Below are 144,179 nucleotides of genomic sequence, written 5' to 3'. Positions count from 1 at the left end.
AGGAGTGTCTGTAGCTATGTTGGAAATTTTGTAGTTTTGACATTGCCTAAAAAGGCACTATGGGGGATGCAAGTGCCTTTGCCAGTATCCAAAAGCCTAGAAGAGACAGGTGCAGACCATCTCTGGCAATGCAGCATGGCCTGTCAACCATGTCTTCCCAGGCTGACAGATAACTGGATTCCAATGGACTGACACCAGAAGCTAAGCCAATTGTTGAAGTTGATCGTTTTTTGTTTATATTATGGCATCATTCTGGGCAAAGGTAGAATGCTACTTAGGGCTAGGGTCATACCTGTCTGGGACACATAATATGAGAGTTCAGTCATGCCTCTCTTCATATAGTCCAGAGAGGTATGTCTCATGTCATTCACCCCCAACATGAACTATGACAGAATCATAACGGTACTTGTTATTGAGTGACTTAAGTGCATGGGTGATTTGATGGATCCTGGCACCTGACAGACAGCTGACAGTGACCTTCTCCTTGTCCAGCCTGGTGAGGGGGACATCTATGTGTCTCACTAGAGAGTTGCCTATAACCAAGAGGGGCTTATTTGCTGAGACACTGGGGTATGTGTTATTATGTCTAGTGGTTTCTATTTGCATAGCAGTATGTGCAAATGGTTTACGTTTGGGAGGTCTCTGATCTTTTTCTAGGTTTCTAGTGAGAATCCCCACGTATGTAGGTTTATGTGTCCTGACCTCATTTTGTGTAAGTTGAAGTGTGTGTGTGCTGAAAACCTGTTTGATGTCCAGTTTATTGTTGTGTGAAAGAACTGATTCCAGTTTCATAGTGTAATTATATCTCTCACACAGGGTATTTGTTTGGTTTTGGAGTAAGTGGTTGTCAGTATACATGAGGCTGATTTGTTGCAGTTTTGTCTACTGTAGCATAGACTAGATTCAGACCTGATGAATCTGGTTGTGTTTGATAAACTGAGCACTAAACCAGGCTATCTTTTGTTGGAAAGACCTCATCTGCCCCTTGTGTCAGGAAAGTGCAGGTAGGAATCATTTGACTGAAGGTTGCTAGCACAGGTCTTAGTTTTGAGCTTTTTTATTGGTTAAATTGTTTAATTCTGTTTGCTCACTGTTTTAACGTATCTCCACAGAGTTAGGTGACCAGCCACTGCTCTGCTGTATTCATCTGTGCAATCCAAGGAATCTGTTGCATTCTGCTAACCATAAGTACAATTTCATACCATATTTTGTGCTTTTAAACTGTTTTTTTGCTATATTGCTGATTTTTAAAACTGTTCATGCTGATTTGTTGCTTTTTGTCTGCTGTAGCATAGACTGCATTCAGACCTGGTGAATCTGGTTCTGTTTGTGAAATTGAGCACTAAACCAGGCTATCTTTTGTTGGAGAGGAACCCCCTGCACCCGTATGGCAGGAGAGTGCAGTTAGGACTCATCTGATTGAAGGCTGCTGGCAGACAGCTCAGTTTTGAGCTTTTCATTGGTTAAATTGTTAAATTCGGTTTGCTCACTGTTTCTACATAAGCCCCGCATTTGTGTGGGTTTGTGTTTGTTTTAACACAGCTCCACAAAGTTAGGTGACCAGCCACTGCTCTGCTGTATGCATCTGTTTATGTATAGTACACCTCCATGCACCAACGAGCACTACTGCACAATGAGGTAAATATTGTCAGTTATAGATGCAAAAACTTATAAAATGTCCCTTAGTAGTTGCATGTGATCTGACCAATATGTCCTTAAATTGCAGTTAGCTGCTCAGAGAGCCCTTTGCTGCACCTTTGCCTCTTAAACAGTCGCAAAACCATCAAATCTACATAGTCTCATATTATTTAGAGAACCCTGTGAGTATAGACCCTTTATAGAGCACCCCAATTGTATAGACCCCATTTAGAGCACCCAGTTATACCACACCCCTCCATTTTCTCTCCCCATTGTGAAAACAGGATTTAACCTAGCATTATGGATGGTCAGTTTCCCTCCATTTCTCCTATGAGCCTGATTGGCATTGGTATCCTGAGGCAGTGTAGCAACTGCCTCATGTACACTGACAACCCTCTACTCCTAAATCACCCAAGTACAATTTGTGAGAGATGCATCTACACTAAAAATCTGGAATCCTTGCTCTCTCATGCATAGAACAATAACACTGAACAGGTTGTCAGCTCACATACTACACCTTACTATGCAAACCATCCACTCAACATATAAACCATCATACATGGAGGTACTCATCCAAAACCTAACTAAACACCAGAGACTTCAAACACAAACATGCTACACCTAATACAACACCCACAACACTCAATACACATAAAAACACAAGCACGTGTCTCACCAAATAAGCTCATAAGGCAAAGCACATCTAAACCAAATTTTTTTAGTCTTAGGCGACTCCATTATGAGACACAAATGTCCCACTCACCAGGCTGGATGAGTAGAAGGTTATGGGGTCAGCTGTTAGGTCCCAGGATCCATCAGATCACACATGCACTCAAGTCTCTCAATAAGTATCGTTATACATCCGTCATAGTTCATGTTGGTGTGAATGACTTGAGATGTACCTCACTGGTCTATATGAAGAGAAAGACATGATTGAGCTCTATAAATATGGGTCCCAGGCAGGAATTCCTTAGCCTTGAGCAGCATTCTACCCTCATTTGGATGATACCACAATATAAACAAAAAATTATTAACTTTACAAGTGGCTTAGTTTCTGGTGTCATTCTAAGGGAATCCAGTTCCTATCAGCCTTGGATGACATGGTTTATAGACCACGCGGCTTTGCTGATGGTCTGCACCTGTCACCTCTAGGTTTTGGTTGCTGGTTAAGGCACTTGCCTCCTGCATAGGTCACAAATAAATTAAAGGTTATGCTGCTAAACGCTGACAGTTTATTTTTATTTTATTTTACATTTGTTAACCGGGGGTGTCTGACTGAGCCAAAAAGGCCCTTTTTCAGCAGAGGCCCGGGGAGAAAAGCTCCACATAGAAAAATTACAGATACATTTAGACATGATCAGTATACACACAAATTACAAAAGACATGTATTTACAGTGGTATGCAGCACATCAACAGTTACAGTGGAGAGAACAAACAACAAAATATTTAAAAATAAAGGTACTTAATAGATTTGTGGTGTACAGCTGAAATCTGGAACATAGGTAGAATACATACATAATACACAGGTATAGTACATACATTGTAGATTAGCCAGTGTTTGTTAGAATAGTTTTCAATATTAATCAAGTACTCTAGGTTTAGTATGTGTACCTTATCCGCTTTCACTAGCCTGGAGAGCAATCACGGCACTGCCAACTTTGCTTGAGATGTTGCCTAATGAGGTCTTTAAAGGAGGCTTTGGATGATGTGTTTTGAATGCTAGTGGGGACAGAATTCCATTTTTAGCCACTGAAGTACTATATAGTGTATCTCCAAAGCTATTGTAGCTGTTGGTGACTTCTAGTAGTAGCTTGCTTGATGATCTAAGAGGCCTTTTGGCTGAGTAATGGTGTACTAGGTTTCTGAGGGCAGGACACTTATTGGGGAGGTAATAGATAGAATGACAGAGGCAGAGCTGATTGTAAGTTAGGAGGTTGGGCAGTTCAATCCAGTGGAGCTGTCTCAAAGCAGTACAGTGATGAGTTCTATATGAGCAATTTACAGCAAAGCAGGCAATTCTGTTATAGCAGGCTTCCATTTTGCTTAGTTCAATTTTGTTGATATTAGTCAGAAAGGGAGATGCATAGAGTAGGGTGGATAGAAGTTGGGAGCGAGCAATGGTGTTGTTAGTAAGAAATGGTTTGATAAGATAGAGTGATCCCAGTTTGGCATGTACTTTTTTAATAGTTAAGTTGAGACGACTATCAAATTTTATGTGGGAGTCTATGGTTATTCCCAATAGCTTAGCCTGCGCCACTGGAGCAATTGGAGTAGCATTTGTGGAGTAGATAGTGAATTGACTGTTATCAGTGTTTTTGTTAGAACTGGTTATAATCATAAGCTGAATTTTCTTTGGATTGAGGATACGTTGGACATTGGTTGGGTAGTTTTCAATGCTAGAGAATGCTAGTTGAGGTGTTTGCAGGAGGGTGGAAATGTTTTGTGCAGCACAGATTAAGGTAGTGTCATTTGCATACTGAATGATAGATGCATGCTGTGTGGAGGTATGGAGGTCATTTGTGAAGATTGTGAATAGTAGTGGTCCTAAGATAGAACCCTGTGGGACTCCTATAGTTATGGGCAGCTGAGGAGAGAGATAATTTTCCCATTTCACAGCTTGGTACCTGTCAGTTAAGTAGCTTTGGAACCAGGTAAGAGTGGAATTTTATAGGTGATACTGGTTTAGTTTGTTTAGCAGGATTTGGTGCAAGACTGTGTCAAATGCTTTGGACATATCCAAAAAAAGAGTTGACACCTGCAGGCCTTCATTTTTGAGACGGTTTACTGTGTCTGTGAAGCAGAGGAGGGCTGTAGTGGTACTATGGGCAGGTCTGAAACTATGCTGAGTAGGTGACAGGATGTTGCTGTCTAGGAGATATTTTAGCATCTGGGTATGGATGCATTTTTCTAGGATTTTGGCCAGGGGGGAGAGTAAAGCAATAGGTCTGTAGTTATTAAGTTCAGTGGAGGTCCCACCTTTATGTATGGGTGCCCACCAAGACAAGAGTAAAAAGTAAGTATTACTTTACAAATCTGAACACTTTAAACAAATTCCTGAGGTCTAATGGCTTACCAGCAAGCAGAATGCAATTGCTGAACAGCACTTGTGCCCTGGTGGGAGACTAGAAATGTAAAGATGGCTCCATGCTCAGCAGGATTCTAATATAGACTTAGTGTTGGGGGAGGGAGATAGCACAAGGGGTGTAAACCAAGTGAAATGCAAAGAAACCAGAAAGGCAATCAGTGGAAAACTATCAGTGAAGGCCTCAGAGGGGGTAAGTAAGAATTCAAACTACCTGTAAAGTGAAGGAGAGAAGAGACAGCAAACTTTATTAAGGCTGGGAGTGTGTCCTCACTTTGACTTGCTGATTAGTAACCAGTTTGTGCACAGATTAGAGTAGGGAGATACATTAGCAATGAAGGGGAATGTATAGAGATGCAAATAAACAGGTGGGCCTCCCAAGTAATACAAACTAAGGCAGAAAGCACCGAGAGGGCTGCTTGATGGTTAATTTAGTCACAGGGATCTGAATTAAATGTATACTGTCTATTGGACAGTTAGGATTACTGCACTAGCTGGGGGGGGGGCACTAGGCTACAACAGTCAGTTTTATTAGCACACTGAGAACTACTAAGAAATACTGCTAATGTAATAGCTTCACTCTCATAAAAAATACAAGTAGAATTCCTGGGTGGACTGACCCTACTCTTGAGGCTCAAAATGTATATCCTTGTTTAGTTTTACAGTACTGATTCCTTCTTATACTGTATGGTTGGAGTGGTAGCCGCAGACTGCAGATCTGCTTGAGTGTGCTCCTGCTCTTGAGGCTCAAAATGTATATCCTTGTTTAGTTTTGCATTACTGATTCCTTCAAATCAGTACTGCAATAAAATTTACATGTATATATATATATATATATATATATATATATATATATATATATACTGCCCCCCATTTGGGGGCATCTGACATCTGGGGCAAGAAAAACTAATGAAAATGGCATCGGCTGCATGTTTTATACCCCTGATGACCTGACATCATGGAAGAAGGGACAGCAACCGACGCAGGACCCAAGACTTTGTTTTATTTTTATTTATTTTTTATTTATTATTTGTTGAATCAGGCCGACTGAGGGCAATCTGCCAGCAGATTAGTTTAAATCAGAAACTGCACTCTCTGGAACCACATATCTCCCTGGCAAATGTTGACATCTGTGCAGTCAAAGAAATTTGGTTCAGGGCTACAGAGAGTACCCCGGCCTTGCAAGGCTATAATGCCTTCCATTCTTTCAGAGTACAAAATGAATGTGTGAGAACCAAAGGAGGAGGAGTATCTATCTTCATCAAAGATTAATATTATCCCTAGATTGGTTAGACAGGAAAACTCCATGTTGTTACTCCAAGTTCAACTAACTGTGGGCAAGATCCCCGTTCAAATCATTGTTGGCTGTAGGCCCCCTTTCAATGATCCAAGATACCCACACTCTTTATTTGGACCTACTTGAGTTAATCAAATTACAACCAAACACTCTAGTCATGGGTGATTTTAACTATCCCTCCATTGACTGGGAAACTTATATGTGTACCAACATGCTCACACAAAGGTTCCTGGACTGTGTTAACATTAATGCCCTGGAGCAAAAAGTATATAACCCCATAAGAGGCTCAAATATTCTTGACCTGGTCCTCAAAAACATGGATGACTGTTGTACCACCATAAGTATAGGACCCTCACTGGTTAAATCTGATCAGAAATACGTTACATTTGTAGTAGCTATGACACCTGAACACCTTTTAGGTGAAATCAGGTTAATATTTTCACCAAAGCTAATTATACCCTCCTAAGGGAAGAGCATAAATAATTTCCAAGCTCTTGTTCCCACAGATGGCATTGACGACTATACTAAGATATACACAAATGCCCTGTACAAACACTTATACAAATGTATTGACACAGCTGTACCTGGTATGATCAGAAGAAGATTGTCCAAAAAAAAAAAAAAAAAACAAGCCTCCCTGGTGGACATTTAGCATTAATTAAGTTATACAGCAAGAGAAAGAAGTTGCTGTCTAAGAATAAAAAAGAGCGGTCCCAGATAGGAAGAACTCCCTCAACTGCTTGAACAAACAAATAAGATAACTTGTAAAATCCTCTAAAGGCAAAAAAAAGCAACCATAGCTAAGAATAATCATTTCTTAGCTATACCCTTGGCCTAAAAGGTAGGACCCAGACGTGCTGAATGTTAAACCTGGTGGACTTCTTCAAAAACATCACCAGAGCCATAGACAAAGGCAAATCTGTGCATACAGTCTACCTTGACTTAGCAAAGGATTTCGACACAATCCCTCACTCAGGCATTATTGATAAACTCTCCCAGTTGCATATCAACCCTTATGTCACCAGGTGGGTTGCTAATTGGGTGACTGACAGATCACACTCAATATAAGTTGGGGACTTTACCTCAACTAGCAGACTTGTCACCAGTGGGTTTCCACAAGGATCAGTGCTGGGCCCCCCATTGTTTGAAATATACTTCTCAGAAGTTCAGGAAAAACAGAGGGGCTGTGGCTGACTAAGTTTGCTGATTACTGCAAATTAAATGCAATCATTGAATCCCCAAACTATGTCAATATACTTCAAGAGGAACTTACACAAACCAATGATTTGTGCCAAAGCCATGGACTCAAACTCAATGCAAAAAAAATGTGTTATTGTCTCCTTCAGTAAAAATAATATCCCTGCAGACTATCATATAAATAATAATATCCTAAACAACTCAGTAGTGAGATACTTGGGAATGCATGTTGACTGTAGCCTAAGCTTTGACAACCATGTGTCTACTATGGTAAGGAAGGCACTATACATTGCACACCTCATTATCCAAGACATTGCCTTATGAGTGAAAGAGGTCATAACACCCCTGTTCTCGACCCTCATCAGGCCAATAATAGAGTACAATGCTCCCTTTGGTATGTACCTTACCAGGCACCTGCAGCAACTTGAGAGACCTCCGAGATTTCTAACCAAGAAAATTCAGGTTCTCCAGGACATGTCATACACTGACAGACTAAATTCACTGTCACTGTACTCATTAGTATACAGACTAATTACAGGAGACTTGTGCATGTCCTACAGAGCAATCTCGGATCCAAACCTAGTGGAAATGCTGCACATCTGCAAGCCAAATGGGACAGGGTTTAGCTACTCCAGGGATCTAAACCTGGCCTGTGAGATAAATAAGACCTGATGGAGAGACAGATGTGTCTCTCAAAGGTTGCCACTCCTCTGGAATAGGCTACCAATTCACATCAAACAAAGCCCCTCACTGATCCTGTTTATGTGATCCTGGATGACTGGATGAGAAACCATAAATTCCTATCAGGGATTTCACCTATGACCTTCCAAGATATGGGCAGTCATTGCTAACTAAGATCTTGAGTTTAGGCAAGATCCTTTATATTGGGTTTCTATAGTATTATACTGGGTACACATGGCTAGGCTTATAAAGAACTTTGGGTCAATAACCCATTTACCACCTATGAACCTATAATTACTACATTGCCTCAGGATGCCCATGTCAATCAGGTGGCCAGTGAAATGATGGCAAACTGCCTATCTATTATAGCAGTTTTTTACCATATGTACTATTAGGGAAGGGAGTGGACTAGTTTGACCAGTTTTTATCCTAGGGCTAACAAATGTGCTTGTTCTATTGAAGGCTATGGATGACAAGTGTGGCAATGCTGCACAGTGAACCCATAGTGCAGGAGAGAAGCTTAGGAGGGTTCCACTGACAGACATATATGGGAAAATTGAGTTTCAAGACATTTGTGACTATACAGGGCACTGCCAATCCCTGTTGCACATTGTGCTCCAAATCACAAATGTGATGCTTAAATACAGGCAAAATTAAAACACTTTTAATCTAATCTACCAATAGGAAAGCCCACAGTGAACCTTCCTCCAGCAAGCCCCAGCTCAGACAAGACTGGATCCAAATTCTTCTGCCACAAGGTTGCAGAGGAGCCTTTCTTAATGTAAAATGGCTGTTCTAGTGCTCAAGTGTATTAATAACAGGCTAGATTCAGCAGGTCTGAATCTAGTCTATGCTATCTAGGTATCAGAACAGTGCAAATCAATTACAGAGAAGTGATAAAAAGTACTTGTAGTCCTTTTGTGTGTTTCCCAGCTCAGTTATACCAAGTAAACACCTACTGCCACTAAATAAATAATCCCAGTCCTCCTAATGTAAAAGTACAGTAAAGGAGTGTCGGGAGTGAAATGCTGCCATGAGTGACCTTAACGATATAGATACAGCAGTGTACTTTAAACAGCTTGTAAAAGTGTGATTATTCAATAACAGTACTTCACTTTGAATAAATGGGCCAAGAGCCACTAAGCTGTAGAAAATTTATATAAAGGCACTAAAAAACAAGATAAGATGATTAATAAGCCCTCAGCCAATAAAACTATATTCAGAAATCTCGGGTATTTCCTCAACCTAAACAGAGCAGGCTAACTCCCAGTGCACTAGATGGAAAATCCACTGACCTCTTTTGATGCAAAAACAATTATTTACTAGAGTATAAGAATACACTATACTTTATCTTACAGCTAGATAGATAAAGAAGTCAGATAAAGTAGAACAGACAATGGGAGGCAAAATGCCCCTTTTCAATATAAGCACAAGGAAAGGCAAATGATTCGGGATAGTAACAGCAGTGTAGAATGGGAGGAGCTTATTAAGCTCAATGTATAGTATGGGTGGGCAGCTTAAAATCACCAAGCTTAGAAAGCAGATCAACAAAGGGCAGGGTGGGTGGAAAACACAACAGGGAATCACCAGCAGTGATTTACTTTATGCAGGCTTCAGATCTTTTTAGACAAGGACAAAGGCTCAGAATTTCACTGAGTATTTAAGTATCACTTAAGAGACAATTTAATCAATGAAAACAACATGTGAAATGTGCAGCCTAGATAATTTAATTGTTTACCTCTCACATAGAACAAAGACATCAGGCCAAGTAGATTTCTTAAAACAGAAAACAAAATGGAAGATGTATCAGAAAGGAGCTCTATCAGTTGCATGCAAAAAGTAAAGGTTTCCTTACACAGCAGGGAATCACCAGCAGTGCTTTAGTTTATGCAGGCTTCAAATCTTTTCAGACAAAGACAAAGGCCCAGAATTTCACTGAGTATTAAGTGTCACTCAAGAGACAATTTACCCAATGAAAATAGCATGTGAAATGAACAGCCTAGATAATTTAAGTGTCTACCTCTCACATGGAACAAACACACCAGTCCGAGCAGATTTCTTAAAACAGAAAACAAAATGGAGCAGGAAAGTAGCTTTGTCAAGTTACAGGCAAAAAATATAGGTTTCCTCTCCCAGCAGGGAATTGCCAGCACTGCTTTAGTTTATGCAGGTTTCAAATCATTTTCGACAAAGATGACAAAGAGTATGCATTTTCATATAATCCAGATGGTCCTTGATGTTTCATAATGAACAGTCTGCCTGTTAAGTATCTTAAACTGCTTCATTAACTTGCCAAATATCATTTCTGCACTTATCTTAAAAATAAAAGAGGAATCAAACCATTCTCCTAAATATTTATATTGACAAATCATACATATCAGGTTGTTGTTTGTATTAGTTATCCTGATTGTGTCTTCTTCAGTTAACTTCTGTGATGTACTGTGCTAAAAAACATTCAGTTAATTTTCTTCAAGTTATTTAATAGCTCCTTTTTTCTGAAGCCGCCAAAATTTGGTTGCTTTGTGGATTCTTTTTTGTACATTATCAGAGTTTTGTGCAGTAGCCTCTACTTTTTTATTCACTGAAATAATGTATTTACTTTCGGCTTGCATTTTAGGCATTTTTTTCTAATTTTAATAAATTCAGAATTAATTGTTTGAAACTATGAAAGCAGTGAAAAACAGATCGTGTTCCGTATTTTCCTTTAACTGTGACATTTATCTGTTTCACTGAATGAATCTCTTTTACTGTTTGCTCTCTTTTGCAGTGAAACAGAAATCTGTTACTTGCAAAAAAGTAAAACAAAGAATGAAACATTTTATTATGACAATGAATTTATTTCAATTTGCAGATTTTTGGTAAGATCACAAGCTAACCAATCATTTTTTTTCTTCATGCACGCACTGGCGCAACATCATTTCCAGGTTTCAAATCCACCTAAAAAGAGATAGCATAATATAGCATTTTGCAACTTTGTATATTTCTAGCTAGACAGTGTGGTTGATATACACCTATGCCCAAAAGAATAGCTTGAAACATTAATGCTCTAAATCAGCTGTAACATAAAATCTGTTTGCTGCAGCAGTAACAGTGGTGAAACCTTTCATATCTCATACTTCTCTCTCTCTCTCTCACACACACACACACACACACACACACACACACACACACACACACACTACAACTAGTGTCTATATCATGCAGATCTACAATTACTGAGATTTCTTTTTTTTATGTAAACTGTTGTTCTTGGATGTTTGCCAAGCCATGATTTCTTTCTAGGAAAGTATGGTTGTGTGAAATCAATAAATGTTTGATTCATTTTCTGTCTTCCTCGTAATTGCTTCATGTGTTTAGCTGCAGTGAACCTGAACCCATTCGCACATGTTCATACTTGACAAGGCAGGGTATAGCATGCTATCTCTGTTTCAGTTATGACATCTTGGAGCACTAATGCTTGGATCCACGACCTTAAAATATGCCTGTAACACTGAAAAAAATGGAGCAGCTCAAAAAAAGTGTTTTTTGGAGATGGTTGCACCACTGTACACCTCAGAATGTGGCAAGTTGCACCACACTGAACTTACATTTACCAGCTATGCAGCTGCTCAGCATTAGGGAAGGGAGACACTCCCCAAAACAGTGAACACCAGTCCTGAGCTATCTGTTTCCCACTCTTACATGACTAAGTATAGTACTGAGCACACATGAGAAAGCTGCAGCCACTACATAGCTGCAGACTTAGATGCAAATGCACACAATGTGAGGTGATTAGACTTTGTAAACATAATGTCAAAAAACAGCCATTATATTTACAATAGGTAGAAACACGTACACAATGCATAACTAGCAAACTGTGTCAGTTTAGTGCTGTGGTTCAGACAGCTGCTTAATCATCCATAAAAATGTTCTTAGCTGGGCAAGAAGAATCTATATCTTTTTCAAAATTTTGTATGAAAGTGCAGCATTATGCCCGACTACTAGACAAGAGTAACGCTCACCGCGGTTCCCAGGAATATACACAAGCTAAACATCTAGAAAGTCCCGGCGGATGTATGAGCAGCAAACAACAGCTGCCACTGCTTGTGTCATCCTATTTAAGAGAACACAATGAGCTATATATGACTTCAGTGCTGTCATCAGAGAAATGCTTAGATTAATTCTTCAATATAGCTCAAGTTAGACAAAGAAAAATAGAAACATTTGAAAGTTAAATGGGAAAAAAAGAATGCATTGTTGAGCACATTGCACAATTGTACTATACTTTTCATTCCTTCTTTGTCTTTTGAGTAGTCTATACATATGGTAGAAATCAAGTTATAAATACAAATGGAATGGAGAGAGCTCCTGCTAACTCACTTTCAAACTTTAAAGTGGACATCTCACATAATGTTTAATGAATGTTTAGACTGAAGACAAAGGTTGAGGCCACAGAAACATCTGAGGCAGAAGTATTCTCGCCACTGAACTGATTTTCACAGAATGTCCAGATTTTTGCCTCATATTTTTGGTCTGTTTTTCATAAAAGTGTGGTTTTCTGATAAATTAGTGGAAAATAATTAAAGACTGAAGTTAGAAAATAATGACAGACATTTGAGTTTCAGACTTCATACCATTTAGAAAATTAATTCTAATGTAAAACCTGTTATTCTATCAACTTTCTAATTTTGTAAAAGCAATATTTAAAAATTGTTCCAATTTTTGGTCCTTTGTCTCACATTTATTTATGACTTTGTCCAGATTTCTTGCTCTAAGAGGCTGAGAGGTATGTAAAAACCCCCTCTGAAGAAAAGTATAAAAGCAATAAGCATCCTTCAAGAATGAGAACAGATATAAAGACAAATCTTTTTATCTGGTTTATTTCAAAACAATAAACAACTTTAAAGTTAGATATTGACAGCTTAGCAGTGGTGCACCCAAAGTATTCTGAGTAAAAGGCCCAACATGCTCATTGATTTCCTAAAAGGGGCTCATTTTAAAATAAGAGGTCCATAACTTTTTATGAGGATCTTTAGGTCATGGAATCCTCTTATGTCTAATACTAAGGACTGGGAGAAAATGAAGGCAAGTGAATCTTGTCAATTAGAAAGTAATTTGCTGTCACTTTAGATTTGAAAAATGGATTTGCAGAGATGTGGATAATAAATGAAAGATCCATGACTCCTTGAACTCCTGTGGTTTTGCAGAAAGTATAGCTCCTCATATATGTAGATGAGAGACCAAATCCTTCATCAAAAGACAAATGGCATGAAATACTCCTATCCAAAAGGATCCCCAAGCTCTGGAACAAACTTAATTATATGGCAAACAAGCAGAATAAGACCCTTGTCACCTTCAAAATGATGCTAGATAACTAGATAAGCACTACAAGATTCTGCCTCAGCCTATTTCTGTTGCCCTGTACCCAAGGGTGGAGGACACTTTTAATAATGGCAGATTTGCTAGGCTTATAATGGTCTGTAGACTGATTGTCTAGTACTTTTCCATGTACCTATGAACCCATGAAAACATGTGTAAGAGAGAGAGAGAGACAGAGAGAAAAAAAGAGAGAGAGAGAGAATGACCTTCTGTTTTGGGGCACAGTTTAGGGTTTAGGGGCTATACTAGTTTGAAGTTCAGATAGCTCCTATTTCAGGCAACACCTATTAAAAAGACTGTTTTCAAAGTCTAAAGCTTTAAAGAAACAGACTAATCTAGTACAGAAGAATGCTTTTAAAGAAACAGAATAATTGAGTGTAGAAGAATGCTTTAAACATGTTCATTATGGTTTCTAGACAAGTCATTCTAAGGTAATATTCTAAAATATTCATTTGGCAGACTTGCTCTGAACTAACAAATTAACAATTGAGTATTTGTTGTCCAGCATATATAGCAGCAGAGAACTGAGGTGAATCTTTTTTTTTTGCCAAATTAAGAATTCTTATCTTTCCTGAGGCTGTGTGTTTTTTGCGTAAGTATTTAGTTTCAAGCTCTTTGAGGGGAACAAATCACTTCAACAGCAATGCTTATGGTAATTTTTTGTAAGAATCCTGAAACTGACATTCATCTGATTACTTTCATAGAATTTCAGATAACATAAGTGAAAGACTTACAGTATAACCAAAACAGTGCATGGCAAGGTTTAAGCCCCAAGAATTACTTAAATTCTCCCTCAGAAGCCTTACACATGAAAATTCTTTTAAGAACGGCTTCAACTTGAATTCTTCTTTGCAAGCCTCACATTTGAAATATCCTTTAAGAAGTTTAACTACAGAAAAGGCAAAGAAAATAAATCAGATATCAAAGAAGATAAGCAGATGAAGCAGAATTAGTTAAGCTTAAATGAGCAATACAATACTGAAATGTACACATAGTCCTACTGAGAAAGATGATGTAATACAGAGCAAAAAGTAGTTTCACTTGTGGGGAAACTAGCATGACACCAATAAAACATCTTTCCTCTATGTGACATATATGGTTCTCTAATGTTAGGTGTTCAGGCTTTCCTATAAATTTTAATAAATCCAAAGCAAAATCTGAACTGAAGTGAAAGCATTGTTAAATTTAAAGCCATAAGATAAAGAATATACTGGGGGATGGATAATGGATTACTGTCCCCAAAAACATCATAAACCAGAGCAACTACTATAAAGATTGAAGTATTTCTTCTTATATTGGACATTCCTGCTGTCTTCTATTTCATATGTTCTCACATTCTATTGAGTGTGTTCCTGAAAGATACATTGTCTTGCATGGAAATGTCAAGAAGGAGCCCCCTTATTTTTGGAACACCTGGGGATGTGCCAGTTGTAATATATTGGCTATTTAGTTCTCTTTATCCTCTTCCTAGAGTGAGCTGGACACTGCATCTTGTGAGCTATCCCTCCCACTTTTAACCTGACATCATGCGTCAGGACTGGAGATCTGATAGCTGCTGTTGGTCACTGCAGAGTTGCTTGGATATGTGCTTCAGCTCTTGGATAAACATCAATTTGGAATCTGTCTCCCATGATGGTGGCACCCCACTTGTCATCTTACTCAGAGGAACTCATATCAAGGAAATGTTTTTTTTTAACTTCTTTAGTCTACAACCTTGCTTTCTTCCTGTCTTTTGCACTTCTAAGCTTGGGGACATCAGCAACAGAGGGATAGGTTCTTTGTCTTTTTGAGAAAGCACTGATGACATAGGCCAGGAGTCCACCATTCTAATGAAAGACTCATGTAATGCACTTTCTTTACAGTAATCAGCCTAGAAAGATATGCTAGCAGCTACCTACATGTCTACATACAAAGGGGTTAGACAGAGATTGGTAGACATATCAGATGTCCTTAACAAAGACTGGAAAACCAACTTGATGGCTGATGCATACTCAGTTTTTGAGACTCAGTGTAATTCTTTTTTTCTTGGCATTGGGGGTCCTCTTTTCGTCAACCTCCTTATGTTGGTACTCCTTCATGGGTTTCTTGGTGGAAGAGTTTCCCCCTAAATAGGTGGACAGCTACTTAGATGATCGCAGTATGGCATCTAATTTCTTTTGTGTCATCCATGCAGTAAAACTGGCATCTGTACTCCTATTAGTTTTTGCTGTAAACACTGCATGAATTTGGCATTATACTAACAGATGTGACTCTCCCAGAAAAAAAAACTATATTGATAATTTTTATGACAGACTTAACTCTTAAATTTAGAATTGTGTCATTTCCATAAACATATCCTTGGAATTGAAATGGTTTGCAAACGTATCTTATTTATAAAATACTACAATTCTAATACAGAAACCAACCAGAACAGCAAGAGAAAGAGGCATTCTGTACTGGATCATGTATCTTAACAGGGCCTCTGGAGCTATAGCTTAAAATGAATGAACACAGGTCTTTACAATGAGATGTGATATGCATGCAGCAAAAAGAGAAGTAAACACATTACGGCATGCAGCAAAAAGAGAAGTAACACATTACGGCATGCAGCAAAAAGAGAAGTAAACACATTATGGCATGCAGCAAAAAGAGAAGTAACACATTATGGCATGCAGCAAAAAGAGAAGTAAACACATTATGGCATGCAGCAAAAAGAGAAGTAAACACATTATGGGTTGGCTCTCCTTTTATCTGGCACTTGAGTTCATCTCTGTATATGATGGATATTGATATGTTCCTTGACGTATTCAGAACACTGGTAGTCAGGCCAGAAATGTAAGAAGGATAAGAAAATAACTGGCTGAACAGAAATAGATATGCTGTATAAAGGGGTATGGTCTATGTCTGTGCAGGTTTCATATTGAGCTAGGGTTCAAGACCATTATATTTGCAGATGGCTACTAGACTGGTGCATTGCTTATGGCTGTAGTACTTGTTCACCATAAAGATCTAGCATGGGTTAAAAGGTTAGTACTTATGTGACAGTTAAGATTTAAGTGAAAACAAAGAGGATTAGAAGAAATGAAACAAGGCAGCATGAGACAGAAACAAACTGGAGAAACTAAAATGATGCTGGGATACACAATGTGTGCAGTAAGCATCAGAGATATTGATTCTAGAGGACACATTCAAGACTGCATCTGTAACATTGCAACCACTGTAATAGTTGCTCAAAGAAAAGGATTTTATACTGCAGAAAATTTATGAAGTAGAATTAGCAAATGAGAGGTATGAGCAGAGACTTAGCATGCATACACTGAAAAGAGAAGATAATGGAGGGATATGAGGTAGAAGCATTATAATGTCAGGGTTCAGTGGAACAAAACAGCTGAAGAGGGTGGACAAAGCAGCAAGAAGTAGTTATGCATGGAAAAAATGGGAGGAGCATCACAGATGACCCAAGGAATTATTGTTTCACAGAGAGGATGGTGGGCAGCAAGAGTAACTTGTGAAGGCAGTCATGTAGCTTATTCAGTGGAGATGTCCAAGAGTGCCTTGGGCAATTGAAGCAGTGATGCAGTATCATTATAGGGGGGGAGGGTGACAGATAAGTAAGGTAAAAACAATAGTGAGGTGCAGTTATAGTCTACTAATCATTGAATCTTGTATGTTAATGAGCTAATTTTTCAAAGATATTTTAGTGCTGGCCATATAGTCTCAATTTAAAGTTTCTTGTGGTCTACAAAGTTTTCTTTCTTGACTAAGGCATATATTTTATTTCACACTTGTTTTGACCACGAACCTTATATTTTTTAAATGCATGTTTTTCCCCTTGGATACACATGGACAAAAAGCCAGTATCATTGCATTTTTTATTTCCTTTACCTTGTGCAGCACTGCAGTTAATATAAAGTAGTACTTTTTATTTTAGCTGACAATTAGAGAAGGAGGCTTCTGTAACATGTTATACTGACATTTGAAGACAGGTCTGCCCTTGGCACCGGATTTATCATTCAAGACAAAATTATCTTCATAAATTGCTCCTAGCTAATTTTGTACCTAAAGAAATATTTGCACCATATGCTTCACAAGGAACAAGAAGAATCCAAGGTCACTCCTAGGGTTATGTGAAGTTTTTATTGATTCAGAATTAATGTTCTCATCAATGCGCTGACCATAATAATGGCATTATGGATTTTTCTATTCACCATGCAAAAACTGCTTTGCTTGTATTTTCTTTTATTGTGGCAAACTCTAAAAATCTAATTAACTAATCACCCCAATGTTTATGATTAGGGTTGTTGTGTTATCTTCAGTGACTGCACTTTCATGACTTTCTTGTTTATTGCTACATCCTGAATAATATGAGACAGAAAAGTTACTGCTACCTGGTAATCTGCCAAGTGAAAAAGTCCTCCATTTGTTGATAGATGCACCAATACAAAAACTGTCAGAAAGTGATACACTATAACCATGTAATGTTCAAAACCTCTAAGTAACCAAAGTAGTTGTAAAGTATGCTGATGTTATAGTTATTTCTAGAAACATCAGACCTTAGAACAGCATTAAGCCTATAACAATAAACAAAGAGTAACTTATATGCAGAATCACTGCAGTGTAACTTTGTTTCATTTCTAAAATTTGAACACCGTAATGAAGTAATTTATTTTGCTGTTCTTAAATGCATTTCAGTGATTTGGGAAGATTGGTGTATTAAGCAGTCCTAATAAGAGAAAAACAGTACTTAAACATAATCTGTGTGAGTACTTAAACATAATCTGTGTGAATAAAACTGCTTTTTGTAAAGCTTAGTTAATTCATGGCTCATTAACTTATCATGATCAGCAGTACTTCTGCATTTTTATTTGTATGCATGTATGTATGTATATATATATATATATATATATATATATATATATATATATATAGATATATATATATATATATATATATATATATATATATATATATATATATATATATATATGTGTGTGTGTGTGTGTGTGTGTGTGTGTGTGTGTGTGTGTGGGTCTATGCCATATGACTGAAAGTTCAAAAGACTGAAAGCCAAAATATCTAAAATTTAAAATATCAAAATAATTTTTAATGCAAGGGGCAAGCCTCCCCTGGTCCTCCACACCCCTTGCTAATTATATATACCAACTCCGAGGTCACACAACAGTGAAGAATGGGCAAATTTCCTTGTTGGATATGTTGGGTTTTCAATATTTTGGATTTCAGCCTTTACTTTTGATGTTATGGCATAAACCTATATATATATATATATATATATATATATATATATATATATATATATATATATATATATATATATATATATAGGTTCTGTCTGATGTACTGAAGACACATATGTGGGTAGAATGCTTTGGTCCAAATGATCTTTGTTTAACATCTGTTTAGTCAGCTGCATTTTTTGACTAAACAGATGGCCGATATGTATGTGTGAGACTGCACAATTCCCAGAGTTGGGGAAGATTTGTTTTGCCCAGTATTGTGCCATCTCAGAGTTAGTATGTGTAATTAGCAGGGGGTGTGGTGGCACAGCCCCCCTCCCACATTGCAAGTGAAGAGAGCTTGTCCCCTGGAATAAACGTTTTCAGTTGTGTTTACCTTAAATATTGCATGCACCAAGATCGCTTCTCAGCACATGGGTGGTACTATGTTAAAACTTGCTTTGTCAATGTTTTGCAGTTGACCATTGGGAGGTCTATATACGGGTTACTCAATGAAAGTGATTACACACACACACACACACACACACACACACACACACACACATGCGCACTTGTGTGTGTGTGTGTGTGTGTGTGTGTGTGTGTGTGTGTGTGTGTGTGTGTCTAAATATTGCAGACAGACATATGTGTATAGGTATTTTTGAGTATCTCAGATGTAACCATTGACCATGGCTCTGCTAAAAAGCAATCTTTCTAATTACTAGAGAATGTGCAGGAGGCAAGCAATGCAGGACAACAGAGCCAAACGTCTATAGCACAGCCAGTATGCTATAGCATACATAGACTTCCATTATGTACTACACGCTATGAGAAGGGGGATCTACTTTGCATAAAATTAAACAAATGTAGCTATATTTGCTGCCCAGCCTTCACAACAGGTTTGGAAAATATGCATCAGTAAGGAATGAATGGATTATTATACGTTTATAGTGGGAAGAAACAAAAAGTATTTAGGCAATTGCATTACTGAATTTGCTTGTTTTCATTTTCTACTGAAAAATACATCTATAATATAAAATGACTAGGATTCACTTCCTAAAATTTCATGATGATATATACTCAGACTGAAACCTAATACAGTATCAGTTCTCATTACTTCAGCTAAATGCTTCCACTTGGATACAACAGATGAACTGTACTTTCTTCCAATATTCAGTGTTATGTACATTTGCATCATGTTGTTACCCCTTTAAAATACAACCAGTTAGTTTAATAGTGAATTATAGAAAACAGATGGAGCCATGATAGAAAAACGTATTTAAAATGGAGGGATTTACAGCTTTTGTAAGCACAGATACCTAAGCATCTGGATAACTTCTGTGTTTGAACACTCTCTACCAGTTTTGGTCAGTAACGGGTTATCCACTGCAACTTTCTCCATTATGAACACATACTCTTATATGTCCAACAACTGTAAAAAAGATAGCAGACATTGTAAAAAAGTTGAAAAATTCCAGGTGTTCTAACACTGATGGACTGCTTTCCGAAGTGTATAAACAGTTTTATTTGCAAGAACCAGCTGATTGTAAGTACCAATCAATGTACCATTTGTGGGCAGCATCTACCCAGCCCCCTCTGAAAAGACTTCTTATACCCAGTAATATGTACGGTAAGTATAACAAATCTGGGCATCATTGCTAAACACTAACTATAAGATTCTCATAGTCTGGTTAGCTTATAACTCATTAATTTGATATAATTTGGTTAAGAGAATTATGATATTGATAAACCACCAATGTGTTTTTTCTTCTCCTTAGGATGGAAAACTTAAGATAATATTATGTAGACTTTGTGGATTATATACTTTCAGTACAAGCTTTCTTTCAAAGGAATACTGGTTTTACCTGTTGCTGAAAGAACTTTTGAGAGGACTAGTGAGGTTACCATTTCAATTTGCCACAATTCTTTATTCCCTCTATATAGCAGTTTTATATTGAATATACTATAGTCATAAATACTGGGGCCTCCATCTGTAATGATAAAAGTACATACCAAGGGTGTTGTACCCTGATCCCTGGCTATTAGTATGTCAGCTTACGCAGACATTAGATGATTCATAATCAGTAAGACTAAAGACAAACCCTGGGATTTAATAAACTCTGTGTAGGCTTTTTACGAAGTCTACATGGAGTTTAGATGTGTGTGTGGTGATGCACAGTGAGCAGCAGTGCCCATTGCATGTTCATGCTGCACACTGCATTTAAACATACATAGCAAGGTTTCATGGCTAACAACAGTGTTGCTGGCCAGGAAGCTATGTAAGCAAACATGGGTAGCAATCCTGTTTAAATCAGTGCACTGAAGGTCTGTGGTTTTGTGAAGAATGCCACAATGATCACCAGGGCTTAACAGATAGCTCTCAATTTCTTAGTCCAAGATATCTGGACAACGGCCAACATAATTGGGGACAATTATTCAGAAATAGGGACATATTTGGCATGTTTGCTCATTAAAAAGTTGCTAGAATAACCAGGGGGGTTGTGTTAAGATACATGTTCTGAAGTATTTGATGTCTGAAACTCAAATGTATGGAATAATGAGTCACATCAGTCCTGAGATCATACGAGTGATTGATAAGGAACAGACCAAAGGATATAAGGCAAATATCTGGACATTCTGTGAAAATCTGGAGAGTTGACAGGTATGAATGATAGTTAAGTATATGGTCCTAACACAGCACAGAACAGTGCATACAGTGCAGAGTATTGTGAAAACCCATTCCTGGCATTCTGTACTGAAGGTGTGTAAATAATCTGTAAGTATATATGGACTGCTATGTAAAATAAACACTCAGGGCAAGTATGTGTATTGAATAAGACCACACAGATGAATTGCAGGAATGAACACAGAGAAAGATGGCAGTTGAAACAATCTAATGTACAACAAATGAGGGCATATCAATGGAAGATAGTTGTAGCAGCAACATCAGGCACATATCAATATGGTACAGTATGGACTGCAAAGTAAAAATATGTATTATGTGACTGTCACATAAGGTGACATAACAATGGGGAAGATGTCTTTTGTGAGATAAGCATCCTTACATGAACAATGCAGAGGACATCTATGATGGGTGTTATATACAAATGGGGTAGGGGACATATTGTGAAGCTGTGTAATCTGATTTGCCTGAATATGTAATCTCAGCAGAGTCTTCCAACAACTGGGACACAGGTAAAGGCTCATAGACAACAGTAAAAGAACCACGCACAATCATGGACAATATCAGAATAATACCAACAGTAATCCCATATCTTTGACATAACAAATGTGATTCTGAGTGATCAGAGATGGTTCATCACAAACACACTTGTACAACTATTTTGACATGTCAGCAAACTTTGAGGGTAATCATGCACACCATCATGACACTGTAACATCTGCTGGAGGTGTTAGGAGGGACACTGCTATATCTATATGTGACATTATGATCAATACAGGCTAGCTGACTGCTCTGCATGGCATATATATCTGTAACTATATATATATATATATGGTTCTACCTGACTATGCGAATCGCGAGTGGCAGAACATCGACAATGCAGAAGACCGACACGACGGATGACAACACCAACGCCGAGGATGCCGACATGGGGAAAGGCTGTGTGAGTATGCGTGTTAGGACGACGGGGGTGGAGTGTGGGTGTGAAGTTGCAGAGGGAGGGGAGTAGGGTGGGGTTGGATGTTAGGGTTAGGGGAGCGATAGGGGTGGGTTAAGTGAGTTAGGTTAAGTGAGTTAGGGTTAGGGAGCGGGTAGGTAAGTGCGATAGTGACGGACCTTAGGGTTAGGTAAGGTTTAGTGTGGGCTTGTAAGGATTTTGGTGTGCTTGTGTTGTGTGTGGTTTGTGGAATGGGGATGTGTTTTGTTTTAATTGTTATTGTGGTGTGTGCAGTGTATGGGGGTTATGTGTGGTTTCGTGTTTATGGACTGTCGAATATGTGGTGTCGGTGATGTGGTTGTCGGTGTTGTGTGGTTTCGACTATGTCAGGTAGAACCATATATATATATATATATATATATATATATATATATATATATATATATATATATATATATATATATATATATATATATATGTGTATATATATATATACATATATATATATATATATATATATATATATGTATAGCACAATCCACACTGTCACGAATTTTACCCATGCTATCAATGTTGTCAAACAGCTATGTATGTATTGTGTGCATCATAAGAACAGGTGTCACATATGCATCTAGTGTGACAACTTGATGGGGATTCTGCCCCATCAAACAGTAATATTTTTGCAACAAAAAGACTGCCTAGGTATGGCCAGTAAGATGTGTGATAGCTCACTGTGGCAAAGGTGGTACACTTCGATTACACATCACTGGAAGATGTGTAGGGAGGTACATGAAGAAGGGCGCATTGTACTCAGTTATTGGTATGATGAAGGTTATGAACTATGGAGGTATTATGGCCTTTGATGTGGGTGTCCATCACATGCTCAGTAGTAGTATTTCATACAAGGGAATAGTGAGCACTGTGGACACATGTTGGTGGATATTCCACATACCATCTACCCCAGGACACAGGTCACATACATATCGGTCTGCTTATAGGGTGTGATGTCTGCATTATCCTTGGGTTGTACATTTGTTTTCATGACATAACAAATCCACCCCATGTTTTGTTTCATGTTGTTATTGCTGTGACAGCAGTCTTTTGTGTGTGTTGATACTATATTTATTATTCACAGTTGGATTCAATGATTACCCACAATCTGTAGTCCTTCAGCTGTTTGAACACAGGATGTGTATGCGATTTGTGATGTCTGTGACTTATATAATGGACAGCAAAGGGTCTAGCAGACAGCCCTGATGTACAGACCTGATCACTGGACCTAAGATATAGGTCACTTCACACATATCAACAGATTTAGATGCCACATATGTCATCCACTGGTTTTCTCACTTGGTGATATAGGTGTTTATGGCCACATCTGACAGTGCTGAGTGAATACCTCAGTGCAGATTTGTGTTAAATGCCTTGGGCTTGTCAAGTTCAAAAGGATGATAGTGTTGTCATCATGCATGCCCTCAATGCCCACTTTGAGGACTTCTAACAGATGTAATAGACATGAAGCAGCATTAACAACTCACACAGGTCTGTTGCACACAGCCAGGATATTACTACTGTCCATTTAGAAAATGGCCATGATGACATGTTGGTCTACCTCACAGATGAGGAGAGTCAGAATTTGTCTATACATGCATGCATCAGGTGCTATCACCCCAACTTAGATGGATGCATGTTGATGTACACCCTTCTATGGGAACATAGTCTGTGTGGAGGGTGTGTTGAAGTGTGTATTCAACTGCGTCAGAAAGGTGTATGTGCTGAGTCACACTATAGGTGATCTGTGATGTTCTCACAACCCATTGACTCGGAGTGATAGGCCTGGATGAAGGTAAGACAGTGCATGCTGCCTATCCTGATCTTGCCTAGGGTTTGTACACAATCTCCCATGCGGGTATTATTGAGAAACTCTCCCAGATGGGGTTTAACCCTTATGTCACTAGATGTGTAATCAACTCCCTCACTGACAGGACACATACTGTGAAAGTTGGTGAATCAACCTGAAGCAGTAGAGCTGTCACTACTGGTGTACCCCAGGGATCTGTGATTGGTCCTGTACTGTTTGGAATCTATTTCTTGACAATTCAGACTAAATCATATGGCCTTTGGCTAACTGTGCTTGCTGATTCTTGCATATTGGGTGCAATCACTGAGTCCATCAATGAAGATACCATAGTACAGGAGGGGCTACCACAGACAAATAATTGGTAACAAAGCCACACAGTCTACAAATAAATTCAAAAATGTGTCTTTATTTTGTCTTTCTGCAAAGTGGAATTCCCTGCTATTTACAGGATTGACAACACTCCCGCTATGCTGAAACCCAGTGATGCAAGACCCGGGAAGACACATAGATAGCAATCTGATCTTCGACCACCAAGTATTCCACATTTGAATGGAAAGGCTATATTGTGCACATCATAAGTCACACTATCATATTCAGATCTGAGGATTACATAACAGTGCTGTTCTCAAACCTCATCAGAACACTAATAAAGTATAATGCTCCCTTTTGCATGTACTTCACTAGACACAAGCAACAGCTGGAGAGACTATGGCCTTGTCCTTGTGGGAATAGTGCACATCCACAAATCAGATATAGGTGATGATATCACCAGTGTCTTGTGAGGAGAATTCACAACTGGTGTCAGAGCCATGGACTAAAACTAAATGCCAAGAAATGCATAATAATATCCTTTGGGAAGTCATCCATCTCTGGTAATTATCATATTGACAACACACCCCTTAGAGTTGACTCAGTAGTCAGAGACTTAGGGACACATATAATTGGTAATCTAGCCTTTGACCATAACTTGTCTACAGTGGTGAGGAAATCATTCTATGTTGTGCAACCTATAAACAAAGGTATGGCATCTAAGTCCAAGGAAGTCATTGTTCCACTGTATTCAACATTCATCAGACCTGTCACTGAGTACAATGCCCCCTTTGGTATGTACCTAACCAGGCATATCCAACAACTGGAATGTCCACAGAGGTTCCTCACTAAAAGAATACAGAGCATAAGTAATATGTCCTATGCAGACTGCCTCAAGGCCCTATCCCTGTATTCTGTATCCTACAGGCTTTTGAGGGGAGATCTATGCCTGGCATGCAGGGCATTGTCAGACCCCATTCTGATGGACCTCCAGCATACCACAAAACTAAGAGCACCAGAATTACCCATTTTAAAGACTTAAACCTTGCCTGTGATAAACATAAATAGGACTTGCTGTAGAGATAGGGATGTATTGCAGAGACTACCCTGTCTATACAACAGGCTCCACATCCATGTGAAGCAGAGTTCCTCCCTAAACCAATTCAAGTGCAACTTGGACAATTGGATGGGAAACCAAAAATTCATCCCTGGTTTGGCACCTATGTTTCTAATGGACAGAGATAACCTGTAAATTGTTCCTCTTCCAGGCCCATGCAGATTTGGGATGCATGGCTAGGCTTAAAAAGGCCCTTGTTGTCATTAGCCTAGTAAACACCTATAAACCTATGAACCTATGAGAATATGATAATAGCAGTGACTCACATGCTGGTGTAAAAAGAAGAAAAATAAACCTGCAGCAGCCAAAGGACACTGAAATACCAAAAATATAAAAGTTGTCCAGCAAATAGCAACGACCACCATGACTAAAATCATGTAATTCTTTAATTAGGATAAGTGCTTTCACACATATAGGGCTTCATCAGATCCATACAAAAAATAAAAAGCTTAGTCCTTAATTACAATAAAACAATCCAATTAATGATTTAATGCCCTCTTCTTAAGGGCTGGTTTTAAAGGGAAAGCATTATTCAAACCCAGTGATTTATCACCTTGCATAGTGGCTATCCAGTTAATTTCAGCCACTTTAGTCTTATTAATTAAATCACCCCCTCATATATTACATTCAACAATCTGTATTACCTGAAGAATAAAACAATGATCTTTGTTATCAGCTATATGCTTGGCTAGAGCATTCAACAAATTACCTTTTTTAATGTCACCTATGTGTTGCAAAATTCTCTCTTTTAACATTCTATTAGATTTACCTATATAGAATGAACAACAAAATTTGCAACTAGCTAAATAAACAACATGACATGTTTTACAATCAGCATAGAAATTAAACATAAAACTATGTCCAGATACAGGATGTGTAAAACTACTAGTGCCTGATGTATATGAGTAAGTCTTGCAGTTTCTGCAAGGAAATGTACCCATTCTAGTAGATCTAGTCACCTTATTCATATTAGAATTGTAGCACAGCTGTTGCTTAAGAGAGAGAGATTTGTTTTAAAGGTAAATCATGGTTCAGCATTTAAAATCCCCTTTAATCTATCATCAGATAATAAAATAGGCCGATTTTTATTAATAATTTCATATATCTTATAAATATTACTACTATAAGTCAGAGGTATCCTATCCAAACTCTTATATTCAGGTCTAAGGGTACGATTCAATCCTCTATCAGTAGTTCGTGTGAAGTAAGGTCTACCCATAGTTGGACGAAGACCCATATCTTCATTCATAGCATTCACTAGATCAGCATCCCTATAACCTCATTCCAAGAAATTCTTATATAACATATCATTAGCATGAACATATTCTCTATCATTTGTATGTAATCTAGACATACACAAAAATTGGCCTTTAGTAACATTTCTAAAAACGTGTGTGGGATGCATGTTGGTGCGACGTAATAGAGCATTCCTTCTACTTTCTTTTCTATATAATAAACTGTCTATAAGGCCTTCATGCAAGGATAACTTCACATCAAGAAATTCTATGCTGGAATCAGAACATTTAAGTGAAAACTGAAAACAACTACTATGTTGCTCCATATAGGTGACAAAACACTTTAATAAATCTTCAGTTCTTCACCATAAAATAAATACATCGTCTACAAATCTTTTATATAATAAAAGATGTGGACTCAAAATATGATCACCATAAACAACATTTCTTTTCCAGTTCGCCAGCACTATATTTGCATAATGATCTGCGCATGGCGTCACCACTGCCACACCAAGTTTCTGCTTATAAAAAACATGTTCAAAAGTAAAGATGTTGTTCTCAAGTACTAATGGTAATAAAATACCCAGCAATTCTATGTGTGAGGGCAATGCCATATTATTCATTTTCATAAATGATTTCACAGATTCAGTACCAAAATCATTGGGTGTAACTGTAAACAAACTACATATATCTAAAGTGGCAAGTAATATATCAGAGTCCAGCTTGCCATGCACTGTAGTAAACTCACCTAGTGCACATAAAAAAAATCACTGGTATCCTTAATAACAGCAGGTGCTCAAATCATGTATTCTTTCATTTGAGTCTCAATGTAAATAGATATAAACTCTGTAACCCACTCACATCCTGAAACAATAGGGCGCATGGGTGGATCAACTGGCTGTTTGTGTATTTTCGGCAAGCCATGTATCGATGGCTTGTCAACTAACTTGAAATCATACATCTCCTTTGTTATCCTATTCATCATTAAGAACTCATATAAATAACTATGTACATTCTTAATAGTATGATTTACATCAACTAATGAAATCATTTAATATGTTGTGGAGTCATTTAACATCTCACTCATACTTGCAATATACTTAGAAGAGTCTAAAAGAACTATTGCACTGCCTTTCTCAGCAGGTCTAATAGATAGGTTAGAATCACCATGTAGTTGTTTTAAAGCCAGCTGTTCATCATGGCTCATATTATAGAAACACTTCTCATTAATGCCACTATTAAGTTCATTAAAGAGTTCTGTTTCACAAACCTTTAAGAATACTTCAATGGTGGGATGCAACTGTGGGTTGAAGGTACTTCGACGTTTCAAAGATGTATTCACAGTAAAACCGTCACTAGGATACAAAAGTCCAAGTGCTATCTTGGGTGCATACATTCTTAAATCAATAATAACATCACAAAGATGAGAAGGTCTAGCTGGTACAAAGCTCAACCCTTTATTAAGGAGCTTCTCTTGCCCATTAGTTAGAACCCTATTGGAAAGGTTCACAATTAACAGTGTAGATACTTATTCAGTGGCCCTTCAAGAATGTCTCCTTCCTCCATGGACATCTTCCATCTTTTCCAGTTTTGACTGTGGGACTGCCCCCTTCTCTGTGATTGGTTCATAAATGTAGGTCTAGCTCCATTACATAGTGGATTATCAACTGATATCTGCTGAGTTGTATTAACAGGTGATGAATCAACAACTTCCACAGTTAAAGGCAATGGTGGCTGCTCAGCATTAGATGAAACATTAGTGTTAAGCGGAACTGCACCTTTTTCAATAGTCTTTTCCCTGCAGGGCCATAAAAATATATGACCATTAGTAAAATCATTGAAATTGCATTCAAGTTTTCTCCTTTTTTGTGCCTGCAAGTGATCATCATTGGTAGCTACATTAATAAAAACATTGTCCAGCTCTGCCATATATTGAGGTCCAATAAATTTTTCACATAGTGCTCTTTGTATAGTCTCTATTTTACTGGCCAACTCATCCTCATGGGGCAGAAAAAAAATCTATAAGCAATCTCATATAATTAAAGCTTAGATCCATATCCAGAGACTGCCATTTCTTTAACAGTTCTGGAAATGTATTGCCATATGTAGGCATGCATAAGACTCTGAGGCCCCTCGGAATGATCTTATAATGGAGACAGGCCTCTAGATGTAATCATTGCCATTGCAGTCTCTTAAGTGTATATAGAGTGTTCTCAAACTCTTTAAGAACAGTCATAAAATCTTCCCAATCATTAGGTTCTTGAATAGTTTCTTTACCTGTCAAATTAAAGTGCAATAAAGGATTATTTTCCATTCTCAGTAAATTCTTGAGATGACCAGTCACAGAGCATTCTTCACCTTGCTGATAGCCAAGTTCAATATCACTGCCTTCAGCCATGTGCTGCTGTAGAATCACAAATTGCAAAACAAAGAAAAATAACCCTGCCGCAGTCAAAGGACACTGAAATACCACAAATATAAAAGTTGTCCAGCAACTGGTGTAAAAGGCTGCCTCTAACGTGACACAAGTGCACACACACACACACACACACACACACACACACACACACACACACACACGCGCGCGCACACATTAATTGTGATGAGAACAGAAACCCTACCTATCTAAGCACACAGACTACAGAACTCTGCATTTAAGGCAAGTGTCACAGCTCAAATCTGACTTAGAGTGTCTCAGACTACACTTTCTAGGTAATGACAGCAGTGTCTGGTGAGGAGAATATGGAAATAGCTGGCGTGAAAAGCTCTCTCTAATGTCAAGCAAGTGCAGAAATGTACACACACACACACACACACACACACACACACACACACACACACACACACACACACACACACACACACACACACACACACACACACACACACACACACACACAAACACAGTTGACTGCAGTGAGAAGAGAACCCTCTACCTATTTAAGTATACAGCCTACAAAACTCAGTATTTTACTCATGTGCCATGGCACAAGTCTGAATTTTACAGGGCAACAGAAGAACTTATAATGGATGACATTATAGTGGATGTTGAAGAGATGCTTTTGGGAGGCAAACACAGGTTTATAAATTCATAGGTTCAAAGGCTAATGGCCCTAGGGCCTTTACAAGCCTAGCCATGTAAAAACCTGAGTACCGTTATTGAACATAGTTAGATGATCATTGTTGCAGAATGATTTTGTGTTCAGCACTGACTGCCCCTGACCATGTGGGAAATAGGGGGCCCCCTGGGGTTAATTTACAGTCACCCATCCAGTTGTTAAGGTTGCACTTGAATAGGGTCATTGAGGAGCTCTGCTTCACATGGAGTGGCAGCCTAATCCAGAGGAGTGGCAATCACAGGGAAATGTATCTGTCTCTCCAGCATGTTCTCTTTATGTCACTGGCTACATTGAGATCCCTGGAGCAAGTTTTTCTGTCCCATTTGATTTCCATATGTGCAGCATTTCCATTAAGGAATGGTTCAAGACTGCTCTATAGGCCAGGCACAGGTCACCTCTCAGCAGCCTGTATGATACTGAGTACAGTGACAAAGCTTTCAATCTTTCCATGTGTGTCATGTTTTAGCGGCCCTGGATTCTCTTGGTCAGAAAACATTGTGGTCTCTCCAGTTAATGCAGGTGTCTGGTGAGGTACATACAGAAGGCAGTATTGTACCTAATTAGTGGTGTGATAACTGTCAAGTACAGTCAAGTTATGACCTCCCTGGTCTTGGATGCGATGCCCTTATTTATGAGGTGTGCAGTGTAAAATGCTTTTCTTACCACTATGGACACATGGTGATAGAAGTTTAGATTGATGTCATCCTGTGTTCCCAAGTCTCACACCACTGTGTTTGAGCTTAGAGGGGTGCTATCTTTATCATAATTAGCATGGGCTACTTCTTTGATAAATGGGACAATGAGGCATTTTTTGTGTTAAGTTTCAGTTCATGAGTTTGACACCAATCATTTGCTTGTGTTAGCCCTTTCTGTAATATGTTAACATTGTTGGAGGACTCTGTGTGATTTTACCCATTTTACAGTCATCTGAAAACTTGGTAGACCACAGGCCATCTACCTTCACCTGGACTTCTGATACTTAGTCTCCAAATAGTAGAGGGTTCAGCACAAATCCATGTGGTACTCCACTGGTAACTGATCTACTGGTGGAGGTGGACTCCCAACTTTGACAGTGTGCATTCTGTCTTTGCGACAGTTGGTTAATCATCTAGTAATGTATGGATAATCCCCATATGGGAAAGTTTCTCTATGATACTTGCATGGGGGATTGTGTCAAAGGGTTTGTCTAAATCAAGATATTGGGTATGCACTGTTTTCCATCCTGCAGGGCTTTGGTGACATGCTCAAAGAAGTCCATTAGGTTTACTAAGCAAGATCTACTCTTAATGAAATCAACTGGGTTAGGTCAATAGCTTGACGGTCTCCTATGTCCATGGAGATAAGGTCAATGATGATTTTTTCCATAGCCTTGTGGATAAGGCTGGTGAGGCTTATGGGTTGATAGTTCCCAGGGTCAGTTGATGGATATGTAGGCATGTTTAGCTGTGAAGAGAGTTTTAGTTCTGCATGTTCCAGATTGATGTGCAGTACATATCACGCAACATTTGGTATTAATGTATGTAGTGTAGATGATATATTTGTGAACAAGTACTGAGAAATCAGGGTTGCAGTGCATAGGGTAACACATGACTGCTTTGTAAATATGTGACATTTTACTAGATAGGCCCTTCAATTTATTATGATTGCACATGTAGCTTCACAGCATTAAGTGTAAATGGAGAGTAAACAACACTAATGCATGCTAATAGTGACTTTGTATAGCATAGTGGAGTGCAGTGAGTTTATGCAATGATTGGCAAAGTGTTCGCACATGTGAGATACACATTTCCATTACTTTTCCTGTTTGTGCATAGTTAAGCAGTGTGAGCCTCATTGCTAAAATTATGAGAGTTAGTACTGAGTGTATGAAACACACCTGCTGTTTAGCTGACTCTGTGGCAGCAGGTGTAAATGCATTGATACATTTCTTTTTTGAGTCCAGGTGATATTGGGCTTGACTCTAGGTGTATACAATACTTTGAAATAAACAGTGATAATGCAATTACATTATTCTTTATAGTACATTCAGCATGTGTTACTGTGTTTGGGCCTATGCAACTGTGTTAAGCAGCATTGCGTGAAGGTAACTACAGCATTGTAGGGCTACACACCATCACTTGGCATTGATGTGTGATGCTAAACTCTGTGCAAACATAGAGACCAAAAAGTGAAAGGAGACATTGTTTTTTTTTGGTACTTATGTGGGTTGTGTGTCAATATATTTTTTGACCAGATTATTGGTGTTAAAATGGGGTAGACAGGAAAGTGATGAAATGAAGAGCAAGGAGAGGGAAGTACAAAGGGAAAGCAATATGGAAATATGTTGGAGGGAGGTAGGAAATAAACATAGCTATCCATTTCTTCAACAGTGTAAACTAAAAATATATATGCAGAATATTAGCTGAATTTGGACTGGACTGTCACCTCCAAAAAGAGGGCTTACAACAATGTAATAATGTTGTATAGCCAACTGGACTGAATCAAGTGTGTCAAGAAGACATGTATGCGAAATGGAGAGCTATGTATAGGACATTTTTTTTTTGTGGGACAGGTGCCCATTTTTTTAAATTCCTTAAGAGAGGAATGCTGGGTAAAGGATGCTTGTATTTCTGGATCAGGTAAGTTGGATAGGTGAGACAGCAAATGCAAACAAACAAGACAAACAAGACAAAAGACAGGGATGATGAGAGATACAAAAAGTTGAGAGACACCATGATTGGTGTAAGGGAGAGAACAACCCAGGCTCATGCCCATCAAACATGGAGACAGTGAGAGTCTAGTCTTCACCTACTGGACTGTCATCATTGTCCCCTAACTCCACTGGTGGCTAGAGTGCTTGATGTCTTATCCTCCTATGTAGCATGAGGGAGAGCAGCCTTTCTATCCGGTGTAGGTGTACACCAATGGTGTGGTTCACAACCCTACACACCAACCCTGACATCTCCTGATAGGTGATGAAATCCCCACTACTCCTGGAGGCTACCACAGCAGCAGCTGCCAGAGCAGTACTGCCTGAGGGTGCAGGTATCGCATTGGCAGCAGAGTCAGTGCTGCCAGGTTAGGTCCTAGATGTGCTGGGCATCAGTGCTGGATCTAGTGGAATGGGAGCAAGCTGATCCACTGGAGCTGGCCTACCTCACTGTGCTGTGAAGCATTTAGTGATTTGTTAAAGATGGATGACATGGAGACATTTTGGCAACACATAATAGAACATAAAAAGAGATAAGGATTGGAGTGAGAGAAAAAAAGATAAAATAGTACCATCTTATGTGACATACAATGCATTAACACAATTATACAACTATTTTATCTGAAGTATTACATTCAAGTATACAGCCTAACAACTACACACTATAACTACAGATTGTTGAAAGTATATTGCAAATATGCTTGGTCCAGTTATACAGATTACAGTTAACAGCAGGGCATCTAAGGCACTTGTATAGTTTAATTTTATGTAATATTATTAAAGAAATGTAGTATTGTATAGCTGTTTCTCATGGTATTTGAACCCACAACCTCTGACTACAGTCTATACTTGACTCCTAAAGTTGGTTTGTACTACAGACTAATGCACCCATACTTGCTTCTACAGTTAGGATATGCATGCTCAGTTTGCTACAACTATATAAAAGCTCAAAAATCTATCTTTAACTTTTAAAACTACAATAGTACTTCTCTTGTGCTGCATACATACCACCTGCTTCCCTCAGTCTCTCCATTTGATCAGTATGAGCCTGTCGATTAAACTTTATTTTGGCATTAGCTGTGGAAAGAAGAGAAAAGAATAGAAGAGGATTATGCATACTAGTTTTGCCTATATTTAGTTTTGTATGTATTACAAGTACTCTTTTATTAGCATACTTACACAGCTGTGTAATGTAACAAGTTTGCAACTCAGTGAACCACTGTTTCAGTGTATCCCTCTTGTGGCTCTGTAGGTCATAAAAATGATGCCTACATTAATCTCCAGTGCATGGGATGCCAGTTGCACTGCATACAGCCTAAGCCAAATTACTCCAAGCCAAGATGTACTAGGAGCCAGAACAACCCTCCTGCAGAAGCTTTTGGCTGTGGGACTTTACTATGAGTCCAATAAATATCCTGGACTCTTGAAAACCCCATCTTTGTACCCTAAACAGGACACCTTCACCTCTAACTCCAGACATGTCTAACACCCAAACAAAAAAATGGCAACTAATGGCTCCCCACCAATTCCTGTTATCACATTTACTAGTAGTGTGCATACTTGAGCAATGATGCCAACCACATTTGCATGATGTTAAGTGAAGAAGAGCAGTACCAAGCAAGAAGAAAATAAATATTTTAAACTGGAAAGTTAATCTGGCACTTGATTTTAGTTTGAGGGTATTTGCTATTGTAGGTTGGAAATATATATTGAAAATTGGAAAGTAACTGTTAGATGAGTTAAATTTGCAGAGGTGCACTGGGGCATACATGTCATGACCTGACACATTTGTTTTTGGCTTTATACACTGTTAAAACTTTTTTTTATAATGTGGTATTTAAATGTAGGCATAAGGAACAAAACATTTTCTGTCAGAAGAAGTGCTTCTCAGACATAGTCAAGAATCATTCATAAATACAGCTGACAGTTTGAGGTGTTAAACATGTATATATGACCTTACAAGGTTCTTGTATATAGATCCAGTTGTGTATGTGTCTTATTTAATTGTGAAGGTCATCCTAGTCGAGAGGAGAATTTTACTTACAGAAATATAGTAAACAGTATACCCTCAGTCATACATCTGAAAACCTAATAGGGGTGTCTTACCCTCATGCATATAACTCATATCAGCTCTACTATCTAAAGAGTTATAAGTGAAAGTGAATATAATGGGAAATGGAACAACAGTAAACATGTCTGTAATGTCCTGTATTAGAACCCAGTACCATGTGTATGGCAATCCTATACTTACACCTGCTGCCACAAGAATGTTGAAATAACGTCTATTTTTCAATTCATTGCTATAAATTTTACTGTCACAACAGTAAAAATAGGTTGCATACCCCTGTACTAGAACCCAGAACCATCTGTATTCCAGCCCTACACTTACACCTGCTAAAACAGTAGTTGCGTGAGAGTTCCATAGTTTCCTACTCATTCTTAAGTTCTGTGTGCTAACTGCTGCATGATGCCACTTATTTTACATTTGTTGACCGGGCTATTCCAACTGGTTATATGTTCATTTTCAGTACACACTTAGTAGACACTTAGTAGACTTGGTAAACACTTAGCATGTTTACACAGTGCTCAGCAGAATTAATTGAATGTATCCATTTTCAGTTATTGACTGTCAGCAGGTGTTTGATGGCTGCAGGTGTTGGGGAGCCTTGGTAACCACCGCTCAACATCACTTAGCAGCATTACACTATGGAAATCAAAAATTGCAACGATGTATACTTTTTAACATTTACACTTTTACAGATGCCTTGTAGGTGTTCTGTCCAGTTCCTGGGTGGGCCACTAGTCTGGGTCTGCTCACTGCTAAGCATCACACAAATTGAAATAAGCACAACCAAACCTGACATTCATTTTCTCCATTTCCCTTGTTTGTACTAAGCCATGCACAGAACAAACACTGGCCAAAATAAATAAATAAATAAAAGGAAAAGGTAGTGGAAATGAAGAAAAGCAATCTCTGAAATAAACACTACAAAATGTTTGTTGGTACACATGAAATATTTTTACGTAGATCTGAATTTGAACTCACACTCCAATGAAACTTCACAACACAGTAAGGATTTCTTATCCCTCTTTGTCACACAAACAGCTTTGCAGCAGGGAAATGAAATTATTCTGCATATAATCACCTGCAACATCATTCATATTACTAACAAACCATATGCGAGTTATTTGTATATGAATTAATTTTGGACGTAGTACACTGAGTGATCACACAACCATTTATGACTATTGCTTACAGAAATGCAGCTCTGTCTTATCTCTCTCTGTTTGTTGCTCATTCTTGTTCTTTTCTGAACAGTAACCTCAGGCATGCAGTCTGTAAGGTGTTCTATATCATTGTCCTTAAAATGTGCGATGATATTAAATGGCAATAATACACACTTGTCAACAAATGAAGGGGGGGTGGGTTGGATGTTAAGGAACAAAAACTATGAATTGTGTGCTTCGTACTTACATTTCCAACATTGATAACATTATTTCTACACTTTGTGAGTCTAACCTGATGCACCCACTGGAGGTAGGGCAGTCTGCATTGCTGTTGTGTTTTCCTTCTCCCTAGCAGTAATCATTCCCAGTTGTAGTCCATTAGCAACAAACACTGAAAGAGTGCCTGCACTATGTTTACATTTGCTATGCATAAACAAGTATTTGGGATTCAGCAATTCTAATGAGCTCATACCTCATATGCATCTTCACCTTGCTTACAGCAATGAATCTACACCATAAAAAGGCAACCACATAGCTAAGGAATCTGAAGGTGAGTAGACTTATTTGTGTGGAGAAAACAGAAGAGGCTATTACTCTGGGATATATCTGCACAGAAGACTACCCACCTTGAGAAGGTATGCTTGCATTTTTCAGCTATATACTGCATATGTTGAAATGTCATTAAGATAAATCTGTGTAAGATATATATATATATATATATATATATATATATATATATATATATATATCTACCGGAAATTGTCGAAGCCCCCACATCATCAAAGATGAGGTCGTCAAGATGAGAATATCGAAATTCCATTTCAGTGAACCAGCAGAGCAATGAAGATCTTCCCAGGGTAAGTAACCTGTTGTGCAAGACAGTGAACTTTGCCCTTTTTCCAACTGTAGTGCAATCTCAGTCTTGGTATATTTAGTTAGGGGGATATGGAGGGCATAGCTCCCACCGGGGTGGATTAGGGATGGTGCGGTTTAGATTTTCTTTCTTTTTGGGTAAGTGGTTACTTACCCTGGAAAAATCTTCATTGTTCCATTGGTTCACTGAAATGGGATTTCAATATTCTTGTCTCAATCTTAACTTCAAGGATGTGGGCGTTATGATGATTTGAATTAGATCCATAGATATATATATATATATATATATATATATATATATATATATATATATATCTACATGTATATATATATATATATATATATATATATATATACATACACACACACACACACACACACACACACACACACACACATATATATATATATATATATATATATATATATATATATATAGGTCTACTTGAAAACACTGGAACACGAAAACACAGATGACAAGAACACCGAGACCGGAAGATCAACAACTGAGATGACCGACAGTTTAAAAGCCCGATGCTGAGAACACCATGTTAAGGTAAGTGTGCGATAGTGACAGATTTTAGGGTTAGGGGCAGGTTAAGTGAGTTGGGGTTAGGGTGCGGTTTAGGTGAGTGTGCGATAGTGATGGACCTTAGGGTTAGGGTTTGGGTTAAGGTTAGTGCATAGATAGTTGTGTATTTAAGGTTTAGTGTATGTTTGTAATGTTTTTGGTCTGCTTGTGTTGTGTGTGTATTTTTTGGAAAAGGTATTGGTTTTGTTTTGTTGATTGTTGGGATTGTGGTTTGTCGGGCATGTGAAGTTTCATGCTTTTAAACTGTCAGTCATCTCAGTTGTTGATTTTCCAGTCTCAGTGTTCTCGTCGTCGGTGTTTTGGCATGTCGGTGTTTTCAAGTAGACCTATAGATATATCATCTTCTTCCAGCTGTTCCCGATAGGGGTTACCACAGCAGATCATCTGTTTCTCACCACATCCATAAACCTTATCTTAAGCCTTCCTCTTTTCCTGTTACCTGGTAGCGTCATCCTTAGCATCTTTTTCCCAATATGCTCAGCATCCCGCCTCAGCACATGTCCAAACCAATGTAATTTTGCCTTTCTGGCTTTGTCTCCAAACCTTCCAACCTGGCCTGACCCTCTAATATACTTATTCCTAATCCTGTCCACCCTCGTCACACCCAGTGCACATCTTAACATCTTTAACTTAGCCAAATCCAGCTCTAACTCCTGCCTTTTTGTCAATGCCACTGTCTCCAACCCATATAACATAGCTGGTCTCACTACCCTCTTGTAGACCTTCCCTTTCACTCTTACTGGTACTCGTCTGTCACAAGTCACTCCTGACACTCTTCTCCATCCACTCCATCCTGCCTGTACTCTCTTCTTCACCTCTCTTCCACACTCACCATTACTCTGAACTATTGATCCCAAGTATTTAAACTCATCCACCTTCACCACCTCTACTCCTTGCATCCTCACTATTCCTCTATCCTCCCTCTCATTCACACACATATATTCTGTCTTAGTCTTGCTGACCTTCATTCCTCTTCTCTCTAGAGCATATCTCCATCTCTCCAGGGTCTCCTCCACCTGTTCCCTACTCTCACTAGAGATCACAATGTCATCTGCAAACATCATAGTCCACGGGGACTCATATATATATATATATATATATATATATATATATATATATATATATATATATATATATATTCATTAGCAAATGCTACTTTTATCTGTATGCATTACTTGGAAGTGTACTGATGGCATGGACATGTTTGTCAGGGCATTCCACAGGTATACATGCTTAAAATGGAGTGTTCTATGTTAAATCTATAGACATGTTTCAGGGACAGTTCATTTGATAGCACTTGTAGCATTTCACTGATGGTTTGCTAGCAAAATGTGTCAGTTGCCTGTTCTTTTGGGGGTGGGGGAGCAAAGCTGCATTACTGTTTTGGCACCAAGGATATGTAGCTATTGTTACTCTTCTTGTTTTGCATCCAGCCTTGCTTTGTGAATGTAATATGTTACAACCACACAATTCCTGTTTTTCATATTTCAGTATCTTGACTGTTTTATGTTTTTTCAGTGGGTAATAGTGAAATGCTACCTTTTCTCTTTTATCTGGAAACAGGGATGTTTTAGTTATGTGGTATTTTACGTCACCTAAGACTATAACAACCAGGTGTCTAAATTCCTGAAAACTCACCTCCAGTGTCCCTGAGAATCAGGTCATTGTGAAAGATTTTAGGCAACATGGTGCCTTTCTGCTTGAGAGGGGACATGGAGATATGTCAAGCAGAATGCAAATTTGGCAACAGATATTTGCCGAATTGAATGTAGTAGGTAGCCACAGCAGGACATATGATCAGATGCACCATAGAGCCACTGTCATGATCTCATCTGCATGAGGGAAGCAGCTGCACTGACCCATGATCAGATGGGTACCAGGAGGGGCCTTGCTACAGAGCCACCACTAACAGCAAATGAGAGTTCCTGTCCACAGCCAGGGATTCAGACAGCTCCCAGGAAAGTTCAGAACAGCATGTTCTTGACACTGTCACTACTGTTTCAGGGACAGCAAGTATGTCCCAGGAGGGGCTGGGCTTCCAGGGTAGGGTTCTGTATCTCATTTGTTAAATACTCATGTATAGTAAAATACTTACAGGAATACATTAGTCCTGCTTAGCAACAAAGTGGTTTGGTGGGGGGGGGGGGGGATTGTAGATTGCTACAGTTAGCAACACATTCTGATTGATTACACATGGGCTTAGGTTGGACTTGCCATTCACATTCTTGTTGAAAGTATAATTGATAGACATATAAAGGGCAACTATTTTAACCCCCCTGTGTTACTGTTAATTGTGATGATATTGTCTTTAACTTTTGCTTAACTTCTTCCAGGACCATCGTCCATGGCAAGCATAGCATCATCTGCATATGGTAAGCCAGATAGCTTTTTAATCAGTGGTGATGAACAGTTCAAAGAAATATATAACTTTTATCCATTTGTGTGATGTGGGTGTCAGGACTATTGTATGTATAGCTGTACTGTATGTAGTAGTGGCACCACTGTTACTTTGTTAGCATACATTTGACTATAGTAGTGTAGATACTCTTTTTTTCTTCTTGTGTTTGTTGCATATTATCACAGGTGATCCTGACAGTGGAAGTGTAAGACTCTTATCACCTGATGTCGGAGTATTGCCAGACTCTGATGATAATGGTGGCCAAACAGAGGCACAGTCAGGGGGTGTAAAGGTTGCCTCTGACACTGAGGTTGACATAGAGCCATCCTCTGCAATTCCATTTGCCATAGCCAGTAGGCCTATGCCAACCCATTCCAGTGAGCCCTAAGATATTGAACAGGTGTTGGGTGAGACACTCAATCATGGAAGTGTGGTTACTGTGGCTTCAGTGCCTGTTGACTCTGGCCATACCCAAAGGGTGGGCAAGTTGCCATGTAGGAGGGTTGTTAGGGGTGCTTGGGGGGGACCTGCTGCCTATCCTCCACCTGATTCAGTTCATGTGTGTCTTCCTGTACCACTTGATTTATGTTTGGAGCCATCATGGAGGCACAGGCACTTTCTCATAGGTCCTCCATAGAACTGCATAGAGTTGCATATATATGGCACAAGCTGACATGCGTGAATGCCTCCACTGTGTTGCTGATTCAATAGATCAAATGAATGACACATTGGAATTGGTGCTGTCTGGGATGGGGCATCTGCTGGGAGGGGGACAGCATCCTAGTGGGTGTAGGACAGCCACATCATCTGCTGTTAGCCGATGTGGCCATGTAGGATCATACTCCCATAGTGACACTACTTTCACTGCTCCATTTGTGGTTGAGTTGTCAAAACTAAGACTTGGCACGCCATGGGGTCATGGTCCTAGGTGTCCTCATGAGGGGACTTTGTCCAGCAGACATCAGTCAAGTTCAGGTAGCAGTGTGAATGTGCCAGTGAAACTCCTGGCAGAGACCGTTCTTGTGGTCGGGTACAACAATGATGAATTGCCACCTCTACCATGCATAGCTCACATGTCTCTGACATACCAAGATGGACAGTTAGTACAGAGCTTGGCTATGTTCATGCAAACACTCACACACCATTTTCACCTGGTGGATCCATATAGACACACACACAACAGTTACATGGTTCATCCATGAAGCTTGAAGTTAATTTTGTCTCACTGGCCTTTTGTTACTTTATTCAAATGTCTGCTGCTTTTTTTTCTTACTGACACACATTCATTGACCTTTGTGTCAGCCTAGGCTTTGTGCTCCCACACACAAAACCCTGTGCAAGTGATGATAACTGTACCATATCCCTGTTTTCCATCTTTTGGATTCAGGAATTCATAAAATTTCTGTCTGATACTCAGGGTACATAGCTGGCTTAGTGTTTAGTATATCTGCATTTGGGATGCTGATTTGTTGATTGTACCTTTGACTTATATTTATCTTAGGAAGTTATACAGTTGATAGAATCAAACATTTTTTGCATCATATTGTTAATGATCTTGTGAGGGTTGTGAAGTCTGAAACTGAAATGTGTCTCATTACTTTCTAACTTCTCTCTTTAATGATTTTGCAATATAAAAGCATGGTGCTAAACTGAGGATATTCAGTGACCATCAGTAGTTTTGAGAGGTATGACTGCGTAAATCTTTGATGCCTGTGGCCTACTACTTGATAATGGACACATATAAGTCACATAAGTCTCTGCCGTCACTTGCTTGAAGTAATTTCTGTACAAATCACCCACTTTTTACTTGCTTAAATTACCAAGTAACAACATGCAAGGATATGACATTCATTCTTATCATTAAACAATACACTCCATGTTCAGCACTTACCTTGTAAATCAAGCAGTTGTAAAAGTTTTAGCTCAGGGCTGTATCTGTCTGATGCTAGGAGTACACAGCCATTTCACGGGTAGGTAAAGGTTGAGTGTGTTGCCTGGCATCAATATTATTACATGTATGTATGCAGATGAAAGGTTTTAGCCACTTAGGTGGTGAGTGAGTGTGCTATGTGTTGCCTCTTAGCTAATGTGACTGCTGATTGAGCATGTGTACATCTGTCTATACCCACAGCAACTGCTGGTTCCCTCTCTGACTCCTCAGCTGTGTATGGCTGTGGTGCCCTTGCCATTGGTGGTGGGATGTGTTCTCTTTCCCATATTAAGCCTGCTGAAGCTGTTTTCTCCAGATGATGTTGTGTAGCATGGAACATACAGTGAATATTTCAGTACATGTATCGTACTGCAGGGCTCCCCCAGATGTATCTAGGCACTGGAACAGTGACTTCAACAGTCCAGAAACATGCTCTATGATATTTCTGGTTTAAGGGTGTGTCTCATTATAGCATTCTTCAGTGGGGTGGCTGTGCTTTTCTGATGGGTGTCATCAGCTGAATTTCCAGTGCACAACCTGCATCCCTTGGGAAATTACCTAATGGGATATCCTCCCTAGTGAACATCTGATATGACTGGGAGGTATGCCAGATATGTGAGTAGTTGTAACTGCTCGGGTTGTCAGTACACATGTTCAAGATGATTCCCTTGACATTACACATGACTTGGCAGTTAATGGAGTGGAAGCCCTTTCTATTTACATAGAGCCTTTCCTGTTCCCCAGGTGGTGCCTTAATTTCTATGTGTGTACAATCTATGGCACCCAGTATTTCAGGGTAGTGTGCTACAGGGTAGAACTCCTGCATATTTGTGGCCTTGTCCTCAGGAGTATGGGGAAAATATATCCGGTCACTGACATGTTGGAGCATAGCATTCAGGAACTGATGGAAGATCCTGGATGCTGATGCCTGTGACACCCCCAGCATGCCTCCTATTGGTCTCTGAAATGTTCCTGTAGCTAAAATTCAAATTCTAAGTGCTACATATACCCTTTGTCTCTACTGGTATCGGTTCCTCCCGATTGGCTCTGAGTTGAGGACAACAGAGGTTGCAGAGTTCCTGTAGTGTGTCTATCCACACTGTAGCACTCTACAATTTCCATGTCATGTAGATTGTGATAAGTTAAAAGGGGTCTGAAAACATTTCTCATTCTTGGCCTTGGTCTATTAGCAGCAGCAGCAGCATAGACTTCAGCCTGTTACGCAAGCACATGAATTAAAGCAACAGCAGTCCCTAACATTCTTTCTGTGTAGAATCCTTTCTGTGGCTGTATTCCAATAGGTTTTGGAATTTGTAGGGAAAGCTAGCACTGAGTCTACACTGTTGCTTTATGGTTTGTTGAATAGCTCCTCCATCTTGGATTGGTTGATTAGTGTACAATTCAGCTACTTATGTTGTAATTTGCATGTCACAGTCTTTACCTTGCTCTACACATCATGCAGAGTTGCTTCCTGAATCTAAAACAGTGTGCTACCATGTATGCGCCACTGCATGAAGCACACACTTTGTAAACGGACAGTGTAGGCTTTAATGAATCTGGCCGTATATGAACAAAAATAGACACTAACACAACACCCTTCAACAGTCCTGATTTTGCAGAATGTATATTATTTTGCCTCATAATTTTATCCTTTCCCTCATAAAACATTTGGTTTTCTCATAAATTGCTGAAGGTTACAGTCAGTTAATAATGACAGACATTAGCGTTTCATACATGCAAGTTTATTAAAACATATTGTTCTATTAACTTTTTTTTATGAACTAGAGCCTTTGTTTGGCTTTATCAACTACTGCTATTACTACTGTTTCTACTACTACTGATAATAGTAGTAATAATAATAATAATCATCGCTCTCAACCTTCCATCTCCAAAATGAGGAACACTCACCTTCATAATGTGGAACAAATGGGCAAAATGTGGAACACACACTAATGGCTTACTAACAACTTCAGCTAGGAAGGTCATAGGATGGTTAAAATATGCTGGTTTTACTTATAAAGAAGATCCTTTAATGAATTAATATGATTAAATTATGTTTACCATGGATTTCACTTAAAAAAATTCCTAAACTGAATGTGTGACACACTCTTTCAATGTGGAACTTTGAGGAACTTCGAGGAATATGAACTTTTTAGGACCCTAAATGGGGTACATTCCTCATAATGAGGTACAGTTGAGAGGTATGATAATAATAATAATAATAATAATAATAATAATAATAATCATCTCAAGCCTCTCCATAGAAACAGCACTGTTTACGGTTGTCACATTTCATTGTGGCTAAAACCAGACTTCAGCCACACCCTTTGCACCCCATAACCCTGCCCATGCCCCACCCACTTTTCACCCACTTTGTAACATCATTTTCATGTCAAATGAGTGGAAATTCCCTCCTTTTCTGTTCGTGATGCCTTTTTTCTGCACATTTACTGTGCTGTTTGTAAAAAAAGCATAGTAAATCAGCAGATTTAACAAACTCCAATAATCCTGCTTCTTTTTTTGAAACAAAATACAGAAGTTTTTGTACAGTGTTTTCTGGACTACAGGGTAATCACTTTGATTTCCGGATAGTCTGAAAAAAACAGATAGGTGGCAATGCTAGCATTGTTAACACAAATTTCCATGTATAGTTATTTCTAAAAGTTTAATTTTATTTATTGAATTATTGTTAAATTGAGTAAGTGGAGTATTGCATGCAGATCTTCTCCAGCCACACTATAAGGGCAACAGTAAATATTACATGCAAGGATAATTTAGAGTAGACACTAATCATCATGTTTTTTTTTTCAGGTGTGAGAAAAACAGAATGCCTTCAGGAAATGAATACAAATGTAGTGAAAATATACAAAAACCACACATTTTGCTCAATAATACACATTATGCTAAAACTATTTCTCAATTCAGATGAATCATTTTCTAAACAGATGAGGCAGCACTTGTTAAAAATACTTGTGTAATCACTGTTGCAGTGCACGATGGGAAATATAATCAGCTGCACTATCAGGACAGCTAGACACTGTAGGAGCAAGATTACATGGATACATCTGTCTTACACTTTGCTTTCATGTGTTTCAAGCAGATCTTTAGGCAACATAAGGCATAATGACACTGTCATAGCCTTCTGCTGGGTCTCCCCAAGGGAATGGATCAATTTTGGAACAAATAGGTTTAATTCACACGAGGCAGGCCCCACAGGAACATGCCATCATACAGACTAACAGAACTGGAATAACAACATCAAAAACAAAGTCACAAAATGCACAAACATGTTTCATAATTTGCCAATATGAGTATCTCGCTCTATTACACTTAAAGTTTCTTTGTTAAAATACTGGCATGTTTCAGTTATGTAAAATAATCAGAAGGCATAAACTCTTACAAGTAATTTTTATTTAATTCTGATTCATTTCTGAGCATTCTCTCCAACTTCACAATAATTCCATTCTGTAGTAGATGCCATTAGCCAAGAAGGAAGGAGTCCATCTGCATTTGTTTGCCTAAATCATGCCATAGCATGTTGAACATAAGCGTTTATATCACGTTATCGAAAGATGAAAATAGCGAACGCTATTTCATCAGCCCCAAAACATCTAAACATGAAAATATCAAACATTCAGAACTGCAAATTTTTTCCCATGGAAAAAATTTGCTGCTCCGAAACACATACACACAACACAAGCACATCAAACAAACAGCAACCACACACATACACTTAAATTCCTACATCTAATGCTACACTAAACTAAACATACACTACTATTTACCCACTTACCTTAACCCAAACCCTAACCCTTAGGTCTGTCACTATCGCACACCCACCTAACCCGCGTCCTAACCCTAACTCACTTAAACTGCTCCAACCCTAAAGTCTGTCACTATCGCACACACAACTAACCCGCGCCCTAACCCTAACTCACTTAACCCGCCCCTAACCCTAAAGTACAAACAATCGCACACTTACCTGAACCCAACCCGTAACTTTCCACCACAGCGCTAAGAATAGTGAAGCTACAGAAACAGCCAACCAAATTCTTTCCCCAGGAAAGAATTCACTGTTCTGCAGCTTCGCTATTCTTAGCATTTGCTGAATAGTGTTTGATATCAGAACATTTGAAGTTTTAATACTTCGATGTAATGATATAGACCCGAACATCAAACATCCTCCTTAATCACTGGATTATAATGATTCCTTATAGTTATACTGCAGTAACATCATAAATGCTTTGGCCAGGAATACGTTTCATAGTACTATTTTCTTTTTCTGTTTCACTTTGTTCACAGTGTCAACCACATCTGTAACAGTTATATCCTTAGATTTTCCTCTCGTGGTTGTAATTCTTTTAGCTATTGTCATTTTTAGATTCACCAGTGTTTATTCATTTTTTATTAATTGTTTATTAATTTATCATATCCAAGGAATACCTTAGTGAGAATAGGTTCATAGGTTCATACTAGGCTATCTTCCCTAGGGCATTTATAAGCCTAGCCAGAGTGTGTTTGGCTTTCGCCACCCATTTTAAATGAATTTTGCTATGCCCTTTTTCGAGGTTAGTATACTGTGCCTCTGTCTAACAGTGACACAGAAGTGATACTATCTCCCATCCACTCATCAAGATTCCTCTTGAAGAGAGTCAGTGAGGGAATCTGCCTAACCTGGACTGGGATTTTATTCCAGAGTGAAGGGAGCCTATGGGTTATGAATCTGTCCCTCCAGCATGTCCTATTTATTTCAGTGCTGAGGTTCAAGTCTCTCGAGCGTGTAGGCTATCAACTTGGGTCCCCAGGTCCCTAATTACTTCTTCCGTACTTAATGGATTACCACCTATGTGGTAATTTGTGGGCACTTTGTTTTTGCCAAAGGTGATGACTATACACTTTTTGGCATTTAGCTTGAGGCCATGGCTCTGGCACCAGTTGTCTGTTTCTATGAGGCCCTTTTGTAGGATGCTTGTGTCGGCTGGAGAGTCTATTATGGCGCCCAGTTTGCAGTCATCTGTGAACTTTGTCAGCCACAGTCCTTCCGTGTTAGCCTGTACCTCCGAGAAATATATACCGAACAAGAGAGGTCCCAGGACTGAGCCTTGTGGGATGCCACTTGTAACTGGTTTGGAGTCTGACATGGCTCCAGCAATTCTAACCATGTGGGATCTATCCTTGAGCCAGTTTGCAACCCATCTAGTGACATAGGGGTTTATATTTAAGCTGGTGAGCTTATCTATAATGCCCAAGTGGGGTATTGTATTGCAGGCTTTTGCAAGGTCCAGGTAGGCTGTGTGGACCACCTTCCCCTTGTCAATGGCCTTGGTGACTGTTTCAAAGAAATCGACCAGGTTTAAGAGGCAGGATCTGCCCTTAACAAAGCCAAACTGGGTAGGATCCAGTGTCTGTAGGTCCCCAATATCGTTATTTATGAGGTCCATGATGATCCTTTCCATAGCTTTGCAGACCAAGCTAGTCAAGCTTATGGGGCAATAGTTTCCAGGATCCATTGAGGCACCACCTTTGTGGAAAGGGACCACTGTTGCTGTACGCCACTCTTTGGGTACATATCCTGTAGTAAGGCTGAGACTGAACAATAGTTTTATGTTTGGGTTTAGTTCTTCTTGGAGTTCATGTAGGATGCAGCCCGGGACACCGTCTGGTCCCATTGATGCTGTGTTTTTTGCTTTGGAGATGAGATGTCAGGGGGGCAGCACTCTTCTGGGATAGATATTTGCCCTTTTGTTGGGGAAGGGGGGGAGTTTGCGCTGAACCTGTCAGCTAGGATGTTGGCAATGTCTGTGGGTTCGGTGTATTTTTTGTCATTTTGGACTAATTCTGAGCATATCTGGGAATTCCCACCCAGGTTCCTAACATAACTAAAGAAAGCCTTGTGATTATCCTTAGTGTCCTGTGCAATTTGTCTCTCGAAGCTGGCCTTAGACGATTTTATGAATGCCCGTAGTTTTTTGCTAATACTGATCAGAGATGCCTTCCCTTTTTGGGATTTTTTCTCTATCATGTAGTAGCTTCCTCCTTCTATTGTATAGTTTGTTTATGGCTGGGGTCCACCAAACAGGACGCCTAACTTTGGAGGATTGGGTCTTGGTTTTATTTGGGATTGCATGATCCCTGCATTCCTGAAGGTGTTCATAGAATGCATTTATAAAGGATTCTGCGGTCTGGGACATATTTTCCACAGGCCTGGGGGCTTTGAAGGATTCCACCTCGGTTTTGAGGAGTGTGAAATTTGCTTTAGAGAAGTTTTTCACTGTGGTTTTCTGGGCAGGGGCTGGGGTCGGGATGTGAATATCTAATGAGATTAGTTTATGGTCTGATCTTACCAGTGAAGGAAACACTTCTGGTCTGGAGCATAGAGTCGCCATGTTGGGGATGATCAGGTCCAGTATGTTTTCCCCTCTTGTGGGAGTGGCAACAAGTTGTTCCATAGCATTTGAGTTTATAAATTCTAGGAACCTTTGGGCTAGGGTGTTGGAGCTAGAGTAATGCTCCCAGTCTATGTTAGGGTAGTTGAAGTCACCCAATATAATGGAGTTTGGAGAGACATTCATATTTTCCAGTGTTCTCAGGAAGGCCGAGTGGGGTTCCTGGGTTTGGGAGGGTGGTCTGTAGCAGGCTATAAACTGGAAGGCAGTTTTACCCACTGTTAGTTGCACATGGATAGTCTCTGATGCTTCGTGCTGTGCCAACAACCTGGAGGTGTGGGTATCTTTGACGAATATTGATACTCCCCCTCCTTTTGTGGTTCGGTCCAAGTTTTGGGGCCGAAAAACATGGTATGAGGTATAACCTGGTAGTGCTGGGGTGCTCTTGGGAGCCTTGAACCAGGTTTCTGTTACTGCACAGATATCAATGTTCTCCATGCTAAAGAGAGTTTAGAGTGCGTGCATCTTGAGGTTTAGACTTCTGGCGTTGAGTAGCATTACTCTTAGTTTCTTATCCCTTGTGATGCCTATGGAGGTGGGTTTGTCTTTTGAGCTTTGCCTAAAAAAGGCACTATGGGGGTGGCAAGAGCCTTTGCCAATAAATGAAAGCCCAGGGGTGACAGGTGCAAGCCGTCCCTAGCGAAGCATCGTGGTTTGTTGAGCATGTCATCCCAGGCAGACAAGCATCGGATCCCCTTTGAATGACACCAATACTTAAGCCAATTGTTGAAATTGATCATCTTGTTTTCATATTGTGGCATCATTCTTGTTGAGGGTAAGATGCTACTCAAGGTCAGGGTCATACCGGCCTGGGCTACATGCTCAGAGAGCTCCTCTATGTCTCTTTTCATGTAGTCCAGGAAGGTACATCTCAGGTCATTCACACCAGCATGGACAATGACTGAGTCATATTTGTACCTGCCTTGGAGTGACCTGAGTGCTTGTGTTATGTGGCAGATCCTAGCACCCAACAGGCAGCTCACTGTGACATTCTCCTTGTTCAGCCTGGTGAGTGGGACGTCAGTGTGCCTGACGATAGTCACCTATTACAAGTGTATCAGGTGTGTTGTTTAGCCTTAAGGGCTGTGACTGTTTGGCACACTGGCTTTGTGAGCTATGTGTTGCATGTGTTTTGTATTGGGGTAGCGGTTGTTTGGGTGTCTGCTTTGGAGGTCTCTGCTGCTTAGGCAGATTTTTATTTAGAGCCTCCGAGTATGTTTTTGTGTGTTTATGTGTTTGGTTTGCTGTCGTGGTAGGTCTATGTGAGACTGGAATTGTAGTGAGTGTGGTTTCCTTCTCCTCCTGACTGGTTATGCCAGTACTGAGTTGAGAGAGCTTAGCCTCCAGTTTGGCTATATGGTTGCATCTCTCACATGTGTTGGAATTTGTTGGGAGGAGGAGAGGGTTGTCTGTGTACATGAGGCAGATGTAACATTACCTCAAGATTCTCAGATTCACCAGCTGGACCGGAGAGGAGATTGACAACTGACCTTTGGACATGCTAGAATAGTACTGGGAATTCCTTTATAATTGAAAAAAGGGCCAATGGGGAACAAAGTACTCAAGGAGAGTTTGTGAGGGTGTAGTGCTTTTAATTTTTTAGTGCGGACTTATATAATTGCTTTAGTGAGCAAGTGCCAGGCTTTAGAGTGGGAATAGGGTGTTTATTATGAGAACTAGATCAGTTCTAAGGGAAAAAGTGAAGAGCAGACTTTGTGGAGCCGAGAATGGTTTAAACCCAATTAAACAGCGCTGCCCAATGCTGCGCTATGCACAAAATCGCGCAAAGCCACGCTAAAGCGGGTTTTATACAGGGGGACTTGAAAGAGCTAGAAATTGGCCCAAAATGGCCAATAGACTACCAGATTCTTGTGCTGGGAATACTCATCCAGGGATAGATAGGCTGCTCCAATCTCCCCACTGCCACTGGTGAACAAAGACGCCTCCCTTTATCCAAGAAAGGAAATGGGCAACACAGGAACTTTCCAAAAGTCCAGAATACAGCAAAGCCTGTATTTGGACTACTCTAGGTCAGGAAAGATGGGAAACAAGGATATTTTTTTTTGCAACAAACAGCAGGAAAATGCAATAAATATGTAACACAGGCTAGCACACTTGAGTGTGTAGCCTCAACAGGTAAAAGCAACAAACAGGACAAACTTTAAAAGTGCAGGTGCAAAAACAATTTTAAACAGTTTAAAACAGTTCAAGAAGCAGAAATGCTTGCAGTTTAGCTAGATCAGACAGTTGCCCAGGTAGTAGCAGGAAAACAAACACTTTTATCAGGTTAGCAGTCGCTCTTTTAGCCTCTCTGCTGCTAGCACCACTCTGCAGGACCACAAGGAGCTTGGCTGAGTAGTAACAAGCACAAAAAACGTGCCAAAGTGGGTTTTATACAGGGGGACTTGAAAGAGCTAAAAATTGGCCCAAAACGGCCAATAGACTACCAGATTCTTGTGCTGGGAACACTCCTCCAGGGATAGATAGGCTGCTCCAAGCTCCCCACATCCACTGGTGAACAAAGAAGCTTCCCTTTATCCAAGAAAGGAAATGGGCAACACAGGAACTTTCCAAAAGTCCAGAATACAGCAAAGCCTGTATTTGGACTACTCTAGGTCAGGAAAGATGGGAAACAAGGATAATTTTTTTTTCTTTTTTGCAACAAACAGACTACCAGATTCTTGTGCTGGGAACACTCCTCCAGGGATAGATAGGCTGCTCCAAACTCCCCACTGCCACTGGTGAACAAAGAAGCCTCCCTTTATCCAAGAAAGGAAATGGGCAACACAGGAACTACCAGATTATTGTGCTGGGAACACTTCTCCAGGGATAGATAGGCTGCTCCAAACTCCCCACTGCCACTGGTGAACAAAAAAGCCTCCCTTTATCCAAGAAAGGAAATGGGCAACACAGGAACTTTCCAAAAGTCCAGAATACAGCAAAGCCTGTATTTGGACTACTCTAGGTCAGGAAAGATGGGAAACAAGGATAATTTTTTTTTTGCAACAAACAGCAGAAAATGCAATAAATATGTAACACAGGCTAGCGCACTTGAGTGTGTAGCCTCAACAGGTGAATGCAACAAACAGAATAAACTTCAAATTACAACCGCAAAAGCACGCTAAAGCTGGCTTTAAAGCAGGGGGTTAGAAAGAGATAGGAAATGGCCCAAAACTGCCAATAAGCTACAGGTCACTGGACTGGAACCACTCCTCAAGGGACAGATAGGCTGCTCCGAGCTCCCCACTCTCACTGGTGAACAAAGAAGCTTCCTCCTATCCAAATAAGGATATGGGCAACACAGGAACTATGACACAGCCCAGAGATCAGCAATACCTGAAGACTGGACTATTCTAGTTCAGTAAAGGTGGGAAACAAGGATTTTTTTTTTTCACAAAGTAGCAGAAATTAGGTACAGAAACACAGTAAACGCTTTAATTCAGCTAGCGCACGTGAATGTGTAGCCTACCAGTTAAACTAAGCAAAAACAAACTTTAAAAGTGCAAAAAACTCAGAAATACAGGTAGGACTGCAATAAAACAACTTTGCAGAGCTTATTTAGTTAAAGAAACAGAGAAGTCTATATATACAGAAAAGCAGCTAAAACACACAGACACTTCAGATGCAGTGCAACCTAGAGCACTTGAGTTGTAGCAATATTAAGGCAATGAGCTATTGACACTAGACTGGGAGGAGTGTCACAGATCAGATTTACAGTAGGGGCGGGCAACTGCAAAGCCACCAAGTATCAGCAATAAAATACACTCGAAGACTAAATAGCAGACAATAAAAGTGCTATATATTAATTGTTAAAAACAATAATCTGTATAAATCGAAAAAAAAACAGGATACTTGTATATCTCAGCTAACAGCTGCGGTCAACAACTTATCCACTCTGCTCAGTGTGTATAGACAGAAACCCTATCAAAGTTAGGGCTTAAATACCAGAAGAACAACTTTTTTTTTTTACAAGAACACAAAAGAACCAGCCCCCACTCAGCAGACTATTAACACAATCTAGCAAAGTTAAAGAGGCTTTAGCTAGAAACAATAGCATACAGACAGTAGCACTAGAGAAAGCATAAACAGATAAAGATTTGTAAAGATACAGAATGCTTTTAACTGCAGACAAATCAGTTACTTGTGCAGATTAGTTAATAGCAATAAAATACACTCGAAGACTAAAAAGCAGACAATAAAAGTGCTATATATTAATTGTTAAAAACAATAATCTGTATAAATCGAAAAAATAAAACAGGATACTTGTATATCTCAGCTAACAGCTGCGGGCAACAACTTATCCACTCTGCTCAGTGTGTATAGATTTAGATTAGTACTAAGCTAACTGCCCTTGCGAGCCACTTTAAGCCTAGCCAATTATCCCTTGTGAGATTCAAACCCTGCACTTTGTGTTTGTAAGGCAAACACCTTAACCATTAGGCCACTGGGAACTTCAAGAAATTGCAGTTGGGATTCATGTGTATACAGTCTCTTGTAAGACCAAAAGTGTATTAACATGTTTCACTTTCACCTGAGTCACAACCGCAGCTTTGGGAAAAATCAGTCTCAGGAACCATCCTTCACAACTTGGGAAAAGAAAAAAAATCCAAGGTCTTCTATGCAAACATTCTTAATTTCCATAAATGTGTAGCATATTTCAGTAATACACATTTATGTTCCCAGGTTTGTTCATCCATATCCTTGCTTACCTCCTTATCCCACGTTTGCCTCATTTTGCCCATGACTCCTGTTATTTGGTCTGCCTAGTGCTTTAAATACCCTGCTAATCAAGCCTTTCATCATCAGCAAATCACTTCTAGTTTCCCTGAAAAGTGATGTTAATGCAGGGGGTGGGGTGACCTTTCTAAAATTCCAACAAAACCCAGAATTTCAGCATTCTAACCATTCTTTCATATTTCAACCTCAAAAATGATAATAGTACCCAATGTTTGCTTAACATGAAACCACATATTGCAGGCATCATCTCTTCTCATTTGTTACCAAAAAATCAAGTTATTTTTTTCTCCTTTTACAAGGATATACAATCAGATTCCCATATGATTTTACCTTTTTAGTATGTGATACCTGGTTTTGACACTCCTAATGCTTGCTTCAGTCCACAAGAAGGTCATGTCCTCTTCAGTGACAGGACTAGAAAGGTAACAAGCTCTTTATTTATTTGTAATCATTAAACTAGATTAAGTTTTTTCCCTTAGCTTCATATGGCCACGTCTGCTACGAGTACAAAATCTTAACCTGTACTGCATTATGATGTGAATAAGAGTCTGGGACTCTATTCACCTACCTTTTGTGACAGTAATTTGTCCTATTACACTCTATGTGTACCATGACACCAGATAAAACCTATCATGATATTTTTATTTGACAAGATGTAATGGGCTGGAGTAGGTATCTGCCGGAAAAGAATGAACATGAAATAATGACAGTGTTTGAACTCTCTGACCTAAGTCAATTCCTGACATTTTTTGGCTCCTAAGAATTAACATGAAATAGTAACAATGTTTGAACTCTCTGACCTAAGTCAATTCCTGCCATTTTTGGCTCCTAAAATCCATGGTTATGTTAATAACCAGGTCTTCTAGAGGGGAAGGACTTGTTAAATGTCAACAGATCATCTGAGATTACTAGAAGATTGGCCTTATACTAGTCCCTAAATGCAGTCAGCTTGGTGGTTGTAGTTTCTTGTAGGATTCTCACAGAAAATGGGAAGGTTTGGCACTATTTGAACACGGAGAGGGAGACTTTGCATTAGATAGCTGTTCTATTACACAGGATGAGGCCGAGAAGATTAGCATTCATAGTAGAAGAAGGCACTATATGGTCAAGTGTAGTCATGCTAATAAAGCTGAGAAATGTGTGCGAATATTTATTGTTGACAGCATACGTTTACCAGCTTGTGAATGGGGAGTTTAAATCAGACAGGTATTGGTTCAATAGTTTAGGATTCTAATTGGTCTAGGTAGGTCTCATGGGCTGCAGAAGGCATAGAAACGATTCTGTAGTTAACAAAGATATGATAACTTAGTTTACTTATCCACACTACGATAGCTAGGAAGTCAATGTTATTGTCATGCTAGATTTGTTGTGAGGTAATGGTGTTGTGCATGAATACGGATCTATTCCTATCATCACAGAAAAATCTGAATGAATGATAGGTGCTAATCTCAGGTAAAGGAGTGATTTTAAAACACTGGAGCCAAGTTTCCATAATTACACAAAAGTGTGTCTGTCTAAAGATCGAAAAGATCTCAAAATTAGGCATTTTCTTGATTAGACTCCTAACCTTGAGCAGCACCATCTTTATTAAGGCCTAATTTGAATAAAGGCTGAACAGTCTAGAAAACTGACTCTGCTTAATAGAAGGCTGTATGAGTATAAAAAGTGTGTTAGCCAATTTGTAGAAGTCTTGTGGAGAGCAAAGCAGGTCATTTGTGGTAAAACAGGCAGTACTGGTGACCATCTTCTCACATGCTAACTAACACTCAGATCCACCTGGAGTGTCAAAATCGCAGAACAAGTTGTTGAAATTAATTACTTTTGTTTGTATTGTGGTATCATTTGTGACTCAAAGCCCTGTCACTATACTTGGTGCCATTCTCCTACTTTGGACATAATAGAAGAGTCTTTGTGGGTTCTGTTCAAGCAGCTTTATTTTATACAAACGCATTACAATAGAAATTTGCTGACTTTAACTTAAGTAATTTATATACAAACTAACTGTTGCAATCAAACATGCTCACTCCCTGGCTGCACTCTCAAAATGGCACTAGGAATACCACGTGCCTGGCATTTATACATGCACACTCACTCTTTGACATGCTTCTTAAAGACACAGAGCACGTACACTCTGATCTGCATCCTCCCTCTTTGAGAAAATGGAACATGTAATGTTATGAATTTATTTGGCATGCAGATATCACAGACAGTCCTTTATCATGCATTTATACAAGACTAGGTACATATATACACAGTTAAGTCTATGTTGCTGCATATTTCACACTGGGCCTTGATATTCGTCCATATTGTGTGACAAAAAACTGGGAATTGGGCTTAGCAACTGGAGCTATCTCTACAAAATGTTCGATCTTGGAACCATTTGGAACATCTTCAGGAATGGAATCAGACGTTGGAACACACTCTGGGATGGGAACACTATTTGGTTCACTCTAAGATCTAGAGTCTGTATCACAGGAACAATGCTACGATGATGATTCTTGTAAAGGAAGAAGATGTCTGCGATTTTTCCTGTACTCCACACCCTCAGATTCCAAAGTAGGATCCCAGCCACGCACATATACCTGTAACTTGACCAATCCGGTTGAAACCTTTCACTGTTTGTATTCTCACTGTCTCTCCTTCACTCAGTAGATGAAGAAACCTGCTTGACTTATCATAACTGGACTTCTGGATGGAATCCTTCTTGAATAATTTGAATATTGGTGGATTTATTGTTCTTAGCATTAGACTTCAATAAACTGGAACTAATAGGTAGCATAGTTCTGGCTTGTCTGGAAAGAAGTCTTTGAGTAGGTGAGCCAAGAATATCATCATGGGGTATGTTTCTGAGATTAAGCAAATTTAAAAAGACATTGGTATTGTCACTCTTTGACCTTTCAAGTTATTGCTTTGCACTCTGCATTGCACATTCAGCTAGACCATTTGACTATGGATATTCAGGAACTTGACTTAGCTGAAGTGGTTCTCTTTGCAAATGTGGTCTAGTACTATTGCATACTGAACACGAAGAAAGTACTTTATCAATGTCTTTCAGTAATGAAAGCCAAAATACTAATTCTCTTGCTTGCCTCTTAGTGAATGCAGAACCTGGGTGACCACAATGTAAAATCTGAATATATTCATGTTGTAAGGGAACAGGAACAACAATTTTAGGACCTTTGAAAATAATGCCATCTTCCATCAACATTTCATCTCTGTAAGGAAAATAGGTTTGCACTTCAGGTGGTAAACTAGATTGCTTTGACAACCATCTAACATTAATGTAGTGATTGAGCTTTTGCAAAATTGGATCAGTCTTTTTGTGATCTCTTAACTCATCAAGCCTAATGGTAGAAAAATGATGCACTGCCATCACGTCAAAGTCAAAATTCTCTGCATCAAGCTGTTCTGTGTATTTCTGGGTGATTTGGATAAGGTATCAGCCAGATAGAACAGTTTGCCTTTTGCATAGACCATTTTGAAGTTGTACTTTTGTAATTTGAGCATCATTCTTTGTAATCTCACTGGAGCTGAATGCATAGACTTCTTTAGAATAGTAATTAGAGGTTGATGGTCAGTTTCAATATAAATAGCTTGACCATAAATATAATCATGAAACTTGGAACATGCAAATACTATTTCCAAAAGTTCTTTCTCAATTTGGGCATACTGCATCTTAGCTTGGGTAAGTGTTCTAGATGCAGAGGCTATTGGTCTGCCCTCTTGAAGTATAACTGCACCAAGACCAAATTTTGAAGCATCCCAGGAAAGAGTGCCTAGTTTGTTTACCTCATAGTATCTTAATGTAGGTGGGGTAGAAATTTTCTGGTTAAGGTCTTCAAATGCCTTTTGGTGCTATTCTAACCATGACCATGCAACATTTTTACTCTTCAGCTCTCTTAAAGGTGCTGTCAACTCACTGAAGTCTGGTATAAGCTTATCTAAATAGTTGACCATGCCTAGGAAACACTGTAGAGCTTAAACATTTTCTGGTGCTCACATCTCAAGAATAGCTCCTTGCCTGGTCAGGTCTGGTCTCAAGCCAGTACTGGTAAATAAAGGACCTACATATGTAACTTCTGGAAGTTCAAATTTGCACTTCAGAGGATTGAGCTTCAAGTTTATTTCACTTTCTCTGTCTAGAACTTTCTTTAGGTTTCTATCATGCTCTGTATCACCATTGCCTCCAACCAATAAATCATCTACCATTATGGCACAAGGATAATCAAAAAATTTGCTCCATTGCATGCTGAAAGACTTCACTTGCTGAATTTATTCCAAATAGCATCCTTATAAATCTGTATCTGCAAACGGAGTACCAAAAGTGGTTAGTAATGAGGATTTGCGATTAAGCATCACTTAACAAAATGAACTTTTTGCAACCAAGACAGAAAAAACAATGGCATTCAGTATTAGGGCTACGACCTCTTCTACTGTGTGCATTGGATGATATGATCTATTCAATGCTTTGTTCAGATCTCTTAGGTCAATACATATTCTGATTTCATCTGAGCCTTTTTTGTGAGCTGCTACCATAGACAATATCCATTCAGTTGGTTCTGTAAATGGGCAAATTACACCTTGCTGCACCATTTTATCCAACTGAACCTTAACTTTATCCTGCATAGCTATCAGAACTCTTCTTGCTGGTCTGACTACTGGAGTGACGTCTGGGTCTAACTTCATGGAACACACAACTGGAAGCTTGCCCAACTTGTCATCGAAAACATCAGCATATTCTGAGAAAATTAGAACTAGGAGATGCACTTATGTGATGAACTTCTTTGGGAAAATAAAGCAGATTCATTCTCAAACTATCTTTGAGACCCAATAAAGAATCTACTGGTCTTTGGACAACATAGAAAAACAAGCTGTAACAGTTCTTGGCCAAATAACATGAAAGCATCACTGAGCCTTTGGTTTGAATTTCTTCACCTCCGTAAGCAACAAGTTTTGCACTACTGGCCACACTGAGCTGTTCATTCGTTCTCTCTTTAGCAAATGTGTCTGCTGGTATAACATTACACTTTTAACCAGTGTCTACTTTAAGCTCTGTGGATTTACCATTGATCCAGATAGTACAAAACACTTCGCTCTTTGCCAATAAATTCACTGCATCAACTCTTTCACCAACTACTGATACACCATCTACATAGAAAGCTGACTGCTGCGGCTCTGCTTGATCAACTTGCTTGTTTGTGTAACCTTTCATTACAACTGTGTGGGGTTTACTTGATTTGTAAACTTTTTTGAAATGGTTCCATTTGTTACACTTGTGACATTGCTAACCGAATGCTAAGCATCTCTCTCTTTTAGACTCATGATTTGCACCACAATTGCAACAGTTAACTATAAAGCTAGACTTGGGTTTTCCTGATTCACACTTGTACTGCACTGAAGGACATGTTTCTCTAACTGAACTAGTCTTAGAACATGCTGGAAAACTACAGGGTTTCCTTGATTTCCTTGGTGAGTCAGCAGGGTTCATGGCTGCCATGTGCTTAGGTCTACTTCTGTTTGCCACGTGTGACATGCTATCTACATTTGCTCTGGAGCCTGCTGAAACCATGCTCTTGTCACTTGCAAGCATGCTTGTGTGTTTTTCTGTCACTTCATGGATTTGACAAATCTCTATGGTTTTACTCAATGTTAAATCACTGTCACAAAGCAAGATCTTTTGCACAGCAGCATTATTAATACCACACATGAGCCTGTCTTTTATTAACTCATCTTTTAAGTCACCAAACCAACACATTTTAGCTTTTTTTCTCAGGTCAGTTATATAAGCTGCAAAAGTTTCCCCTGTTTTCTGATCTCTCATGTAAAACAAATGCCTCTCTAATGTAATATTTGTCTGGAGGTTGCACATTTCTCTGAACTTGCACTTCAAACACTAAGGGTCTTACCGTGATTCGGCCTGTACAACAATACAATGGTTTTAACCTTCTGCTTCATATACTACTGGTGCATACACAGATGAACGCTCTATTTCTATGGCCTCTGACCCAGCTAGGTTTAACAAGAATGCCCTGGTGCATGTATCTTTATCTGAATAAAATGTTTGTATGAAAATATCATACTCTTGCTCAAATATTCTCCAACTCTCTGCAATATTCTGATCAAATACAAGAAGAAAGGGCTTTCAAAATCTGTCTGCCATATTAACACATACCAGTGATGAAATTTATGCCAGTATTTGTAACTTTGCCTAATAGTTCAACAAGCCTCTGTATAACTGAACTTTGCAAAATAAGTTTCTCTCGGGTACTGTAATACTCTTGAAATTACTGTATTGCATGAAATAACCTCTTATCAGTGTAAGAAACATATTATATAACTGCTTGATGCAAGCCTATGTGTAAATGGACTTTGTGAAATAAGTCTCTATGTCACAGTAATACTCTTGAAATTATTATATTGCAAAAGTAATTTATCATCATTTGAAGAAACATTTCAAATAACTGCACAATGTGAATGAACTGAGCAAGGTCAGAGTCAATAACATTTCAAAGTAATTGCACTTTTTGAATAAACTGTACACAACACACAGAGATTTCCCCAAAATGGCTGCACCTTTCAAGGCAATTCTTTACAGTGCAAGAAACACTCTGTAATGGCGTCACTTTGCGAATAAACATACACAGCACAAGAAACTTCTCAAAATGGTTATACTTTGACTGCACTTCACAAAATAGTTAAACTTTGCACACAGATAAACTCTTTTAAATACATACAGAGTAATAAGCACACACTGTAAGTACTTTTAGACACTTTGAAAAACTTCAAATAACTTTAGTTATGTTTTTGATACAATATGAAATTATCCGCAGTGGTGGTGGTGGTGCTGCGGTAGCATTGTCACCTCACAGCAAGACACTGTCCCATTCGATTCTCAGCTAGAGCATCTTCTATGGAGACATGCGTGAATGGGCATACCTTCGTTGAACTCAGCACGTAAAAATCAACTGCCAATCATTAGCGGACCGGAGTTCCGCTGTGGCGACCCCTAACCGGGAAAAGCCGAAAGACACAACAACAACAACAACATAAAACATACTTATGCCAAAACACAGCACTTTGCCAAACATGCAGTTGCCTTGCGTTATTTACTCTTAATGTGCCCTTTTTTGCCCTTATTATCTTCATTTTGCTCGTTTAATCTCTTTTCATGCTCATTGTAGTTTCCTTTGGCTCGTTTTACTCTAAACATGCCCATTTTGCCTTAAACATACTTGTTTTGCCATAAACATGCTCGTTTTGCTATAAACATACTTGTTTTGCTTTTCTGTTAATTGTTTCATCATATACCTTTATTTTAAACATTTCCCTTAGTTAATAAACCTTTTGTGCCTCCTGCTTGTTTAAAAATGCAGTTTGTGCCCTTGTAATGCCCCGTTTTGTCCTTTTTATAAAATAAGTAGTTTGTGTGAATTCTAATTGCCTTTGATTCTTCTCTGGCTCTATTTTGTGCTCGTTTCTCTTAGTTTCCCTTTACTGTCATCTCTGCACCTCATGGCTCTGAATATTATTCTCTGCGAGCCTGGTTCTGACACCATGTCGCTCTTCTACTTTGGACACAATCGAAGAGTCTTTGTGGGTTCTGTTCAAGCAGCTGTATTTTATACAAACACATCACAACAGAAGTTTACTGACTTTAACTTAAGTAACTTATATACAAACTAACTACTGCAATCATACATGCTCACTCTCTGGCTGTACTCTCAAAATGGCACTAAGAATAGCACGTGCCTGGCATTTATGTGTGCACGTTCACTCTTTGACATGCTTCTTAAAGACACAGCACAGAGCACGTACACTGATCTACACTTGGTATCTTACAGACTGCTAAAAGATGATCTGTGTCTGGCATCATCTGATCCATTACTGAAGGATTTCCTGCACATCAACAAGTCAAATGGAATCAAAAATACTTGGTCCAGGGATCTAAACCTCTTTTGCAACATCAACAGAATCATTTGGAGGGGCAATTTTATTTTGCAGAAGATACCACTGCTGTGGAATAGACTCCTTATCCATGTAAAACAAAGTCCATCCCTGCCCATCTTCAAGTGCAACTTGGATTTGTGGATGGGAAACAAAATTTACCCCAGGACTCCCCTCTGTAATACTAATGGACAGATGCAACTCCAAAATGCTTTAGCCCATGCATGGGTCCCGTCAATGTATCTATGGTATGATCCCAGTTATTCTCATTAGGGGTATTATATAATTATCAACCATGGGATGGGTAAGGCCAATGTATAACCAACTGTAACAGGTTATTTCGAGCACAAAATGGGAAATTGCACAAGCTTAAAATGGCCTGCAATTGCAGCTAGCCTAGTACTTACCTGTGAACCTATGAACCCTTTTGCAGTAATAGCAAGATGCTGCTTAAGGCCAGTTTCTTTCCTGACAAACAGAGCTTAGCAATGTCTCTATTCATCTCTGCCAGAATAGGACATATTCGATTATTCACATCAACATAGGCAACAATTAGGCAAATTAGATAGTATGAGTAAAGTCCTTAGTGATGCATGAATCTTATTACCTGAAAGACAGCTGACAGTCACGCTGTCCTTACTCAGCCTGCTCTGTGGAATGTCTGTATATCTGACAACTGATTTACTTTTCATTAGGATATTCTCATGTTGTAATAACCTTTTGGGCTAAGGGCATGGAGCCTGATAATCTTTGTTTGGGGACAAAGTTGAGAATGTAGGTGCACGAGTGTTTCTAGAAATAGTGCATGCAGATGTGTTAGATGCAGACACGTTAGGTGCAGACATGTTAGGTACAGACATGTTAGGTACAGACACGTTAGCTGTGCTGTGACCATGTGGCTGGGAGTGTTAACACATTCTGTATGAGGCTTAGTAAAGGATTTCTTCAGAACATCAGCATATGCAAGCTTAGTGTTAGTTTTATATAACAATGGGATGGAAATATGCTGCTCAGTGATGTTGAAGGAAATGATGGTATCCAGTCTGATCAAGCACACCTATCACAGAAGGATTAAGTGCCAGTGCACATAAGGCATTTGCTACACAGCCTCAAGGTCCTACTGCTAGCAGACTGGGAGTAGATGGTGTAAAGGTGGGCTATGATTTTTGTGGTGACAAAGCATTTTTTTTGAATCACTTTATTGAATTACCACTTGTGACATAGACAAATTTTGGTTGTAAAAAATAGTTAAAATGCACTATTATGAATATAGGATATGAGTTACTTAATGGGGGTACACAACAAATGGCTGGCAGAAAAATATGCTCAATAAATCAGTACATGCTCAGACAGGCTACAGAAACCAGAATGCTGTAGTACAATCTAAGGTACTGATGGCAGGATACCAGGAACTATGCCACATAATACTGTTACCCAGAGTAGTGTAGCAGAATGCAAGAATAGAATACAATACAGTGCAATATAATACCGTATTATGCAGCAAAAACGCAGATAGTATGCAACAGAGTGTGGTGTAATAGACAACAATATAACTGTATATAACACAGCACAATATACAGATCATCACGGCAGGCAGACTTGGGTGTCACAACAAACAGATAATATGCAGTACAGTGCAATATAACACAGAACAGCAAAACTCTAAAATCACCAGTTTGAATGGGGGGCTACAATTAAGGCAGGCATAGGAAACAGAGAAGTAGCACCATTAGAAGATATGCACAACAGAATTAAATATCTTCATGCTAGGCATCTATTTGGTTTACAGCATGCTCTATAGCTGAAGTGCACAGCAAAGGACAGCACAGAGCAACAAATGTACATAACACACTATGCACAAACTATGCACACCTTGACACAGCTCTATACGATACAGTTTAACACACTCCACTTTGCTAAAGATAAGATAGCTATGCAACTTACTAAAGATGTACTAAATACATGAGTAAAACTGTGTAATAAATAATAGCCTAGCAGCTAGGAAAAAACAATAGCAGAATGACCCAGATTTCTCCAAATGAGAAAAAAGCTATTCAGCTCTTACTCAGGTCTTGTCTAATACATCAACACATCATCCATAAATAAAGACATGTTCGCATTCTCAGCCACAACCTGACAACTGCTCATGTCAGATTTCTAGTTCACTGCTGCCATTGGCTGCAACTATAATGCAAAAAGAATAGGTGACACTGAATAACTTTAATGTATGCCTTCATAACTGTAAAGGAAGGCAATACCACAATATTTCTTAACGCTGGCAACTAAGCACAACTGCATTGATAATACTAATTCACAAAACCATTCAAGAGCCCATAGGCAAGCAACTTCTGTGTCAAGTAGTATCATTATAGGACTTTCCCTTATACAAAATATGACTATTTTACCTTGTTTATCCTCTGCTTCATTCATTAATATCCATGTTTTGACATATTGCTAAATGTCTGCCTTCCTCACACAAATCTGCACTGATCTTTCACAGTCAGTTAATGCACATATTTATTCACATGTTTCGCAATAATAGACATTCATAACTTAAATAATGAATAAGTATTGATCCTGGCCCATAGGAAGATACATACATAGATCCTTTCCATCACTTGGTGACACCATTACTATAGTTTGATTGTATAACAAAGATAAATGTTTGCTTGTTACACTTCATTAAGAACCTTCACCAAATAAAAAACTGCAATGTCTGTTGTATTCATTGCCAGGTCTCCTTCTATAAATCATCAATCCTCAGAGTTTTACCAAGCACCTCTGCTTTCATCACTTTCCGTATTTCCTCTGCAATTATATAGTCATCAAAGCCTAGGTAACCCTATTTCCTTTTTAGTCAAACAACACTACACCACAGTGAGCGCAAAAGGACTGCTTCACTGTTATAGTGTAATAAAAGTTTTAATATCCTCTTTAGTTAAAACTAACTTCACCAGTTAGTCATCTTTAAAAGAGAAGAACAGTTTGCACCAATTCTTATAAAAGGGTACAGAAGTAAAATCATGCTGGGTTCTACAAATGACATTATAGGGAATACACAGATTCCTAGGTTTTGTATAGACACATCAGTAGATTCCTACAACATCAAGAGAACAATTATTAATAATTGGAAAATTATTATTGGGAATAATGAACTATACAGAATGTTCGGAGAAAGACATTCTTTTGTTTATAAGAATACACAAATTAAACAATTGTTAGAAAGTGGCCATACTAAAATTTGTCTGCCCACTACCAATAAATGTTGGGGCACTTACAAGTGTAATAGTTGTTCAGCATGCAGGTTTATACAAGGATAGTATATTGCTTTAAATTATATTCCATACACTATTAAGAGCCCAGGAAGATATAAATGTGCTTCCTTAGGAGTAGTGTACATAAGCATATGTTCGTGATGTACTAGGTTCTATGTGGGAGTGACCACTGGGAGTTTGAAAAACAGAATCGAAGAACATGCTTATGCAATTAAAACTAAGGACTATAACAATGCTTTGTATACACATTCTCTTTCCTGTAATAGTTACAAAAGGTTTTCTTTTGCTGTTTTAGAGCAAGTTCTAGAAGGCAAAAGGAGTGGGGAATTTAAAAATCAAATTGAGAAAAAAGAAACAGAGTGGCAAATAACACTAAATGCTGATTCCCCCCGGCTTGAATGAAACTGTAAATATTTTCTTAGAGACCACAAGTTAGGAGATTGTTAAACAGTTCATGTTTTAATGTTGTTTATTCAGTGTTACATAGAATAATTGAAAATGGATTGTCATTGGTTGAAATGTTAATTTGCACTAGAGATATCTATATCTATCTATCTATCTATCTATATATATATATATATATATATATATATATATATATTAGCTGAGGTATTTTCTGATGAAGTTAGTTTTAATGAAAGTGGATATTAAAACTTTTATTACGTTAGAGCAGTGAAGAACTCCTTTTGTGCTCATTGTAGTGTAGTGTTGTTTGAGTATATATTTTTCACTAAAGCCTCAGGATTGTATCCAGATTTGTTTTTTTTATTTATTTCCTTTTTAGTGTTGAATAATTTTATCATTTTCTCCCCATTTAGTTACAGCAGTATAAAGTCTATCATAATAGTCTTTAAATTTCTGCACTATCACTACTAGATATCTGCATGCTTTCTGCTATAGACCTCAAACCTGCAATAACTGTTTGCATCCTTTACTGTGGCAATTTCATTATCAAAGACCCCAGAGAATATAACCCCTAATTAAAGTTATCTATTTCCTCTGTACTTTCCCATCACTACCACTAAGATGGATTTAAAGGCTTGCAGTCTATCTCCCTTCTGCCTTAATACCCCTGCATTAGATGTCTGATGGTTCACCATGTAATTCTTTGTTTATTCTTGCATGACTTCCTTTTGTAGCCATTGTCCTCCTGCAAATGGAGATAAATTCTTAGCATTAATCTTTGATACTATAGTATCTATTTCTCTTAGCATTAATCTTTGATACTATAGTATCTATTTCTCTTAGCATTAATCTTTGATACTATAGTATATATTTCCCTTAGAATTAATTAATCTTTGATACTATAGTATCTATTTCTCTTAGCATTAATCTTTGATACTACAGTATCTATTTCCATTTATTTGCTACATTTCTCACTTCACCAAGTAACAAGTGATTTAATTACAGGGAATCTAATAGTATTCTCCAGTATACATTACCGGTTATAAGTCTGGTAGTAAGAAAAGCTTAAGATGTTTTATCATTGTGTTATTTTTTTATAGATTTATAATACTACTTCTGTTTACTTTATCACAATGTCTTGGATTGTGTATGCTGGTGGTGCACTTCAAGTGTTTTTCCCTTTATTGCACTGCAGTATGATTGTGGAGTTTTTATATATAAGTAGCCTTTTAGTAGTTAGCCTTATATAACTTATATATAAGTTGGGGGTGCAGGGATATATTTTAATTATTTTTTTAATTATCCTGGGTTAGACCAAGTATGTTTAAATCACTTGCATTTTATAATTTTATATATATATATATATATATATATATATATATATATATACACACACACACACACACACACACACACACACACACACACACACACACACACACACACACACACACACACACACACACACACACACACACACACACATGCACACACACATAGATATCATTTACTTAACATTAAAAACTGGCATTTTTCTAAAGTTAATGTAGCATCTGAATATAAGGCAGAACATGTTTAATTTCATATGCCAGTGTTTCAATCTTCCAACTAGCTTGGTTTCAGAATATTTCAGCAGACAGTAATAAAATAATTGTATTCTAATCAGAAAGCAATATTTGGAAATTTTGGCCGTAATTTGTCTTGTTTATAAATGCAAGGTTTGAACAGCTTGACAGAACAAGGCTTAGTCATAACTAATGCAGACAAAGGTGGTCAAGTGGTAATATGCACTTGAAAAGTTTATATACTGGATGCTTATAAACAGTTTAATGATGTACAGACAAATACATGTATTGACTTTCATCCTATTTATGTTTTAAGAAATCTGTTGATTCGTTTTTGTCTAATATGATTTCTGGTAACATCATTATATCTGAAGGATAAAACAACCTCTTACCGCTGCTCAATCAAATATTGCACTTACCACCTAAGATACAAAAATAATTTTTAGCATTTCATTTAAAACATTTTTGAATTTTGTTAGAACCAGATTACATGATATTACTGGATTTATGACACTTATAGAACAACTACAGGAGCAACACATTGCCATGTTACGTAACTTTATGTGGAAATTCTATATACTTCCATTCAGCTTGACGAGGGTATAGAAGCAATTAAATAATGGCTTGCTAGAAAATTTACTCCACCTGATTTCAACCAGCATTTGTTAAATTTATCATTGATGGCTCTTGAACATCACCCATTTTGATGGCAATTGCTGTTTATAGATACACTGTACAGCTATGAGTGCAACATTTGCACCCATTTATGCATATTTCTTTGTAGACTATTTTAAACAGCATTTTTTATGTTGCTTCTTGTAACTCCTTTTATTCCAATTTAACCATTTGGCGGGGTTCCTTGATGATTGCTGGGTACTTTGGGATATCAGTACTTCAATGTTCACTATTTTCAATAGATTTACACAAAATTTTAATGCCAGTAATTAGGGACTCAGTTTTACAGATAAATCTAGTCAGTTTAAAATTGATTTTCGTGATGCATCTATTGCCAAGCCAGTTGGTGATACAATACATACCTCTTTGAATTGCAAACCACTTTCAAAGAACTCTTCTTTGCAAGCATCCAATTGTCTCCTGTCATTTATCATTAATAGTATACAACATTTCCAGCTACTTAGAATTAAACAAATGTGTAGTGACAACAATGAATGGAGTATCTAGAAGAAAAGTACATATGATAATGTTTTGTCTAGGGGTTATGAGGACAAAACAATTCATGAAACTTTGATGAAAGTCAATTCTAAATCGCACTTTGAATTATTCCAATATTAACAAAACATAGACATGAATAAAGTTTCCTTTTAAGATTTGTTACAGCATATATAAGTAATATTCATAAAGTCAGAGCTGTTATTAATTAGTTTTGTCCAATTTTGAAATCTGACAAATTTTAGGGACTGCTGTTCCTAATAAATATTTATTTTTCATACTGAAAAGGGAAAATGTTGGGAATATATTGACAGATCTTAAAAATCAGTATGAGTTTGTTCCAAGACAAATGTATTTGCAATACAATCCCATGGGTGATTCCCCTATTGGAATTGTATGCTTTGTTCTTGTATTTTTAAAACAGAAGTATTTACTTCAAAAGATACATATAACTTATTTGAGACTAGTTTGCTAGGCGTTCAACTGAATAGGTAATTTATACAGGTATGTGTCAATATGGTGCATTCTAATTTGGTAAAATGTCTGTTCCCCATAAACAAATATTTATCTCTCTTCCTTATTGATCTTAGATATTCAAAAGAATGAATTGCTTTGGGTTAGCATCAAACCAAACAGTCTGGTGTTCTGTTTAATTGATAAATCCACTTCTTCTTTATCTCCTAATAAGAATGACAAACTATAAACTCTACATGCAAAAGGAAAAAGATGGAAACTGACTCTAGGACCATATATGGAGCAGATCTTAATGAAATTACATGAAAAATGCCTGAGTTTATTATTTATTTATGTTTTAGTTATTTATATAGGCAAGTTATTCCTGTTATTGTTAACCAGTTGATACATATGCATAAACTACTAACAATATAAATAAAATTATTGTATGACTTACTGGTGTTCAGCACCTGTGACACCAACTTTGTTCTTATCATCTATACACTCACTAAAGCCAAGAACACTGCCTCTATGTGTCCCAACAACATCCCTGGTAGCCTCCTGAACAGTCTAAAACATGACCTATTAGGACCAGTTGATGCACTCTTCAACTACACCCTCAAAAAAATAAGCTGCACTCCAAGTGAATGGAAGAGTGCAACAGTCATTCTCCTCCTCAAGGGTGGACCATCAGTGGATCCAGGGAACTATAGACTCATCAATGTAATGAGCCTAATGTGCAAAACCATGGAATGAAGTATCATGGAAATAGTAAGGAAAGACATTGGCAACCTACAGACACTGGATCCAGTCTGAATTTGACTTTGTTAAGGGAAGGTTGTGCCGACTTAACCTTCTAGACTTTTTTGAGAAGGTCAACTAGAATGAACGAGGGTGAAACAGTGCATACTATGCATCTTGTCCTGACCAAGGCATTCAATAGCACACCTCAACCAGACACTGTTGACAAGCTTCCAGAGTGAGGCAGAAAAATCCCTATCTATCCTGTTGGATTGCTGGCTAGCTAACAGACAGGAATCAAGAAGCATATGCCTCCACTGTACAGATTTTCACAGACTGTCCATATTTTTGCCTTAGAGTTTTGCTCTGTTTTTCATACAGTTGTGGTTTTCTTGCAAATTAGTGACAAATCCTTAAAGAGTGAAGTTAGAAAATTACAGAAGTTTGAGTTTCAGACTTCATACCCAGCAGAAAATGCATGCTTATGCAAAACCTGTTATTCAGTCAACTTTCTAAGTTTGTAAGAACAATTTTTAAAATGTGTCCCTATTTTTTGGCATTTGTCCCAATTTTATCTATTGCTTTATCTCGAGTTCTTGCTCTAAGAGATTAAGAGGTATGCCAAGAAGTCAGAATCAAGAGATTCGTGACCAGGGAAGCACCCCAAAGCTTTATGCTGGGCCTGCAGCTATTTGACATACACTTCTTAGAAGTCAAAGTTAAAATTCAAGACCTCTGACTCACCAAGTTCACAGATGTCTGTAAATGCTAAATTATTATAGATTCCCACCGAGACACTAACATCTTGCAAGAGGGTTTAACACAGTAAAATGACTGATGCCAATGCCATGGCCTAAAACTCAATGCCAAAAATGTATTTTAATGCCCTTTGAGAAATTGTCAACTCAAGTTAATTACTCCATTGATAAAACACCCCTACAAGTTGAACAAGTAGTAAGGTATATGGAAACAGATGTAGACAGCAATCTGACCTTTGACCATCACGCAGCTAAGATAGTAAGAAAATCATTCTATACTGCCCAACATATAGGTAAGGGCAGGTCCAAGAAAGTTATAACACCATTCTACTCAGCCCTTATCAGACCTACCATTGAGTGCAATGTCCATTTTGGCATGTACCTAACCAGACACTTGCAACAGTTGGAATTCTTAAAAAGGTTTCTCACAAGAAGAGTTCAGGGCATTAATACACTGTTTTACACTGATCACCTAAAGTCTCTGTCATTGCATTCAGTTTCCTATGGGCTGCTGAGAGGGGTAAGATGGAAAGCCCTGTAGCTATACATTTTAGAGATTATCATAATGGGAGGTACAGGGCTTACAAGCTACAATATTAGAACAGATTACTTATGTGTTCTGTGATGTTTTCAATACTGAATGTAGGCTCTTTAAGAAGGAATCAATGTTCATTTTAAAATGTGATACTTTATCCCCTAAGGGTTTGAATAATGAATGCAACTGGAGATGTCTGATTTAATTGGATTTAATTATTTTCATCTGTTTAATGTTTTAATTGTTTAATGATTTGATTTGATGGTTTTGTATATTTAAATGAGTGTCTTTGAGTGAAATATTGTACTTTGTAAAGGCTATTGAGCAGAAGCACAAGAGAAGTTTTGAGAAGTTTTTCTTTTTTGTTTTAATAAAGAGTGTATTTTATATCAGGCTGATCATTCTGCTTGTGGTTGCATATAATTTTTTTTCTCTTTTGTATATATTTTTATAAATTATGTTTGATAAAAAAAATCATATCATAGAATTTTGTTTCATTTTGGCATTTGCTGATCAAAATGTGTTTTTTGAAAAATATATATATATATATATATATTAATGTATTTCCCTCCCATTTTCTGTATAAATGTTTGGCCATACAGTGATAATGTCAGCGCTGATGAAAGTCCCTTTGTGCAGAGGGAAAACTGGATTCTAGTTTTAAAAATACTAACACATTAAAATTGGTGCTGTACAAAACATTTGGGTGCATTGTTCTTCGTTTTTGGTGATAATTTGTATTTTTAGATATGCACCTTTATTTTGCCGTTTCCTTGCATGGGAGTGTATTTATTTGTCTATCTGTGTATCTATCTACAAGTCATTGTTAAGATTTAACAAATTGAACATTTCTAAAATACAGTGAAAAAAATCACATGAATATGTAGAAAATAAAAAAATAGCATACATAATTTCATTGTTTCATGGTTTGGGTCATTCCGCATTTAAGTTGCAAGGCCGTCAAAGGATGTAGAATTGTTTAATCAACGAATATCCTTTTTAATTGTTATATAATCATCTAGCCTTATTTTAAAATCACTAAGGGATGTTAGCATATACAAATTTTATGGTTATGTATTCCATAGGTATGGACTACTTACCAAACTTCTATGATGCATCTCACATTCCAAACCTGTGTAATACATGTCACATTCATTTTTTTAGACATAAATATCTAAACTGCTTAATCACCTTCCCAAAAAACAGACTGAAAGCTTGATTAAAAAAAAAGATAAAGCAAGATGTTCCCTACAACGTTGCTCTTTATACCAAAAGTACACCAATGTGTTGACATTCCTCTTAATCATGACCCATCTAAATTGATATTTAACACAAACTGCTGATGCAGTACAACCCAATCCACAACTCAGCAAAAAATAACTAATACCACTGACCATACAACCCCAAACTGCATCTCAACAAACTCTTGCTGATACTACTGGCTTGAAATTAAACAATATTAATCTCCACAGTACTTGCAATACATTAGTAAAAGTCCATGCTTAGAAAAAAGCCACCACTTCCCTTGATAGGGCTTTGTTAAAGCCAAGCATTAAAGATGAAGTTAGTCTTCTGCCAGGCTATTATATAATCAGAACTGATAGAATAATGGGTGGTGGTATTCCTATTATAGAATAATGTGTGGTGATATTACTATTTTAGAATAATGGGTGGTGGTATTCCTATTATAGAATAATGGGTGGTGGTATTGCTATTACAGAATAATGGGTGGTGGTATTCCTATTATAGAATAATGGGTGGTGGTATTCCTATTATAGAATAATGGGTGGTGGTATTCCTATTACAGAATAATGGGTGGTGGTATTCCTATTATAGAATAATGGGTGGTGGTATTCCTATTATAGAATAATGGGTGGTGGTATTCCTATTATAGAATAATGGGTGGTGGTATTGCTATTATAGAATAATGGGTGGTGGCATTGCTATTACAGAATAATGGGTGGTGGTATTCCTATTATAGAATAATGGGTGGTGGTATTCCTATTATAGAATAATGGATGGTGGTATTTCTATTACAGAATAATGGGTGGTGGTATTCCTATTATAGAATAATGGATGGTGGTATTACTATTTTAGAATAACGGGTGGTGGTATTCCTATTATTGAATAATGGGTGGTGGTATTGCTATTATAGAATAATGGGTGGTGGTATTCCTATTATAGAATAATGGGTGGTGGTATTGCTATTACAGAATAATGGGTGGTGGTATTCCTATTATAGAATAATGGGTGGTGGTATTCCTATTACAGAATAATGGGTGGTGGTATTCCTATTATAGAATAATGGATGGTGGTATTACTATTTTAGAATAATGGGTGGTGGTATTGCTATTATAGAATAATGGGTGGTGGTATTACTATTCCAGAATAATGGGTGGTGGCATTGCTATTACAGAATAATGCATGGTGGTATTCCTATTATAGAATAATGGGTGGTGGTATTCCTATTACAGAATAATGGGTGGTGGTATTCCTATTATAGAGAAATGGGTGGTGGCATTGCTATTACAGAATAATGGGTGGTGGTATTCCTATTATAGAATAATGGATGGTGGTATTACTATTTTAGAATAATGGGTGGTGGTATTCCTATTATTGAATAATGGGTGGTGGTATTGCTATTATAGAATAATGGGTGGTGGTAGTCCTATTATAGAATAATGGGTGGTGATATTACTATTATAGAATAATGGGTGCTGGTATTCCTATTATTGAATAATGGGTGGTGATATTGCTATTATAGAATAATGGGTGGTGGTATTCCTGTTATAGAATAATGGATTGTGGTATTGCTATTATTTACTGCACCTCCCTGCAGGTTATGTAATACCCACATATTGTTCCACAATTTAACAATGCTGAGTTCCTCATCACATTAATTTACTGAATACAAAAGCCTAGGCATAATTGCTCTCTATATCCCTCCTGGGCAAAATATCACCACAGCTGAAGAGTTCTTATATTGGGTATCAACTAGCATCTCCAACAAACATATTATTTTAAGCAATCTGAATATTAATTGGTAACAGTTCACTACTGAATTCATGAAAAATACTATAAATCTCTATGTTTTTCTCAGTTCAATAACAACCCAACAAGATACAACAAATAAAGCAAGAAAGCTTCTACATTAGACTGGATACTTACTTCCACCACTACAAATTTTTCATCCTCAGTGCAGACAGCAACAGTAATAATTATCTAAAATTTGTTAACACACTAGACCACTAGACACCTTTGTACCTAAGCCTTATAGGTACAATGTGGTCCACAGCCTATCATGTTTTAATCCAAAAATATTTACAACCATATTACAGAATTGGTATATTCTGGAAATAATCCCACATGATTTTTCCATTGTAAAATTCAATACTATATTTTTCAGCATACTTAAAGAACAACCCCTATGAGTCAAAACAAAGAGTCAACACCAACCCTGCCCCAAGGTTAAGTTAATCAACCAAAGACATCATACACACTAGGGGATGAGGCTTGGAAAACCTGGTTTCAACAAAGAACAAAGCAACACTTAGACAAAGTACATATGTAACATTTTAAACATCCTAATTAGAGCAGACAAAAAAATTATACTGTACAGTATTCCACGACATCAGCCAAAATAATTTAAAGCTTTTTCTGGTTATCCTTTCAAGCATTTGCTATCCCCTGGGGGAAAAATGAGCAGTCTAATCCCTCACTTAATCGCACCCTGTCAGAGATTGCATCACAATTTAACTCATACTTTATTGAAGGTATAGCCACTCTAATAAAAAAATTCATCCCATATAATGTTAAGCAAAAAGAAAAACCTATGCCACCCTCACATTGCTAGCTATGTCAACCTTAAAGAACAACAACAAAAACTAAAACCCACTATTCTCTCTTCAAAAAGCTATCCCACAAACTGTCAAATTGTCTGCAGATGCTATTACCTACCTTGTGTCCATATTAATATACAAATCCATCAGTGAGCCCTATGTCTCATTCCTTTTGAAAAAATCATACATTCTCCCCTTGACCATCAGTTTATCACCCCTACTCAGCATGGCTTTTGTCTAGGACATAGTACTACCACTGTCCTTCTCAAATTTATCCACACTATTAATAAAGTAAGAAACAGTAGTCACTAGCTTTCCATTTTACTTCTCAGCTTATCAAAGACCTTTGATTTTGCCTCTCATCCCAAAATGTTGCAACAGCTATATTCCCTCAGTCTCTTAACATCATCCCTATACAGGTTCAACAGCTACCTATTGTATCGACAGCAGTCTGTCAAATGTCAAAGTGTTCAGCTTACCTACCAATCTCTATGCTTTTTAATGTTTTCAAAAACAGCTTCCATACTGCATCCACACCCACCTGCTTAATCCTATATGCCAAAGACTTGTCCCTCCTATGTTCTGTCAGAATTCTGTCCCATTTTCAGCAGATAACCTATCAGTCTTTTACCCTCCCCCCATTGAATCCTGGCTTAATAATGTGTACTAAATTTGAAGAACACAAAGCTACTCCTATTTCTTCTCAAAACATACAGTCTAGACAGTGCTGCCTTCATTATTACCACATAAAACAACACAAAAATAGACATAATCTCATACACAAAACAAATGGGGGATCATTATAGGTAACAACTTGAAATTCAACTTACCTACACATCTGATAATCAAAAAGACCCAATGGAAGTCTGCTGACACTTTATGGAATTAAACACTCGCTCACAGATAGCGCCAGAAAAAAGTGGCATCTACTTTTTTATTACCATCCCAACTATATTGCTATCCAATCTTTTCAAATCTACAGGCTACACTTACATCTAAACTAGAACAATGCTAGAATAAAGTGGGAAGGTTTATAATGAGTCTGCCTAATGGGTCAGGCCACTGTATTACCCTAAAACAACTAAACTACCTTAAATTGCCTCATTACCTCACTGACTCTCAGCTAAACATATCCTACAATATAGTATACATTCTGTAAAAATGCATAACCCTGACAGGGATCATTCAGCATTCAGCACATTCAAGAAAATTACGTTCACAGGACAATCTTCTTCTTAACATTTGCAAGTCCAGTAACTCAGCAGTAGGACTTAACTCACTAAAGTATGGAACTCAGTCCCACTCTCAATAAAGTTAAATAATAGCCTTCTTGCCTTCAAATACCTATCAGATTGTGGGCTTTGCTCTTTCTCAGTCCCTGGGTATCCTCTCACAGATTAAAAATAATTTCTGACTGATATCTGTTAACTAAACTGGCATAAATATTTTCGACTCACACAATTTTGCGAGAAATATTGTACATATTCATAGCCCATCTCCAATACCTCTGTTCAAGAATAATTCTACTCACTAATTTAACAAAGTTTGCCCCTTAACATTTACCATCTCGATTTTAACACTCTTGCTTAACCTAAAAGTCCTTTTCCTTTCCCGGTCACTGCACTTCTACTTTCCACCTTTTATTTCTTCTCTCTCTGTCTCTTTGAAAAACAGCTTCTTCTGCGTTCATCTCTATCACTAGCAGGAAATAACACATATAACACCATCTGCTCCACTGACATTATTTAATGTAAGTACAATATGTAATCCTTTCTGCTGTATCATGCTATACCTTCCCAAACCTTCCCTACCTATTTGTGATACAACCTACTAATAAATTCAGCTTCAGTTTTTAATTTTTCTTTCTCTGCCTGAACAATTCTTGTCTTTTCTGTCCATCACTATAATTCCTGTAAATGTTTTCTTTGGTATAATTATTACTTGTAAACATTTGCTGTCTAGATTCTATACATTGCTGTACAAGTATAACCATGATAACTATGAATTTAATGTAATTCATTATGGAATTATGTTATATATCTGGAATTTGTGGAGCTTTTCACATGAGGCCTCTGCTGAAAAGGGTTTTTCTGCCCTGTCAGACCTTCCTAGTAAACAAATGTTACTATTAATAATAATAATAATAATAATAATAATAATAATAATAATAATTAAAATAATAACACATTGAGATAAAGGTATACCTCTTCCTTGCACTGCTTTTATTTTATTTAAAAAAGCTATTTGCCATTATTTTTATACTTTATAGCAAAAAAATCTGTACTGTCTACTGCTGCTTTATGTAATTAACTGTACTGTATTACATTGTATCTGTTAATTGTAGGGTTGCTGTAGCTAGCTTGTGTGGTCTTGTTACACTTTGGCTCCAAACCAGCTATTCTACATTAAGAAGGTGTTTTTCTGCAACCTTGTGGCAGAAGTGTTCTGATCTAACCTGCCTGAGTTGGGGATTGCTGGTAAAAGGCTTATTGTGTGCTTTCTGAATTGGTAGTTAGCTTAAAACTTGTTTCTCTTTGCGCATATTTAAGTCTTGAATTTGCACGGTGCTGATCTTCACCCATCAGTGGTTAGCAGTGCCCTGTATACACACAAAAGCCTAGAAGCTCAGTTTTCCCTAACCAGCTGTAAGTAAAATCCTTCTAAGCTTTTCCAATGCTCCAGGGTCAACTCAGTTGCACACCGAGCAGCATTGTCTTATTAATCAGCCTTAGCCTACATAAAGTATAGGTCCCTCTTGTAGTCTCGGCACTACCAGCACAGTTCTGTCAAATTAACATAGTCTCTTCCCTAATAAAACATACAGTAAGAGTCTGCTATCATGGTCGGGCAGTTTCTCATCATCTCTCTGGCCAGCCTGATAGACATGGGCATTCTCAGGCAATATAGCAATTGTCTTATATATACTGACAATTACTTCTGAAACATGCTTCATGTGAGAGATGTAGTTACTCCATGAAACTGGAGGCAAGACTCTCACATAAGGACAAATCGAATGCCAAACAGGTTGTCAGCACATGCACACTTTCCACACTAAAGGACATGATACATAAACCCACATATGCGAAGGTACTCAGTAGTAACTTACCAAAAGGTCAGAGGTCTCCCAAACAGAAACCACTTACACACATAACAATGCAAATAACAACTACAACACATAATAACATACACACCGGTATCTCAACAAATAAGCCCATAAGGTGTAACACCACAAAACCTAACATATTAGTCATAGGTAACTCCATTTTGAGACACACAGATGTTCCCCCAACCAGGCTGGATAAGGAGCAGGTTACTGCTAGCTGCCTTTCAGGTGTCAGAATCTGTCAAGTCACTCAAGCACTCAAGTCACACAACCACAAGTACTGGTATAGTCCATGTGGGGGTGAATGACTTGATGTACCTCAGTGGACTATATGAAGAGAAACATGACAAAGCTTTCAGATTATGTGTCACAGGCAGGTATAAGCCTAGCCTAAGTAGTATTCTACCTTCTCCAAGGAAGATGCCACAATACCAACAAAGATGACTGACTTTAACAATTGGTTTAGCTTCTGGTGTCAGTTCAAGGTGGTCAAATATCTGTCATCCTGGGAAGACAGGCAATGCTGCTTTTCCAGAGATGGCCTGCACCTGTCTCCTCTAGGCTTTTGGATACTGGAAAGGCATTAGCCACCCCTATTGTGCCTTTTTTAGGCACTGTCAAAATAACCAACCTCTAACATAACAAGATCCTCAGTAGATAGACTCAAGGTGCTGCTGCTTAATGCTAGGAGTCTAAACAAGAAATTACACTCACTGGAAGCACTCCTCACTTTGGAAGATGCTGATGTCTGTGCAATCACTGAGACATGGTTTAAAGATGCAGAAAGCACCCCAGCCATGGAGGGCTACAATGCCTTCCATACATTCAGACCAGAAACTGAACATGAAAGAACCAAAGGAGGGGGGTGCATTCATCTTCATTAAGGATAAGTACACCTTGATACTGGTCAAACAGTATGACTCTCTTGAGCTACTCCATGTCCAATTAATTATAGGCAAAGTCCCCCACCACAATAAAGCATATTGCATACCTGGACTTACTGGAGTCACTTGTCATACAGCCCAACACCTTATTTATGGGTGACTTTAATTATCTGTTTGTTACTGACTTTAATTACCTACCATCAACTGGTAAACATACATGACCACAAACATGCTGGCTCAGAGGTTCTTGGACTTTGCCAATGTAAATGCTCTGGAACAGCTAGTCAGCACACCCACAAGAGGCTCAAATGTTCTGGACATAGTACTCTCTAACATGGGAGAGCATTGTATCCCCACTGTGTGATGTCCTCCATGGTAAGATTGGACCATAAATCAATCTAATTTGATGTAATTGTAAGACCAGATACCACATCAAGCTCAAACACTCTTAAGAATTTTTCAAAGACAAACCACCTCCTACTAAGTGATGGTATAAGAAGTTTCAAAGCACCCTCAAATGCAGATAATACAGACTCCTATGCAGAGGAGTACACCAATGCCTAGTATAACCACTTAAGCAATTGCATAAAATTAGCTGCACCTGACCAGATTAAAACCAGGTTTTGCCAAAAATGCAAGCCATCCTGGTGAACCCCTAGTATAAACAGGCTGTACAACAAGAGAAAGAAACTAATATCCAAGAACAAGAGGGGAACTGGGTCAGCAGAGGAAAAAATCCATCTCTAGCTTAAACAAGCAAATTAGAGATCTTGTCAAGTCCTCCAAAGTTAGTTATGCAGTGAAAATAGCCTCCTTAGCTAAGGATAATCACAAGTCATTCCTTAACTACCTCCAAAATCTAAAAAGTAATACCCAGCTATGTGCTGAATTGGTTGTGGATGGCACCACCCATACTCACCTAGAGGTAATAGCCAACCTGCTAGCTGACAGATTTGGAGCAAACTTCACCCTCCTGTCCCCTCCAGTAATCCCCCAAAGTATACCTGCCAACTTTCCTCAGCCTATTATCTCAAGAGAGTAGGTAATCTCAATGCTCTCCAAGGCCAAAAACACAGCATCATTGGGACCGGTCAACATCCCAGGTTGCATTTTAAACAACTTAAAACATGACCTGGCAGACCCTCTTATCCCTGTTTAACCACAGTTTGCAAACTGGCTATGCTCCTGAGGAATGGAGGACAGTAACAGTAATCCTTGTGCACAAAGGGGGACCATCAACTGACCCTGGGAATTATAGGCCCATAAATTTGATGACCCTCATCTGCAGGGTCATGGAAAGAATCATTATGGACCTTATTAACTAGGACATAGGTGATCTCCAAAGTCTGGACCCTATCCAGTTTAGATTTGTTAAAGGTAGATCAGGCTTGTTAAACATGGTTGACTTCTTCAAGAAAGTCACCAGGGCACTGGACAAGGAAAATACAGTACATACCACCTATCTTGACCTAGCCAAGGCATTTGACACAATCCTCCACTCAGATATTATAGAGAAACTCTCCCAATTGGGAATTAACCCCTACATTACCAGATGGCTCACCTACAGGACACATACTGTCAAAGTGGATGACTTCACCTCTAGCAAAAGACCAGTCATCAGTGGCATACCACAAGGATCTGTGCTGGGCCCCTTACTGTTCGGAATTTATTTCTCAGAAGTTCAGGCAAACTTGGATGTCCTGTGGCTGACCATGTTTGCTGATGACTGAAAATTGGCAGCATTCATTGAGTACCCCAATGATGTTAATACATTGCAAACAGGGTTAATGCAGACAAATGATTGGTGCCAAAGTGACTGATTAAAGCTAAATGTAAAAAAAATGCATTATTATTCCCTTTGGGAAAGCTGACATCCCTGCTAATTTCATTATAGATAGCACCCCCTAAGTGCAGACACAGTGGTATGTGATTTGGGTAATCATGTGGATAGCAACCTCAACTTTGACCACCACATATCCACAGCAGTATGGAAATTCGTCCATGTGGCACATCTTATAAGTAAAGGAATCACATCTAGGCCTTAAGGAAGTTATAATTATATAATCCTCTGCCCTCATCAGACCAATAATTAAGTGCAATGCTCTGTTTTGCACATACCTTACCAGACACCTGCAACAACTGGAAAGACCACAGTGATTTCTCACAAAGAAATTACAGGAAACAATAAAAAAAGTCTTATGTGAAAAGACTGAAATCATTGTCAGTGTATTTTGTCTCTAACAGGTTGTTAAGGGGTGAGCTGTGACTGGCTTACAAGGCAGACTCTGACCTGACCCTGATGGGAATGCTACACATTTGTAAATCAAACTACACAAGGGTCACTCACTCCAGGCATCTTAACCTAGCCTCTGAAATGAAAAGGTCATGCTGGAGAGATAGATGCATCTTGCAGAGACTGCTACTTCTCTAGAACAACCTTCCAATTCATGTGAAACAGAGCATCTCCATGTCCCTCTTCAAACGCAATATAGATCAATGGATGGGTGACCGCAAAGTCACTTCTGGGATGGCGCCCATGTCTCTCCTGGACATAGGAGGTTGGTATTAACTACCATAGACCCTTACCTCTGCAAACTTCACTTACCTAACCACTGACAGTTGGGGCAACTCAGGATAAATATGGCTTAAGCTTGTAAGGCCTCTAGGGCCATTAGCCTAGTAGCCTTCGATGAACCCATGAACCTATGAATACAGTGAAATGATGACTTCTTTGAACCTAGATGACATACCCTTGCTTATAAGCCAAGAAACATGGAATTATTTCCTTACTAGCTTAGACACATGTTGGTTTCAGGCCAGGATACTGTCTACATACCTCCCCAAACCCCTATTACTGGTAGTAGTGCAATATGGTGGGGGGTGGTACATTGCTGAGCATGCTATCCTTTGGATAAGATAATAAACCACCATTAATAATGGTAGTTCAGGTGAATAAAAACGATTCCATGGCATCTATCAAAAAAGAGTATGGGTATTATTAAAATTAATAAAATAAACACATTATTTTATATTTTCACATAAAATAGTTTCATGTTTATCACCTCAACTTTTTCCACAATCAATACTTAATTTTGCTAGTCAAAGTCAAATCCTATTTATTGTTGTATAATATCACTTTGTGTCTTGCTTTTGATATATATCATATGCATGAAAAAAATATTTAGTTCATTTCATCAACCTTTTTCTCAATTAACTGCCTCATGTCATCCATACCTGATCTTATCCAACAAAATTTTATCTATCCCTTCTCTATTCCACATTTCTTTTATAACACTACATTCTCTCTGCATGTTTACAAGGCAATAAATAATAATTAGCTTTCTTCTGCAGGCAATACACTGTATTTCCTGCTGATTTTAATATATGTTATTTAATGTCTTCAGCATAACTCTCCATAAAAAAACATAAATTCACATATGAATTCAGACCTTTCCTTTCTCAATAACTTTATCTCCTCTTGCAAATCTAAGCATAGATTGACATACTAATGCATTTCTATCATACCATAAAGTTTCTATAATATTTGGCATAATCAACATTTTTATAATACTCATCCACATCTTCTGTAATAACTAACTAACTCTTTCCTTTTTCATTTTTCTCTTACTTTTCAGAGTTCAGCATATTTCTCCAGTAAAAATCAAACTATCATACTTTCTCTCCCATCTCTTATCTTCCTTTATGCATAGGATATATCCAATGAAACGAGATATAATACTGCATTTGTTCACTCTGATAGCCATTCTCTTTTTTATTACAAAGTTCAATCTTGACCCCATGTTACTCTAAATAACAGTTCCCAGTAACTCCTCTCTTACACCAGGAATCATGGACAATTCTGCTAAATAAGTTAATATACCTTAAATAACCAAGTGAATTAATACACTTTGATAAAAAAAACATATTTCTTTAGTTAACTTACCTAATATAACAGGGAATTGATGTACTCTTCAAAATGTCATCTTAAAAGTTCTCAATACATGCACTATTTCTCTCATTTATATCAACTTCCACTCTGACTGCATATTAATAACTTCCATACCACCAAGTCTGACCTTTACTATTTCAATAACATTCTTTGTAAAATAAGTACCACCCAGCTTTGCAACATCCCCATAACATTTACATTTTCTTTACTCGCTACTATCTCTACATATCTCAGAATTTTTCTCCCACCTCCTCTACGTCGTATACCCATCATCAATGCTTAAAATAATTGAATCATCTGCACACTCTATGGTACCTACACCTCGTCTGTATAACATCATATTTACGTTACCCACTTCACCCTTTACTTGTACTATTACTGTATTAGCTATCATAGCAAATGAAACTCCTCCCGTAGGATAAACTGACAACACACTTGGACAACCTCACTAATCTCTCTTGTCACAAATACTTATAGCCATGTACTTCAATACACACTCTGCAAGGATTTATCTACCTTCCTTTCAGTTATATATGTTTTTAAAAACACATTTTAAGCTTTAATTATATGATATAACTCTACGTCTGAACACCCTTCCTATCAACTACCCACTATTAACTATTTCCTTAACAGTTATTAACATTTCTTTAATACCCTTATGTTTGAGCCCACATACTTCCTCTTGCAATACATATTCCATTGCTACATCAAATGTTTTTGTAATATTTTCATTATTTTATATAAAAAAGTAACGTTCTTACCATAATGTTCCATCTGTGTTGTCCATTTTCATTCTTCCTCAACTATTGGGTCTGGACCCCATCCTCGGATCTGACTCAGCCGTTACTATAGCTTGTGGTCACATAAAAGCTCTCACGCTCCTCCCTATCCACAATGCACCAAACTCTAATATACCTCAGATCTTGTTTGCTAGATGACTTAAAGTAAGAAATATTAATATAATATGCCTGACAGAAGAAGACATTATCTGGAGCTCAGTATAAGGCACAGTGGTGTCCTTATGATCTCTCATTCTTCCAGAAGTCCATCATGAGAAATGTTGGGGATTGGTGGGTGGGAAATTGAGGAAGAATTAATATGGACAACACAGATGGAATGTTATGGTAAGTATGTAACTTCTTTATCTGATGTTGTCAATTTCATTAATTTCTCAACTGTTGGGACACAGTACAAAGCTATCTGAAAACCCGGGTGGACTCTAAAGAAGGATATTCCTGAGCACAGTTGAACCAAAGGCTGCTCTTTCCCTCAAACCAGACTTAGTTTATAATGAGTAATAAAGGTGTGATTAGCCCAAATTGCAGCTGCACATATATTGTTCATGGAATGCCTAGATAAAAACACTGATGAAGTTGCCATGAATCTAGTTGAGTGGGCTCTTAAAGGTTTTGCTAATGAGGTACCCAAGTTATTGTAGACAAAAGATGTACAGTTGGTAAGCCATCTTGCCAAAGATACCTTTGTAACTGATTTACCTATTTTGTAGTCCACAAAGGAGATAAACAGTTGATCAGATTTTCTAATTTCTTTTGTTCTATGTAAGTCGAAACATAATTGTCTATGAGCATCTAACAAGCGCAACATGTATTCTCCCTTGTTTTTCAAATTTTGGAAAGAAGACAGCCAGATTTATGGACTGCTTAATATTGGATTTTGACACCACCTTAGGAAGGAAGTGAGGGTTGGTTCATAATCTTATCCTAGTAAGGTGGCTTAGAGGACAATGCTTGAAGTTCAGAAATTCTTCGGGCTGAGGTTTGTATTGTATTTGTATTTCAGGTCAAAAATTTCACATTTTGCTTCTGGCTCAAAGGGGTCATGAATTAAGACCTGTAGTAGTAGATTCAAGTCCCCTGATGGAGTAGGATCTTTATATGATGTTCACAATAGAAGAGTACCTCTCAAGAAGACCTTACAAAACTTAAATGAAGCAAGGGAAGAATTTTCAAATCTAACATGGAAGTTAGAGATTGATGCCAACTGAACTCTGATGGTTGAGGAGCTAGCTCCTTCACTGAAAATCGTCCCTAAGAACTCAAGGGCACTTTGTACATGTGCTGAAAAAGGGTCAATGTGTTTCTGATGCACCCAAAAAAGGAATTGTTTCAATTTAGTTCTGTAAGTCTTCCTTGTAGAATCTTTATGGGAAGATAAGCGCATATGTTGGACATGGGAAGAGAGCATAGGTTGCCTGGCTATTGAAGGAAGTGGAAGAAAGCACGGTCTTAGCTTTAGGTTTGAGATATCTGGGTGAACCGTGCCTGAATGGTGAGATTGAAGATCTGGAATTGGATCCAGAATCCAAGGTAGATAAAGTAGATGAGTTCAAAGAAAGGGGAAAAAATTGTCGAGGCCCATAAGTTGCAATGAGGATGACTTTGCTCTTCAACTTGGCAGATCTCTGCAGAAATTTGGGGATCAAGAGAGTGAGGGGATAAGCATAGAGTAGTCTGTGGGGCCAACTGTGGAGTAGAGCATCCCTCAGTGATTCTGCAAAGAAGCTGCTGCACTTGTTGTTTAGGGGAGAAGCAAAAAGATCACAGCAAGGCTGGCCCCATTGAAGGAAAATCATTTCTGTCACATTCATGTAGCGAGATCACTTGTAAGGCAGTAGAATGGGCCTGCTTAATTTGTCTGCTATCATGTTGGACTTCCCCATAATGTGCATTGCTATGAGAAAGCAGTTGGATGAGATTGCCCATTGTCACACTCTGAGGGCTTCTCGATACAAGGGATAGGACCTGGTTCCTCCTTGTTTGTTGAAGTACCAAACTACTGACATATTTTCTGCTTGAGTCACAATTGTCCTGAAAGGGAGAGAGTTTTGGAAGGTCTGCAATGCTAAGAGCACTGCTGACATTTCCAGGACATTGAAATGCATGTTGGCCTCTTTGGGTTACCAAGTGCCTTGGGCTGTTTTCCCCAGGAAGTGCCCCCCATATGGGATGAGTCTGTGGTAATTTTGGCCGCAAGTTGAGGGAAAATGAAAGGATGGCCTTGTAAAACACGATCTGATGGAATCCATCACCAATGGTATTTCTGTATGCCTGAGTGATTCTTATTTGGATTGACATTTATTGATAAAGAATTGACTATTGTGTTGCTAGCTTCCATTGAAGAATTCTCATATGAAATCTTGCTAGGGGAACTAAAATTATGGTAGCTGAAAATGACTCCAAGGCTTGAAGAATCAACTGGGCTGAAATTTTGCTACTGTGAACAATTTTCCTGACCTGCAATCTTATAGATTGAACTCTCACTCTCTCTAGAGGATGAGAAGCTGTTACTGACACCATGCTGAAAACCGTTCCTATAAACTGCATTATTTGAGAAGGTTCTAACTAAGATTTTTTTGTAATTTATTGTAATCCCTAGAAAAGAACAAGTTTGGAATATCTGATCTCTCACTTTTATGAGTAGAAGTCTGTTGTCTAGATATGGAAACACCTGGAATCCCTGCAGTCTCAAGTGAGCTGCTACCACTGCCATGCATTTGGTGAACATCCTGGAGGCTGTGGTGAGACCAAAGGGTGGGGCTCTGAACTGATAATGGCTGTCTCCCAGCCAGTAGTATAAGTACCTTCTGGACTGCCTGTTCATTTGTATGTGATAGAACACATCTTGAAGTTCTATGGAGCACATCCAACCATCCTTGCCCAAAAAAGGGCAAAATGGACTGAGCATTGCCATCCAAAACTTTGTGTGTTGAACTGATTTGTTGAAGTTGCTGAGATTCAAAATTGGTCTCCAGTCCCCTGGTTTCTTTGGCACTAAAAATAATCTTGTATAAGTTCCAGATTCTATCTGGTCTGGTAAGACCTCTTGGATGACTCTTTTTTCTAGACTTTTTTGTATTTATAGTGCTGCTGTTTTCCTCTGATTGGGTGGAACATCAGGAAAATTGTGTGAGGATGGAAGTGGAAGGGAAAAGGGAATAATATATCCTCTGTAAATGATCCTCTGCACCCATGTATCATTTCTGATATTTAGCCAGGCTCTCTGGTGCAGGGATAAATGACTCCCAATTGCCTTCAGTGGGGACAATTGGGCCTCCTTTCAGGAGTGTTGATAGGGTCTGTCAGAGAAGAATTTCTAGACCCTTGGTTTTGTGGGCCAGCTGAAGCAGAGAAAACACTCTCCACTCCCTCTAAAGCAGAACATCCTGTGGGGAAGGAAGCTGATGGAGCAAAGACACCATTCTCCTGCCCCATTGGTTCCATCTGTCTGAGGACACTAGAGCTGAGCTGTCCACAGCTGAGGATCCAAGGGGCAGAGACAGTTCCTAAAACTTTGGAGTCAACTCCAGCACCTTGGATCTGGCAGGGACGCTACAGCTCCAAGAGTCATCTGGCTCTGAACTCATCAGAGCCAGAGTGCTAAGAGAAATCCTTGGATCTGAAGATACAATTATCCTCAGATCCAAGGTGGATGGTCACAGAAAACTCAGTTCCAAGGACTTTGAAACTGTTGGATCAGAGAAGGAGCTGATGGTGGAGGGGTAGAGCAAACAAAGGCTTTCTGACCCAAAGTAGTAGGTGCTGGGAGACCTCCCATCTGTATCTGCTCCGAGAGAAATCCCCTCATCATTGTATCCATATTGGCTTCAGTGAGATCCCTGAAAGAATGAGAGGAAGCTACAGAAGGAGATTTTGAATGGCATCTTTCCAAAAATGGAGAAGAGACCCTAAATGGCACAGGGTCAATGGATGGTGTATACTGAGGTTCAGATGCACCTTTGTCTTTGAAAATCTGAGAGCTGTCTTGAATATGGAAGCCTTCAGATCCATCCTATGTTTCTTTTTCAGAGGTTCTGTCGACGATGGAGTGGAAGATCCAGATGTTCTAGGATACTTTTTCAAAGTCTCCTTTGAAGTAATTTTAGAATGTTGAGCCCAAGTAATTGCTTCAGAAAAAGCAGTAGGTAATAATCTTTTCAAGATCAGCTTATTTTTATGATCTATGATAGCTTGTGGGTTGAAATTTTTACAGATGGAACAATCTATGTTCAGGTGATCTGGGCCCAGACAATACACACACAGTTCATGTACATCTGAGAATGGAGGCGTATGACCACACTTCTTGCATTTTTTAAACTCTGAAGGGTCTTTTTCAGACATCTTCTATAGTAGATAAAAAATAAGGATGGAGACAAAAAAACTTTTTTTTTTTACTAAAAAGTAATAATAATAATAGTAAGGGAGAAAAATAGTACCAACAATGGTATGCAAGACTACACTGAAAGTGCAGTGAGAAGAGTTAAATAGAAGAAAAACAATAAAGTGGGGAAAAAAATTCCAAAAATAACAGCAATGTTATACAAAAGGGATTCACTATGTGTAAGAATAAATGTAGGTAGAGAAAAAAAAAACAGGAGAAAAACACTTACCTGAAAATATGCTTAAATGCTGATTCTATTTCATAAGAGCAGCAAACGAGATCTGAAGTACGTTAGGGGTTGGTGCATTTGGGTAAGGAGGAGCTCAAGTGCTTTTAGGTGGCCACAGGCCGAGTCAGATCTGAGGATCAGATCTGGTCCCAGCAGTTGAGGAATGGATGATAATTGACAACATTAGATCCCATATTGCACAGTTTTATTGGATACTATTTTTTTTCATTCTACAAATGAACACTTTAACATAGTCACTAAATATTATGAGAGATATTGTACAGAATGCTTCAAGCTTTTTTTAATAACATCCCCACAACTACCACCATTTATTTATTTGTTGTTCATATTTAAGACTGCCATCTATTACAGTGCCCAGTAATTTAATCTGTGGTACTACCTCAATTTTAATATTATTTGCAGATGTAACCAATAGAGATTGTTTTTGATTGAGATAATGGTTTAGAATGAAAAGCATCAATTTTCCTTTATTGGGATTAAGGAGTACGTTTGAATTTTTTAGCCATGTTTTGATTGAAAAGAAGGAAATTTGAGTGATTTCTTGGAGTCTGGATATTGTAGGGGCTGTATATGTTAAAATCAAATCATCTGCATATTGTACTATATTTGCTTTGTCTATGTCAGTATGAATCTTGTTTTTAAAAATATTAAATTGAAGAGGACCTAACAAATTGCCTTGAAGGCTGCCTATGGCAAATGGAAGACAGGTCTTGTTGCCATTTGCCTGCTTGATGCCTTCCAGATTGATAACTAAGGGACCATTTAAGGGAGGACTGAGAATGACCTATAGAAAAGAGTTCAGTGAATACATGTTGCTATGATACAGTCAAAAGCTGGCAAAAGCTTTAGATATGTCTAGTAACACAGATGACACTAGGTTACCATTGTTCCTATGCTGGTTTATAGTGCATGTGAAGTGAAGGAGGGTGGTGTTGTGTTCTAGTGGGGTCTGAAACCATGCTGTGTTTCAGGGAGTAGATTATTTGAATTTAGGTTATATAGAAGCTGAGCATGAATACATTTTAAGTATTTTTGATAGGGGGAGAGGACTGCAATGGGCCTGTACTTATTAAACTTTGCACATGTGCTACCTTATGTAAAGGTAAAATAAAGGATTTTTTTCCAGATGGAAGGCAATTATTTTTAAGTTTTAGATCTATTTATCAACAGAGACCAGGAAAGCAATTTTATCTTTAGCCATTTTTAAGTAGTCCAAGGGGAGTTGCTAAGAAGCTAGGATGGCTAGTTTTAGCTTTTGTCAGAGTTTTTTAATGGTGGAGGTAGGTACTGGGCTGAAGTCAAACAGCTGAGGATATGTATTAGAGGCTGCTGGCACTGAGAGGGTAGTAGAATTATTAATGTTTGTGAATGACAATATAATCTTTATAAAATAGTTGTTAAACCATGTAGGAAGTGAATCTGTACTATTGTTGGATATAGGGTTGGGGTGGTAGTTTCGCCTGGATGTAAATGTTTGTTTATGGATGCCCAGAAGAGTTTTGGGCTGTTTTGATGTTTATTTTGGAGGATGTCTTTTATTTGATATTTTGTACTATTCCTTAGTTACCTGAATTTGGAAATAAATTTTGTTGTCTATGTTTTACCAGTCTTTCCAGGCTTTGTCACACTGTGGTATTAATTTCTTAGTTTCCTTTGCTAATCATAGTGCAGGATTGGATTTGACCCTTTTGGTATGTACTGCAATAAGATTATTGTGAATTTTTAGGAATATCTCATTAAAGTGTGTGACAACAGAGTTTAAGGGCATAGATTTTAGTATTTTCCAGTTATATTCTGTTAAGAATTGGATAAAAGTGTGTTTGTCAAAGTTTTTTGAGTTATGAACTTAGCTGTAAATTATATGTTTACCTTGTATATTGTAAGTTCTGAGAGTGTAAGTAGGTTGATAACCACTTAAGCTGTCTGGAAGGCTACTAGCTGCCTTAATTTTGTTGGGTCTATTAGTATGAATCCAGTCAAAGGGTGATCGCCTACCAGTACTTTTGTAGACTCTAGTAACTGGTGTAGTTAGCTGTGTAAAGCCATATAACTTTATGGAAACAGATGGGGCATAGCTATTCATAAGCTTCCAGTCTCTATTTAGGTCTCCTAGTATTGTTTCATGCTCTATATGGTGGGATATCCAGTATAGGATATTTTCCTCAGTGGTAATGTTTTTACCTGGTGGGACATATATGTATGGCTGCTAAACAAAGCTTTTTCCTATTATTGATTCTGAAGAGTGATATAAGCAGTTCTGCAGTCTTAAACTGTGATATCTCTCTCTCAGTTTAATTTCTCCAAGTCTTTTAGGTTTCTAATACCATGATTGGAATGAACCCCATTCCTAAATCAAAGCATGATTAAAATTCATGAAATTAGTATGGTTTCAGTCTTTGATATTGGCCAAAAGTGGTCTTTGTAGCACCCTCAACGTGCCTAGAACTGACACCTTCTGCAATTCATATGGAGTTACATGTTACATGTATTATAGCATATCTAAATATGACTGTCAATTATTTTTTTATGAGACTACTGATGCTACTAATATCGGAACTGGCTGGGTATACCTTCTTCACATTGCCCTCATTTCTGCCTGCAAATCATGGTATGTTATGACTTTGTGACTCTGTATGTAAGACAGTGTAATGGTGTAGCAATTTCAGTGATCAATGCTACTTTTATCTTCTTTTCATGAGCTAGTATAACTGTTTTTCTTGCATTTATTTTTTGAACTGGTGGTAATGTGTGATCCATTGTGATATAAACTTCATCATTCTCTACAATGCGTTATGGCTCATGTTTCCAATATTTCTCAGATACTTCAATATTGTAATGTTTGTACAATCCCCAATACAACAGTCTTGCCAGAGGTATCTCTTTTTTAAGTTCTCCAAGACTTTTGGGTTTCTAACACCATGATGGGAATGAGCCCCATTCCTAAGTCAAAGTATGACTAAAGTTCATTAAATTAGTATTGTTTCAGTTTTTGATACTAGCCAAACGTGCTCTTTGCAACACCTACAATGTGCCCAGAATTGACTCCTTCTGTAAATCATATAGAGCTGCATGCATTGGTAATATATCTGAATATGACTGTAAATTCTTTTTTATGAGGCCCATTGGTCCTGCTACTACTGGAACTGTCTGGGTATCTTCTTCCATATTGCCTTTGCTAGTTGCCTGCAAATCCTGTTATTTTATGACTTTGTGTTCCTCTGTACATATGACACTGTAATCACTGGGTTAACAATTTCAGTGATCAATGCTACTTTTTGTCTTCTTTTCCTGGACTACTATATCTGGTTTTCTCAAATCTGTTTTTTGAACTATTGGTAATGGGTGGTCTGATGTGATATAGACTTCATCATTTTCTATAATGCTTTATGGCACATGATTCCAATGCTTCTCAGCTACTTGAATATTATGGTTATACCATCTCAACTACAGCAGTCTTGCCACATTATTATGCCTTTTGGAATACAGGTCTTTTGCCATTAGCATATCATACACAACAAGAGATGTGACTGTTTCCAATCCTGTTTTATAAAACCTGCATTTGTCTGTTTCTCTGATATGCTTAATGGATTTTGTAAACCAACGTGTACATAGTCCACCATCCTGGGCCACCAATATTAACCTTTCATCTTTTGGTTGAAATTCACCTTAACCATTCCTGCATTAAATCCTGATCGACATGAGGTTGTTTCAGGAGTTTTCTGTACTTGCAACTATATTTATGCATTTTCCACATTTCTTACCTTCTCATCTGATCCTTCACCTTATATTCTTTCTTTTGTTTTTTGGCACATTCAGTTTCTGCCTGATTTTTATGTACTTCTAGTTTAATTCCATTCCCACTTAACTCCAATATGCTTCTGCTAAACTAAGCAAGGAAGTCATCTTAGACTTGCTCTCCTCATGTTTTAAAACTTCCTCTATTTGGATCTTGTGAGGTCAGCAAATATGTATACAGTCCTACGATTGCACATCTATACAGGTAATCAATTTTGAGGAGGCCCATACCTCCTTCGGAATGTGGAATATATAATCTTGGTATACACTGATTTTTATAAATCATCTGATAAGGATGAAGCATTTTTCTTGTTTTTCTGTCCAACTGATCCAGTACTTATTGGAGCCAGTCAATCAGCCCAAAAATGTAAGTTAGAACAGGAAGAACACATTGGTTTATAGCTTGGACTTTCTACCTTAGATGTCAGTGTTGTTCTCAGTATTAATATCAGTTTTCTAAAATTTTTTTTACTAAGTTTTATTCACATTTGATCATGTTTTATTGTTGATCCTACATCAGTTCCCAAATATTTATATACTTCTTGCTTCAGTTCCTTTATATCACATTTCTGTCCAAGACTGATCTTTCTTGGTGCTGCAGCTTTCCTGCTTTAAAACTTGCTTTTGCACATTTATTAAGACCAAATGACATTCTTACATCATCTGAAAAAGTCTTGACTACTCGCAATTGTGTTTTCAGCTCCTCATCAGATTGACTATACAGTTTTAAATCATCTGCAAAGAAAAGATGAGAAGTCTTTACACTTTGTTGTTTTCTGGGAGCCAAATTGCAGCCATGATGCAATCTGTTAACTAGACAGTTTAATGGGTTAGGGGCAAGGCAAAAGAGCAGCGGTGACAAAGAGTCATCCTGAAATATGAATTTTTATCCCTGGGATAATAATTTGTCCTTTATCATGGCTTAGCTGCAAAGTGTTTTGCCACTGTTTCATGGTCACTGTAATGTAATTGATCAATGTAAGGTGCATCTTATACATCTGTAAGAATTCTTTTATCCATGAATGTGGGGTGCTGTCAAATGCTTTTTTGTAGTCAATCCATGCCATACTTAGATTCTTCCCCTTTTTACAATTCTCCATTATAACTTTATTTAACAACTAATTATCCTTTGTTCCATAAAACTTTCTTTTGTTACTCTTTGGTGTCCATTAAAACAACAAAACAAGTCATGGGCATTCAGAATTGCCAATTAGCTGAAACACCTAATGTTCATAAGGATCATTTACATATTTCCCATGTGCCTTTGATACAAGAGGTTTGAGAGGTCACTCAGTGGAAGTTCTAGCTTTGCTGGAGTTTTCATTTTGTTTTTTCTGATTTTTTTTCAGTGACCTTCTCACACTTTGTTTTAGTTTGTTTGGGATATTTTTGCAGTGACCCTAATGATAATAGACATCAACTGGGTATAACAGCTGTATGTTTCTTATGCTTGGTCAAACACTCTGCTTGTGCTGTGCTGATGAGGTCTTATCAAGGTCAAAATATGCATGTCTGTAGCTAGTGGGGTTGGCTTTATTGGCTTGAAACTTTCCATTAAACTGATGTTGCAAGAGGTTTGGGAGGTCACTTTGTTGGAGATTTCATTTTGTTTTTACTGATTGGTTTTTCAGTGACCTTCTCACTCTTTGATTTAGTTTGTTGTTTGGGATATTTTTGCCGTGACCCTAATGATAATGGACATCAGCTGGGTATAACAGCCTTGTGTTTCTTATGCTAGGTCAAATGCTCTGCTTGTGCTGTGCTGTTGAGGTCATTGCAAGGCCGAAATATGCATATCCACAGCAAGTGGGGTTTGGCTTTATTGGTCTGAAATTGTCCATTAAAATGACGAAACAAGTTATGGGCATTCAGAATTGCCAATTAGCTGAAAAACCTTATGTTCATATGGATCATTTGCATGTATCCCATGTGCCTCTGATACAAGAGGTTTGGAAAGTCACTCAGTGGAAGTTCTAGCTTTGCTGACGTTTTCATTTTGTTTTTACTGATTGTTTTTTTTTTCAGTGATCTTCTCACGCTTTGTTTTAGTTTGTTGTTTGGGATATTTTTGCAGTGACCCTAATGATAATGGACATCAGCTGGGTATAACAGCCCTGTGTTTCTTACACTTGGTCAAACATTCTGCTTGTGCTGTGCTGATAAGTTCATAACAAGGCTGAATATGCATATCTACAGCTAGTGGGGTTTGGCTTTATTGGCCTGAAATTGTCCATTAAAACAATGAAACAAATCATGGGCATGAAGAATTGCCAATTAGCTGAACCACCTGATGTTCATAAAGATCATTTATATATATTCCATGGGCCTCTGATACAAGAGGTTTGGGAGGTCACTCAGTGCAAGTTACATCTTCAATACTTTTCTAACAGTAACACTTCTTGTCTTAATTGCTTTATAGTTTTCTGCATTCAATACTTCCATGATGGTATTTAAGTTCTCCTCTTCCTTTCCATTACTGCCCTGTGTTTGTTTGGTAAGACTTTATCTGCTCTTGACTTAGCTCCACAGTAATATATCCTATTTACTTCTGTTATATCACATAAATTTCTATGCACAGTCTTGCCTACTGTGTTCATTTAGTTTATCAAACTTCTAACATTTTGGGTCTTATCGACTTTCTGTAGTCTATTTCTTTCAATGATCTTAATATGTCTATCAATCTCTATTAAATCAGGCAAAACTTCCCTTAGATCATTTTCTTCTAAACTAAAGGCGCATTCTTTGTTCTCCATTTCCTGTGAGCATTTTACAGAAAATTCCAGAAAATTTTTCTGTACCATATTGTCTTCAACTTCACCCTGTATCATCCATTGCTCTTTCATATGGAAACTCGCTGGCCTATCACTCCACAATATTGACTGCATCAGAGTTGCCACAGTTTCCTGTCCCTTCCCTTGCTGTGCAACTCCAATTGAACTTTTATATTGGCTTCCTAGTTTAGACTCCAAAGTATCTTCATATGGCAACTGATCAGATGATTCTGGTTCCACTGGTTTCTCCTTAATTTAGGGATTTATTATCCTATCATGCTGTGATGTTATCAGACTTAATCTTTCTGCACTAAATCCTTCACTTAGCAGGTAATCCATAACTTCAGTTTCCATTTCTTTAACTTCTCCATCACTAATCCTCTTTTTAGCTTTCTACCTCTGTTTTCTTATTTTTTGTATTGTAAAATTTTCCATATCTGGATGCCTTTGCCTGCATTTCACTTGGTGCTGCTTTTTTATATTGATCAGTTTTGCTTTCTCCTTTATATAAATATTGCACCATATTAAATCACTTTTTCTTTCCCATGTCCATATTTCTTCTTCAGATGTCTTCCACTCCTCATGATTCTTTTTACTTTGGGGACTCATTGTTACATCATACTGTGACATAACCTGTGTTAGACTTTCTATACTAAATCCTTCACTTCACAGGTATTCTACAAAATCAACTTGTATTTTTTTAAACTTCTACTTTACTAATCTTCTGTTCTACATTCCCATTTTGTGATCTTATTTTTGTATTGTGAAATGTTTCATATTTGGGTGCCTTTGCCTGCATTTCTCTTTGAATATCTTTGGAGCTGCTTTTTTGTATTAAGTAATTTGCCTTTCTCCTTTGCATAAACATTGCACCAGATCAGATCTGTCTTTCTTTCCCATACCCATATTTCTTTTTTATAGCTTTCAAAAATCTCTAGATATTGTTCTTTATCTTTTTACACTTCCTCAGTTGCTTCTTTTTCCAAACAGCCCAAGGTTTCTTGGTCTACATAATGTTTTTCATCTATCTGTTGTATTAATGAACAGAAATTGCATTTGAAGATTTTGACAGTTTTTCTTGTGCAAATATGATTATTTCTTGTAATTTCTCTCAAACCTTTTATATATTTTCTGTCTGGAAATTCTGGACTTCTTGCATAATACTAACAATACATAATTTCGTATCCTCAACAGTCCACTCTATCGTCTTTATGGCTCTTTTTTGGCTTGTGAGTTTTTGTGATTTTTGTGGACTACTACCTTCTACAACAGGGGTGCATCCTCCCCCTGAGCCTGGCCTATCCCCATTATAGGAATGTTTCATTGTCTTGAGGATTCTATACTGTCATTTTTATCCAGTCCTGGCACCAGTCGGACTTGTGCACTCAACTATCTGTTTTGTTTTTTAACCTACTTTCATCCATCAGTGTCATCTTGGTGAGATTTTGTAAAAACAGGGTCCACCTTATGAAGGTACTCACCAAGACGTGAGGTGAATTCAGTTTCAGCACTACTACTTTCCTTTGCTTGCTGATTTTATCATCTCTCCATTCAGACCCCTTATCTCCTGTGTGCATGTTGTTATATTTTGGGAATTCTTGTAGATGTTGGCAATTCCATCTGCCTGTTCATTTGTCTCATCAAGGATAATTATATTGAAACCAGGTGGGGTAATTTCGGTGTTATTTTTTTTCAGCCAGGTTTTAATAGCTATGATTATGTCTGGGAACTGTGGCAATACAAGTATATATGTCTTCATAGAAACATGAAATTTACGGAATGGTCATTTACAGGATCCACAGTAAGAGTGGGCAGAGAGTAAGGACATGAGGACTTTGAGCTTGGTTTAGTAAGGGAGCAGAAAAGAGAGGATCTGGTACCCCCCCCTCAAAAAAAGGAAAATAGTACACTACCAGCCTGCAAGTTGGTTTCAGTGTGGTAACATATAATTGTAATTATATGCAAACAGATGCTGTGCTGTATGTTAATCCAGCAGTAACCAAGCCTTGCCACAGCTCTCAAACTCTCATCTACAAAATGTTAAACACTACCCCTGGGATTCATGAAGCTTGCATCAGGCACAGGCGTAGCATAGGCAGTATAATGCCAAACATGGTCGCCGAGCGATTCATGTACAATTCAATTCCACGTGCACTACCGGCGTACGCCAGATCTGCGCAGCCCTTGGCTTAGGTATGCTAATCACCCCATGCACAATGCCGCACCATGCAAAAGAAGGTACATAGTGATTCATGAAGTGGTGCAGGCGTAGCGTAAGCCTGCAGAAATGTAAACCAAAAAACATGGTTTACATTTTTCCAAACAGAACATCGGAACTATGAAAGTGGACCAGACTCATGTATTACAAAGTTAACATATGCCAATGGCTAAATATACAGCCAATGGCATAAGAAAATATAATGGCATAAGAAAATATGCACAACACCTAAAAAACAACATTTAATGTCATGTCCACAGTAACGCAAAGTACAACCACAGGGCATGTGTGTGCAAACGGGAACACAAAGAAAATATATACAAATGTCATAAAATTGCAATGTAATACAAATCATGATTTCACCATGATACTCAATGGTATGCATGGTACACCACAACCAAGCTGCAAGGGTTGCTAAGGGTCTGTGACAGTGTTTGGCGTGGTAACTAGGAATTAGTAGTCAATGCCATGCAAATGAGGCAGGTAATAGTGAATCGCAAACATCCCACCAGACTAAGGATGTACCATACGGTGCAGCGCTACAACACTGAGGAGTGGCTTAGAGGTATACATGACATCAGCAGTGGGGTGTGCCACCGTAGCTGTAAGCACATTTGAGCAATGCAGATCCAGCCTGGCCCTTGCTAAGCAAAGCTGCAGGACAGGGGTGGGGAGGTAGGTATAGCATAGTTTAGCTGAGAGCTCATATGGTGCCCGAAAGTGCATGTGTACGGGGAGAAAAACGTGCCTGAAACCCGGTAAGCGGATGCACGTGCTGTGCACCATAGCTCAAACAGGAAGGTCAGGGGAAGAAAATAAGGAAATGCCGCAGTAGGATAATTGGAGTACAACTGAGCAATTAACACCTATTAACTCACAGTGGGCAATCGACGGCAGCTGACAAGTCTGCTTGCAGAAACCTGCAAAATAGGATAGAGGAGGTGTCGGATTGCAAAGAAAAGGGAACCGTCATAGTAGAGCAAAGCAAACCTGCAGTAGACCGGCCATAGAACACATTACGCAAGATAAGCCAGGTGTAGGAAAGTACAAATGAAAGCAGGCTGCTGGATGCATGTCAGAAAATGGGAGGTGAAATGTTAAGAAATGCAAAGGGAAGGGCAAAAGGTAATCCACGGCAGCCAAATGTAATTCAACACCAAAGGCACCACAATAGTAGTTCCTGTCGTAAAACACATAAGATACCCTGTAGCTACGATCGTACATACACACCCTATGACATCATCGGTGTTCACAGCACAATAGTATAAAGCGTGAAAGCACCCCACACACACCTGTGTATTCCCAAACACTGCACCATAGGTGTAAACATACGGGGAACTTTTACAATGTACATGTTGGGAGCTGCCATAGCTGTGATTCATCACCATGTGTTAGAGACTGACGGTGTTGTGGAGGATGATGCTGACAACCATCGCAGGCCCCAGAGGAGGAGAAGAGTGTTCAGACCAAAGGTAACCTACCAGGGGCTACATGATCTGGAGATAGTAGAGCGTTACAGGGTGGACAGGGACATCTTACAGCAAATAGTTCAGCTGTGCCGGCCACGCCTGAGATCCAGAAACAACAGAGGGGAACCCATCCCAGTGGACACGAAGGTATGTGTAAGCTTGTGAATACTAGCCACAGGTATCTTTCAAAGGCCAACTTGAGATATAATGGGGATCTCACAGGCATCAGCATCCAGGGTACTACACCAGTTCCTGGATGGCATGTTACCATATGCCAATGAGCATATATACTTCCCCCGAACTCAGGAGGAGTTGGCCAGCAATATGCGTCTCTTCCACCATGTGGCACACTACCCGGAGGTACTGGGTGCGATAGACTGCATGCGCATACATATCAAGTCACCACCCGGTGAGCATGGTAGGCACTACATAAACCACAAGGGATACCACTGCATCAACTGCCAGGTCGTGTGCAATGCCCAGAGCATTATCATGGATGTGTGTGCTGGCAACACTGGAAGCTACCATGACTCCCACATCTGGCATGTCTCACAGCTGTATCAGGTATTTGTCAGGGGGGACATCCCACATGGCCACCTTGTGGGGGATGCTGGTTATGCACTGGAGCCGTGGATGATGACTCCCATCAGAAATGCACACACACCCATGCAAGAACGCCATAATGAGGCACACGCACAAACCAGAATCATCATAGAGCGTGTGTTCGGGATGCTGAAATCACGGTTCCGTTGCTTGGACATAACTAGTGGAGCCTTGCAGTACTCTCCAGGCACGTGTGCCCACATCCTCATAGTATGTGCCATGCTACATAATATGATCCTGCGGAAACAGCTGCAGCAGGGACAAAATGGTGAAGGCCCTCACAGCCCACCGCAATTGCCAAGGCCATCACAGGCACAGAGGGATTCAGACCACGAACACCCTGTGCCAGCCCCAGTAGGCAGACGGAGGCGTGCCCAATATGCCTATGCCTTGGCAATGAGGGAATGTATAGCGCATACTCTGACAGTGTAGGCCCCTATGGACTGACACACCTCTCCACCTGCACACACAGTAAAATGGATGGCACACACACACGACCACCTATAAATTGTAATGTATAGGTGGCCTACTGTGTGAATCCTACATAGGCAGCCCTCAACCATTGTACACACAACAGCTATTGGAACAAGGAATGTCAACACCTGAAAAGTACACGCACCTATCAGCATATGTTGGTGCTGTGTGTATAGGTTTCTAGGTACATCGGTAGGTACATGCCCGATTGTGAGAGGCCATTCGTCAATCGAGGCAAACAGTTTCTGCTGTCATCACCACATTGAGTAACCAACTGTCGCTCAGTGGAGCAGAGCCAATTGCGGGATCCATGTGTGTAATCACTGTTCCCCACACACTCTGCATGGATTCCCTGGTGCGTTAATGAGGGGCTCCATATAATGTAATCATGGATGTAGTGGTGAAGCATGGGGTGTAGCCATGACAGGTATCTGTCACCCCAGCATGCTCCACCTATGGTTGTGTGAAGGTGTAGCACATTTTAGTGTGTGGCTCACTGTTACATACATACCCAGTGCTGGAGCACATCCATTAAACATCATTTGGATATACCATTAATAGGTCTCATCCATATGTAAACTAACTGAGTTACCCATTTGATCGCAGTATGGAGTAACAGCCATAGTATAGTCCACATACAAAATGCCATAACACATGTACAAATCCCAGATGCCCAAGTGGTAAATGCAGTGACTGTCGTGTATGTTCCCGGTCCCACGTCCTGCAAGGGATGTAACGTAATCCCGAAGGCACGAATAATGCATGTTGGATGCAGGTCATCGGATAATGTTTAGCACATGTTAGCGGGAATATGCGTTGCCCAGTGCTGGTAAGCGTTGTTTAAATATGACAATACGGATATGCGTGAAACAGGGCTAAGCTTCTCTGAATATCGTGCAGATCACGGTCAATGATGTCCAGAACAGGTAAAACCAGCATTATTCACCCCTGTACTAATAGTGCCTGCTCTGAAGGGTAAAATGTCCACTGCCAGGAATAGAACACGCAATCATGTACACAATCACCTAACACTAAGCTACCCAAGATGTACCAATGGCAGGTGTGTAATGTGACAGGTTCAAACACAAATGTGCGGAGTCCAGGTAACCGCATACACTGACATGTACACAATGAAAGGTGTATTCTGCCTGTCACTCTCTCTGTTTTATATATATATATATATATATATATATATATATATATATATATATATATATATATATATATATATATATATATATACATACATAATAGCGATAGAAAGGGTGATAGAGAGATATATGTACAGGGGCTATTCCAGTCTAGATATTGACAAGACCATTTCTGATGCCTGGAAGTTAAGGCACACGAGATGTAGACCGTATATGAGTTCAGATAATGCTGTTAGAGACACAGCTAGAAATGACGTGATTAAAAGTAATGATTTTAGAGTAGTATTCCAATTTGCAAGTAATATCAACCAGTATACAGATGTTATTAAGAAAAATTGGTACCTGCTACAAGAGGTGCCTGGCTTAGCTACTAGTACTGGTGAAGCTCCCAAATTTAGTTTCAGAAATAACACATCGCTTAAGCAACATCTTTGTAATGGCGAAAAACGAAACCTAATTAATTTTTCTAATAGATGTGGCACCTTCCAGACCTCTCAACCGTTCTGAATTACTTGGTTTAAACCGAGTTTTGGGGTTCAAAAATGGGGTGCCATGATTCCCAAGTGGCACCCCTTCAATTCCGATTTTTTTCAGAGCTTTTTTTTTTTTAAATCCCCCCGCCGCTTTTCAGCTGACGTCATCGTGTGCTCGATGACATCAGCTCCATCAGCCTGTCGGAATTGAGCTCAAGGGCTCACGTATTTTGCCCAGGAAGAATGTTTAAATGGCTGCTAAAGTAATGATATGGTTTGGAAATGGAAACATTATGCGAGCAGGAACTTGGGACTGGTTTTTGAATGCTGGCTGGGGTACTGCAGAGCAACTGTGCTAGTTGAATTGGAGCATGGATAGTGGATACTGCAGCAGAGGTATTTGTGAACGGTTACGGTTGCAGACTGAGCTATTCTGAGTCGGACTGCATGAAGTGTGCAGATTTGAGGTATTTGTGAATGGCTGTAGCAGAGGATAGCTTTTGAAGTGTAAGTATATCGCATATACTGTCTGCAGAGCTATTCGGACTGCTTGAAGTGTGTGTTTGTGTGTACGCGTGCGTGTTGTCTGCTGTGATTTGCTTAGAGGCTGATGTTGTCAGTTGTGAATGTATTATAAGCCCAAAGAAACTGCTTACAGTTGTGTATCAGCGATTCAGCGGGAGCAGACTTTACTTATTTAACTCAGGCAGGCAGGCTGTTTGTTTAAACAGTGCTTACTTTAACGGTCAGGAGGTGTGTGTTAATGGCCAGCTTCTTGTTTTCTGTTTGGCTTGCTTACTTTAACGGCAAGATTGTACATGCAGACATTCAACTTCTTAAAGTTACTTAAATGTAAATGTAAAGAAAAAACTGTGATGGATCATGTGATTTGCTTACAGGTTGCAGTTGCCAACTGTGAATGTATTATAAGCCTAAAGAAACTGCTTACAGTTGTGTATCGGTGATTAGGCAGGAGAAGACTTTATTTATTTAACACAGGCAGTCAGGCAGGTTATGTCTGTTTAAACAGTGCTTACTTTAATAGTCAGCAGCAATGTGTTAACAGCCAGCTTCTCAATTACTGTTTGCTTTGCTTACTTTGATTTCAGGAGTGTGAGTGTGTCGTGTGGCCAATTTTTCATACTCTGTGCTTACTTTAATGGTAGGAACATGTTAACAGCCAGCTTTGCATTTACTGTTTGCTTACTTTAACAACAGGAGTGTGCAAAATTTGCTGTGTGCAACAGTTTCTTTTCATTTAATGGCCGGCTGCTGCAGGCGGGAATCTGAGCTTTCATTTACTTATGCTTATTTATTGATTGCAGTTGTGTAATGTATCAGCAGGAGCAGCTTACATTACAAGCCAGTTTCTCATTTACTTATTGTGGCCAGCTTTGCTGTGTGTGTGTGTGTGTGTGTGTGTGTGTGTGTGTGTGTGTGTGTGTGTGTGTGTGTGTGTGTGTCTGTGTGTGTGTGTGTGTGTGTGTGTGCGCACTAAGCAGACAGGGGTCATTATTGTTGAACTACATTAAGTATTTTGGAAAACAGAAAATAAAACTTTTCCTCTCTTTGTGCTTAGGATTTTATTTATTATCTATTTTATTGCCTGCATTCCAGTAATGTTGCTTACAAAGGGCAGGACACTGGTGAAGTCCATCACATATTATGACAAAAAGTAGGTCATGTGTCTGATAACTTGAATCAAATCCTCAGAAACTGCCTAAGAAAATCATGACTTTGAGTGCTAAAGGCTACATGGTGTAAATGCTTTTTCATTTAAAGAGGACACCCCCCCCCCAGTTTTAAGATCTTAGATGTATAAATTAAGAAAGAATAAGCCAATATTGCTTACAAATGCTAAATGGTCAGAGATCATTCATGCTGCCTCAGTCTGTGTTACTTAAATGCACACTGCTGATGTGCTCATTAATTTAAAGCAGTTTTCCCTTTTGTTAGATGCTACTGTGAAAGAAAAAGTTGCATACACATTACACATGCATGGTAATAAGTGCTTTTGCTAGAGCAGGCTGACTAATACACGGCACTGTTAAGATTAGCCTGTGACAAATAGTATTAGCCACCTTATTAGCTACATAAATACAATGATGTACCTTGCTGTGAAGAAAAATCAGTTTATCAGCTGGAGACTCTGTATGAGTGTCAGTTTTTGTTTCAGTAAAGCAATGCTAATGATGACTGCATAAATACAAGATTCACATTAGTCAGGCTTGGAATATAGTTGTTGTTGTTCTTCTTTTGGCTTTTCCCGGTTAGGGGTCGCCACACTGGAACTCTGGTCCTCTAATGATTGGCAGTAGATTTTTAGGGTGCCGAGGTGCCAGCCCGATGCCCAACCTTCAATGAAGGCACGGCCATTCATGCATGTCTTTTGAATGCCACTCGACCATGGGGAAAACATGCATACTCCACACAGGAGGTGCTCCAGCCAATAATCGTACAGGAGAGCCTCTTGCTGTGAGGGGACAATGCTACTGCTGCACCCCCGCGGCTCTGTGAGGTTTGGAATATGGTGATATGGTGTTAATCTTCAGTACAGGGGAATGCATCACTGACTATGCAAACTCATGAGGGAGTTGTTTAAGTCTTGTCTTTTACATGCAGAAAACGTGCCAGATTCTTAATTATACACAATGATATCACTTATTCCAGTAACTCATCTAAGCACACACCACTGTAGTGTACAATTCTTGAGAAGTGGCAGCCGAGGTAAAAATCTATTACTCAGTCATCTCTTTCAATAAACACAGCACCCCAGAGTGTTTTACTTCAGTATAAAGCAGCTTCTATTGGCACTTTTTTATTTTCTCTTCAGTACTGCACAGCTCATTGTGTTTGGATTTCTTGAGGTATCTCCCTTGGAATTGTGCCCAATCCCTTAGTGCAAGTACATGGCTGTTAGTTGATGACAAGCTGTAGATCAGCAGTGTGGCACAGATACATAAATAGAGGTCAAAGGCTTAAAACATGTGCAAAACAGAAGGCAGAGTTCATTGTCATTCCACTCTGATGTACCACTTGCTTTGCTGAGATAGACTGAACTGCCCTTTTTAGGCTTAATATGATAAGATTAACAGCAACAGAGATGAATTAACTGGTTTGTGCTGGAGTAGTGCACTGGTGCATTATCATCATTTTCTGGTTGTCTGTTCTTAGTTTGCGTTTAAATGTTTGCACCCCACAATTCCATTGGAGTGGGCGGGATTACATAATTATGTATGCACATTTTATGTTAATCAGCGTACAGATTTGTACCTATTTTTCAGGGCCTTTGTCCAGATTTTTGATGTTTCCAGGTTGAGAGGTATGGCACCTTCCCATGCAGGAACTGTAGTGCCTGCCAGTATGTTTTCAGTAAAAATGAGTATACTCATCCTACTAGACATTTTACACTACATGCCAAGCAATATTATGACTGTAGAACTATGGATGTTGTTTACTTTGGTTTTTGCCTACAATGCTCAGTGTTCTATGTAGGCAAAACCAATAGGATGTTCAAAGAGAGAATTTTAGAACATATTAGGGACATCAATAATCAAAAACAGTTGAATGCTTTGGCTAATCATGTCATGAGTACAAATCAGTCTCATTCATTTAAATTCTTTGTTTTACAACATATACAGAGAAATAGTAGAGGCGGGGATACAGAAAACCTTACTGAAGAACATGAACAGAGGTGGATAATTAAACTGAATGCTGATAGATACCCTGGTCTAAATGACACCACTTCTTTAGTTCCTTTTTTGAAGGCAAGGCGCCTTAAGCATTAATTTGTAATTTGCTGTTTTATCTTTCTATATATAGAAAGTTATTATTTTTCATCATTATTTTATTTTTATTTCTATATTTGTTGTCACATATATTTGTTATGGTGTTTAAGATGGTTTAGCTCTACAATTTTATATTTGCTGATTATATTTGCTATCATATATTTGCTGAGTTGTTTTTAAGATGGTTCAGCAATTTTAAAATGCAATAAGTTAGTTATTTTTACTGCATTTTTATTGCACTTTTATTGTATTCTTTATCGTATATATTTTGCTTTAAATTTTAATTGATTATTTAATTGATTATTTAGTTGATTGACTTATTGAATTTACTTGTATGTACTTAAGTAGCACATGTCTATTGCAGTTTGTCTGATGAAGCAACGTGAGGTTGTGAAAGCACTTACCACTTTTTTTATTTAATAAATGTTATAGTGTGTCACTTAGGTGCTTTTATTTATTTTATTCTTGTTCCTTTTTGCACCTTGGTTTACCTGCAGCTGTTTTTCTTTATACGTACGTGGGTTAATGATGTGGGTGGCCATAACCGCACCTACCAGCAGGTGCGCAGACACTGCACAGACTTGATACGACATGCGAAAGCGTGCCACTGCAATCGCCAGGGAACAAGGTTGAACAGATGGTGGGCCACCAACCCAGCCCCCACTCACACACACCGAGGAGCTACTGGTCAGCCTGGGGACACCCTCAGAACAGCATCCACAAACACTAGCTGCCATCGTGGAGGTGAGTGTCTCCCAACCAATGAGCCTGGAGTTGCCTGGTAAGTCACTATTGCACATATGACTATTATATCCCAATTAGTTGCATGTGTCACTGTACAATATGTAATGTAACATCATATGCAAGGTATGTTTCATAGGTTCATAGGTTCATAGGTTGGTACTAGGCTATCAGCCCTAGGGCCTATACAAGCCTAGCCATAACAATTCCCTGGCTATTTCTTCCCACATTATTTACTTTCCTGGACCCCTGTCTAGTAGGGCGACTGACGTGATCCCTGGGGTGAATTTCCTTTCTCCCATCCAATCGTCAAGGTTCCTCTTGAAGAGGTCCAAAGAGGCACTCTGCTTGACATGTATGGGCAATCTATTCCAGAGTCTGGGGAGTCTCTGGGTCAGGAACCTATCCCTCCAGCATGTTTTGTTTATTGTGATGACAAGGTTTAGATCCCTGGAGCATGTAGCTCTGAGGGATTGGGATTTCTTTAAGTGTAGCATGTCCAACAGCTCTGGGTTTGACATGGCCTTGTATGTTAAGCGGAGATCGCCTCTGAGTAGACGATATGCGACAGAGTATAGCTGGAGTTTTTTAAGGCGGTCAGCGTAGGGCATCTGCTTTAGGCCTGTGATTCTTTTGGTGAGGTATTTCTGAGGCCTTTCCAGTTGTTGCAGATGTCTTGAGAGGTACATACCAAATGGGGCGTTGTATTCTATGATGGGTCTAATGAGGGATGAGTACAGTGGGACAATGACCTCCTTTTTTCTGGATGAAAAGCCCTTCATGATGAGGTGTGCCACATAGAAGGATGTCCTGACTGTTGTGGCGATGTGGTTATCGAAGGTGAGACCACTGTCCACCTGTGTCACTAAGTCTCTTATCACACTTTCTGTGTTTAGTGTACTGCCACCTATATGGTAATTCATGGCTACATGTTTTTTCCCAAAGGGGATAACAATACATTTCTTGGCATTGCGCTTGAGCCCATGGCTCTGGCACCAAGCATCTGTTTCTGTAAGGCCCTTTTGTAGAGTATCCACATCATTTGGGGATTCAATAATGGCTCCCAGTTTGCAGTCATCTGCAAACTTTGTTAGCCAGAGTCCCTTAGTGTTGACCTGTACTTCAGAGAAGTAGATGCCAAACAAGAGCGGCCCCAGGACTAAGCCCTGAGGTGCTCCACTTGTCACTTGTCTGGAGCTGGATTTGGAGTTGGCTACTTTTACAGTGTAGGTTCTATCAGTAAGCCATTTAGCAACCCATTGGGTGACATAGGGATTAATGCCCAACTTAGTAAGTTTATCTATGATTCCAGAGTGGAGGATGGTGTCAAAGGCCTTGGCAAGGGCTAGATAGGCTGTGTGGACCACCTTACCCTTGTCCATGGCTCTGGAGACTGATTCAAAGATGTCAATCAGGATCAGGAGACAAGATCGGCCCTTCACAAACCCAAACTGGGTAGGGTCCAGTGTTTGAAGGTTGCCAATGTCTTTGTTTATAAGTTCCATGATAATACGCTCCATGGCCTTGCAGATAAGGCTTGTCAGACTGATGGGATGGTAGTTTCTGGGATCCAAGGTGGATCCCCCCTTGTGGATTGGGATAACTGTAGCTCTACACCACTCAGTGGGCACGAAACCTGAGGTGAGGCTATGATTAAACATGACACTTAGGTGAGGTGCCAGTTCATATTGTAGTTCATGTAGTACACAGGCCGGGATGTCATCTGGTCCCATGGATGCTGTATTCTTGGCTTTAGAGAGTGCGTTTTGTACCTGTGTGGCCATTATTACTGGAATTTGGCAATCTTCCGGTATTGAGATTGGCCATTTAGGGGGTGAGAGGGGGGTGAAGTTGGTACTGAATCGATCTGCCAGGATATTGGCAATATCCTTCAGATCAGTATATTTAATGCCATTCTGTTTTAGCTCAGAGCAGATCTGAGCATTGCCATTTAGATTCTTGACATAGTCATAGAATGCTTTGTAGTTGTCTTTGGAATCTTTGGCAATTTTATTTTCGTAACTAGCTTTGGAGGATTTTATGAGGCATCTCAGTTTCTTACTGAGGCTAGTAAGGGAGTTTTTTGCATCCTGGGATTTTCCTCTTTTCTGCAAAAGTTTCTTCCTTTTGTTGCAAAGTTTGTTTATGGCAGGGGACCACCAGATTGGCTTCCTTTTTTTGGATAAGAGCATTTTAGTTCTATTTGGGATGGCACGATTCATGCATGAGTGGATGTGCTCGTACAGTGCCTTAGTGTAGGATTCAACAGTTGATCTTTTAGTTCCCGCCTGCATGGGTGCCATGAAGTTTGTCACTTCTGACTTGAGTAGCATGAAGTTGGCTTTGGAGAAGTTTTTATGGTGGTTTCTTTACTGGGGGTGGGGTGGGATGTGGATGTTAAGGGTGATTAGCTTATGGTCAGAGCTGACTAACGAGCGGGTGACCATAGGTATGGAGCATCGATTTCCCATATTGGTAATGACCAGGTCTAGGATATTGGAGCCCTGGTGAGACTATGGATTAGTTGATCCAGGGCATTGGAATTTATGAATTCCAAGAACAGTTCAAAGGTGTTGGGACATGAGTAGTTTTCCCAGTTAATGGCAGGGTAGTTAAAATCACCCAGTATTAGGGTGTTTGGTTCTATCTTAATATTTTCCAGTATGTTTAGAAAGGTGTAGTGAGAATCTTGGGGTATGGTGGGGGATCTGTAGCAAGCTACAATTTGGATTGCAGTCTTACCTAGTGTTAGTTGCACTTGGAGAATTTCAGACACATTGTGTTGGCCAACTAGCCTGGTGGTGTGAATATCCTTGGTGAATATTGACACTCCTCCACCTTTAGTGTTTCGGTCCTGGTTTGGTGGCCGAAAAGTGTGGTAAGAGTTGTAGCCTGGTATTGCAGGGGTGCTCTCTTTAGCCTTGAACCAGGTCTCAGTTACTGCACAGATATCGATGTTCTCCATTTTTAGGAGTGCCTCGAGAGTGTTCATTTTGAGGTTTAGACTTCTAGCATTGAGTAGCATTACCTTCAGATTTTGCATGCTTGTACCTGTTATGGTGGTGGTTTTGTCCTTTGAAGTTTGCCTAAAAAAGGCACTATAGGGGTGGCAAGAGCCTTAGCCAGTAACCTGAATCCCAGGGACAACAGGTGCAGACCATCTCTGGCAAAGCATCGTGGTCTGTCAATCATGTCGTCCCAGGCAGACAGATACTGGATCCCCTTTGAATGACACCATAAGCTTAGCCAATTGTTGAAGTCAATCATTTTATCCTTATATTGTTGTATCATTCTGGGCGAAGGCAGGATGCTACTCAGGGCTAGGGTCATACCTGCCTGGGCCACATGATCCGAGAGCTCTTCCATGTCTCTTTTCATGTAGTCCAGAGAGGTACGTCTCAAGTCATTCACTCCAACATGGACAATGACAGAGTCATATTTGTACTTGTTGTGGAGTGACTTGAGTGCATGCGTTATGTGGCGGATCCTGGCACCCGACAGGCAGCTGACTGTAATTTTCTCCTTATTCAACCTGGTGAGAGGGACATCGGTGTGCCGGACTATAGAGTCACCTATGACTAAAGTGTTAGGTACATTGTCTTGCCTTAGGGGCTGTTGCTGGGTGGCACACTGGTGTTGTGAACTATGTGACACATTGGTTGTGATTGGTGTTTGTTTGCATTTCAGCTTCAGAGGTCTTTGTTGCTTGGGCAGGTTACAGTTAAGGGCCTCTGCATATGTGGATTTAGTGCTGCTATATGTGGGTGTTGGTGGTGCGGGTTTAGAAGGGCTATGTGTTGCTTGAGGTGTAGTGTGGGTGTTAACCTTCTCCTCTTGACTGTTTAGCAATCTGGGTGGAGAGAGCTTTGCTTCCATTTTGGCTATGTAAGTGCATCTCTCACAGGTTGTAGTGTTGGGTGGTAGGAGGAGAGGGTTGTCTGTGTACATGAGGCAATTGCTGCATTGCCCCAGTATGCCCGGATTCACCAGGTGGACAGGAGAAATCACAGGAAGCTGACCCTTGGACATGCCTGGTTTGGGGCTTTTTTTTTTTCTTTGTAAAGTATAGGAGCTGTTTCCTTAGCAAGGTACTTTGCAATTATAGGCTGTTTAGTGCCTACTATTAATATCTCCTTGTTAACAAGGAAAGTTCAGTGTTTGTATGAGTTTAAGGCTTCCTAGTGCTTTCCAGCAGGTATTAGAGAAAGTGCTCGTCACAGGGATGCTTAAAGGTAAGATTGAAAAGAATGCACTCTGCAGTGTGCACTAGAGAAGTTAGATGTGAAAGTAGGTAACTTGAGTTTTACCTGTTTAAAAAGTTAAGGTTTAGTGGAGAGTTACTATTTTTAAAACAGCAAGATGGATTGAAAGGGGTGGTCACTTTTGTATTTTGGTACTATGAAATACTGTAGGATGGCCAATAAATTTAAATAATTGAAGGGGTGGGATTTCAAAATTGATGATTTTGTGATTACTCACATAAGCCAGTGAAAGTATAGAGAAATTAGATATATGGTCAGATTAACATAAGAGGCAGGCAACTAGAAAGACAGTGGTATTTAATAAGACAACTTAAATGGGTGGGAGGGCAGGAAAAAATTCTGCCTGACTCAGAACAGTGAGAGCTGGGGTCTCTTCTGAAATTTTAATATGCTGTTAAAACAGAATGCAAGCAAAACACAAGGTAAAGAAAACAAACTACAGTATTCAAAATATAGAAAGACAATACAGTAATACAAAAAATAAAAGCAAACTAACCTTTCCTTCACAGCAAAGTGTAGCAGAGTCTGGATGAGAATTTCTACAGTATGCTACCCTGTGTATGCACACATGTGCATACTATATGCTATTGTACAGGTGAATGTGTTAACATGCACAGTGCACCCTGTGGCTGTCATACAGTCAAGGATAATGTTCAAACTGCTGTGTCACCCCTATACAGGTACCTCTGGCGTGCCGCACAGACATCAGTCCGTTGCAGGTGAGACTGTCATCAGTATCAGGCATGTTAATGCATATATCTCTTCGCCATGTGGCCAGTTAACACATGTACACATGATGTATGGTCCAGTCACTATATACAGGTTGCATCTCCCATCATTCAGACTAGCTACCCATGTGCAATATATACAAACGAAATAAAACACTGACATGAAACCACAGTATCTGTCATTGCTACATTTGTGGACAGCTGTGCATACAACGGTGGAGGTATTGTTCAATGTAGGCATATGTACTATACATTAGAACAACACATGTGTGGTACGCAAACAGTACCACACAGTGAGCTGGGATATGGGCAGCCCACAGGAGTCACTATTGTGTTATATGCCCTTGCAATGGGTGCACACATTGTGATGTGCCATCTTGCATGTCCCAGACATGTAGTGTTCTGGCTGCAATACTGTCACATTATCCCATAATATATACCCCACATACCAAACATACAACCCATTGTCTGCATAGCCCTGTGGACGGTGACATATCTGACATCTATGGGTGTATGTCATATGGGATTACACAGACATGTGAGATAGATGGCTGTCACAAACATTTGGCCAACACATGTTCACACATGGCCATGGAGGATGGCCAGAGACATGTAGCCACACAGTAGATGTGATGTGTATACACCCTGTTGCACATTGTCCACACATGGTCCAACTATAGCCTTAGTTGACTGATTATATAGTTGATGTGGTACACTGGACATCCTGAAAGCCTGCGCACAGCTAGTGGAGGTGTCATGTAAGTCGACGATATAAGATGTGTTGAACATCACAACTGTGTCATAGCATGACAGTAGTCACCTGTACAGCTTCCACAGACATTGACACCACATCAGGCCACAGATACCATACATTTCCTTTGCTGCTGTAGGACATCACCGTCAGCCGTACACCTCATGTGTGTGGTACATCAATGTCATGTGGGACATGGTGTATTGACAAGTCTGCCATGTGTGGACATGGTTGCCAGGCAGCTAAGACTCTGTAGTAGTTGTGCAGGGGTGTCATCCGTAGGTCTTCCAGTGACCTGTCACATGACACAGCATGGTTTGGTGTGTATACACCTCAGCAACGTGGGTCACAATCCACAGTTATGTCTTGTGTATGCACGCAGTTATGGCTATGCAATGTGTGCATATTACACACTGTATAGCAACATAGACACCTCATTATGCCATGCAATGGCACAGTGTCTGTACTTCACACTGTATAGCAATATAGATGCCTCACATTACCCTTCCATGCTCATGCACATTTGCTAAACGTGCATTCTATCTGTAGGGCATACAGACAACACTGCAATGTGATTACCCATTACAACGCTGTACATGTGTCAGGACACCATTGTGTCAGACATGTATGCATGTCAATGCACACATCAGCAGATTACATGACAAGGTCACTTCAGCCATGTGTACTGTTAACCTGTCCTGGTCCACATGGTGTATCACAGGGATGCATGCTTACTACCATGATTGTGTCAACTGCATGGCTACTGATATGACACCTGCTTGCTGTTGAGTGCAACCCAGGGAGGTATGCTAACTACCACTATTAATGTCTGAGCTGCATGCCGTCTGTTGTATCACATGCATGCTGCATGACGTATGTCAAATCACATGCATGGTGTGTGTGTGTGTGTGTGTGTGTGTGTGTGTGTGTGTGTGTGTGTGTGTGTGTGTGTGTGTGTGTGTGTCTGTGTGTGTGTGTATTGTAATGTAGAGTCTTTCTTTGCATTCACAGGTGATGTAGGTGCATTACCCTCCTGCGGTCCATCTGATGTTAGTGTCCCTACAGATACTAGCAGTGATTAACATATGCATGAGGTACAGGCAGGATTGTCAGGGGATGAATCTGTGCCACTGGTTGCCATCCCAGCTATGTCCCCCACTTCCCCGCACACAGTTCTCATGCCAACACATACCCAATCACCAGTGGCCATAGGGGAAGGACAGTGAGCGTGTGTTAGCTTGGAACAGGAACGTGTGGTGGCTACAGAAGGTGTGTCTCCACACCATGGTGTCAGTGTAATGACTGCAGATGTGCCACACAGGCAATGGCCAGTGCTGCTCGTAGGAGGGCCTCTGGCAGACATGCACCTGCAGAACAGAGCGCAGCAGCTGGTGTCACCAGACGCATGTTCCAGACTGTAATGGCGGCACAGGCATGTACTGAACGGCAGAACAGAGAAGGGTAGAGGCTTCAGAGGGCTGCTATCCATACTCTAAATGACAACATCCAGGCATTGGCAAATGCTCAACAGCAGATTGCTGATGTTCTGGACAGGCGATTGGGTGACATGGTCGGAATCCTTGACCGTGGCATGGCAATCCGCGAGCGTGAGCTGTCTGTGCTGGAGCATCTGGTAGGAGTAAGGCGTAGGCCACGTGGACGTAGGCCAGCTACACCACCTAGTGTAGGTCAATGTGAATGAGCCACCTCACATGCCTGCTCCCATAGTGTCAGTAGCAGTAGCAGAGCAGCTGGTGCTGCACTATCCACACCAGGACAGAGCAGGCCACGTGGATGTTTCCCTGGATGTTCCCAGCGGGGACACAGTTCCAGTGGACATGTGTCATCGGACAGTAGCCAATCTGTACCTCCGCCTGGTAGTAGCCATGCGATCCCTGGCAGGCACAGGTCACATGGCCATGTCCGGACACAGTGAGCTGTACATCCTGGTCTGTACAATCTGGAGCTGTCAATAATACCCCTGTGTAGGCCTGGCAAAAGGCAGAACTGTGTGCAAACATACACACACACAGCAAAAACATCTGTAGGGCACCGCAACACCCACATGCATAACGACCAGACATGTCCAATCAGATCACCGGCCGTTACCCTCACACATGATGTCATCCACTGGTGCAGCCTATGCCCCTGGCAAACATTATCACCCTGTGCATATGATGATGCCTGTGCCACATCCCTGTCATCCACACCATCAGTGCAGGAACATGCTCAAATGGTCTGATGCACAGGGTGAATAGAATAGTGAGAGAAGTGTATATTACATTAGTTGTGTACTGTTGACACGTAGCAGACATACCATGTAGTACAGGTTTATAATGCATTGTTATATGTTCACAGTATGTGTCTTGGTAACAACAGTAACAGCATGTTGGTAATGATGCCCTGGTTCCCTCCTTATGGTCTACTTGCATGTGCCAACAAGCAGCAGTGTTTGCAGTTTCCCATGTGTAAATGTGGAGTACTCACAGGCATGTATGGCAATACCAGCATTCTATATGTAGCCTCAACCTGACTGTTAGAAAGGCTACCATACCACAGATGTCCACACATCTACTGATCCAGAAGCATGTGGGCTGTTTAATAGGCTACAGTGGCTGGAGATGTGACATCCATACCAGGCACATCACAGGTATGTTGACATGGTGCGGGGGGTTTACACAGCGGTCTGGCCAATGATAACGTTAGAGGCCACTTGATAGCATGAGGCCTCACTGTGTAGCAGTAATACCCTGTCACATTACAAGATGAGAACACACACAGCCATACACAGAAACACACAGTAACATGCCCACACTCATGGGGTCAACAACACTATAACGCACACTCAATAGTGTTGAGGTGAGGACCCCTGCCTATGTGATAATCACCTTCACAGCACTGTGCACCCACATGACGTGACACAGAGAATGAACATGTACAGCTAGCCAGTAAGGCTGAGACCGATGGCATCAACAGGGTAGTAGACTGCATCACCATGAGGGGTTAGGGATCCTGTTTGTTCTGTATGGTAGCATACACCCTCACTCCATGCACCAGACAGCCATACATACAGACACACACACACACACACACACACACACACACACACACACACACACACACACACACACACACACACACACACACACAGTGGAGTCCACAAATGTTATTCACATATGAATAGCTGAAATGTGTGTGATACACACACCACCCCTGCCTACATCATGCTTTCCACACTGCAGTATGTACAGAGCTCTACAACAGTGTATAGGGGTGTGTAACAATTGGGATGTATTCCCCACCATATGTGGCATATATGGTCACACAAGCAAACACACATGGCAGTACTGTGAATGATACACCTGCTATATGATGATACGTCTGACAAACATGCAGCAGTATTGGCCGCATTATGTGTACCAACGCTACCTTCGGCAATTGTGCTGCTATATGCACACGGGAGGATGTAAGTGTTACAGGTGTCACGTGACTTACAGTCAGTAACACCCGACCGCTGTGTAGGTTTTATGTCTTCACCGTCATGTAACAGTAACATAGCGTACTGTTTGCACATGTAATGGTAGGATGGCTTGTGACACACCTGTGAGCCGTCCCAGGCAAACATCCATCTGCAAAGGTGGATCACCACTTTATGTACACACATCCATCCATATCTGATGTACATCCTACTGTACTGTCAGTATTTCACCATATACAGGAGTCAATGATGGGGCTGCATTGTAACTGCATGTTGTAGTTAGGCACAGATTAATTACACACATCAGCTACTGCACATGCATGGTAGCTGCATGCACACCACTACATGTACATGTGTGTTGGTCCTACATGCCTGTCATGTAGCCATGTTTGTATGCATTGTAATTGGTGGACATGTGTGATGACATACATAACACATGGACTGTTGTATGATATGATGGGTGTCATGGGTAACAAGTGCAGAGGGAATGTTTCCTCAGTCAACATTGCTACCTCATGTACTGTTAGCATTCAAGAGCCATGGACCTACCTTCCATGTGCATGCGTGTGATTGCTGTAGCCACTTGTCTGCACGGAGGACAGCAAAAGCTATGCTATGTACATATGTGTTTTGTGTGTGTGTGTGTGTGTGTGTGTGTGTGTGTGTGTGTGTGTGTGTGTGGTCCATGCACATATCCACCGCGATTACATGTATGTCATATCCAAACATGTGTGTTCTTTGGTGTGCAGCGACAGTCATCTGTCACAGCTGTTTAAGACCCAGGGCCCCTGTTATGTGTAGAGCCGACCTGGTTATGTACAGTGGTATCATTGCATTGCATAACACATAATGGAACCCTGTCAGTGCATGTGTAGTCTGCACAGTTGCTGTAGACCTATGTACAGTCCACTGGTCATGAGTCACACGATGTTGTGGTAATGTATAGATGTGTGTTGCTGGTCCAAGGACATGGTGATGTCTGAGGGATACATAGTAGAATGCGGCATTTACCTCTGTGATCTGCACCTGAGACATCTGTGATGGCTCTTGAGTGTGTACTGGTCAATACATGTGAGTGGCCTTCATGTACGTGGGGACAGTAACACCATACTGTGCCCTTCTGTGTTTAGAATCCGTGTGCATGCAAGACAGCCCTTTGCTACTGCTAAGTGTGTGAGCATGCCCAATACGCCATTGTGTAGATGGACACACAGTATATTCCAAACTGTGCCCTTCCATGTTTAGAATCCGTGTCCATGCAAGACAGCCCTTTGCAACTGCTAAGTGCATGAGCATGCCCAGTATGCTGTTGTGTAGATGGACACACAGTACATTCCAAATGGGCATGTGATACTAAGTGCATGAGCATGCCCAGTACGCTCTTGTGTAGATGGACACACAGTACATTCCAAACGGGCATGTGATACTAAGTGTGTGAGCATGCCCAGTGACACTTTGTGTCAGTGATATGCCTCTGTGTATGGGCATGGCCATTTACATCCTGTATAGTGAAGATGGTCATCCAGGCAACAGATGTCCATACCCGATGTCAGGATGGATGCCTACATTGAACACACTGGTTGACTGTCTTGAAGGGTGTACTGTCTGTGGCGCGTCTCATATCTATGTAGTGTTTGCTGCCTCCTCTCACAGCACAGTTCAGCTTAAAGAAACGGAGTCCTTGTATAAAATCCACACATTTAATCAACCACAGTTGAGCGCTTTCTCTCGCCGAATGCGAGCTTCTTCAGAACAAACAATACATATAATAACAAAGTTTATATACTAAAAATGGCGCCAAAATCCAAATAATTACATCTATTATCCAATTACTATATTTAAAGACATACTACTTATTCACATAACTTAAATATACACTATATCCAAATCACAATACATATTGTGTTAAAATATTAAAATGCATTTAAGTAGAAAAAGTACATACTACATTTTATTCTAATAAAAGAAGTGGTTTGATAGACAAAAAATCGTTTATTCCTGGGTATGTGGTGGCATCCGTATAAATTTGCCACCACAGTTCTCTATATGCCAGATAATTTTTATGATTTCCTCCCCTAGGGTTATTTCTAACTATTTCTAAAATTGAAAACTTAAAGGAATGATCTGTGCCGTAGTCTAAGATGTGTCTGCAAAGAGCATTTTTTGTGTCCTTCCTTCTTATACTATACACATGTGAATATATTCTTTGTCTTAATTTTCTCTCTGTTTTACCTATATAATAGGCCTGACAGAGAGAACAGACCGCAATATATACTAGCATAGTTGAATTGCAATTTCCCTTAGTAAAATATATTTTAGTATGATTGATATTATTCAACAATATGTATTCCATATCATAAATGAAAGAACACTGATTGCAAGAACCACATTTCATACTTTTAGATCTTACTGTTATATTACTTTTTTCCGAGTAGCCACTTTCCAACATGTGTTTGATATTCCTGCCCATTTTAAAAACAAAGTTAGGTTTAGTACCAACACATTCCATTATATCCTGCATAGTCGTCAGAATATGCCAGTTATTAATAACTATATTTTTTATTAAATGACTATATGGACCATACTCCAGTATTAATGCACTACAAAAACTGTTATTAACATCCTGTGTTGAATTATTCTGTCTGTCCATAGTACATGTCAACTTGTTCCTAGATGAAACTAAATCTAAATCCATAATAGTGTCAGGAGTATTGTAATTTGCTCCCAATAAAGGGGTATATTTGTGTCCCCACTGATTAATTACATATGTAGCAATGTCCCTCAACATCCGCTCATCATATCCTCTTTCTATAAAGAGTCTTTGAATAAAATTGACCTCTTCCACCATATCTGGATACTTAGAGGTCATTCTGATGGCCCTAATACATTGCCCTTTAAAGATGTTTCTTTTCAATGTTAGTGGATGACAACTGTTGAAATCAATATATGAGTTGGTGAAGGTACTCTTTCTATATACCTTAGATTTAAAACCTTCACCATCACTCATAATAATAGTGTCCAAATAAGGTACCCCATAATTATTATGGGTGCAAGTAAATTTCAAATAATTATTACTATTATTCAGAGAGCTAAAAAAATTGTCAAAAGAATGTCCGTCACCCTTCCAGACGATATAAATATCGTCTAAAAACTAATAATACATAATATTGACAAAGGATGGGCTATTAAATATCTGATTCTCTTCCCAATCCAGCATAACCAGATTAGCGAAGATGGGTGCTAAGCGCACCCATTGCTACGCCCTCTGGTTTGTTTGAAAATTTCTCCCTGATAATAAATGAAATTATTTTCAAGAACAATACTCATAAGTTCAGTAAATACTAAAATTTTGTCCCAACCTAACATAGTATGTTTCCTAAGACTTCTACCAAAAGCCTCAAGGCCCTCCTCTATTGGGATACTACTAAACAGATCTATAACATCTATGGAACTAAAAATCACATTTTTGTTGTCTAAGGTCACTGGGAAGTTTTTCAAAAATTCCCACGAATCCTTTACCATATGTTTAACATTATTATAAATGAACTTCAATGAAGTATCAATGACTACTCCAATAGGGAAAGTTTTAGCTTTACTGCCAGAGATTATGGGGCGAAAAGGAGGGTGTATATGATCTTTATGTACTTTCGGAATACCTACAATAGTTGCCATAGTAGGATATTTTACTGTCATAAATTCATACATATCTTCAGAAATTCTTTGTTCCAGTAAATATTCCTCTAAATACATATCAATTCTTCTATAGGCTGTATTAACTTCATTAATAGAAGCTAACTCATAATTACCTGAAGTGTGAAGTATATTATGTATAATATCACTATACGCTGTTGAGTCAAAAATGACGATCCCACCCCCTTTATCTGGCTTCATTATCCTATTATTTTGATCACTCATAAGTTCTTTAAGAATAGCACTCTCTGAATCAGTTAAGTTAGAAAATGCTTTCCTATTTTTATTTTTGTGAATTTTACTATTAAGAGTGTACATCTCCTTAACCACTTTTTTATCAAAAGCTGTGACAGATGGATTACTACATGGGATAAAAGTACTTTTTTTCTTTAGCCTCATACTCCCCTCATCCCTAGAGGTTCCCTTGTTATTAAACATGATGGAAAGATTAAGTTTTCTCGTGTACTTTTTAAATTCTAAAATAGAATCCACCATGCGGAAAGTGGGAGTGGGAATATATTTTAATCCCTTAGAAAAAAGGCTAAAATGTTCAGGCTGTAAGCTCAAATTACTATAATTGTATATTTTAAAATTATTATATGTGCTTACAATGTTGTCTAAAGCAACAATTCCCTGCATATTGCTGTTATTCTGCAAGACTTCTACCTGAACCACTTTATTCAAATTGTTGATGTCACCCACTACTTCTTTCTCCATTTTCCCCACTTGGTCCAATTCCTTGGACTCCGTGTTGTAGGGGATGGGTAAAAATCCTGTTCACATGCTTCAGAGTTCCGATGATACTCGTTATTATTACTGTAAGGTACATGCTCCGTAATGGATTTAGAAGAACCCCATTTATAACAGGTGTGTCTACTATACTGTTCCTTATCTCTCTGCAGTTTTTTAAGTTTACGTTCAAATGCCCTATTAGCTCTGTCTTCTGCTATTGCAAACTGTTTATTATAGAGTTTTTCCCATTGTGCATATGCTAAATCTTGTGTTATGACCTTGTTTAAATTCTCTACTTCAACAATACACGTGAAACTTCTAATTAAGTTCAATGATATGAAATTGTGCAAGTGTATTGTTGAAGTAGAGAATTTAAACAAGGTCATAACACAAGATTTAGCATATGCACAATGGGAAAAACTCTATAATAAACAGTTTGCAATAGCAGAAGACAGAGCTAATAGGGCATTTGAACGTAAACTTAAAAAACTGCAGAGAGATAAGGAACAGTATAGTAGACACACCTGTTATAAATGGGGTTCTTCTAAATCCATTACGGAGCATGTACCTTACAGTAATAATAATGAGTATCATCGGAACTCTGAAGCATGTGAACAGGATTTTTACCCATCCCCTACAACACGGAGTCCAAGGAATTGGACCAAGTGGGGAAAATGGAGAAAGAAGTAGTGGGAGACATCAACAATTTGAATAAAGTGGTTCAGGTAGAAGTCTTGCAGAATAACAGCAATATGCAGGGAATTGTTGCTTTAGACAACATTGTAAGCACATATACAATTTTAAAATATACAATTATAGTAATTTGAGCTTACAGCCTGAACATTTCAGCCTTTTTTCTAAGGGATTAAAATATATTCCCACTCCCACTTTCCGCATGGTGGATTCTATTTTAGAATTTAAAAAGTACACGAGAAAACTTAATCTTTCCATCATGTTTACAACAAGGGAACCTCTAGGGATGAGGGAGTATGAGGCTAAAGAAAAAGTACTTTTTATCCCATGTAGTAATCCATCTGTCACAGCTTTGATAAAAAGTGGTTAAGGAGATGTACACTCTTAATAAAATTCACAAAAATAAAAATAGGAAAGCATTTTCTAACTTAACTGATTCAGAGAGTGCTATTCTTAAAGAACTTATGAGTGATCAAAATAATAGGATAATGAAGCCAGATAAAGGGGTGGATCACTATTTTGACTCAACAGCGATAGTGATATTATACATAATATACACTTCAGGTAATTATGAGTTAGTTTCTATTAATGAAGTTAATACAGCCTATAGAAGAATTGATATGTATTTAGAGGAATATTTACTGGAACAAAGAATTTCTGAAGATATGTATGAATTTATGACAGTAAAATATCCTACTATGGCAACTATTGTAGGTATTCCGAAAGTACATAAAGATCATATACACCCTCCTTTTCGCCCCATAATCTCTGGCAGTAAAGCTAAAACTTTCCCTATTGGAGTAGTCATTGATACTTCATTGAAGTTCATTTATAATAATGTTAAACATATGGTAAAGGATTCGTGGGAATTTTTGAAAAACTTCCCAGTGACCTTAGACAACAAAAATGTGATTTTTAGTTCCATAGATGTTATAGATCTGTTTAGTAGTATCCCAATAGAGGAGGGCCTTGAGGCTTTTGGTAGAAGTCTTAGGAAACATACTATGTTAGGTTGGGACAAAATTTTAGTATTCACTGAACTTATGAGTATTGTTCTTGAAAATAATTTCATTTATTATCAGGGAGAAATTTTCAAACAAACCAGAGGCGTAGCAATGGGTGCGGCTTGCGCACCCATCTTCGCTAATCTGGTTATGCTGGATTGGGAAGAGAATCAGATATTTAATAGCCCATCCTTTGTCAATATTATGTCAATATTATGTATTATTTTTTTGATATTTATATCGCCTGAAGGGTGACGGACATTCTTTTGACAATTTTTTAGCCTCTGAATAATAGTAATAATTATTTGAAATTTACTTGCACCCATAATAATTATGGGGTACCTTATTTGGACACTATTATTATGAGTGATGGTGAAGGTTTTAAATCTAAGGTATATAGAAAGAGTACCTTCACCAACTCATATATTGATTTCAACAGTTGTCATCCACTAACATTGAAAAGAAACATCTTTAAAGGGCAATGTATTAGGGCCTATCAGAATGACCTCTAAGTATCCAGATATGGTGGAAGAGGTCAATTTATTCAAAGACTCTTTATAGAAAGAGGATATGATGAGCGGATGTTGAGGGACATTGCTACATATGTAATTAATCAGTGGGGACACATATACCCCTTTATTGGGAGCAAATTGACACTATTATGGATTTAGATTTAGTTTCATCTAGCATGTACTATGGACAGACAGAATAATTCAACACAGGATGTTAATAACAGTTTTTGTAGTGCATTAATACTGGAGTATGGTCCATATAGTCATTTAATAAAAAATATAGTTATTAATAACTGGCATATTCTGACGACTAAGGATATAATGGAATGTGTTGGTACTAAACCTAACTTTGTTTTTAAAATGGGCAGGAATATCAAACACATGTTGGAAAGTGGCTACCGGAAAAAGTAATATAACAGTAAGATCTAAAAAGTATGAAATGTGGTTCTTGCAATCAGTGTTCTTTCATTTATGATATGGAATACATATTGTTGAATAATATCAATCATACTAAAATATATTTTACTAAGGGAAATTGCAATTCAACTATGCTAGTATATATTATGGGTCTGTTCTTCTGTCAGGCCTATTATATAGGTAAAACAGAGAGAAAATTAAGACAAAGAATATATTCACATGTGTACAGTATAAGAAGGAAGGACACAAAAATGCTCTTTGCAGACACATCTTAGACTACGCACAGATCATTCCTTTAAGTTTTCAATTTTAGAAATAGTTAGAAATAACCCTAGGGAGGAAATCATAAAATTATCTGGCATATAGAGAACTGTGGTGGCAAATTTATACGGATGCCACCACATACCCAGGAATAAACGATTTTTGTCTATCAAACCACTTTTATTAGAATAAATGTAGTATGTACTTTTTCTACTTAAATGCATTTTAATATTTTAACACAATATGTATTGTGATTTGGATATAGTGTATATTTAAGTTATGTGAATAAGTAGTATGTCTTTAAATATAGTAATTGGATAATAGATGTAATTATTTGGATTTTGGCGCCATTTTTAGTATATAAACTGTGTTATTTTATGTATTGTTTGTTCTGAAGAAGCTCGCATTCGGCGAGAGAAAGCGCTCAACTGTGGTTGATTAAATGTGTGGATTTTATACAAGGACTCCGTTTCTTTAAGCTGAACTGTGCTGTGAGAGGAGGCAGCAAGCGTTTTGGTATAGCTGCAGTTTCATCTTTAATTTGTTTAACCAATACGCTAATTTTCAGGATCTATGTAGTGTTGTAATAGTGCCCTGTAGATAGGCAGTTGTCCCGCTCACACCACTGCGGTGTATTTGTCTACATCTACCTTGGGACAGTAATATGCTTTTAGACTGCTCACTCTCTATACATTCCCTATCAGCATCTTTGCCTTTGCGGATGATGTCATCCACCTAGAAATATGCCTCTGGGAGTGCTGTGTATCAGTAATCTTGATAGCATGTTCTGTAACTGTGTAATGCTGTAGTGTGATAAAGTAGTTAGGTGTATGTTTGACTCCCAGCCCTGCCAAGTGTGTGTGTGTGTTTCCAGCTGCCTGGGGACAGAGTAATGCTTTTAGACGGCTCACTCCACATACATTCCCTATCAGCGTCTTTGCCTTTGCGGATGATGTCATCCAATTAGATGTATGCCTGTGGGAGTGCGGTGATGCTGGAACTCGGTAGCGCGTTCTGTTACTGCATAATGCATGTAGTGTGGTAGACTAGACAGGTAGGTGCTCGATTCCAAGGCATGGCAGGTGTGTGTGTTTGGCAGTTATACCATATGTGTTGGTATCTGTGGGTGGCTAGCTGCGGGATGTGTTCAGTGTGTTTTGTTGCTGACCTATATAGTGTCCACAGCACGCATATTCTGCCAAGACACTGGGTTGTCAACACATAAAATTCGCCAATAGGTCTGGTGAGTAACTGTCAGCAGCCCTACTCTTACCCTTGATATGGTCTGACCCGTGTGACGCAACATAACACACGTGCCTTGATAGTAACAACACTACATGATGCAGGTGGCACATGTAGTTTCCTTTTCATTCCTGTCTAATGCATTGCTGTCATATGGTACGCTGTTGTGATATAAATGCCATATCTACATATGTGTGTACATATATATATATATATATATATATATATATATATATATATATATATATATATATATATGTCCATGTATATATGTATACAAATCATATATATGATATATGTAGATGTAGAGGTGGACACAGATGTGAACATATATGTCTGGGGACATCAGCACTATTGAATGTTTGTGCCGGATGATCTGTATGTGATAACCTGGGATCTATGTATATCTGCCATGGCGTGGTGGTAATGCACATCGTCTGTAGTGTGCAGGGCCACGGGTTGTAGTCGTGTAGACACTGGTTATTTTGTTGCTGGGAAGACCATGGGACATCGAATATGGTGATAGTAAGGCACCTGTTGCCAGTTGTGTATGGATTTGAGCGACACTGAGCAGTGGTTATTAATTTGGAGGTTTGGTATGGGTCATATAACTATTCATTAGAAGACAATACTATGCAAATGAGGTTGACTATAGTGTATCACATTTATCACCAGGGTGTGCTGCTGGTCCCTGGAGTGTATGTGTGTAGTCAGCCGGGTGCAGGTCTCGAATATAGTTGACAGCATGGGAGAGGGGTCAGGCATACTGTACGTACATTGCAGTACTGTGCCTCAGGAGTGCTCCTGCCTTAGAACACCTAAGCTTGGGGTGTGTCTATACCTGCCTGCTGACATTGGGAGGGATGACAGCAGTGTTGGGGTAGTCAGGGTGTACAGGCTGCACAAACAGGTGTTGATCAGCACAATCAGCAGATGACATGGCCAGCCCACACATGAGCAGTACGTTAATGCGAGCAAGCAGCATACACACAGGTTTCGTCCGCACTCTACACCACCGGTGTATACCTGCAGGGACATTTCATGACACAGTCCAACCAAATGACATGGGCTGCAGCAGGCAACATATACCAACATGTGCAGGAGGCTGGGGCAGTGAAGATGTGTATGCTGCCGAACAACCCTTACTGGGGTGACATAAGACTTTATAGACCGAGGGTGACTTACCAGGAGCTACATGGGCTGGGGATGTTGGAGCACTATGGGGTGGACAGAGACCTCCTACAGCAGCTTGTTGACCTGTGCCTGCCACACCTGACACATCAAACAGGCCGAGGGAAGCACATCACAGTGGATACCATGGTATGTGTTGGCCTAGGTGTACTAGCCACAGGTACCTCACACAGTACAAATGGGGATATCATGGGTATCTCACAGGCATCTGCATCCAGAGTATTGCACCAGTTCACAGACGCCGTGTCAACACATGCTAGTGAGCACGTACATGTCCTCAACACATGTGATTAGTAGACCAGCAATATGCATCTGTTCAACCACATGGATGACTACCCTGGGGTACTGGGTGCTATAGCCTGCACACACATACACATCATAGCACCACCCGGCGAGCGGGGTAGGGCCTACAGTCACTGCAGGGGCATACCCTTCAACAGCTAAGCCATATGCGATGGCCAGGGCATGAGATTGAATGTGTGTGCTGTCTGCCCTGGAAGCTATGATGTATCCGATATATGGCTTCTGACACAGCTGTAGCACACCAATGCCAATATGGACATCCCCTACAGTCTCCTAGTGGGGGATGCTGGGTAAACACTGGTGTCATGGCTGATGACATCCATCAGCAATGCACATACACCTGAACACTCACACCATACTGAGGCGGATGCACAGGCAAGACATATACTTGTGCATGTGTTTGGGATGCTCAGTTCACAGTTCTGGTATCCGGACACATCGGTTGGAGCTCTGCAGTATTCACAAGCTACATGCATACAAGTTGTTATGGTATTTGCTATGCTACACAATCTTATCCTGCAGTAACAGTTGCAGCAGGAACAGCATGGGGCAGGACCACACAGCCCAACACCACTGCCAAGGCCTGTACAGGCACAGTGTGACTTGGTGAAGGAAATACCTGAGCAGGGCACAGTCGGCGAAAGCCCGTGCACAGTATGACCTGCCCTTGGCAAAGAGGCAACAGAAGGCATATGCACTGACACAGTAGGTACCCACAGATGTCCCCTCTCTGACCCACACACAGTACAATGGATGCCAAACATGACAGTACCTGTGCTCGACCATGTATAGGAGGTGCACTGTGTGTGTCCGACATAGGCAGCACTCCAGCCCCATCCTCAAGTCCAGAACACACACAGGGTATGTCTATTGACCTACCAAGTGGCAGTTGTATTAGAATGTGTAGTTACCCATTGCTATGGTATGTATGTGAGCATACAAGTGACTGTGGTGGCCAAATGTTAGGGCAGCAGACAGTACACATCCATAGTGGCACCGTGACCTCTGTAGCACATACGGGGGTCACAATGGTAGCCTGTAGTACACAGGGTGTCCTAACCCACTGCAGATTATGGGCTGACCATCATGTGTGTCCATACAGCCCACGCACGTTCCATGCAGCTGGACAGATGTGGACCAATACAGACAAATGATATATGATGGCCTATTTTTTATGCCCAATGAATGACCCAAACCCCCTAAGACACACACAGATGACAGCAGGCCAGGCAGTTTGATGTAGGTTGTGTAAGCTAGGACGTCCAACGCCACTGTGCTGGTAATTAAAGCTGGGAACTGACATACCCTGGTATCCTTCCAACCAGCAATTTAGGTAGGTCCACACACTGACATGGAGTACCTGGCATACCAGTACAGTAGCGGCAGATGTGTACAACTGTTGGCTGTGCCCCCGTCAAACCTACACATGTGAGAGTCATGTGCGCCACCCACAGTGCTGTGTAGGACTGTGGTTGTGGTTGGATGTCCCCCCACGCTATGCAGACATGTAGCAACTGTCAATGCCACGTGACCATTAGCTACTCTGCAGACACAGCATGACACCTGTCTGTGTAGAACGCAGGGGTCAGCAACACAGTACTAACTATCTGGACATGTGACACATGCAATACAGTTGACCATACTTGGCATGCTCACACACATGACGGTATGACGGTAATGTTGGTCGACAACATGCATAACAGTCATACTGGGCATGCTCACACACTGAAACACAGGATGGTCAGGCATGCATACACCAGTGGTCCGGACATATCTGCCAGTACATTGCTATACTGTTGGAAGTCTGTGCTGTATGGTGTGTGTGTGTGGTCTATTGTCTGTACATATGCCATGGTCTATTGTTAATTTACATGAGCTATGTGCACAAGGTACTTCTATCATCACATGTATAGGGCAGTTCTTTGTTTGCGGACAGGCCAACACCTTTGGATACAGACTGGGTAAGGCACATTCCAGCAGGTGGGTGCAGTTGTGCGTGGGTTTACACAGTGTTAAGCACTGCTGACCTCTGGTCACAGCACCTTATACACGTTTAGACTCCACATTTCTTTGACAGTGCACTACTGGCATACTGGTAGACAAACACGCTTACAGCCGCTCACTCACCAACATTTCTGCTTACATTTGTCACTCAAGCTGGATGTGTGATCCCTTGTGATGCATATTACATCGGACTACATGATTACAGTATCAGGTATGTGTAACCATTTTGCGACAGCAGGCGTTCGGCTGAACGGACTCGGTGGTCTGTCCAGTGACGTAATCATATTATATGCGTGTTCCTCATAAAATCTGCTCCTATCTGCCTGATACATGGGAACCGATACTCTGCAATCCTGACATATGACTTGAGTTTGTTAATGCAGATGTCCGCCGATTTATGCTACCGCATACCTACTGCACGTTGTCCACCTTTCAGATTGCACGACGGGAGACTGTAGGAGTGACACCTTTCCCACTTTGCATGGGACAGTCCCTCATCATGCATATCTCATGTGACAATACTAGACCTCTCCACCAATCGGGGACACATTTCTACAGAATCAGGGACAGGTCAAGAAAAATCAGGGACACTTTTACAAAAGTAGTGCTATTAACTTGAAACATTGACAGAATCAGATCATATGACGTAATACACATATTCTGAGGTAACAGTTGTTTATAACTCTTACTTATTGTCATTAGTCAGTAAGTGTAATTCACCACCTTTCCTTCAACAGCCACTAATTTTAGGAGGGATTAAGAGGGACAGAGTTAAAATTTCAGTCAAACTCAGGGACGTACCTGACATTCAGGGATGGTTGAGTAGTATGGACAATACTCTAGCCATTGCAACTGTCCTGATTATGGGACATTCTCATGTTGTACTTGTCTGTACTTGCTTGCTTATTACAGGTCTTGTATACCTGACACGTCGGTATGTCATATGTAGTAGCATAAGCAACTTTACTGCTGCTAGACTATGCTTTGATTTGTTTTGATATGTATATTTCTGTACTATGCATGGCTGTAGGTATGTTCTGCCCTGGTACATCTGACATTTCTACAGAGCAGGTTCCACTTTGGCCATTCAGAATGGTGGTGGCCCTATAGACCCTTTATGTAGAGCTATCACATGTGTCAAGGCAACACATACCCACAGCCAGTAGTAAACGGATGACTTCCACGGTTTGCATACGTTAAGGTTATTCATGTAGCATTATAATTGATAATACTGTTTCCTATTACATGTAGCTGTTACTGATACAACAAATTGATGTCTGACACCACTACACACACTATATAGCCTCCATTCCCGAACTCACAGGCCATGTGCCATAACTGTCATTTTCCAGGACACAACTGCCCAGACGGGTGTATCCATCCCAGGCATATGGGTGTTGAACCTCTTCTATTATGCTATCATCTACCTAAGGTGGTCAGCAAATTATTCACTTTCCGTCAGTAGCAGAACTCACATACCAATGGGTGTGAATGAACACTGTATCAGGAACAATGCATAACACCCTGTGGGACATATTTAGACGATTGGTTCTATTAACCAGACCCATTCACAGTCACAGAGCATATGTATTCATTCACGTTTGTCGAGGTACATGCTGTTTATGACTCATACATGCTGTCATCTGTCATTACCTGTATTCCACAACCTGTTCACCTAATATCACTAGTTCTGGAAGTGTTTAGTTGGACTTTGTTACATTCGGATACATAACTATGGATGTCCATGCTAATCGGGTACATGGCACTGATTTGGTCTCTATGTATTCCCCCAATGGTTTACAGACTATCCGGTAGATGTGCTCTTCAGGTTTAGGAGGTGTAGGCGTATGCTATGCCCACATAGGTATATTAATGACTTCCACTGGGCGGGCCTACTACATCTCTGCCAACCAGCACCTGCACACTTAAGCCCATTAACGCATACGCATGGTCCACCTACCTGGCACCCCTCTACAGCAGTTGTGACAAATACTTACTGCGAGCACAGCTGGGGTATGAGCACACCCCTACACATTGTCCACTCTCCCTGTCTCGGGACACATGTCGTACGTTTTGTCAACCCATGTATTATCACACTTGCACAACCTACTCTTCTATGTACACCTACATCCTACTTGTATTAATGTCAGCAGATTCACATGTACCCTGAGTTTTTGGGGTCCCACAAGGGACACCGTTATCCATGTTTAAAGTGTAGACCCTGCAGAACTCTCCCACTGGTACTTTCCTACTGGTGTTTTGGACAGCGGCAGTGTATTGATCTGTATTGCCTGTCTGTATGTCTGTCCGGCCTAGCTGGGCAATGTGGGGGGTACAACATTTATTTATTGGACCTCCCAGTCACATATGCCCGGGCTGTAAATATGTTACCCCTAATTGCTGTGAAGTAACCTATTTATGTTCATGTGTATATCTACACTGACATATATATTTTGTTTTGTGTGTATGTGTATGTATCAGTACCTGTTGTTTATGTATATATATCTATCTATATATATCTGTAGTATATCCTTGTGTGTGTATATATATATATATATATATATATATATATATATATATATATCCGCATGAATATATAAGTGTATGTAAATTAATATAAATATATGTATATATACGTTCTTATCTATATATACATCTGTGTGTCCGTTAACCTATACATTTCCTGGATATGGACACTTACACATGCATATTGGGTCTTATCTCTGCTTCAACAGCATACTATTGCCTTAGTCATTATGACACCGATACTTCACTCTGGTGAACTTGTGCTCAGTATATTGCACATTATACAGTATATATATATATATATATATATATATATATATATATATATATATATAGTATATGTAGTTGTGTCTTTCTGCTTTTCCCGGTTTGGGGTTGTCACAGCAGAACTCCTTTCCGCTCATGGGTGGTGTATAGGTTTTTCGTGCCGGGCTTCCAGCCCTGATGCAAAACGTCTGACAATAATACGCCCATTCACGCATGTTTCCACGCAAATGACGCTCTATCTGGGAATTGCACCTATGTACTAGCTGACCTCCACGGGCAGCTCCATTGCACCCGGTGCAACATACCCTAACACTCCTGTGTCCATAATCGCATATCCATAGTTTCTCCTGCACACCCGTGTTGAGTTTCCACGCATAACAGCCATTATACACCTGATATCACAGCCATGACATACCTTTACACATTGCCCTCTCATGAGTGTTGGGGCCCTACACACATTTTGTACTGCCTCGTGTATTCACAGGCTCACCATCCATTCATATTTGCACATACGTGCCTTTCCTGGTGTTATGGATTACGAACGATTTGCAGGTTACAAGTGTAGGTGGTCACAACATGTACTACATTCCATCTGTTTACAATGTTGACGTAGCACTTTAATGATGTTATGGCCACTGGTATAACCCTGCCTCTGGTGTGAAGAGTGGTGCTCTACTCACACTTGTGCAGCTTTATGTGACATACGCTGCAAGCACTTCATAATTCCTTACTTGCTCTGGATTCCCTTCAAAATCCTTATGTTTGCTTTTGTCTTTCGGCATTCCTTACATATATATATATATATATATATATATATATATATATATATATATATATATCTATCTGTATATATGTATATATATATATATATATATATATATATATATATATATATATATATTTTTTTTTTTATATATATGTGTATATATATAGATAAATATGTAGATATATAATTGCATATTTCTGTTATGTCTGTGGATATTTATGTATACACACATCTATCTATCTATATATATAAAAGTTACAGCTGTACAAGACAACATACATTTGCTATGCTAATAGCTACATACACCTGCGCAGGTGCACTTGCATCTACTTATTCTGAGTTACATAGTTTACAGGCACTTCTTTGGGATTACATGTGCCTTATTCCTTATGAAAGTACCACTTTGATGGAATCCGGTTAATGGACCCATGCGAACGTGGTCACCTTTACATGTATAAATGTTGGCTTTACAGCACAGAGGCATTCATTACACAATTAATATGTGCTATAGTCGTACTTGAACCGGGAATGCCTTTACGTTGGGCAGATGTTGTAACCACTACACTATTGGTGTTCTGGCTCATTTATATGTATACCCATGGTTCATAGCTACTCTGACATACGCCTCACCGCTTCCCTTACACAGCAGGCATCCATTCTCCTGCTGGGAAAACTGCAGTACTACAATTAGGACATTCCCTGTTTCCTACTGCTCTGGACCTGTGCTGCAAGTCTACTCACTCCAAGGATATTCAGAACTCCTACACTTACAGTCCTCGCACATACGCATGTTTGATTGACAGGGAGTTCATGTGCTGGTCCAGGTTTAGGCTTCGCCGACTGGTGACTAGAACTGCCCTGGCACTTTTCAAAGATCGGAAATAGCACATGGACAAAGTTAGTCCAGATTTTAACATTCTACCTCTGTTTACAGACGCAGGTGTTTTGGCACCTCTGACCACATTATTGGGTCTGCGCTACATAATTTAGGGCGGGGAGTGGTTCTACTACATAATGCAGGTTGGGGGTTGGTTTCCACATGGTTCCCTTCCCATTTGACTATTTCATTCATTTATAGATACAATGAATATTATTCTGGACATCTGTTATAAATTCACTACAGGTATGCAATAGTCCTGTCAACAGATGTGACAGTTGGTTGGTGTACTTATGTGTACGGACCTCTGTGATACTCGGAGACTTATTTCTACAGTGACAGGGACAAGGCTATGACAACTCAGGGACAATCACGGACACTTCTACCATATTAGTACTATTAACTTGGAACGTGTTGACAGATTCGTAATACTACTAATTTTCTGCAGTTAAATGCATCTATTACTCTTCATTGTTGTAAGTAGTCATTCTCATTCAACACCTTTCACCCAAAGGTGGTTAAGAGGCTGGCCCTTTATTGTGCGAATGCTCTGACCATTGGTAGCGTTGACATTGTCATATGTACAGGTTGGGATGTATTCTGGGGACTAGGATTGCCACCTTTTCAAATGGCCAAGATAGGAGATTTTCGGAACACACATCAGATTTTACAAGTCAACACATACCCACGGTCAGTACAAAGGATAGCACTTTACTTATTTGCCTACATAAAAGCCTATTGTTGTAGCAGTTTAGTTGCTTATTCTGTTTCTTGTAACATTTAGGTATTTTAGATACTGAAATAATTATTTTATGCAACTATTACATAACATATGGGACATAATTATGTCATACAATCCCAGGACATTTGCCATTTGTAATGTATTTTGTCAGGACACAACTGTCCAAAGAGGGACTGTCCCTCGCAAAGCGGGACAGATGGTAACCCAACTGTGGACACCAGATTGTTTGGGCCAACACATAGCCATGGTCAGTGCAGGTTTAGAACATTCATTTGTTTCCTAGCTGTGAGCCTTATACCTTTGGCACTTTTGTTGTTTGCCTGTTTCTTCTATGAATTACGTTTATTCTATCCTGACGTGACCGCTTTAGGCAACTGTTACATGCAGTTACATAGTTATTTCCTACAATCACAGGACATTTGGCATTGTATCATTGTTGGTCAGGTCACGCCTACACACACATTAATTGTTCCTCACACAGTGGATTAGGGGGTATCCTGTTTACGTCAGTGCCTTCATCACCCTTATACCATGTGCCACTATGAGAATGTGTGCAATATATTCTCTCGCTTATTCGTGTCGGGACACATGCGTCACGGGCAGGTGTTTGATCCTGGGTAGTAAGTTCTGCATGACCATCTAGGGCTGGACAGTCTTGTGCACCACTACTGCACATTCCAACTTGTGTCCAGATATCTACAACACTAGACTTTGTGTCTTCATACCCATTCTAATGTTTACGCAGGTTACTTATCCCATGGGGGATATCCCACAAATTGAAAAAAAACCAAAACAAGACAAATACCGAACATTCTTCTGGCGTTACAAAAATGTGTTGGGGGTTTTACATGCAAGGGATACATAGTTTGCAATCCTGAAACTGCCTAGGGTGACACTACCTACTACATATGCATAGTGGTCACTATGTGTAGATGTGGCTGCACCAAACCAGTGGGCCAAGTATGGCTGGATTTGGTGGACGTTCAGGTATGGGAGCAGGTTGTGTGCTGTGGAGGGGATGCTGGCTAGTCCATTATGCATCCAGGTGTGTTGCATTTGATATGGCCAGTTCCATCAGGACCAATCTGTGGGTATGTGCTGGTGACATGTCTATACATTTGTATCGCACATTTTAATATTCATATGTTTGTGGGATTGTGTTCTACAGTATGGCCTGTCTGGTTGTATTGCAGATGTGTATACATGTTTTTGTGTTTCTTTCTGCTTCACGCGGTGCTCCCTCATACACCTACAGTTCACCTATTCTGCATACGACACAGTGTCGCCTTGGAGGCTTATACCATTACCCCCCCCCCCACACACACACACACATATTCCTGACACTCCATCATCACTGCTTTGGTTGATGGCCCATGACATGGTCATGGTAACACATTGCATACCCTACATATGTTAGGTACATGTATGGTTGTGTGGAGTACCCTGCCATGTTTGACTTTCCACATGCTATACCTCATGCACATAGGTACACGCCCATACTTAACTTTCATGACATGGTTGGTATACCTGGGTACTACCCGTTCAACTGTGACACATCCTGACAAGTTCGGCTTGGACCGCTGATCTGCGGATTTTGGCCGACTGTTCTAATCATTGGTAGGATGCCACCTTTTCCTATGTCCAGGATGGGATATATTCCGGACACATATCCGAATGTACTGGACAACACGTACCCACAGTCAACGGTACAGATAATACTGTTCCTTTCAGCCTACATGTTGCCTTATTGTTGTAGCAATTTATATGCTCCTTCTGTTTCGTTTACATGCTTAGTCTATTTCCTGTCACATTTGGTATGTGAAATATGAACATACCTATTGTATGTGACTATTACATGCATTGTGGGATATAATTCAGTCATACGGTTGCTAGATATGTACATTTATCATGATTTTTGTTATGGACACATCTGCCCAGCTGTGTACCCTCCCTCACAATATGGGTCAGCTGGTGACCCTGACCATTGGGCTGGAAGTACCTATTGGTGGCTCACTAACATATGATGCATTTCACTTCCACTTGGTATAACTATCTACACTGCGTTGGACTACGGGCACACGGTTTTCAATGTCATTTGTTTGCAGGATAGGGACCTGTTATTCCCTACTGTGCATTTGTGTTTGCTTCTTCATTTTGTGTTTGCAGGAACTGTCTTGCATGCTTTGCATACATTTCAGTATCCACAGACACTGACAGATGTGATTACTATTGCTTGCAAATTGTTATATGCAAGCATTTTAGGTAGCACGTCGACAGCTGACATTTCCACGCCTCCGTGCGGCACTTCAACATGCCCTATGCACTCGCACTCCTTTCCTATGCACGTGGCTGTGGCGGCAGCGTGCCTTCATTAATATGCATTTGGCACTACTGCGCCATCTTCACGCCACACGGTCGGCGCAAGCCTAATGCTGGCCTTGCGCCGAGCTTCATGAATCCTGGGGTACTTCTCATAATGTGCACCAAATGGGGAAAGTGAGGAACACATATTAATAACTCATTAACAACTTCAAGTAGGATATTCACAGGTTGGATAAAATTATTTTCATAATTTTTTTTGATGAAGTAATATGATTCAGTATTATTTACCAAAGATATCAGTTAAAAAAATTCTTAACCAATAATGTGAGACAAACCCTTTCAGTGTAGAATTGTGTGGAACATGAATTCTTTAAGATTCAAAAATGAGGAACATTTTATGTAAACAGGTATAGCTGGGAGGCAAGATCCCTGCAGGTATGTTTCTCAAAATTCTGGGATAAGCAGCATCTGAAAAGAAAAAAAAAACAGCCCTGCTAACTCAACTACACTTTCTCTGCTTCCACACAGTGGAACTGATTAACTTTTCTAATAGAAAATAGCATTCACAGCCCCAGATCCCCTCATTACTATATTAGTGCAATGACTCCATATATGAAGTCATGCCCAATGATTTATAACTTTGTAAATAATAGTTGTATATGACAATAAGGCATATTGCAGCAGGGAGCAACAACTTAGTATAGAACAGAATACCTCACAAAGTTGCTACTCCTGGATATGTAATAGTGTCATGATGCACAAAACCAACCGTCCCCTCCACCCCCATCATCCTCAGTGTACATTAATACACAGCTGTATTTTATGCACTCCTGTGAACAGTTCCTAAACAGTTAAGGTCTTTTATTCAAGTCTTTGAATAATAGTGTGCATGCTGCATGTATGCATCAGGGCATTATGTTTAGAAATCCAAAGGATTGTTTGTTCATATGTAAAATAAATTAGATCTGACTAACAGCATAAACAATTTTACAAAATCTTCCTAACACCATTATTTGGTCCCTTAATGGGAAATGGAGGACATCCTTTTTTTCTTATCCTGTCAAAAATGTACTGTCCTTGTAGTTTAGAGATTTATTTTGCTAAAAATTATGTTTTCTTCCTGACACTTTAGTAACACAGGTAAACAAATGAACTAACAGTGTCCTTTCTATTTGTCATACTGGCTTTTACATGTCTGTCTGTCTTTATCTATCTGTCTGTCTATCTATCCATCAGTTTATCTATATCAACCTACATATCTATCTTCTATTTATGTGTCTACCTGTCTAGCTCTCTCTCTGCATGTATATAAATAAATACACATATTTTTTTCTAATACACCAAAAACGTTTTTCTAGCTGTGCACACATCTGATATTATTAACTTACCATGTTGAATTAGAGACCATACATTTGACTGTTAAGTGATAATCACCTGTGTCTTAATAAAATGACAGGCTAGAATAATGAGGAGATAAAAAATATTTTGTAGCTCATTGACAGACAGAAACTCATGCTCTGTAAACAGGGCAGTGATAAGTTTTGATGACACAAGCAGAATGATGCTGAATGTTCTTTTTTCATCATCTAGCTTATAGCTTCTTCTTTCAGCTTTTTCCTGGTTAGGGGTCACCACAGGGGTTCACTTGTCTGCTCATGATTGGTAGTGGAGTTTTACGGTATCGAATTGCCAGCCTGACACCCAACCTTCCACAGAAGGCACAAACATGCACAAACTCAAGCCTAGGGCCAGTTTAGAGTGTCCAATCCACCTACAGCATGTCTTTGGGAGGATATTGAGGCAACCAGAGAAAACCCATGCGACCACAGGGAGGACATGCAGAAGCTGCACAGAAGGCACTCCAGCTGAGGATTGAACTGGAGAACCTCTTGGCTGTAAGGCAACAACACTAACTACTGCACCACCGTGGCCACCCATATCATTCAGTTTATATATGATCAAAAATTCATCTTCATGGATATTCTGATATGGCATCATTTTATCACACAAGATTACTATGTGTGCAGATGCTGAATTGTGTGTGTGTGTGTGTGTGTGTGTGTGTGTGTGTGTGTGTGTGTGTGTGTGTGTGTGTGTGTGCGCGCGCGCGTGCACGTGTGCATTTATAATGTAGATATACTTTGTAACTGAGCTTCAGATCTGTGATCACAAAGGAACAAATTCAGTAAACTGTGAAAAACATTTGCTGTCAAAAATCTCTAGAAAAAAATTTTTGTTTGTTGGGAAGAAAACCCTTCCTACCCCACCCCCACTCCAATGTTAATGAATGCACCCTGAACACCCCCATTCTCTCTGTATATATATTTATATATTTATATACTCTACTCTCTCTCTCTCTCTCTATATAAATATATATGTATATATATCCTCCAAGATTGCACCATCTGGAAGAAAGGAGAAATCTCTGGTGCACTGCTAACTCAAACTGAGAAAAAAACATAGTAATTGCTCATACAAGAGTTAGTCATTAGTGACTCAAAAACAAGCCTGGTTCCCATTTATTCTTATAGCTTTAAGAGATTTCCAAGTTATAACACTATCTGGATGCTCCAGTAAAACATATTTCCAAGTTATAAGACTATCTGGATGCTCCAGTAAGTATGTAATACTAATGTAGTGCTGCGTTTTAGATTATGGGCAGGATTCATGAAGCCTCCGTGTAAGTGTTACAAGGCTTACACTGAGGCTGCAGTTAAACGGTGTGACGTCAGCATGTCATGCATATGCATGAGGGCATGCTGAATCACACCTAAGGCTAACACGGTCTGTGGAAGACAGTAGGGGGCATGTCCGTAGGCCGAGCCCTGCAAACGGACACGCCCCCAGAAGAGTAAAAGTCCCGAAAGTAAACCCCCACGACAGAGCCCGAGTAAATGTGAATAAACACAACACAACACATGCCCCCACAGACTACGAACATAAAATGTAGAAATGAACATCTTATAATTTTTTTTTTAAATTGTAAAGATGTTTGCCCATGAGTGCGCTCCTTTGCACGGGCGTGCCCGTAGCTTAGCCACAGTTAGCAGTCAGTGGAAAAGCATATAAGAACTAAATATGCAAAGTAAGCCAAGAAGCAATAGCATAGCGGTAGAGACGTCAGCTGAAAAGCAGGCAGTCATGGTTTGAGCCCCCCCCCAACATCAATTTTTATTTTTAGTGAAATAAGCACGAAACAAGTCCCTGACATATATGTACACATATAAAATTATATTTTATGTAAAATGTAATGAAATGGGCCATATATTTTGAGGAAATGTGAGATAATAAAAGAAAAAAAATGTCAGATGTGCCTATAGCTGAGCTACAGTCTAACAAGTTGAGTACATCTGCCCGTAGGTGAGCAGTGGTTTAACAGGTATAAAATGAGTGCCCGTAGGTGAGCAGTGGTTTAACAGGTGTAAAATGAGTGCCCGTAGGTGAGCAGTGGTTTAACACGCTGAAACTGTGTGCCCATAGCTGAGCTGAGCGTAATATGCGTGCTGACAGCCAAATGACGCGTAAGCCAGCGTAACACGTTTGCGTGGAGCTGCGCGCTGCGCCAACAAGCTAACCGACGGGCAACGTTGAGCAAGCTGTAACAAAACTGCCTTTATACAGACACACACCTCCTAGCCTGTGTAGACAGTCATAAAATATAAAAAGCAGTGGCCAGGTTCGAACCCAGGATACCATGCACCATAGTCAAGGTACTGAACCACTAAGCCATGACAGTTGCACTTAGCAATGCAGTAATAGCATATATATATAGGAATGAATAGAAAGAGGAGCATAACAAAGCAGGTTTTGTGAAGCTGATACAATTCCAAAATGGCCAATCACAGATAAGTGTGGGAAAAACGGCATATATAAGCCCCATAGGCGGGAATACACAGCATAACCAATTGTAGAACTGACTTGCAGCCAGAATGTCAGATGTAGGTGAGGGTAGTTGCTTTTGAGCACAGAGGTGGGGCATTGAGGAGTCCAAATATATGGTTTGGCTCCTTGTCCACAATCATGAGGCCCAACTCATACAGGGCCAGGTCCTGTGGGGAGCATATAGGGCTGAGGTGTGGGACCACTTGGCTCATGATCTCACCAGTGCCACAGGGATACCAAGGACTGGTGAGCAGGTCCGTCACCACCATGCGGACCTGAAGAGATGGAAGCAGGAACAACTGAACCGTTGGATCCAGGAGGCCCGGCAAATGCCCAACGCCCCACTACTGAGTAAGTTACATGTAATTATTTATGTAAGAAATTAACCTAGCTGATATTATGGAGATGTGTATTCCAATATTACTTTATTTATATTACAGCTGCAGGTGTCCGTTCTGCGAACTGTAGAGCCTATGGCGATAGGCTGGCATGGTTGCGCCACCAGGCAGGTCAGTAGTTCTCTCCCTGTAACTGTAAATAAATATATAAGTATGACAGTTAGCAAAAGGGTGCAGTGTAGTCACTAATTAATAATATGTGCAAGTAACAGTGTAAGAGGGTTTGCAAGTATTGCTTGATTACAAAAGTGTGATGCAGCCTGTAATCCAAACATAAAAATGAAACAAGTCTGAAATAAAGATGTCCCACCTATAATATAATAGTACATAACCTGCAGCAGGCTGAAAAGTACAGCTGCAGAAGCTGAGTAAAACACATGTGTGAAATATATCCCTGCTGAAATACAGAAACATGACAGAAGTGAGACTGTTGGAAAGGATTGTTATAACTACAGGTAAAACATGTCAATAAAGCCTAGAATTAAGTACCATCCTGAATTGTAAACATAAAACAAGTGAGAGAGTGTGAGAAAGGGTTATGAATCCACCAATAAAGTAGTAATAACTCCTGAATAAAGTATACTGCAGTCAGTACAGAATGAAATGAATGTGACAGGCAGAACCAAACAGTAACATGTGTTGAAAATGGTACCGCAGCTGGAATGTGTATCCCAAAATCTGGATATGTTGCTCTCAGTCTGCAATATGCAGATAGTATGGTTGTCTGAAATACCAAACATCCACAGTTGTCTATAGCTATATAAAGCAAATGTAGCAGGATGATGTAGCTGAACAGAGCCAGATATGAATGTGTATGAATAAAAATGAAAATGTATATTGATGTGGCAGTAACATTCCTTTCACCAATTTGAAGTAGTTATCACATAGGAAACTGTAGGCAGAACTGTAGTGTGTATATATCTGCAGCTATTAGAAATGTACAGCATATGTATTGGTATTTGAAGTTGTTAATTAAATTTTCTTCAACCTACCCTGTAACCACATATAATCCATTCCACGTGAATTTGGTATGTGCAATCACAATTAACACCCCTGGACATTTGTCCTGTTGGTTCATGCATATTTGCATGTATGTTGATGCATCTGCCCTGTTCATACATCCAAACCTGATGTCCTGTTGCCATCAATCAACCCTGCATGTTGTTGGACTGTGTATTGCTGTTCAAAATATGCATGTGTTATGCTTGCTGTTCAATGGTTTGAATATCTGGGTGTTTGGTTAATGGGAATACTAATGCATGCTGTTACAACTAATTGTGAATGGTATTGTACGTTACTAACCCAAACTGTCATGACATAATGCAAAAACATAGGACGACAGGGAAGGCGGGTTCCAGCGGACCCACCTCTCCCTCCTCAGCTGGCGAGTGCACCTGGCAGTAGTGCCCAGGCCGGACCCTCATCCGGTGGCCCTGTGCCACCTGCGGGTGGAAGTGCTGCAGGGGATGGGGCTCGTCCCCCCTCTGCAAGTGTGACCGGAGGAGAACATCCACTCACTCTCCGTAATGTCCGGACTGTGGTGCGTAGGGAGATCCGGGAAGCTGTTCTTGGGCCCCTACGCCAGCTTGAGGCACGGGTGGCACAACTAACGGGTGTGCCTGCTGCCCGGCCTACACAGCCCCCAGCACAGCCCCGTCCTGGGCAGTGTTGCCATCTGTGGGCTTATGGACTCTAGATATCCAAACATCCGTCCCCGTCAATTGTGTAACCCCCCCCACATGTGTCATACACCGCCCCTGTATGCGTCTTGTTTGTCTTGTCTGTTAACCTACCCAACCTACCTCCCCAGCTATACTGACTTCCTGTACCTATACTGTACTTCCTGTACCTGACATACCACTCTCACCTGAAAAAAAAAAAAAGGCACTCTGTACCCACAAAAAATTTACGCCCCATACATAACTGCCCATTTCGCACACATGTCTGCTGGACATGGAAACTGTCAATTACAATTGGCTGTACAACAAGTATTATTGTTGTCCTTACACCTCTCTCAGGGGTGGAAGGTTTCAAATGTCACATCAAATTACAAACATATGCACAGCTGTTGCTGATGAAGAAATGGGCAGCTATGGGCCTTACCTACATCCCCCCTGCAAAACCCGAGCTTGTTTCCCTACTGTCTTACCCTCTTTGTGACCCCTTTATCACCACTTTCCTGTCTCCCCATTTTCATTTCTTTCAAAGAAATTAGCACAAGTGTGCGCAAAAGCACTTTTAAGCGGTTGTAAGTGGGTGTGCGCGTAGCTGAACGCCAGTGCGCATGCGTGAGCTCCGTGCAAACCAGCGCTAACCCGGTTACAACTGCTTAAAAGTGCCTTAGTTACTCTGAATGACAAGGCCTGTAGTCTGCTCAAAAGCAAAATAAAATCCCACTGTCAGTCCCAAACACAGGACCTTGGAAGCAGTAGTATGCATGACTTACCACTAAGCCATGACTGTTATATAAGAACATTGTGCTACAATAAATATATCATGTAATAGTAGGAATGAATGTAAAGGGAATATAGGATGTGTAGTACACAAAGCATGTCATGTATATTTACTGTCAAATGTAGTGGATTCCTATAATAGTAGTGTGTGAACAGAAACAGCCATGCTAGTTGGTAGCTAGTAGGTAATAATGTCACTGTAGCACCTTGCAAGCCACACACATACTCATAGCAGGATAATCACTGCCCATACCCCACAACCTCTTACAGCAACACATCCAGACTAAGTAATAAAAAATGTGGAGCAAAGGCCCAAAAACAGGGACACATTCCAAATATTGCTCCAACAAACTTAGACAGCTGAGAGAGTAACAGGTTTTGCATTATGTTGGATGTTTGGAAGGGTATGAAGTCTGAAACTGAAATGTTTGTCACTATAGTCTGACTTGAGCCCAGAGTGATTTGCCAGAAAAAGCTGTTTATGAGATATGGACCAAAATATGAGGCAAAAATGTGGACATCCTGCAAATATCTGTAAACTTGAGAAGTCTGACACTGCCATATTTGAATAGTTAAGAGCCTAGACATAGCAACAGTGACTGAGTTACAGGGATGCCCCACAGACTCCCTGTGAAATGTACAAACAGTAGGCAGAAAGGTGTTACAACACATGCAATGGTAACTATGAAGTACTGAAAGTATGCACCACTTGCACGTCGGAAATAGTGTAGTAATACATATGCTCATGCTAACCCACAGTCACAACTGCAGAATACCAGGCAATTTAATGGGTGTACCCCACTGATATGTACAATTCCATGAGGCAGATAAAAGATGCACCTGAGAGTCTCTGGGGCCTGCTCAGCAGCATACTCAAATACCCTAATAGATGTCAAGGCCCACACCATGGCCAGACCACACTGCATGCAGTAACACCCTAGCAGATATAGCAAGCGTTCCAAGGTGTGAATGTACATGGAAAATAGGAAAGCCACAGCAACACACTACAGTCAAGACACCTAGCAGGCATACAAGTAGTGAATGTAAAGGGCAAATATTGAAGCCATAGCAACAAAGTGCAAGAGCCACTGCTATATACCAGTTACACCACATGTCCCACAGGAAAGCACACACACCCACATTAACAGTAGTAGTAGTCTTAGTTGTCAGTGTACATACACACTTAGTACAGGAAACTGGAGAAATGAATGGAGAAATGTTAATCTACAACACAGCCAGAAATATGAGAGAGATACTAACCTTTACACTCACAGAACAGTGTCCACAGTATACCAGTATGGTCCCTGCCCTTAAACTCTGAAAGGGCTACACCTATCTCACATACCTTTTTATAGAACTGTCCTGGAATAACAGTGAGAACTACAATCAGTATACAACTGGCTGCATGCAATTAGCAAATGCTGGCTAACAATTGGTGCAGAGGCCATCACATGGACATATGCAGATACCTACAAAAGCATGCTGTACTCCCAGTCCACACATGCAATACTTTCATTGCACCCTCTGGAGGTAGGGAGAGAGAGAGAGAGAGAGAGAGAGAAAAAAACATACACAAACAAAAACACCCATCAAAACCGACTAGAAAGCTGACATCTGCCAACTGGAGCAGCAGCAGGACACCAAACCAAACGGCAATGCAAGCAGCTGTGACAAACACAGGTAATGTAAAGTAATACTTTAAAGGTCTACATACTGTGAACCCTCCATATGTGTCATTGGTCTGTATCCATATGTATATGAAGATGTGCATAGGGCAGGGGAAATACAGCAACTATCATTGAAGGCTGTACATACATATGTATGTGAGGGCATCTATGTGCACATATCAATGTAGGTTGAATGTAGGTTGTAGTGCAATGTACAAAGTAGGTTTCACAGTTATGTATGTTTAGCAGTATGTTAGTGTGTGTATACAGTTTTGTAAACAAACATGTTGATATACCTATCTATCATATGGATACGTATGTATGTCAATATATGTATGTATGTATATATATATATATATATATATATATATATATATATATATATATATATATATGCATATATGTATACATACATAGAGAGGGATGTAGGAATACATAGACAGATGTAGATAGATAGAATATGTAGAAACATATATATGTAATACACACATACAGATATAGATATATGTAGATACATATACATAGACAAACAGATCTGACTAGCTACAGATATGACTGTATGACGATCTCACACTCCCCTGTCCCACCCTCTGTCACTCTCACCCCTCTCTGTCACACTCCCCCCCCTCTCCATATCTATAGCAATATATGTACATCGAGATATATATATGTGTATATGTATACAGACATATATATATATATATATATATATATATATATATATATATATATATATATATATATATATATATATATATACATATACATATATATGTATATATCTAGAGAGAGAGAGAGATGTATATATATTCTGAGTGAGGCACATGTGTACAAATGTATTGCAACAGGTGACTGGTGACAAAGGCATGGAGTGAACACCAGTGTTGAAACTGGAGTACCATACCCCATTTCAAATCACCTACACCAGTAACCACCAGATATGTGATTGGCTGCCCACCACTGCATGTGTCAGGGGTGAACAGGGTCATAAATGTGTACAATAGTCCCCCCAATGATAGTCACAGTGGCACACTATTCCTGGAATACCTGTACATGGTATGTGTCAGCAGACATGGTGTATCAGCTATGGACATGTAGGTAAGTGTACCCCTCCACACCACACAATGGCTGCCATGGTATGTACCTCACATGACAGCTACAGATATGGAGAAGGACACAGTGACATGTACAACACTGTGACAATGCACTCAAACACATTACCAATGCACAGTGACTGACAACACCACAGAGTACACACATATTACCCACATAGAGGTTACCACTCCTGGATTTACATACTTAAGTCACACCCATGACAGATGTCCAACAACCATAGTAACACCTCACACCATCCACAACCTAAATGACTGCTGTGTGTCATCCTTGACACCGCAGTAGTGAGCACATGGTGGAGGTACAGGTTCCTACCCACAGATAAGACATACCCTGCAATAAACCACAGCGTTAAGAAGCAAGACTCCCCATGAGTACATGTCACACATACCCCTGCTGAATGTTAGTTAGATAGTTAATATGCCATATGAGTCACCCTGTGTAACTGTTTGACAGGAGCAGGTACCATCACATCACATGTGTCACAATGGTCAGGGTAGCAGAACAGTATGCTGCTTTAGTCCCAGGGGCAATAGCATATTGTATTGTATTGTATTGTAATGTATTGTATTGTGTTGTATTGTATTGGTATGTAGAGGTGCTCCTTCATGGAGTGGAACCACTGCTGATGTACGCCAGTGTACAGGTACATATCCTGTAGTCAGGCTAGTGTTAAATAGCACTTCTATATGTGTGTTTAGCTCCTCTTGGATATAATGTAGCATGCAACCGGGGATACCATCAGGTCCCATTGATGCTGTGTTTTCTGCTTTTCTGAGGGCGGCTCTCACCTGGACATCTGTGATGACAGGGAGGTTACATTCAGCTGGGATAAGTATGTCTTAGTTTGGGGGAGAGGGAGGGGGGAAACTTGCACCAAACCTGTCTGCCACAATGTTGCCAATATCTGTGGGTTCAGTGAATTATTTGTTGTTTTGTACTAACTATGAGCATATTGGAGGGTTTCTGACCAGGTTTCTAACATAACTGAAGAAGGTCTTGTGGTTATCTGTAGTGTCCCCGGTGATTTCCCTCTCAAAGTTGCCAATGGATGTTTGTATGAGAGAACATAGCTCTTTACTAGTGCTGATCAGACATGCCTTCCCTTTATGGAATTATGCTATGTCTTGCAGTAGCTTCCATCTTTTGTTATACAATCTGTCTATGGCTGGGGTCCACCAGACAGGATGCTTTCCCTTTGTGGAGAGTGTCTTAGTCTTATATGGGATTGCATGATCCATGCATTCTTGGAGATGTCCGTAGAAATCATTTGTGAAGGAGTCAGCATTGTGGGTTGTGTCTTCCACTGGCCCAGTGGGCTTAAAGGATACCATCTCAGTGTTACGAAGTGTAAAGTTTGCATTTGAAATGTTATTCACTGTAGTCGTTTGTGCTGGTGGTGGAGGTGGGATATGTATATCCAGGGCAATTAGTTTGTGGTCAGATCACAGTAGTTGATGATGTACCCCATACAGTACCTCGATACAAACCCCCAGAGTGAAGAGGTGCTTTGGACCTGAATCAGTGTTCTGACTGCTGGGGTTTGGTAGTATGTCGTATGGAGTGTGCCAGGTACTGTTGCACAGTTGTTGGCTGAGCACTGATACCTGGCCATTTACATGTGTATCCATCAATAGACAGACAGATGCTATATATGTGAGATATGTTGGATCACAACAGTCGAGTAGCATGTGTAGTATGTGTGCCAAAATCTGCTGATATATTTTGCTGATATCATTTTATTT

The sequence above is a fragment of the Protopterus annectens genome, chromosome 2.part0, assembly GCF_019279795.1.
Source record: "Protopterus annectens isolate FY-2018-M chromosome 2.part0, PAN1.0, whole genome shotgun sequence".
Classification (NCBI taxonomy): Eukaryota; Metazoa; Chordata; order Ceratodontiformes; family Protopteridae; genus Protopterus; species Protopterus annectens.
The sequence above is the reverse complement of the archived record's forward strand: the minus strand, read 5'-3'. Positions refer to the sequence as shown.